Source organism: Microchirus variegatus (genome assembly GCF_963457635.1).
Source record: "Microchirus variegatus genome assembly, chromosome: 15".
In the NCBI taxonomy this organism is placed as follows: Eukaryota; Metazoa; Chordata; class Actinopteri; order Pleuronectiformes; family Soleidae; genus Microchirus; species Microchirus variegatus.
The window spans coordinates 20736508-20864381 of record NC_139816.1 but is presented as its reverse complement, the minus strand read 5'-3'; the positions used below and the strand labels follow the sequence as shown (position 1 = coordinate 20864381).

General features: G+C 40.8%; 1 protein-coding gene across 1 annotated transcript; it reads left to right on the top strand.

Annotated features, from left to right (window-relative positions):
• Positions 1-17192: 17192 nt before the first annotated feature.
• Positions 17193-124298, top strand: LOC310937512 (sodium channel protein type 5 subunit alpha-like; the record flags this gene model as incomplete). Its single annotated transcript, XM_083901795.1, has 31 exons — positions 17193-17315; positions 17415-17558; positions 17787-17914; positions 20408-20488; positions 20976-21104; positions 26433-26524; positions 28124-28366; positions 34210-34273; positions 56091-56232; positions 57776-57973; positions 58696-58878; positions 58983-59243; positions 59883-60008; positions 66342-66462; positions 67954-68192; positions 71851-72024; positions 72773-72934; positions 73740-73934; positions 82402-82542; positions 82619-82739; positions 83917-84125; positions 88120-88243; positions 102792-102946; positions 103924-104097; positions 106710-106832; positions 110692-110967; positions 119734-119787; positions 119953-120094; positions 120734-120834; positions 120921-121191; positions 123001-124298. The coding sequence occupies 31 exons, from the start codon at positions 17193-17195 to the stop codon at positions 124296-124298; spliced, it is 5994 nt and encodes a 1997-aa protein (XP_083757921.1).
• Positions 124299-127874: the final 3576 nt, after the last annotated feature.

The window sequence follows — 127874 nt, the reverse complement described above, 5'->3', positions numbered from 1 at the left end:
TTCATTGAATCACATGACTCATTAGCCTCATGTCTTGTGTATAAACTGAGCGCCGTCACATTCTGACGCTGTATTTGTTATCGCCTCCTCAGCGGCAGCTTTCTTTTTTTGAGTCGTTAGTCGCATTAAAGTGAAATTAAAGGAAAACGTGCGTCAGTATCCGCTGCCACCAGCTGTCCAGACGAGGACATTTACTTGCCGTTTAGTCTCACACGGTGAAGTGGTGAAGGGATGTTTCCTAACTCTGTTTGACGCCAGGCTTGTAAATAAAGGTTTGAATTCAGTGGTCGTGAAGGGATAAACAAAGAACAACAGGATGAAATAAGAGATAGAACCAGGAATAGAAAGCTATGTGTCCTTGTGTGTGTGTGTGTGTGTGTGTGTGTGTGTGTGTGTGTGTGTGTGTGTGTGTGTGTGTGTGTGTGTGTGTGTGTGTGTGTGTGTGTGTGTGTGTGTGTGTGTGTGTGTGTGTGTGTGTGCATAATCATCCTCACTGAGCACTTAATCTAAACTGTAAACAAATATAAAAGTGTCACTTTTTTCAGTGGCATTTTGTTTTTATTATTTATTATAAGGATTTTATTATTAATAGCACAATAAATCGTGGTTTCACTGATGTCACATGTGAACACAATATCACAGTGTTGTTATTAACTGGCAAATTGCTAACATTAGCTAACAATGGCTAGCCCGAGATCAACCAGGAGGTGGAGTCACTCCAAGTTCTGACCTTTGACCAGCTTGTCTTAATGAGGACATTTTGTCATAGTGGGGTTATTGGACAAAAGCGACATGGACATTTTTTCAGGATTTTACACTTTAAATCTGCTGAGTCACCTGTTAGCCTGTTAGCTCATGCTAAGAGTGATCGAGCTGATATGACATGAGGTGTTATGAGGGGAGGGGAGGGGCTTATGTGAAGTGCATCAAATAATATACATTTTTGCATTGTTTTTGGGAGACTTTTTCACAGGTAAACAAAAATCATCCACTAACTGCACCGACTAAACAATGACTTAAGGTATTTTGAACATTGATTCATAGGTTTTAGTGTTTTTTTTCTTGATTTTTCAGCTTCTTAAATGTCCAATATTATACCCTATTAACCCACGTTAAACTAGGTCCTGGTGCCCTAATGAACATGTCTGTGTCATGCTTTAGTCAAAATATCATAAGGATGAAGCACAATAGCAGTTCAATAACTCTGCCAAAACAGCCTTTTTCGGAAAGCTCGGTTTTGTGCCTGATCGTTTACATGTGAATGAGACCCAGGTAAACACACATCCTCTGCTTCCAGGGGAGTGTCGATCTAACTGTCGCCACTTATCACCTACTGTCATGCACGTCGTCACAACCCCCGCTCCATATACCCCATAATAATGTCCGTTTACCCGTTGTTACTGCGTTTCACCATAATGAATAGAGTGACCACAATTTTGGCTTCTCGCGATCATAAAAAAATCGAAGAAAAACGATTAATGCGCTGCGCGGCGTGTATGTAAATTCCCATGCTAGAAAAAGACCCTGAACGCACCAGTGTAACTGCGACTGAAAGTGACGTGTGTGGATAAACAACATGAGAGAACGTGGAAACGCGACAGAAAGGCAGCCTTTGGTTGAGAAGAAATGTAGGACAACATCTACATCTTTCTGCAGTGCTTTCAAACGCGTGCTCCTCATATCACCGATCCACACATGTCACTCGCTAACCGCAGGCACGTAACTGGTGCGTTCAAGGTGTCCCTCCAGCATAGGAATTTACATCCGCGATCAACAACAAAGGGCTTGTAAAGCTTGTGAACATTTTTTTCATAAATAAAATATATCCACTGGACACACAAATCTTCTGAGGCTGGAAGTTTGTGTAAAACACTGTGCTCCGCTGTGCAGCCACTCTTCCTCCCTCGCCTGCACTCTCGTATTTCACAGGGACAAGGAGGAGCTACGGTGGAGCTGTGAAGTTCTCTGTGAAGTACTCTGTGAAGTACTCTGCCTGGCGGGGTGCCAACATTCACGGTGAAATGTACGCACTGTCGTCACTTGGTTGGGAGGTTTAAACATCGTGTGTTTTATCGCCTATACTTACACTAAGTGGAACCACTAAAACATGACTGAGTCTTGTTTTGTCACATTTTGGGAACTGGTATGGCCCACTGAGTCTCAATCAGTACTAAAATGATTCAAAAGTTGATTTTGCACAATATGGGCCCTTTAATGTTTTTTTGTGAACAACTGTTTTATTGTCCTTAATGTTTTGTGCTTTTATTTTTGTGGTTTTTGATTTGTGTTTCCTTTTTTACATGCATTTCCGTTGTGTTGTCTGCTTTTGTGTTCGTGTTTTTTGATTTGCGTTACTGTTGTGAGATAATGCTGCTGCTTTAGTATTTGTGTTTTTTGCTTGGGGCGAGATTCGAACAGGGCTATCTGTATTTTTACATGGGACGGCCCAATCAGTACTAAAAGATCAAAAAGTAGATTTTTCACAATAGGGGACCTTTAAATGTGAATATTTGCTGGCTTGTTTGTTCACAGTGACAGTTATATAAATGTTCACTTTGTGAAGTGAAGGATAAAACAGCTTGTGGATTCTGTTGCCCTCCTCCATAGTTTCCTTTCCTTGTTTCCTAACTGGGAAACAAAGAAAGGAAACTATGTGACGGGTCAACTGTGTGGTGACCCGTCACAGAGTGTTGGATCATGTCACTGCTGAAGGTGCTTTTTCTCTTTGTTGACTGATCGTCTCTGACTGATCGTCTCTGGTTTGTTCTTCGTGCTGTTGTTGATGATGATGATGATGATGATGATGATGATGATGATGATGATGATGATGATGATGATGATGCAGAACGTCCATGTCCACTGACTGAATGTCTGTCCACGTTAACATCATGTCCACATGCTGCTGCTGAATGTGGGCATCTCACCACCAAATACAGTGTATGAGCCATATTCACTTTGTATGATTTTATGTAATTCTACTCCGTGCCTGTAGGGGGCTGTATTTACTGTGTGGCTCAATTGTCCTCAGGGCAGCCCAGTTATGCTTTTTAACCCAGTGAAACCCAGACACAGGTGTTGCTGATTTGGGTGGCAAACCTTTTTCAACATCATTACCAGATGTGCTTTTGGTTTAATGTGGTGCGATATTCAGTTTGTCATTTTGGTTTAATGTGTCATGAGTTAACATTTTTGCCACTGAATGGTAAATGAAGGAAAATAAACCTGCGTGATAATTGTAAACACAACTGAACTCTCTCCTCAGTTATGTTCGAGCGCACTGTGCGCACGTCTGAAACTAAATCCTTCGTATCAGCAACCAGTACTGGACTTTGTTTAGGACTTAGGCCATACAATTTGCCCACTCTACAATTTGAAGAGTATGTAAATGAGGTTGAAAATGACTTAAACAGTTGGGCAAATATTTGGAGTTGCCTCTTGCTAATTGGAGCTGTAGTGGATTGAGCCATGGTAGTGGAGCACCGTGGCTCAAGTAGCAGATCCTCAAGTAGGAGATCTTCCTCTTCTTCAGCCCGATGCAATGCAGAGGCGGAACAGGCCGCACTCTTGGCTCGAGCTGCTGCTTTAAAGGCTAAGCATACATTGGAGGAGCAGGAGCTCGTCTTTGGGAGAAAAACGGAGCAGCTTGAGCTGGACACTGAGATCGCTGTGACTACTGCTAGGCTAGCAGTGCTACAGGGAGGTAGCAGCATCCATTCAAGGCAAGATGGAATGGCTTCCTACATCAGGAAAGGGGCTAGATCTAAGCTCCCACTCTCTCAATCCACAGGCCTTCATATTTGTGCCTCAGCCCTCACAGCAGCATTCTTCTATTCCACAGCAAAGCGATGTTTCATCATTGGTAATGCCAACTATCATGCCTAATTTCAGGGAAACCCAGGTTGCCGTTTCATCGTCTTTACCCACTCATTATGCAATACCACCAAAACAAAACCTTGTCCATCGAGGCAGAAGTGGAGGAGTTTAAGTATCTAGTATTAATATAGCAGTAATGCAGACTCTGCACCGGTCTGTCTTGGTGGAGAAGGAGCTGAGCCAAAAAGCGACACTCTCGATTTACCGGTCGATCTACGCTCCTATCCTCACCTATGGTCACGAGCTGTGGGTAGTGACCGAAAGAACGAGATTGTGGATACAAGCAGCCGAAATGGGTTTCCTCCGCAGGGTGTCTGGACTCTGCCTTAGAGATAGGGTGAGAAGCTCGGTCGTCCGGGCGAGACCCAGAGTAGAACCGCTATTCCTCTGCATTGAGAGAAGCCAGATGAGGTGGCTCGGGCACCTGGTTAGGATGCCTCTTGGACGCCTCCCTGGTGAGGTGTTCCTGGCATGTCCCACTGGGAGGAGGCCCCGGGGAAGACCCAGGACTCGCTCGGTTAGTCTGGGAACGCCTTGGTATTCCCCCGGAAGAGCTGGACGAAGTGGCCGGGGAGAGGGAAGTCTGGGATTCTCTGCTCAAGCTACTACCCCTGCGACCCGACCTCGGATAAGCGGTAGAAGATGGATGGATGGATGTCTCATTTTAATTTGGTGTAATTGCACTGAGAGACGCAATTAAGGGCTGGAGTTGTATGATTCTACTCTGTAGGGGGCTGTATTTACTGTGTGGTTCAACTGTCCTCAGGGGTTATGAGTTAACATTTTTGCCACTGAATGGTAAATGAAGGAAAATACACCTGTGTGATAATTGTAAACACAACTGAACTTCTGAAAATCCACGTCTGAAATTAAATCCTCCGTATCAGCAACCAGTACTGGACTTTGTTTAGGACTGAGTCCGTACATACAGTCTTTCCTCATTATAATCTTTAATCTGTAATTTTCACAGATGTTTACTTGCTGCCCTTTATACCTACTGGCATGTAGGGCAGCAACAAAAGATTTACACTCCTGTCTGTTTTGGGCCAGTGCCTTTATAGAGCCCCAGGTGTGGTGTAGGGTCTTCAACTCGTCCTCCACCGTCCTGCGCCAAGTGTTTTTGGGTCTTTTATGTTTACCATCTGGTGTCCAGTGAAGGGCAGTCCGTGTGATGCTTTCTTGCTCTCTACGTAGTACATGTCCAACCCATTTCCATCGCCTTCTCATAATGATGGTAGCCATGTTGTCATATTTACACTGGCTGAGTAGAAGTTGATTGGAGATGTTGGGCCAGAATATTCTCTTTATTCTAGGTAGGCTTTTGGTGTGGAAGGTTCGACAGCTCGTTTTCAGTTGTTCGCCAGCACTCAGCGCCATATAGCAGGGTAGACGGGACACAGCTCTGGTACAGTCTGTACTGGGCAGATTTCCAGACGTTGTTAAGTCTATATAAGGTGTTTCGGGCCTTGCTGAGTCGGCTTGTGATGTCATAGTCTGCTCCTCCTTCATGGCTGACAATGCTGCCTAGGTAAGTGAAATGGTTGGTCATGGTATAGGTTTGTGTCTTCTATTTGTATCTGTGGGGGGTTTGGAATGTTTAGCATCATCAGCTCTGTCCTCTTCTGGTTGATCTTAAGACCTACTTGCTGTGCAAAGTTGTTAAGACGTTTTCTCTTGCATGTGCTGATGTGTGTGTGAGACCAAAGCCACGTCCAGATCTTCCAATTGAGAGAACAGAGAACAGATGTTTAACATTGTTAAATTGAGGAGGACATCTTGTTTAAGTGATGAAAATGTATTTAAATGTGGACATCTATGAGGACATATCATTTCAGTGAGGACGTCTAGTTCAAATGAGGACATTGTTAAAGCGAAGACATGTGAACGCAAAGACATATTGAAGACATTTTGGACATGTTGTTAAATTGAGGACAAGTTGTAGACAGAATGATATGATATTTTCACTCGTAGACACAGACACACAAATAATTCTGTATTGTAATTTCCATCTAATCTGTCACACTAACACTAACACACACAGACACACACACTGGAGCTGTCAGTTCATATTGTGGTAAAGATAGGGTTGACGATCACGTGTTTTGCAGATGTCGTCAGAATCGACAGAGAATCGCAAAAGAAAAAAAACATTGAACAAATGTATTTTATTTTCCTTCAACTAATAAAACAAAACACTCTATTTAACGTTAGACAGTTTGTAAACGTTTATAGAAAAATATTTATCTGACATATTTACTGTATATTTGAAATGGTTTTTTTTGTTGACAGTGTGAACAAGAAAAATAAAAAATAAAATCATAAAAACATCTCCAGTTTAGTTAAAGTGTGATTGTACGTGTCTGTGAGAGTGTGAAGAGTTTGTCATCAACATAGCGCTTTGAGATGACGCACACACACACACATGTGCGTGCACACACGCACACATGTGCGTACACACAGATACACACGCACACACAGACACACTCATACTCGCGCACACGCATACACACACAGACAAACACACACATTCTCTCTTTGCCTCTTTGCCCAAAATCTGTGAATCATTTCCTGTGTTGATTTTCCTAGTTGATGTTACTGTTGTTGGTGGTGTTTATGGTGTTGTTGTTGTTATTACTGTTTTTGATGGTGTAGCCGTTGATGATGTAGTTGTTGTTGTTGTTGATGATTGTATTGCTGTTGTTGATGATATAGTTGTTGATGGTATTTATGGTGTAGTTGTTATTACTGTTGTTGATGGTGTAGTTGTTGCTGTTGTTTATGGTGTTTATGTTTTTGCTGTTGTTTATGGTGTAGTTGTTGCTGTTGTTTATGGTGTTTATGTTGTTGCTGTTGTTTATGGTGTAGTTGTTGCTGTTGTTTATGGTGTTTATGTTGTTGCTGTTGTTTATGGTGTAGTTGTTGCTGTTGTTTATGGTGTTTATGTTGTTGCTGTTGTTGATGGTGTAGTTAAATAATGGACCAGTTACGGTTCTATCCGAAAATGTACTAATGTTCATTGTTTTCATTTGAGTCATTTGAGGCGGCGTTCGTTAACTTGTTTGCTAACATGTTGATGTTTGTATTGCTTGGGGTTTTAACAGCAGGTTGAACTTCACGCAAATCAGACAAAATAAACTAAATTTGTGTATGTAAGATGCATTTATCAACACATCTAAAGTTCCAATTCTGCACTTTCCTTTACACTTAATGAAAAATTTGACTGCACTATCTTGTCATATGTTTGTTGTTTGTATCTGGTAAATGTTGTGAAAGCTCTTGATCCTTGGTCAGTTAATAAATACTTGACTTACAGTTTTTTCCATTGGTCAGAAACTACATTCTCAAAACAACATGGACAAATCTCCAAACTACTTTGCAATTGTCCACAACAGTATTGCATTTCTCATTCATTACATCAAATTGCAATTGTCTTAGACATCTTTGCAAATGATTAAGTACAGGTAGCCCACAGTTAGCACAGTGAGCCTACATTTAGCAAAGTTTCAAAGTGAATAGATCCAAACTGATTGTCAATTCTCAGTTGAATTAATAATTGACACATATTGTTTGATTGGTCATCTGAGATGTGTGAAACTCCTCCTCCTGTTCGTTCTATTTTCACCAGGCATTTACACAGAAGCTCCTTCTGATTTGATCTCTGAAAATGAGAGGTCATGTAGAGGTCATACCAAAGTATGCACTTGTATGGGACAATGTGAATTTCCAACGTGGCCTGGGGTCCGTTTCACAAAGCAGGTTTAGTGAAAACTCTGAGTCTGTTAACCCTGAAATGCGGGAAACTCTGAGTTTTCCGTTTCACAAAGGGAGGTTAGTCAAACCAGAGAAAGAGGAGTAACTCTAGCCTGTTTCACAGAGAGAGGTAACTTAACCTCTCGGTCAGTTGCCATGGTAACATGCTCTTTGAAACTAACCTGGTCGGGAGCAGGTTTTTCTCCGCAAACCTTGAGTTTCTCTCTGTCTCCGCCCTCTTTCAGACACACACGGTATTTGACTTCCTCATTTATTCAGTCAGCAGTTTTGAAGTCTGTTCTGCGTCTACATTAGAAGTTATATTAGGTTGAGACTATTTCACAACCATGTGCTTTTGACAATGATCGGGTGGATGAAGGTGCAGCATTACTGTGCAGAGAATTACATATTCGTCAGGAGATGATTATCAGACCGCGCATAGATGTTCTTACATTTCCAGACATTTTTCTTTTTGAGTGTTACTGTTTCATGTCACAGTCCAATCATTTACATTCACAACATAATCCGTCCTTACATTTCAACATTAACAACTGGAGTCACGCTCTCACATCACAGCAGATATTGTGTGTTGCGCTGCAGTTAAATTTTTATTTTTTTTTTACTTACAAATTTACACATTTTTCTTTTATACGTCATAGATGCAGAGCACTTGAACGTGATATAAAGAATGAGAAGTCATTTATGTGTGAAAACATCATTATGTTGGGGATAAAACAACTGTACAGTCAAACAGCCACTTCATATTTACTTTATGTAAAACATGATCAAAATGAGGTTAATCCCATGAGATTATACCGAGGTCTTACCTGTTTGAACAATGTTTTTATGTTTCATCTTAAACTGCTGCCAACTGTGCTTCTCGCCCGCGGGATTACACCTAAATTAATAATCTACAACTCAAGCAGTTTCCCCCTGTAATATTATCGTGATTGTGCAAAGGACGACATTTAAACTTCCTCATCAGCAGCAGTGTTCTCTACGACACCGTCTCCCTCTCTTTTGCTGCTGTGTTACACTTCCTTCTAAAAACATGCTCAAACTTACCGTATGAGCGCATTAATATTGTCCAACTCCAGTGGGTGAATAACGTCACCCTCCGCTTCCTCGTTGTCATGGTGACTCGTTGAAACGGGGCTCCATTCATGCTGTCTTTTTATACTTGTGGTGCATGCGCTTAACTCGAGGTGAAACTACTCTGAGTTGAACAAACTAACTCAAATCAGCTGTTGTGGAACCGAAAACTCAGAGTTTCCTTTCTCAGAGTTCAGGGTTAGACTGAGAGTTTGTTGAACCTGCTTTGTGAAACGGAGCCCAGATCATCAGGGCCTGGTTCACTACTCATCCAAGGATGGTCATGGTGTTCCTACCACCGTAGTCTACTTTCCTCAATCCTATGGAGGAGTTTTTCTCTGCTTGGTAGTAGAACGTGTATGAACATGTATGAGCATCAGGCTCAAAATCAGAGGTCCCTGCTCCATGTGATGATATTACAGGTCAGTGCAGGGGATGGTTGTGACATGCACGATGTTTCTTCACTCATTGCGTCACAAGGGAGAATAAACACTGTCATGTTAGTTTTGAATCTCCAGCTTTATTTGGGTCAATGACAAATAAAGCTTCTAAAAAGGTATTTTTTTTAAGTATTTTCAAAATGGATGTAATGCATATTTTTGAGTCCAGAACAATGTGCTTGAACATTTCTCATATATGGTTTAACTATTCTAACTGTTTTAACTCATTTTTTAACAGTATCTTTAACTTCACAACAACAAAAAATATCAGGTGGCACAATCAGCTATTTATAAAAAAATATATACATTCCTAATATTTATTTTAAAATTAATTATTTGGCAACTATACATTAAGGTGTCATGAAAAGATTACATTTTGTTTTTTTTAGATAATGGACTTGGACACAAAAATATGCACGTCATGTCATTGACCCATTTACAAGCACTGTAGGCTACATACCATTTTCCTTGTTTTTTGTTTATGTGTTTATATTACAGTTTATTGTGCTGTATACATTTTGTTTTACTTTTTTTTTTAATTTGATGTATGGAAGTTAGTTTATATCTGTGAATAAAAATGGTTAAAATTTCCTTGGCAGTATGTGCCAAGTGCAATGTGTGATGTCAAACCTTGGAGGGTACTCTACCATACCAGAAAACAGAGCATTTAAAAGTGAATGGACAGAGCAATATATGTTAATTCTTCCGACAGCAAATACCAAACCTTTATGTCTTATGTTGTGAAACAGTTGTATTGATCAAAAGTGGAAATGTTAAGCGTCACTACTAGATCCATCGAGAAAACATATCCTCAGGAGCCCCAAGTGATAGCCCACAAAATAATGGAGCTGAGAGCACAGAATAAAAGATCTACCAGATTTATCACAGTTTATTTACAGCCCAGCAACGTGCAAATGAACGTTCATTGAAAATTGCATGGATTTTGGGGCAACATAATAAACATTCAGTGAGGGGACAGTTGTGAAGGAGTGCTTGAACTCTGCTGCTGAGACATTACTTCATCAAAAAGATGATTTGGTGCCTGTTTTATTTTACTTGGAAAAATAGGCATTTGGTGCCTATTTTCTTTTACTTGAAACGTCTCAAGTGATGTGATGATTGTTTAGAAGAGCAGTAGTAAAGAAATGTGAAGAAAGGGGCTGTTTTTAGCTCAGTTTTCACTTTTTATTTATTGTATGAACTGAGAATTTGGTCATGTTTTCTTTTACTTGCAATGTTTGCCACAACACTCATTTTATGTATGGCATAGACGACCATTTATTTTCCATAATATCCCACTTTGAAAGTTGAAATAATAGATTGAAATGGTAAGGAATTGTGCGCTGTTGATTTATTTACAGTTGTTGGATGAAATTGAGACATTATGAGATTCAGACCTTTGCTGTAAGGACATTTTAGTAACTGGACCTCTTTGAATTTGATTTGAATATCAGTGAAACACCAGCAGCAGGTTTTCTTCTGGTGAAGATGCTACTGGTGTTTCACTGACTGATGTCGCATCATGCTCATCACCTTCATCACCTTCATCATCCTCCAGAACACAGAGTATGACACAGGCTCCTCCCCTTCATTCCAGGAGCCAATAATCTGCTTTCTTGGATTTTTCATATGGATTTTTAGTCCATGTGAGCTAAAAATCACAGATTTTCTCTTTGGACTTTGGTGTGGGAGAGTGAGTGGTTTACAAACGTCCTGTTGGAAAAGGCTGTTTAACAGTAAGATAAAGATGTGAACATGTTCTTAAATGAGGTTTTATGAAGTCAATCCGTAAGGAAAAAACAACTCTCCCTTTAATACGAGGTGTCACATGACTCAAGGTTGATGTTAACATGGTGCATTGGTGTGTGTGTGTGGTGTTTTCTCTCTGTATCAGTGTGTGTCCTGAGGGCGGCGCTGGTTCAGCCTCTGCTTTGTTTGTGTTGGTGCTTTGACCCAGAAACCTCAGACTCTTCTTCTTCTTCTCTGTTTCATAACATCTTCTCTTCATCTCTCACTAAAATCCTCTCCTCACATCAGCCTGTTGTCAGGCTCTCAGAGTTCCATTTTACCCTTGAGCAAGGCAGCAGGAGGGAGCCTTTACTCTGGAATGAAAAGAATGTGGAAAAAAAACCCTTCTGTATGTGTGAAGGTTTAAGGGGCGGGGCTTCATCTTACAGTTTTTCTCAGTCGCTTTGGTGCTTTTCTCAGATCAGAATGAAAATTCTCATAACTATTAGTTCAACCTCCACAACATTATCATAGTAACTATTTCTCCTTCTTGTTTTGCACATGTATCAGTTGCTTTCATACAATTCTCTGCTGTTTTATAACATTATCATGTGCTTCTGTCATGTCAGTCAAAATGAACTATACTTATAGATGCTGAATAGTCGTTCCCAATAAAACTAATAGTCTTCATTTCATTGCTTGAGTCATTACATACAAAACTGTTGAACTAGTTATCAAATTCTCTCAAGCAAATGTTAGAGCTTTCTTTGTCATCTTTTCCTGTTGAACAATTGCTCTCTTCAGATTTCACTCATGAGGAGGCGTGTGAAGTATTAGTGGTAACAAATGACAAGACACATGTTCACAGTCACTCAGGGATGAATCCCATGAACCCTCACTTACAAACATATATGAACCAAGCAGGACATAGTGTGAAACATTTCTACAATTCTGTGACACAGAAATGGAAGTTCAGCATCGTGGAAGAGGGGAGAGGATGTGGGGAGGAAGAGGAAGAGGACAAAACAGGGGAAGAGGGAGAAGAAGAGACTAAATACATAAGCAGATTCCTCATGAAATTAGAGCTACAGTTGTGACCATGTTGTCAATCACAGCCTCACAATGACTGAGGTCAGAGGGTGCAACCAAATGTTGGAAGAACCACTGTGAATTCAATCATTCAAACATTTCATAGGGAGAACATGTATGTATAGTATTGGACAGTAATCCAACATCTTATAATATCTCACTTACTCCTCTAAATACAGCGTTGTGTAACTTTACTGTAGTTTTCAAATGGCTGCACAAGTAGTGTATATTGCTGTTTTGAGCATTTTCAGGTAGTGTTTTTATGCATTGGAAAACACTGAGAGAATAAACTCTCATAATGAAAACATGACAAAGTCATTTGACTATCTTGTTCAAAAACGATGGTGACAAGACGTCTCATTTTGATGACACTGACAGTCGTGTTGTGTCGGTCATGAACGATTCGTTGGAAAGAACTGATCTTTTGAGTGAAAGAACTGACTGGGATCACTTCATGAACTGATTCCTTTCTTTCTTAGTTCAGTTGAGCTCAGCAGCGAGCGTGGTGGCTGGGAGTGGAACTGCCACATTCTGTGAATCATTCAGAGCGGAGAGTGACTAGTAGGAAGAACTGTGTCTGCCACTCTCACTCACTCCTGGACGATGTGATTTGTTTGTCACCCACTGACTCGCTCATGATTCGTGAACGTACTGACACAGAGAACTGTCACGGAGGAGGACGTGAATCACGTTCACAGCTCACGCTGTCGCTCACTCATCGTGATTCGCGAACACAGAACTGTCACAGATTCACGTCCTCAGAGAAACAGTCGCGAGTGCAGTCACTCACTCACTGACCCGCGCAGATACCACACTCAGGGAGGACGTGAGTCACGTAGCAGGGCACTGGGCTCCTGCTAAGCACTGAAGGATTCGGTGAACGAATCATTTTAATGAAGGGATTCTAGGGATTCAGTTCACTCAAATGAACCGTTCCCATCACTCACTCACTGGCAGTTTCATTGACATGAAGACTTGCTTTTGAGGAATGGAATATCCATTTTGAGCAAGTGACATGCTGAACGTCACCGGGCAACACGAGATCTAAACACGGCAACACTGAGAACTCTGTGTGAACTCATGTGACACTGTTTATTGAAAAGTTACGTACCACAGCTTTAACTTGAGCCTTTAGTGGCGTTTAACTGAATAACTAATTAACTGAATAACTAATTAACTAAATCATTTAGTTAGTTAATTAATTACTTGTTTTATATTATATTATATTATATTTGATCACATGGTGAGAGAAGTTAATTTACAGGAAGTCATCATACTCGATCTGTGTGTGTTTGTGTGTGTATATGTGTGTGTCTCTCTATGTGTCTCTATGTATGTCTCTGTGTGTGTGTATGTGTGTGTCTGTCTGTCTGTGTGCATGTGTGTGTGTGTGTGTGTGTGTGTCTCCAGACCATCTGCCTTGTGTAATTGAACGATTGGACAGGCCTCGTTTTTCAGCCTTTCATGCAGTTATTCTTCACAGCTCCCAAATCTGATTTCTGAAGTGTGTGTGTGTGTGTGTGTGTGTGTGTGTGTGTGACTGAGTGGATGACAGCTTTTGATAAGAATGGAAAACAGAGCTAGATTTTCCTTTGATGTGGACACACACACACACACACACACACACACACACACTGACGTGTAGGGTACAGTAGGTCCTGATGATCTGCTCTGGTTTCCATTCTGCTCCGACACTTTGTCACGTATTCACTTGTTTGTTGTTTACAAAAATAAAAAGGGAAAGAAGCAACAAGCTGAAGCACAATTTAAACAACAAGAAAGTGTTCACTACAGGAAAAGTTTAGAGACAAGAGGACAAGTTTAGAGACGAGAGGACGGGTTTAGAGACGAGAGGACGGGTTTAGAGACGAGAGGACGGGTTTAGAGACAAGAGGACGAGTTTAGAGACAAGAGGACGAGTTAAGAGACGAGAGGACAAGTTTAGAGACGAGAGGATGAGTTTAGAGCCGAGAGGAGGAGTTTAGAGACGAGAGGACGAGTTTAGAGACGAGAGGACAGGTTTAGAGACGAGAGGACGAGTTTAGAGACGAGAGGATGAGTTTAGAGCCGAGAGGACGAGTTTAGAGACGAGAGGACAGGTTTAGAGACGAGAGGACGAGTTTAGAGACAAGAGTACAGGTTTAGAGACAAGAGGACAGGTTTAGAGACGAGAGGACAGGTTTAGAGACGAGAGGACGGGTTAAGAGACAAGAGGACGGGTTTAGAGACGAGAGGACGAGTTTAGAGACAAGAGGACGGGTTTAGAGACAAGAGGACAGGTTTAGAGACGAGAGGACCGGTTTAGAGACGAGAGGACGAGTTTAGAGACAAGAGGACGGGTTTAGAGACAAGAGGACAGGTTTAGAGACGAGAGGAAGGGTTTAGAGACAAGAGGACAGGTTTAGAGACAAGAGGACAGGTTTAGAGACAAGAGGACGAGTTTAGAGACGAGAGGACGGGTTTAGAGACAAGAGGACAGGTTTAGAGACAAGAGGACGAGTTTAGAGACAAGAGGACGAGTTTAGAGACAAGAGGACGAGTTTAGAGACGAGAGGACAGGTTTAGAGACGAGAGGACGAGTTTAGAGACTAGAGGACAAGTTTAGAGCCGAGAGGACGAGTTTAGAGACGAGAGGACAGGTTTAGAGACGAGAGGACGGGTTTAGAGACAAGAGGACAGTTTTAGAGACAAGAGGACGGGTTTAGAGACGAGAGGACGGGTTTAGAGACAAGAGGACGGGTTTAGAGACGAGAGGACAGGTTTAGAGACGAGAGGACAGGTTTAGAGACAAGAGGACAGGTTTAGAGACAAGAGGACGAGTTTAGAGACAAGAGGACGGGTTTAGAATCAAGAGGACAGGTTTAGAGACAAGAGGACGAGTTTAGAGACAAGAGGACAGGTTTAGAGACAAGAGGACGAGTTTAGAGACAAGAGGACGAGTTTAGAGACGGGAGGACAGGTTTAGAGACGAGAGGACGAGTTTAGAGACTAGAGGACAAGTTTAGAGACGAGAGGACAGGTTTAGAGACGAGAGGACGGGTTTAGAGACAAGAGGACAGTTTTAGAGACAAGAGGACGGGTTTAGAGACGAGAGGACGGGTTTAGAGACAAGAGGACGAGTTTAGAGACGAGAGGACAGGTTTAGAGACGAGAGGACGGGTTTAGAGACGAGAGGACAGGTTTAGAGACGAGAGGACAGGTTTAGAGACAAGAGGACAGGTTTAGAGACAAGAGGACGAGTTTAGAGACAAGAGGACGGGTTTAGAATCAAGAGGACAGGTTTAGAGACAAGAGGACGAGTTTAGAGACAAGAGGACAGGTTTAGAGACAAGAGGACGAGTTTAGAGACAAGAGGACGAGTTTAGAGACGGGAGGACAGGTTTAGAGACGAGAGGACGAGTTTAGAGACTAGAGGACAAGTTTAGAGCCGAGAGGACGAGTTTAGAGACGAGAGGACAGGTTTAGAGACGAGAGGACGGGTTTAGAGACAAGAGGACAGTTTTAGAGACAAGAGGACGGGTTAAGAGACGAGAGGACGGGTTTAGAGACAAGAGGACGAGTTTAGAGACGAGAGGACAGGTTTAGAGACGAGAGGACGGGTTTAGAGACAAGAGGACAGGTTTAGAGACGAGAGGACAGGTTTAGAGACGAGAGGACGGGTTTAGAGACAAGAGGACAGGTTTAGAGACGAGAGGACGGGTTTAGAGATGAGAGGACGGGTTTAGAGACAAGAGGACAGGTTTAGAGACAAGAGGACGGGTTTAGAGACAAGAGGACAGGTTTAGAGACAAGAGGACGGGTTTAGAGACAAGAGGACGAGTTTAGAGACGAAGGACGGGTTTAATGAAGAGAGGACAAGTTTAGAGATTAGAGGACAGGTTCAGAGAGGAGAGGTTTTTTAAATGACTTAAAGATGGCGGCTGATGAAGGACATGAAGTGGTGGACGATTATTAACATCACGTGAAAAAAGACGTACTGAAATATTGAGGAGACGCTGAGCTATAAAGTGACGAATTTTACTTTTCAACTTAAAAAAAAGATTTGATCATTTTACTAACAATCACAAAAACGTAAATGGACGCTGAATCGTCATCACAACAAAACTGCAACATGAAAAACATTTATGACACTGAGACGAGAGGACAAGATTTGAGATGAGGATGAATTTTGCGTCTCAGAAGACGTAAATATGAATTACAGAGATTGACATAAGACGACGACTGAGATGAAAAGTGTTGTGATGAAAGTGTTAATGAGATGAGAGATTTTTATCTCCTGTAGGAAAACCAGGATCGACAATGAGAAGATGTTGTTTACCTGTTGTTTACCTTTTGTTGACCTGTTGTTTACTTGATGTATACTTGTTGTTTACTTGATGTATACTTGTTGTTTACTTGTTGTTGACCTGTTGTTTCCTTGTTGTTAACCTGTTATTAATGTGTTGATTGCCTGTTGTTTACTTGTTGTTTACTTGTTGTTAACCTGTTGTTAACTTGTTGATTGCCTGTTGTTTACCTGTTGTTTACTTGTTGTTAACCTGTTGTTAACTTGTTGATTGCCTGTTGTTTACCTGATTTACTTGTTGTTAACCTGTTGTTAACTTGTTGATTGCCTGTTGTTTACCTGTTGTTTACGTGTTGTTTTCTTGTTGTTGACCTGTTGTTGACTCTCAGCGGGTGTACCGGTCCAGTCAGCAGCAGGATCAGGATGAGAAGATGTTGTTTACCTGTTGTTTACCTTTTGTTGACCTGTTGTTTACCTGTTGTTGACTCTCAGCTGGTGTACCAGTCCAGTCAGCAGCAGGATAAGGATGAGAAGATGTTGTTTACTTTTTGTTGACCTGTTGTTTACCTGTTGTTGACTCTCAGCGGGTGTACCGGTCCAGTCAGCAGCAGGATCAGGATGAGAAGATGTTGTTTACCTGTTGTTTACCTTTTGTTGACCTGTTGTTTGCCTGTTGTTGCCTCTCAGCTGGTGTACCGGTCCAGTCAGCAGCAGGATCAGGATGAGAAGATGTTGTTTACCTGTTGTTTACCTTTTGTTGACCTGTTGTTTGCCTGTTGTTGCCTCTCAGCTGGTGTACCGGTCCAGTCAGCAGCAGGATCAGGATGAGAAGATGTTGTTTACCTGTTGTTTACCTTTTGTTGACCTGTTGTTTGCCTGTTGTTGCCTCTCAGCTGGTGTACCGGTCCAGTCAGCAGCAGGATCAGGATGAGAAGATGGCTGGCTTTGTGTTTCCAATGGGACCAGAGAGCTTTCAGCGCTTCACGCCGGACTCCCTGGAGGCCATCGAGCAGCGAATCGTCCAGGAGAGGACGAGACGCAGCAAACACTACCAGGAGGTAGACACACGTTTAACTACACACACGCACACACACATACGTTTACACACGTGTGTGTGTGTGTGTGTGTGCTTGTGTGTAAACACGTGTGTGTTTTAGGACCTGGGTGACGTGCAGATCCTTCGGCATCGGGCCGACCTGGAGGCAGGAAAACAGCTGCCACGCATCTTCGCCGACATCCCATCTCACCTGGTGGGCGTTCCTCTGGAAGACATCGACCCGTACTACTTCAAAGACCACAGGGTATGTGTGTGTGTGTGTGTGTGTGTATCAATGTGTGTGTGTGGATGACATGTTTCTGGAAACACCCTCTGTGTTCTGGTGGAGAATCCCTGGAAGATGAATCAACCCTTTGTTTTTTTGATTCATGGAAAACCAGAGGGTCTGTGTGTGTGTGTGTGTGTGTGTGTGTGTGTGTGTGTGTGTGTGTGTGTGTGTGTAAACACATCTCTCTCTCTCTCGTTCTTACAGACCTTCATAGTCCTGAACAAAGGGAAGGCCATCTTCCGTTTCAGTGCCACGTCTGCTCTTTACTTCTTCAGTCCCTTCCATCCTGTCCGCAGAATCGCCATCAAGATCTTGGTCCACTCATATCCTGTGTGTGTTTTGTGTGTGTGTGAGAGAGAGGACTAACATTGGATATACCATATGAAGTGAGAACATGTTGTCTGGTACTCACATCTCTAAAAGGCTTTTTAGGGTTAGAATTGGGTTTAGGCCATGATGTCATCAAAGTGATCTGATCGGAAAACCGCAGTCATGGATGTATTATAAAATCTCGATAGAGCTCCGACAATTTTTACATGGTGGCCACTGTGGGTACTGCAACAATACTCCCATGGGGCCCAAAAACAATATACTTCAACATTACAATGTCTGATTGTAATGTTCTGAGCTTGAGCACATGCCGTAATTGGCTCTTCTTTCTTCATCTTCAGTATGAATATGGTGATGAAGTGAGGTGTCAGCGTGACATTACATCTACATGTGCTTTAAAAGGCCTCGCTGCATTCAGTCCACTCCACACTGGCGTCCGCCGAGGGCTGCAGACGTCAACATGACAGATATTACTTCACACCCAAAACTCAACAGCTTTTTCCCAACACACACCAACACACAAACACACCAATCCCCCGTCACGTCACACTTATCTATTTTTGCCTCGGGCGGCGGCGGCTGGTGTTGAGCGACGTCGAGGCGGTGGACACGCCGCTGTTGTCAGGAGATGAGTGGGTGAAGAGGTCGGCAACGTAGGTGTGGTGCTGCTGATGGGCCCAGTGTGTGTGTGTGTGTGTGTGAGATAGAAGAAACAAAAATGAAAACAAGTGTGTGTTAGATGCTTTAAGAGGAGACGTAGTGGTGAAGAGGGTTTTTAGTACGGCGTGTGCGTTTGTGTTTGAGTCTTTTATAAGTGTTTGTGTGTGATTGAGTGTGTTCTGGATTTCTGCCCGACCACACCGGCGCCACAGTGACAAGCTGTGACCTGAGGTGGGCACACACACACACACACACACACACACACACACACACACACACACAAACAAGATTCAAGCCACTCTAACCAAAGACTCGGCTAAAGAAAGCTATGTCAGTTTTAGGGCCAATTCCAATTCCTATCTTAACCCTCAAGCTCAACCCTTATCTTAACTGGCCTCAAAACCAAGTGTTGAGGGTTATTTTGTCACTTAGAAATGGGACACCCCTTAAATGCAGATACGTCTTCAGACTGTAGGGGGCAGAATAACGCCAAAGCTGCGTCCAGTCTGTCAACTCCAAAAAAGAAGAAGAAGAACACATTTACGTCAGGATTATTTATTCTGATCCGTTTGTCAGTCAAGTTATTAGGTTGTCAGTTAGTTATAAGATGATACTCATACAAATACGCCATCTTTGTTATGTGAACACACGCAATGCATTCTGGGTAGCCCCTGCTCCCAAGGGTGGTCTCAGAAAATCTCAATATTGAGGGCGATACAGCCCTTAAACTTGACCCTCAACTTAATTTTTCTGAGAATCGGGACAGAACTTCCACTAGAGGGAGTTTTTGAGATTGAGGGTTAAGCAAGGAATTGGAATTCACCCCAAGTCTACCATCTTAAGAACATGTTCATGGTTTGGTGTGGGAGAGTGAGTCTGTCTAACAGTGAGATAAAGACGTGAACATGTTCGTAAGATATCGTAGACTTAAACTGACGTAGACTTCATGATAAAAATCCGTTTTGTTTGTTTTTCCATAGCAGCAGGGTCCGCTCTTACTATATGTCCCTCAAGCAGCCACACCTGAAAAACAAGCTGAAATAGCCCTTTAGCTCATGAACTCAGTGATGAAGTGAGAGATAAGAAGGAGAGAATGGAGAGGAGGAGCAACACTGGCCCCTGCAGTGGATGTGGGAGGTGTAATGACATTACCGGTATGGTGGCCTGGGAGGTCCAAAACAGCAGAGCTATCATTACGGTATAATTAGCTTGTAGCTCTGCGGCGGTGGGAGAACAGTTTTGCGTTGTTTGTCGATCGGTAACCGTGTTACCTCGCCGCCTACCGCGGCACTCAATCAACAATTACGCCGCCGCTCAAACAACTTTGAGCCGGAGTTGGTCGTCGCTCACGCGGGGGGAGAATGTTCCCTTCTGTCAAATTACAATAATTATGATTCATTTATAGCCGTGATTGACAGCGGAGCGCGGGTTCCCCCTCCTCCCTCATGGCGTGCTCCACGCGGCAGGTGAAGGTGATATTTAGCACACGTTGGCGCCGTGTGACAGTCCGGGAAAAGTTACTGCTCCCTGTTATGTGATGATTAGACATGAGTGGGCTCTCTCTTCACCACTGCTGTTAATGGAATATTAATTAGCTGAAGTGAGTCGCTGAAATGCACACATTAACCCTGTCTTTTATATGTGTGTGTGTGTGTGTGTGTGTGTGTGTGTATATATATATATATATATATATAATTTTACATTTATGCTTCGTTTGCTCAGTCACCTCCTTCTGAGTCACTCACAGCTGAAAATAACTCAAAACCAAAGATTCTTTTTAAACATCACATGAGATAAAAGTGAATATTTGTCCTTAACCTACTCACGTTATTCAGTTTGTTCATTATGTGCACGATCCTGACCAACTGCTGCTTCATGGCCATGTCTGAGCCGGCGTACTGGGCCAAATACCTGGAGTAAGTATCAAACATAAGTTTTTAAGAGGCTAAAAGGTTTCAAAAACACAGCTGATCTGGTTTTATTTTGAAATCTATGGGGGAAACTGAGACATTTACTTCTGTCAGGGTTAGTTTTTACTGTTGGCGAACAGGAACTGAGAGTTTTACTTTGAAAATTGAGGTTGTGTTTAAGGGTTGACAATCAGAAACTCCAACTTCTAGTTTTACGTCTCTGGAGTGGTGGTCTTTTAGCATGGATGAACAAAAACAGAGACTTACTTGTTTAAGTGTAGATGAAAAGAAACAAAGACTTTTATTTTAAAAGCTGCAAGATCACACTTTAATGTGGACGAACAGAAACTAAGACGCTGATGAACAGGCAGTGAGGAGACTCATATTTTGGAAACTGAGGTTGTGTTTTAGCGTGAACACTCAGAAATCCTTCTCTTCTTTCTTCCATCGCTCACACTTGCCTCATCTTAACCCCTCCCCCCCCCCCCGCCAGGTACACCTTCACAGGTATCTATACGTTTGAGTCGCTCATTAAGATCCTGGCGAGAGGTTTCTGTATCGGACCCTTCACCTTCCTAAGGGACCCGTGGAACTGGCTCGACTTCAGTGTCATCGCCATGGCGTGAGTGTGACACACACATACACACATTTGGGTCACGTTAAAGGGAAAGCTCAGGTTTTTGGGAGTATGAAAACATTGCTGCCATTCGGGAAAAAAATGATTTTAGCCTCTTAACAAAAGAAAAAGACAGTTTATGTCTACGATGTCTGAAGAACATGTTCACGTCTTTATCTCACTGTTAGACAGACGTTTCCAACAGGAAACTGAAACTGAAGTTTCTAAACCACTCACTCTCCCACACTAAAGTTCAGTGATTTTAACATCACAGCACACAGGAGTTGTTGATCCATTGCTGCCTCCATTACGAAGTTCAAAGGTCTTATTTTGTCATTTTCGTCATTCAAAATCCTTCATTCAGATTTACCTCACAAAGGAACCACACGAGGCAGCAGTAGACTGCAAGCTAAAATCACAGATTTTTCTCTATGGACTTTGGTGTGGGAGAGTGAGTGGTTTACAAAAGTCTGTCTAATAGTGAGATAAAGACGTGAACTTGTTCTTAAGATATTGTAGACTTAAACTGATGGAGATTTTATCAGGTTTTCCGACAGGAAATTGAAGTTTAACTGTCTGAAATAATCAAAAATACTTAAAAACCTCTCTGAATGAGTAGCTTTGCTATGATCACACAAATCGTCAAAAACGAAAGTTGTGAAATAAAAACACTCTTCACAGCAGACTGATGCGGCGATGAGAGGAGATGATTTTAATCAGATTATAAAAATATCTCTGCCCTCTGTGACCTCCGTGCGTGTCCACTCTCCTCTGAAGGCCACGCCCACATGGCGAGCGTGACCCGTCCACTCCGTTAATTGACTGACTGATGGGAAATCACTGCCATTTGGTTTGGTTAGCAATCAGGCGGCAATCTATCAGTGGGCCGAGTAGCTGCGGGCAAGCGATGAGGGACGCCACCGCGAAGATAAACGATCGCAATGAACCGATGGGATCGATACTTGACCCCGAGGCTCGGCTCTGAGCGTGTGCTGTAATGAAGCGCTGTCACCTCAGCCGGCGCCACGCGCTAAATTGAAGCGTGGTGATGAAGGTGTCCTCAAATGGAGAGACAGCACGTCTGTGGACTCACACACCGTGACCCCTGTGACCTCTTCGCTGAGAGAGAGAGATGACGACACTTGAAGGACAAAGTCGACATTAACATGCTTTAAACATTCAGTCTGTCCACTTTGATGCTAATGTACATTACATAAAAAAAAGAGATTTCTCAATATAAATCAATTATAATCAAATCAGTTTGAACAGGATCTTTCCTTGGTCCCAAAATGATTTTTTTTTTTTTTTTTTTCGTAGAATTTCTTTCTTTATTCAAATTTAAACAACTTAATTTTTTTGGTTAAATTATAATGAAAACAGTAAATGTAAAAGGATAAGCCAAAACAGGTCAAATTCATTCCATCTGATAATTATTAAGTAATACATTCATAAATTAATAAATTACCAAGGTGCGTTTATAAAAGTGGAAAAAAAAGTTTTTTTCAAATTTTCAAAGTATTAAGTAAGTATTTTAAGACAACAACAACAACAACAACAAAACACGTTTTAATTTAAAGTATCTATACACTAACATAAACATACTTGTGGTTAGTTCTTGTAGTTGTAGTTCATTCTTAATTTCTATCAATAAACCTTTTTAAGTGTTACGTACTGGACCTTTAAGAACATGTGTTTATCTCTTAGACAGAAGTTTGTAAACCACTCACTCTCCCACACCAGAGTCCATAGAGAAAATCAGTGATTTTAACATCACAGCACACAGGAGTTGTTGATCCACTGCTGCCTCCATCACTAAGTTCAAATGTCTTATTTTGTTCATTTGGTATTAAAAATCCTTCGTTCAGATGTACCTCAGTGACAAAAACTGACCACACGAGGCAGCAGTAGACCAGCAGCTCCTGTGTCCCTGTGGGCAAAGATCAACTGATTTTCTCTGTGGGGTTTGGTGTGAGAGAGTAATTAAACATTTGACACCTCAAAAGTCACAGCTCTGAATCTGATTTATAAAAATATCATTTAAAAAATGAAGCAGACTCCATGTCCTTGCTCCATAACTTTTGTGAAATCCGCAATAAAAGAATCGCTGTCATATGATGAATGTGCAAGGCATTCTGGGAAATGGAGTGAAACCTTTCGCAGTTAAAAAAAAGTTATTGACACACACGTTTGTCCAGCTATTCTTCTCAGGACTTGTATTGACTTCCATTCATTTAAACAGACTAAACAAAGCCTTATCACTAACCTTAACTGAACAACAATCCAAAACTAGTCCTAAACTTAACCAGTTCATGAGGACTACTGGTCCTGACCAAACAAACACACACACACACACACACACACACACGCACGTATAATTACATGGCTGCCATCACTGCTCATATATTAAAGGGGAATTTCATATACTTTAACATGACCAAAAATATCAGCAGGAAACTGAAGTTTGTAAAATACTCACTCTTTACAAACTTCAGTTTCCTGTTGGAAATCAGTGAGAGAAAGACATGAACATGTTCTTAAGATATCGTAGACTTAAACTAATTTGATTGGGTTTTCCAACAGGAAACTGACATTAGTAAACCACTCACTCTCCCACACCAAACCCCATAGAGAAAATCATTGATTTTAGTTGTCAGGGACACAGGAGCTGCTGGTCTACTGCTGCCTCGTGTGGTCAGTTTGTGTAACTGAGGTAAATTTGAACATAGAATTTTAAAGGCCGAATTCACAAAATAAGACATTTGAACTTAGTGATGGAGGCAGCAGTGGATCAACATCTCCCGTGCGCTGTGATGTTAAAATCACTGATTTTCTCTATGGGGCTTGGTGTTGGCGATTTTGGTCTGGAAATTCTGGTGGGGCCATGCACGAAAATCTTATAATGCAATCCAGAAATACCACATATTACTCTCATACCCTCACACCAAAAACCCAGTAGCAAGTGAGAGAGGGAACAACAGCACTTTTGACTTTTGCAGCTGAATAATTCCATCACAAACAATGGGGAAGAATGAACTATTCACACACCGCGACACGACATAAAGGGTCTACAGAAGAAATTGCGTTCATGAAATGAAAACTGCGGACCTTTCATTGGGGACAAAGTTGAATTTATTACTAACTTATGCTCAACAACATTTTTGAAACAGGAATACTTATAAAAGCTTATAAACCTCCCCACAGCAGTGCCCTAATGCAAAGACGCCATTGCTCACACTTGTCAGAAATTAAATTAAAAGACTAACTGGTGGAAAAACGACAGTGTAAATGGTGAAATGCAGTCATTACTTGATATTGAAGTGTAATGACATTAGTAGCAGAGATGAACTGGTCCTCAGGTCTCTCTGTGTCTCTCTGTGTCTCTCTGTCTCTGCTAGTCGTCCTCTTCGCTCGACCCCAACGCCTCCACTGTAATTCAATCAGTCTGCTGCTCAACGCCAGTGAAATATGAGCTGTAATGGCAGCCGTTAGTCGCTCAGGATCAGATTACTCAATCTAAACGGGGGCCCAAAATGGCTGCCGTCGCCACGGTGCCTTTCCGGCTCTAATGCCGTGTCCTTATTGGATCTGAGCGTGAGCTGATCACAGTCTGGACTGGACAAGGACTGGAAGTCTGTCCTTACATCTGTAACATGTCTTCTCATAGAAGTAGAGTTCAGCAAAGACTGATTTTACCTGTGACTAAGCCCGACTCTGGAGGACTGGCGGGCCATTAGCTAGCTAGCTAGCTAAAGTCTGCTATTGTTATATACACAGAATCTCTGGAACGTCGGTAATGATGCAAATTTCCCCAGGGGACAAATAAAGGATAAAAATAAAAATAGTTTTCACTGAAATTTAAAAATAAAATAATTATAAAAATTCTGTAACATTAGCATGTCGTAAAAACACTGTTTTACCTTCATGCTAACAACAAAAAGCTGCTAGCTATGACTTAGCGTCTGAAAGAAAAAGCCGACAGAAAAACTGTGACGAATACGAATCATGTGTTTCAATGTTTTGCATTAAATTTAAAGTTTAGCTCACACAAGTGTGTGCAAGTACTAGCCGTGAAAATGATCTGCACACATACTGTATTCATGACATTTTTCCTCCTCCAGTTTAGTAAAGTTACACTCTGTGATTTTCTTACAGCAGCAAACATGTTGTAAAAATCACAAATTTCCTGTCCGATCTCTGCTCATGACTTATATCTCTGTTGCAATTGCTCTCTGCAATTTTTTTGATGCTGCAACAAATCAGAGGAGTGTAATTTGAAACCATGACAGTATTTTCAGACTCTTTTATGTTTGTCTTCTTTTGTTGTTGTGTGTTGATGACCACCACACTGCCCCCAACAGGTTGTTAACAGAGTTTATCAAAGTAGGGAACCTGCAGGCGCTGAGAACCTTTAGAGTGCTGAGAGCCCTGAAAACTATCTCAGTCATCCCAGGTAAGGCCTAACCACCACCACTAGGGGGCGACACGGCACAGAAAAAAAAAAAAAAGAAATGGTGTCATCGTAACGTCGTTGTGGTGATTGTTCTCTCCTGTTCGTCTGCCGTGTCTTTCAGCATTAAACCCCGCCCACCTCCCACTCTCTGCCCAGTCACAGGTGTAATCACCTGATGAGAACAACGGAACGGTCAAGTCAGATTTGTCAAAGTCAAACACTCGACTGGAATGAACATGAAAATGTTATTTATCAGAGCAGATATTCTGATGATTCATGTGATTGTCAGGTACAGACACTAAAAAAAACTGATTTTAGCCACTTAGTAAAAGACTCAGCTGATAAAATCGTCTACGATATCTATCTCACTGTTGCTCACCTCGCGGGGACTCAGGAGCTGCTGGTCTACTGCTGCCTCATGTGGTCACTTTGTGTCACTGAGGTTCATCTGAACGGAGTATTCTGGCTAAGTGATTAAAATCAAGTTAAGCTTGTGTCCCCACTGACAGTCCCCTTTTAAATGCCTCAGTTGTCCCACTTTGTGACTCCACCAACCTCTGAACTTTACTGTAAGTCGGTAAACTTCTCCACAGATGATAAGTTTTCTGCAGATTCTCTGAAGTTCTCATGACTAAGCCGAGTTCATCTCCAGTTTCTGTGACTGGCTTTGAAAACCTGACTTCTCCGTGTCACGTACAGCCACAGTCTCTGTCGGTTTTGAACGCCCACTCTTGGCCTGTCTGGACTGTATCTCTCTGTCTGTCTGTCCTTCTGTCTCTCTGCCTCCATCTCTCTGTCCCTCTGTGTTGGCTCGTTGTTGTTCGGTGTGGTCATACCCTTCTGTGTGGGTCTTTTTTTTGTGCTTGTCTCCCGGCTTGTTGCAGATATGTGACTGAGTTTGTGGACCTGGGTAATGTGTCAGCCTTAAGGACGTTCAGGGTGCTGCGAGCGCTAAAAACCATCTCTGTCATCCCAGGTGAGGAAGCGGATATCAAACGCACCCCTCTGCCCTCGGCCTGCAGTGGCTGTGTTTGGAATCTCACCCTGCATACTTCAGGACTCGATACTGCGCTTTTAACACGTCATTTAGAGAGTATGCAGAGGGCGAATGAAGCACTGGTGACTGTTGTGAGACATGAGAGGGTTAACTAACAGCAGCTTAAAGGATTTAATCAACTCTGTAACTCAGAGCTACCTCACTATCCCCGAGTTAGGATTCTGAGGATTCTGTATTTAAATGTTTTTGTTTTGAGAAACATAATCGGTCAGCTAATTTAGTTATATTATATATTATATTATATATTCATGTCACAGCAGATGTAGATATGAATTTATTTGAAAAAAATAAACAAATAAATGATTGTTAAGAATCTGCTGTTAGCTTTTAGCTCTCATCCTCTGTATGTCTTCACTTTGCTTGTTAGCAGATAGCATGCAGTGCTAACAGCGTCATTAACACACAAGTGTTTAATGTTTACGACATGTTGTCATTAGCATGTGATTCATTAGTTTACAGATGTGACTCAAGTTCTGAAAATGTCAGAGAAAACAGAAACATTTTCAGTTTTGTCTGTTTCTAATGAATTAACTACAAAAACATACATAATTTGTTTTGTTAAAACTGTGAGCGACGACAGTCAAAGTGTCTACAGCCTTCTGTGTTGGTCCTGCTGTATTTACCACGTTTGTTTGTTTGTTTGTTGTTCTGTGAATGTTGGCGGGGGAGGGGCTGCTTGTTGTCGTCTGTCTTTGTTGTTTTGTTGTTGATTTTTGTTTCCTTCTGGTTTTCAGCTTTAAATTTACAAATTCTAATTTTAAATTGAGAAAATGTTTGGGTTTCGACTAAAATATTTTAAATTATTTTGCTCAAATAAGTCAAACCAGGAGCCATGTTTGTCAAATGATCTGTTAATTCACTTTATGTGTTCCAGTCTGAATCTGTAAATTCTATTACAGCTGATGCCTTCTGAAGATGTAACTCAACAGGAAGTGAAAACAACAACTTTTTATTGTTTTTTTTTTTTAGGTTGTTTTAGTCAAATTTATACACGCACAACTGTCCTACACAACTCGTCAAAAAAGCTAGCTTTAATGCTAACAGTGTAATTATACTTGCTTAGTAATGACCTTAGCTATAATGGGGATTATATTAATGCACTTTCTCATTAGTGACTTTAGCTGTGATGCTTACATTAACTACATTACCACTGGAACAGTTTTAATGTATAAAACAACAAAAACTTCTTTCAAATGTACCGAATAAGCTAGCTGGTTAGCAGCCTTAACCGTATCTCTGACATGAGTCACATGTTAATGTGGTATTTTAATGTATGTTTATTTAAATGTATTACTTTAGATTAGGCTATTTAGGGCATGTAGCTTTTGTAAATAGTTAACGTTTTCCACTGGACAACTTTAAAAGTTAAGTTTCTGTAGAAAATCTCACATTTTTATCCACTTTCCAAAACAACTGGAACGTGATAAATCTGCGACCTTTGATTAAATTAACTCTTTATTCATAGTTTATTCAACTCTTTATTGTTTGTCTTCTTCCTCGTCCTCGGTGGACGCCCAGGCCTGAAGACCATCGTGGGCGCTCTGATCCAGTCTGTGAAGAAGCTGGCAGACGTGATGATACTCACCGTCTTCTGTCTCAGCGTCTTTGCCCTCATCGGCCTCCAGCTCTTCATGGGAAACCTGCGACAGAAGTGCGTCCGCAGCACGGCACACTGCGTCAACGACAGTCTGCCGGCTAACGTGTCCTTCTACTGCAACAACAAGACGTGGGCGTCCATGAAGGACTTTGTCAACGACGAGGGTGAGGACCGGCAATGTTGATATTTGATGTATCGGAAGTGCTTTGGCCGATATCTTATACACACACATCTATATATACAGTGGTATGGAGAAGTTTGGGCACCGCTGTAAATGTTCATGATTTTCCTTTATAAATCATTGGTTGTTTGGATAAGAAATTTTAGTTAAATATATCATATAGGAGACAAACACAGTGATATTTGAGAAGTGAAATAAAGTTTATATAAGAATTATTTAAACAAAATTAAGCATGTGCATACATTTAGGCACCCTTGTCATTGTATTGATTTCAATACCTTTAGCACTAATTATTGGAACTCAAAATTGGTTTGGTAACCTCAGTGACCCTTGACCTCCATACACAGGTGAATCCAATCATGACAAAGGGTATTTAAGGAGGCCAATTGTAAGTGTTTCTCCTCTTTGCATCTTCTCTGAAGAGTGGCAACATGGGAGCCTCAAACCAACTCTCAAATGACCTGAAAACAATGATTGTTCAACATCATGGTTTAGGGGAAGGATACAGAAAGCTATCTCAGAGATTTAAGCTCTCAGTTTCAACTGTGAGGAACATTGTGAGGAATGTGAAGACCACAGGCACAGTTCTAGTTAAGGCCTGAAGTGGCAGAACAAGAAAAATCTCAGATAAGCAGAGGTGAAGGATGGTGAGAACAGTCACAGTCAACCCACAGACCAGCTCCAAAGACCTACAACATCATCTTGCTGGTGATGGTGTCACTGTGCATCGTTCAACTATTCAGTGCACTTTACACAAGGAGATGCTGTATGGAAGAGTAATGCAGAAAAAGCCTTTTCTCTGCACCCGCCACAAACAGAGTCGCTTGAGGTATGATGAAGCACATTTGGACAAGCCAGCTCCATTTTGGAATAAGGTGCTGTGGACTGATCAATGGCGTAGCCAGAAAAAAGACATTGGGTGTGCACAAGCAAATACTGGGTGTGACAATTTTATTTTCAACAGTGTTACACCTCCGCAAACATTCAAAATAATGTATCTCTATCGAAAACAACATTAACTAGAAGAACTCGGAAAGCGTAGACCTCCGCCAAGGCAGCTCAGTGCCTACAAAATACACCCTGCCGGTGCGCCAGGGTCAGACAGCGGGAGATGCAACCATTGCTGCTTACATGTGCACACTGCGCACGTGCTTCACCATTGGTCAGATTGTGCCGTGTTGTTGTTATGTTGGAAAGCCTCGGCAAGAGTGTGTTACGCTGCATGTTGTTGCTTGGTTATGTTCTCCCCCTTCACGAGAGAGTCTCGTTGTAACCAGAGAGGCTGTGCATCACCACACAGTACTGGAAATAAAGTGCCGTGTTCAACGCAGACGGAGTCCCGTAGTTGTTGTGCTGTTGCCAAACGAGATAATCCAAACTAAGGAGTTAGCGGTCGGTCCCTTTACTGCGGTTCGGGGATCTGCCGGCGACTGGGTTTGTTTAGGGGCTACCGGTTAGCAGATGAGAGGCTGACAAACTCTCATCTCACTGCTCAGTTAACATTAGGCTACATGTACGTAACCATAGCTGAATCAGCCGGATAGATCGTTTGTCAGCCTCTCATCTGCTAACCAAGCAACAACATGCAGCGTAACACACTATCACCGCCGCTCTCCAACATAACAACACAACACACACTTCTTGTTTATAGTTATAATACAGGTATTATTTAAAAAAAACCTGAAAGTTAGAAACTCTAATGTAACATTTAAATAGATTATGAATAATAGTAAGAATATTAGAAACATGTTGTCATCTTTCATGAACTTATGTTTCCAAAATTTTACAAATATGTAATATTGCATAGATATTTCAGATATATATCCATCCTTTTGTCCAAAAAATCATTACTTGTGACCAGAAATGTTACATAAACATTGTTTCCTAAATTGTGTTATGTTCCAAAATATCCTGTATACATTCAAAAAAACAACAAAAATGTTGATTTAAAAAAAATGTTGTTTCACAAAAATGTTACCCCATTTTTTTTGTTTCCAAAACCCTCAACCAATTCTAATATTACAAAAATATTGTGATGTTACAGAATAATTTCATAAAATATTGTGATGTTACAGAATAATAATCAGAAACATTGTAACAGTGGAGCCTCCTCCTCCTTCTAAAGGGAGAAACCATCTAAAATAAAGCCGCCGTGGATTTTACAGTAATGCAGTTTGCTGCTTGTTGCTAATGTACATCTATTTATTCATTTCCAGTTTGCATTGCCATCCATCACATCAAACAAATGTCCCCTGTAGGCTTCCGTATCGACCTCTAAAAGCTGCTGTGAAACCTGAGAGTTTGAGCCGCTGCTCTGAAAACAGCCTTCAGTGAGGAGATCAATGGTGGATGTTCTTCTAAACATTTCCCATCATGCCATGTTTGTTCCGTCTGGTCTGAGGTGTCGTGGTCATCATCAACACTTTTTTTATTATTATTCATTACATTTCTATAGCGCTTCTCTAGACACCCAAAGCGCATACAAATGACCCATTATTCATTAACACATTCTCACTGGTGGTGGTAAGCTACGTGTAGCCACAGCTGCTCTGGAGCAGAATGGTCCGAAGCGTGGCTGCAAATGTGCACCAAACAGCCCATCCACCACCATCATTCATACACATTATATGGAGACAAACAACCATATTTTTTCGAACTGTGGGAGGAAGCCGGAGAACCCGGAGAAAACCCACGCACACACGGGGAGAACATGCAAACTCCTTGCAGAAAAGCCCTTGTTCCAACCCGGGCTCAAAGTTGTTCTAACCGGGGCACCTGTATGGAAGCAAATGTGTGCCAAATTAGAATGCATTAACAGAAATGCTTTTTCATTTTCAAAATGAAGCTGCATTTTTTGACTCATAAATAAAATTAATAGGGCTGTCAAAATTAATGCGTTAAAGCAGGATGATTAATTTGAGTAATTAACGCGTTAATTTTTTTAACACATTAACGCACTTTCTCACTTTCATTGCGCTACGAGTAGACGTGCAGTTTATGAACAGGCAAGGCAGCGGGCAACTGCTTGGGGCCCTGAGCCGATAGGGGGCCTCCCGACACTCGGAGCCTAAATGCATCAGTGAGCAGCTGCATCACCGTCTCCATTAAACAACAATGACATCTCAGTAGGAAACCTCCCTAAAGAGGCCCCACGTCTCCTCACGTTAACCTGTGTGAAGCTGAAGGAAAATGAAGAGGAGTTATCAACCAGTAAGTTAGAAGAGGAAGAAAAAAAGAGGAAGAAGAAAAAAGAAAGAAAGACACACAGTTGTAAGTGGCGCTACTGGCGCAGATAATGATATAATCATAACATTAACAGTCACTGTCTAACTAACGGGGACACAGACAGCAGCTAACATTAGCGTCAGAATGCTAGCTAACGCTAATGCTAACGCTAACTAGTAGAAGCAGTGCTTCTCCTGCTGTGGGTTTAGTTCCCCCAAGAAAACTATTTAACTTCTATACTTATTATAATGTGAGTTATTTACAGTGCAATGTGTAGTTTTTCAAAACGTTTTTTTCAAAGTTATTTACAGTATTTTATTTTTTCCATATATTTCTATTGTCTTATAATGTGGGTTCTTTACAATGTAATGTTTATTTTTTACTTAGTTTGTATCCTACAACAATATAAAGATAAAATTAGAATGTTTCTGGCATATTTAAGAATGGTAATTAATCGTGATTAATCGTGATTAATCCACAGCTACCCTGTGATTAATCTGATAAAAAATGTTAATCTTTTGACAGCCCTAAAAATTAATAATCAGTATTCCAAACTGCATTGCAATGGCCGGTGACAGCACTGTCCTGCGCCGCTCCGTATTGCGAACTCATTTTGAATCATGAGACACTTTTTGTGGCGAGCGTGAAAACGAAAAAGCATTTCTCTTTGCATTTTCTTTTAATTAAGTCACAGAATAAGCAGTTCTGAAGTTGAAAATGAAAATACATTTTGAAAGATTGAGTGTTAATTTTATTTAGGAGTCACAAAAGGACTTCTCCTCTATTCCTCTCACTGTGATAGAGCCGCACCATAATAACAGAGTCTGTGTATCACCCCACAGTTCTGTGAATAAAGAGCCGTTCTTTAACGCAGGCGAAGTCCCGTGGTTTAATGTGTTGTTGCTGTAACAAGCTAACCAGAGCTGAAGGAGATAGCGGAGAAGCGTACAGCGCTCGCCATCCGCTCAAAACGGAAGGTTTACTCTTACGCGAGCCGACTACTCTTTGACTGGCTCGCGCAGCGTGTCTGTTGTTTTGTTTCCAGTCTGTCTAGATCCGGTGTGGTGTTGTAGTTGTTCTAACGTTACAAGTTGAGGCAACAGCATGTGAAAAAAACTACAAAGTTTGTTCGGCCAAAAAGAGCGTTAATCGCGCGATAAAAAAATTGACGCCGTTGAAATGGGTTCGCGTTAACGCGTTAATTAACGCGTTTAACTGACAGCACTAATACATATACAATGACAGTGCGACTTTAATTCAAAGTTACGATAAGTTAAACATTAATATCATTCAAACGTTCACACTGTCGGGTCAAAACGTTTGCATTAAAAACAACATGTCAACAACAAATCTATGGATCACACCAAGTATGTAATGACGGAGACGTCTGAGCCAGCGGTTCATTTCATCAGTAACGCTGCTCTGTGCAGGGCACTGTGAGCACCGACCGCCCGCAGAGGCGGAGCTGATAACCTCCAAATACGTCATATCTTATTACACAAACCATATGTTTGGATTCTAAATGACTCATTTCTTGCCTCAAATGATTTCAAAACTGCCTTCCGGGACAATATTTATTTCAGGATTATATTAGTATTTTATTCTGCTGTGTTCTGCCTAAATGCATTCTGGGATATGGCTTTCCCAAGTACGCTCAAGTCACCACCCGATGCATACTTGGTAAAATGGGCGGAGCGAGAACACTTCCGGGTATGAGAACCGTACTCGCTGCTCGCGTTCTTGAGAAATGGAACAGAACTTGGACTGAGGCTGATGATGTTTTCACAAGTACAGGAGTACGCAAGTACGGACAAGTACGCACAAGTTAGGATTTTGAGAAACGGCCATGATCTTCAATTTCCACATTAGACTGGTTCTCACCGGACGTTCCAGAGTTGGACCAGTGGAGATATCTCTAAAGGTCTAGGAGCAGGAGCTGACCAACAACTTGCTGACAGGAAGAAGAAAACTTAAGAAGATGCTGCCTTTCAGCAAGCACACTAATGAAGTAGCATCAGTTTTGTTATTAAAAGCTGCAGCTGCTCCTCAGAGAGAGTGAATGTGAGAACATGAATCTCGCTCATGTTGTCATATCTGAGTGTGATTAATGCACTTGTGGTTTTTAAAAACACTCGTCCACATCGATCGTGTGGTGACGTTTTGAGGTTTCACGCCAAGGACTCCACACCAGACCAGGACCAGACCACGATCAATAATCCACATAAATAATACTGTTTTTTAAAATGTAAACACAGGGATAAAAACACACAAACATGTGTAGAGCTGGACTCTGTTTTATTTATATTTATAAAGATTTAACTTAAACAACAAAAGTGTGTCAGAAAAACAGTTTTATATATTAAAATGAACACATTAATGTTGACGAGTGTTTATGACACTGAACGCTAAACATAATCTTTCACAATATTGATATAAAAAGAAAAATAACATCAATCAAACGCCATGGATTTGTTTTATCCCTCAATATAAATTTTTTAAATGAATGTATCAACATTGCTTAACTAATGTATTAAAGCACCACATAAGACTACAGCTGAGACATAACTTTAATTAATTCATTTATTGTTCTCTGTTTTGCAGAAAACTTCTTCAAAGTGGAGGGAGCCAAGGATGCTTTAATCTGTGGCAACAGCAGCGATGCAGGGTGAGTCCACATGGAGACCAAAACCTGGTCCTTATGAGCAACCTAATGAGTAACTGGTTAAAGTTTAGGATCTTATTAAGATTGAAAACTTTGGTTATGAAGTAAAGTTGGTTTCTTATTGAAGTAAAGTTATACTCCCATTAAAAGTTAGTTTCCCATTGAAGTAAAGTTGGTTTCCCATCAAGAGTTGGTTCCCATCGAAAGTTGGTTTCCCATCAAAAGTTGGTTTCTCATTGAAGTAAAATTATTTTCCCATCACAATTGGTTTCTCATTGAAGTAAAGTTGGTTTCCCATGGAAGTAAAGTTTGCCGCTTGTATCCGGGATCTTGTTCTTTCGGTCATAACCCAAAGTTCATGACCATAGGTGAGGGTAGGAAGTTTGTGTCCTATTGAAGTAAAGTTGTTTTCTCACTGAAAGTTGGTTTCCCAGTGAAAAAAGTAGGTTTCCCACTGAAGTTTTTGTATTTGTTACCTTTTAAGGACCATTTTTGTGTGTGTGTAGTTGCTGATGTTTTGTTTCATCCAGGGACAACATGAAGAATCTTCAAGTGTTCATTATCTGTTGTTGATGGTGCTGTGTGTGTGTGAAGTAAAGTTGGTTTCCCATTGAAAGTTTGTTTCCCATTGAAAGTTGGTTTCCCATTGAAAGTTGGTTTCTCATTGAAGTAAAGTTGGTTTCTCACTGAAAGTTGGTTTCCCAGTGAACTAAAAAATGGGTTTTCCACTGAAGTAGAGAGAGAGAGAGTGTGTGGGTGTTCTTGTATTTGTCACCTTTTAAGGACCATTTGTGTGTGTATGTAGTTGCCGATGTTTTTGTTTCCTCCAGGGACACCATGAAGAATCTTGTCATCTCATGTGTTCATCATCTGTTGTTGATGGTGCTGTGTGTGAGACTAACCATAAAATGTTTTCTCTTTTTCAAAATGAGAGATTTTGCAAATTGTGCAAGTTGAAGTTTAGTAGAAGCCACTACATTCAAATCACAGTATTGTGGGTCTTAAAACCATAAACTTTGTATTTGAATTAAGGTTGTTTGATCGCTGTGAATCGAGCTGATTCCTAGTGAGGGATATCACATTCCAGAGCTTTTGTTGTTTTTTTCGGCCAATCAGCTGCTCCACACAGAGAAAACACATGGCTACTTAACCACTTCTTCCCTGACCCTCTTTTTGGAGTCCCTGCTTGAAAATGACATGCCCAAACTAAATAGAGTAAACCTCTGCAGTTACAAGCTCTATGTGAATTATCTTGGTATCAAAATAAAGATAACACTTGTGAGATTCCACCAGAGGTGTACGTTTCACTGTAGATGCCAGTGTCAGAGTAAATGTACATGGAACACAGCATAACTGAAGGATTTTTTTCTCTCGCCTAAAAAAATATTGCATTTTAAAGCAAATGTCACCTTTAAAATATGCAGTAGGAGCTTAACAACACATGGAGGTCATGTAACAACATGTGGACATGAGCTGTGCAACGTCTGATGCTGCTGAAATGAAGCAGAGTGAAATTACAGAGGTTTTAGTAAAGAGATGTCTGGGCGTTCTCACTTTTGGCTCAGTTTGGCACCATCTGTGCCATTTGAGATTTCTTAGGTACCAAATTATTAAAAACCCATTTAATTGTATTTATATGTCACTACAGATCTAAAAATAACTTGTTTTGAAAAAAAAAAAAAAGTTTGATAACTCGCTGTAAGTCGATGCTTCCTGTGCGGTGCGTAATAACAACTGAATCGTAATAACCTTGGTCAAGGCTTACCTGCTTGTATTTCTTGAAAGTCAGTTGTTGTTTTGCTCTTATTTTGGGGCTGGATCCGTGAATCTTGGTCGTAGAGTGATAAAAATGGTACCGTTGGAATCTGTAGATTCTCCGTTGTCCAGCTGACACATGTTTTTTTTGTTTACATAATCACGCTGATGCTCCGGTGCCGCTTTTCAAAGTGTGTGCTGTGACGGTTTTTTCCTGCTCCTGCTGTTTGATCCATCTGTGTTTTAACTGTGTTTTGTGAACATAAGAATGGTTTATATGAGCTTCTAGCTGAGTTTCGAACCTTTCTGTGGGTATGCAGCATGTCTGTGATTGTTAAAGTTAGATATGGTTTTATGACGCGTGTGTGTGTGTGTGTGTGTGTGTGTGTGTGTGTGTGTGTGTGTGTGTGTGTGTGTGTGTGTGCTCTGCTATGTGAGTGGACTTGTTAGCATTTTAAGCTAGTAACCTTTATGCTAAAGTGTTAGCATAAACATTAGCAGACTTCATTTGTCGCAAAAAACAACAAACAGATGGATTATTTAGCGGCCAAAAGACATGACAATAACTGGACACATTGAAGAACAGACACAGTAGTTGTCTGAGATGATGACATGACGTCAGCACCTCAAATCTCTTATTAACCTTCTATCTTCTTATGGGGTGAGTTTTCATTAACGTCGTTAATCTACATAATGTTAGTGTTCGTTTGAAGTCACAGACAGGGATTCAAACACGTTTTGTCTTTTAATAATCCACTGTGTGTTCCAGTATGTGGCTGCATTGTTATTCACTAGCTTCAGGGCCGGCACAAACATGTGCTGATGTTCTTGAATAATTTGTGAATGACACAGCTTTGTGTATGAAGTATTGACTGTGATGCTAAAGATTTAGCAACTAGCTGAGAGTTAGCACATCATTAGCTCATTCAGTAAAAGACTGATCCATCCACACTAGACTACAGTGCCACTTCAATATATTTCATTTGATTTAATATTAGAAATATGTTTCTATCTTTGATGATTCTCTCTTAAGTATATATATAGTATATGTTTTTAATTTTTATGAAACAACAAAAACAGATGATGGAAATATGACTACATGAATGTAAGGATAAGAAATGATAACAGAATAAGCCACCCCCTCCCCCCCCCATATATTATTAGTTATTTCATTTCAAATCTTAAGACGTTATTATGACCGTTTTTTTTAATGTATTATTCATTATGTATATGTATTGTTGCTCATTCAGAGAGGTGTGGTTTCACTGACAGCTTAGACCAGGAGGGGGTTGTTCTATGTAAATGTGATGATTCTGTCTCTTTGCTCTCAGAAGGTGTAAATCTTTGAGGCTAAAATTCTCTCTAAAGCAGTTTGAGGAGTGCCTACATTCAAATGGCCACATCTTCTTCAAATATTATTAGATTTATCCGTGTTGGACATTGTTGGAAAGCTTAGAATGTGAATAACTCAAAATGAGTGGTTCCCGGTTTTGCCATGGCTGGCCACAAATGACCCTGTCAGCCAACTCAAAGTGACACGTTAGCGTGAAGCGAAGGTGTCACAATTTTCTTACACCTCCCTCTATTAATATTTTTTATTGACTTATTTTGTTACGTTTGTGGATTATTTCAAACTTAAATTAAAGGAAATGAAAGCTGTGTTTTACTGGATTTACTGGAAGTGTCCCCTCAGTTTTCACCTTCAGAAACATGAAGATAAATCTCTCTCTTCTGAGACATGGAATGAACAGGGTGATGGATTCTGGACAACTCACTGATTGGATGGACTTCGGTCATTTGTCAGTGGGCGGAGCCGACTGTGACCACATCCAGATGTGACGCCCTCAATCAAACTGAACAATGGAAACAATGGCAACAAAAATTCTTCTGGAATGAAGAGAAGGAAACATGTGACCTATTTAAAATATGAGCGTGAAGTGAACCATGTGACCAGGGACAGGATTCTGCTGACATGCCAGCAACATGCCAAACACACGCTAATCACACAGAGGCCACAGTAACAGAAGCCCCAACAGGCAGCCTCGTTAGCGATGCTAATCAGTGTCTGTTATTAATGAAGGATCCTGCAGCTTCTGGTCTCATAGGTCACATGCTGAAGAATCCTTCATTAGCTCATTAGCCACATTAGCTGAGGATAATCAGGATCAACTTTTAACTTAGCGTTAGCAACATATACTTATAGAAGTTAGGTTAGCTAAAATAACTGAGACAGAATGTTTACAAGTACCAGTATATATCTAACGTTATTATTAGCTAACCAACTAACCAATGGTTATCTCTTGTTTCCCACACATCCATCCATCATCTACCACTTTATCATCCCCTGGAAGGTCATGGGGGTGCTGTCCCTATCTCAGGTGACATAGGACAATAAGCAGGGTACACCCTGGACATTTTGCCAGTCCGTCACAGGACCACACAAAGAGACAAACAACCATTCATTCTCACATTCACAGCCAATTTAGAGCGACCAATTCACCTAAATCTGCATGTTTTTGGACTGTGGAAGGACGGCAGAGAAAACCTACACACACACACACACACACATACACACAGGGAGAACATGCAAACTCCATGCAGAAAAGCACTTACAACCGAGGCTCGAACCCTAACCCTCTTGCTGCAAAGGCTAAAGTGCTAACTACTACACCAACCTTGTGGCCTTAAACTAACATAGCGACGTATTATTACTTTTAGAAGCTCGGTTCGCTAAAATAACTGAGTCAAAATGGTTCCCAGGACTAATGATTATCATGTTTTATATATTATTAACCATTTAAGCTAATGTTATGAAGTCAAAATGCAGATTAAACTTTTATCTCAATGACTATCACTTTTAGAAGCTATAGCTAAAATAACTGAGAATTTCGATTTAAAACTTTTTTTTTTTTTTTTAACTACTAAAGACAAAATAATTATTCATATAATGTACTATGTGTAAATGCATGATGTTTTACACATACATACACAGTGTTTCAGTGTCAGTTTATTAAAGCGGAACTAGACCGAAAGTTCCTATTATCGCTGTTTTTTTTGGTGTGTATCTGCGTCATTACCTTGTTTATGAAGCCCTGACGGTTCGAAACAAACAGTTCAGCCATTGCTGAGAACGTTGTGTTTTATTGTAATCTCGGGGCTCAACGAGATCACTGAAAATCCCGTACTAGTTACGTAAGCAGCGGTTCTCCTGAACAACCGATCGTCCTGCTCCGGGCACTAGTCCGGGCACATCCGGTTGCGTACATTGAACCGCAGAAGAAGAATAACGTCCGTTGTGGAGGTGTTTCACGAGCAACAGTGTCTTCTGACTCTGGGTCTGACTCCGGTTTAAAGTCATAAAGGGACTGCGGCGAGGAGTCGTGACGAAGCTATTTTTAAACATTGTTAAAACAATGTTTTGATAATGAGTAGCAATGCATCCACCGCTCCAGAGAGGGAGCTGCGCTTCTGAGAGCTGACGTGATAGATTACGTCACTTCCAGATACCTGGCCAATCACAACACAGGTGGGAAGGCTCTACGCTGGCTGGCCAATCACAACAAACTCTGTCTTCTCGGGCGAGATTTATGGCTAAAAATATCGCGACTGACAAGCGCTTCGAAAAGGACAGATTTCAATCGGCTCGTTTACATCAACTAGGAGGATTTTGACCATAAAAACAACTTAATATATGTAAGTAGACCTCCATAACTCACATATATGTGCAACAGGACCACTCTATGTGACCTTTAAAATAGTTTAAATACATCCTCCATGACCGTAGCACAGACTCTGACTGATCTAGGGCCCTATGAAATCTGTTTTATGCTGGTCACATTTAAAAGTGAAATAATTAACATAAATAAAAAAGTGGTAGTGGCCTTTCATCTGGTGCAGACAGATTTCTGCGCACCGCCCCTGCGCTGTACTGTTTTCCCTCTCCTGCGCCTCTCCAACTGGATTTCTCTACACGCAATTTTACCAGTACAACGCCGCAATCAAGGGAATAAGAGATGCATCAGATGAGCTGGGGTCCGTTTCACAAAGCAGGTTCAACAAACTCTGAGTCTAACCCTGAACTCTGAGTTGATCTACTCTGAGAAAGGAAACTCTGAGTTTTCGGTTTCAGAACAGCTGATTTGAGTTAGTTTGTTCAACTCAGAGTAGTTTCACCTCGAGTTAAGCGCGTGCACCACAAGTATAAAAAGACAGTATGAATGGAGCCCCGTTTCGACGAGTCACCATGACAACGGGGAAGCGGAGGGTGACGTTCTTTACCCACTGGAGTTAGAAATATTAATGCGTGAGTTTGAGCATGTTTTTAGAAGGAAGTGTAACTGCAGCAAAAGAGAGGGAGACTGCGTCTGAGAACACTGCTGCTGATGAGGAAGTTTAAATGTCGTCCTTTGCAAAATCACAATAATATTACAGAGAAAACTGCTTGAGTTGTAGACTATTAATTTATTTATTTAGGTGTTATCCCGTGGGGGAGAAGCGCAGCTGGCAGCAGTTTAATATGAAACATAAAAACATTGTTCAAACAGGTAAAACCTTGGTATTATCTCATGGGATTAACCTCATTTTGATCATGTTTTACATAAAGTAAATATGAAGTGGCTGTTTGACTGTACAGTTGTTTTATCACCAACATAATGATGTTTTCACACATAAATGACTTCTAATTCTTTATATCACGTTCAAGTGCTCTGCATCTATGACGTTGTATAAAAGAAAAATTTGTAAATTTGTAAGTAAAAAGAATTTAAAAAACAGCAGTGCAACACAGTTTCTGCTGTGATGGGAGAGCGTGACTCTGGTTGTTAATGTTGAAATGTAAGGACGGATTAGGTTGTGAATGTAAATGATGGACTGTGACGTGAAACAGTTCCGCACAAAAAGAAAAGTGTGTGGAAATGTAAGAACATCTATGCGCGGTCTGATAATCATCTCCTGACGAATATTTAATTCTCTGCACAGTAATGCTGCACCTTCATCCACAGGATCACTGTCAAAAGGACATGGTTGTGAAAATACTCTCCACCTAATATAACTTCTAATGTAGACGCAGAACAGACGCAGAACTATACTACGCTAAAACTCTGCTCACTGAATGAATGAGGAAATCAAATACCGTGTGTGTCTGAAAGAGGGCGGAGACAGAGAAACTCAAGGTTTGCGGAGAAAAACCTGGTCCCGACCAGGTTAGTTTCAAAGAGCATGTTACCATGGTAACTGACCGAGGGCTTAAGTTACCTCTCTCTGTGAAACAGGCTAGAGTTACTCCTCTTTCTCTGGTTTGACTTACCTCCCTTTGTGAAACGGAAAACTCAGAGTTTCCCTCATTTCAGGGTTAACAGACTGAGAGTTTTCACTAAACCTGCTTTGTGAAACGGACCCCTGATGTCTTTAGTTAACTGCTTAAAGAGAGAGAATGTTCTCTGCTGTGAAATGAATGTCGCGGGGAGTTCTTAAGTTTCACTGAGACTTTCCAGCATTTAATAGTTGCTGTTCCACAGTGAACTCGCTGTGTTTCGGCCGCCAAATTATCGGTGCATCCCTAAATATAACATCTTTATTGACAATAACAATATAACCGTAATAATGGCGTATTTGATGGTGTGACTTGAGTTTCAAATGGCACCTGGACAAGGGGACGCTCGCCGGTTACATGCGGGCGCAGCGCACTTGTTCCGCGGTTTAGAAAAATCCGTGGTGTATAATAAAAAGTGTATATAAAGTAAATAAACAAGCAACACGCACTGGGGGAAACCCTGGCCGGGTTAGGGTTTGTGAGGAGATGCACGGGTGGTGCCACGAATGATCGTTCCCCGGAACATTTCCCCAGTGTGAACATTAAAAAAGTGCGCCGTAGTAAGAGGAGAAAATAATTTTTATTTTAAAAATCGTCGGAACAAGAAAATCGAATTAATCGATAAAATCGTTTCATGTTCGGCTTCATGTTATCAACTAGAAACTAGTTTAGATAAAGTGGCTATAAATCAAAAATCATCAGCAACATTTATAGCTTTATAAGCTAAGTTAGTCAGAGTTTGTGATTTAATATTAGCATCATTATCCTGGTGGACACCTGTTATGAAATCATCACTTTTTTGGCGTTAATGACAGAACTCAGTGTTTTTGTGTAAAAAAAGGGAAAAATAAGCCAAATGTTTTTGAAGCTTCGTCCAAAAATCCTCAAACACTCTTTTGTCCTTTATGAATATTCTCTCCTGTCTGTGAGCCAAAACTGAAGAGGACGACAAGGGACACTTCATAAAAACAGATAAAACATAAATATACACGATTTCAACGGATTTACAGTGTTTCAGGGAAGTTTAGTTTAAATATGCATAAAACAGGAACCACAGACGGACTCAAATGTCTTATTATGATTCATCCTTTTTGGGCAGCAGCAAGTGAAGTAGTCCAAACGTCCTTCTCCGTCCTTGGTCTTCCTCCTGGTGTTCCAGGTCGTCCTCAGGCCAGATGGAATTGAAAAAGCCTGTAGAGAAGCTTCTCCACAGGGAAGACACTTCCTGAACGGTTCTGCTGGTTCTGGCTCCGTTTGAACAAATCTGAGCTCCTTAACACATTTCTGAGGCCGAACCCTGGACAGGAAATGCCTTTGTGTTGGTCGTCACCCAAAGTTCAGGAAACGTCTTTGTGTTGGTTGTCACCCAAAGTTCAGGAAACAGAAGCTTCAAACCTTCTGTCAGGTGTCTCACTGACGTTTACAAGCCCCAACACAGAGGAGAATTAAATACTTTACTTACTTTGTTTTAAACTGAAAACTCTGTAAACAGAACCTGACGTCCAGCTGTTAACGAAACACTGTTAGTTTTACAAGCTACGTGAGCTAAGCAGGCTAAATCAGAGCCGGACGGTGCAAAACCGCACTATTGCTGTTACTGTTGCTATTAATGCTGCTATTACTGCTGCTGTTACTGTTGCTGTTTTTGCTACTTCTGTTACTGCTGGTACTATTGCTATTACTGCTGCTGTTACTGCTGTTACTGTCACTGCTGCTGCTGTGGGGGCTGATTTTCCTGGAACACTGCATCATTCCATTAGCCTAGCATGCACCACTGGTGGTAGCTATGTTGATGCACTACTTTGTGTGTGTGTGTGTGTGTGTGTGTGTGTGTGTGTGTGTGTGTGTGTGTGTGTGTGTGTGTGTGTGTGTGTGTGTGTGTGTGTGTGTGTGTGTGTTTTCCATTTAATTAGTTTAGCTCCTTTCCTGCTGCTACATTTCTAACCCTGTTTGTGCTGCAGGAAAATGACTGACTGAGGATATTTAGGGAAAGTGAGGACATTTAGTGAAACAAATGACAATTCTACCACCTGGCTTGGTTATAGGGTTAGATTCAAGTTAAAAGGAACCTCGGCTATGAAGACTAATATCAGTTATAATAAAGTGATATAAAAACTCTCTTGATGTCTTAGTTTTTATAAAATTTGGAAAAAATTGTTTAACTTGTAGGTCGCCATTGTTATTAACGTCACAATGCACTCTGGGTAGTGGCGTCATAAGGTTGCACTAGCAGGCATCGGGACCCTGTTGTGACTGTTCAGCGACATATACATCTGTGCAGCCTTTTTATTTTGAACCTGAGCAAAACATTAATGAGGAGAGCGTCCTCCTCTTCTTGTTTATCCAACTCACGTTTATCTGTGTAAGCGTGGTCCATGGTAACAACTCGGTGCACATCAGCTGACCACTGTACCGCTGCATCTGACGTTTAGTGGCCGAAAGAGAGCAGGACATACACAGTAGTTGTCTGAGATGATGACGTTGTGACGCCAGCACCCGAACCTCTTATTAACCCTCTGTCTTCTTATGAGGTGAGTTTTCATTTACGTTGTCAATCTACTTTAGTAGTTTGTTAGAGTAGGAACGTTAGTGTTCATTCACATACAGGGATTAAAACACGTTTTGTCTTTCAATAATCCAGTGTGTTTCAGAACATTATGTGGCTGCAATGTTATTCACTAGCTCCATTTCTTGAATCATGTGTGAATGACAGCTTTGTGTATGAACTATTGACTGTGGTGTAAATGATTTAGCAACTAGCTAAGAGTTAGCACACCTTCAGCTCATTCAGTAACAGACTGGAGAATACTCTCTGCTCAGGAGAGAAGCTAGCGTCTCTTGTCTATGGTGCTTTTTAATGCGCATTGCACTCGCTCACCAAGGGCGTTTGTGCTCCTTATGTGGGAAAGTTGTCGGAAAAGCATTTAGTTTAAGTCTTCATTTATACTCAGTCACTCCTGTGAGCTCTTTCAGCAGTTGTGGTCGACTAAAAGCCTCAAATGCATCAGGAGAAAAAAGTCGAGAACACAGCAACGGATCTTTGGGAATTTGTGTCTGTCCACAGGCATCTTCCCACTTCTTTCTCCTCTTCTTGTCAGTAGGAAAACAGTGTAAACTCACATCAATCCCCTTGTTGCCTTTTGACTGGAAATTGCATCCAAAAGCAGCACAATGTGGCATTTTACTTACAACAAACACTAGGTCAATAGATATTCTGCCAAGTGCAACCATTATATGTCATCGCCCCCAGAGTGCATTGCGCACGGAAAGCATGGCGTCCTACGTATGTCAAAATATGTACTTAATATTATAGATTTTTAAATCAATGGCAATAGTTTATGTACAACATATTTTAGTACAAGAGAACAATTGTGGCTTATTAGGGTTGACAAGTTTTCATAGCCGGGGTTCCTTTTAAGGTTAATGTTAGGGTAAGCATTATGTCTATGAGTGTCCTCACTACAAGTGAGTGTGTGTGTGTGTGTGTGTGTGTGTGCGAGCGTGCGTATGAGAGAGTGTGAGTGTGATGAGCACTCTGGGAGCCTGTGAATGTGACGTCTGTCTAAGGTTCAGCCAAAGACACAAAAGAGGCTCGCACCACTTCAACACTGGTCCATGGGGAGATGCGTGTGTGTGTGTGTGTGTGTGTGTGTGTGTGTGTGTGTGTATGATAACTGCCAGGTCTAAAGCTTCTCTGGTGCTTTTGTTTTTCCCTCATTACTGAAACACTAAAGTAAAATACACTCTATTTCTCCACAGTGGAACAGTCTGAGCTGTGTTAAATAGAAAGTATGATCATTATTACAAGCCTAAATCATAGGAAATCTATCATCTTTAATAATTATAATGACAATTTTGGGTTTAGTGAAATGTTGGTGTAGGAAATTCTGACAATTCTGACAACTGGTTTTGTAGTAGTAGTTTGGGTTTCTCTCCGAGCTGGAAATTCCGATTTCTGAACTGAAAAAAAACCCATTATATTTAATAATCTGTCATGTTATCAATAACTGATACTGGTCTTTTTTATAAGGCACATCTTTTCATGCCCTTGTAAATCTGTGATTTAGTGACGTTCCCACTGAAGAGTTTTCACAGTCATCTGTTGACAGACTCGTGAATAAACTCCATCAGATTAAAAGTCGGCCCCTCGCTGATGAAGCTTCATGAGAAGAAACCTATGCTTGAAGGATGAAATTAGCTTTATTGATCCCTGGTGGTGTAATCAGGTCACAACAGCAGCAGCAGCAGTGAGAACTAAAGAGGCTGAAAAACAAGGAGAGGCCGTCAGGGTGTCGAAGAAACGTTAATTAAAACCAGAATATGAAGAGAAAAACAACAGCCGGAGACTTCTGCTGAAAACGTGACACCTGAACTGTGCACAAACAAAGTGAGACGACACTCTGACCTTCTCTTCCTGCCTACATCCAAATCTGCTGGACAGGATAATGTCCACTGTCTTGATCACACGCACGCAGGCACTCACACATGCGCACACACACACACACACACACACACACACACACACACACACACAGTGAATCACCAGCAACTGCAGGACAAATCTAGAAAAGACGGAGAGAGCAGCTCTGCTTTGTCACGACCAAGAAATCACATTATTATTCAGACACAGAAACCTAAAACCTTGTGTCATCAAACCTGGATTCTCTCTGAGAAAAAGACACTAAAATGGACAATTAGGAGAACGTCAGTTGCTCAATAGTCGGGACAGATGACGGGAAGTTTTTAGGAATAGTTATCTTGTTGGTAGACGCCGACACAACCCTGTAAACGGAAAACTTTAAACTTAAATTGTAACACAAAAGTGAAACATCCTCAAGAACCAAACCCCACAGAGCAGCAGTAGACCAGCAGCTCATGTGTCCCCTCCAGCTTAAATCACTGATTTTCTCTCTGGACTTTGGTGTGGGAGAGTGAGTGGTTTACAAACCACACAAACATGCTCTTTTGATATTGCAGACTTAAACTGACCTAGATTTTATAAGATTTCTGCACTCATGTAGCATCTGTTAGCATCAAAACACAAACGTTCCCATAGAGCTGACTCTTCTCCAGATATGAATGAAATAAAAACTCATTCTCGTAAATCACCTAAATTTCACACACTGGACTTTTAATTTGCCAAAATTAGTTATTTTTAAATAAATAATAAATCATTTCACATTGTCTTTAACAGATTCCAATTCCATTTATATATCTTTATAAACAATTTTTTTTAATCGTGTATTATATCACCTCCCCAGGGCAAAAAATAATCCTAATCCAATTTTATCATAAGTGTAAATATGGTCCGTCGCTTCCACTGTGTTGTTTGTGTTTAATAATGTAAATAAATGGGGAGAGAAAATAAAGATGAATCAGACGAGGAGAGAAAAACAAATGTGAGTTTTTAAAGACAGAAGAAGAAGAAGAAGTCGACAATCCACAGCCAGCTCATCGTCCCATTGAGACACCGTCCACGACGCCATTGCCCCCCCCCCCCCCCCCGGCTCTATTTCTGTAGCACCATATTATCCTCCCCCGCTATAAATCATTTGGACGCAGCTGGTGAAAAGAACATGAGTTAGCACTTTGCACTGTTCACAGACAAGTGTCTGAATCCAAGCCAACAACCAGTTCACTGTCCTGAAGCAGCTCAGACACGCCATAATGAGTCCTGGACCAGGGCCGCAACAAGCCTTTATTGGGCCTGAAGCAGAATCTGATGTTGCACTTTAATTATTTGAAGTGCAAATTGTGTTCACTCTCAACTGAAATTGAAAAATAACAAAAAACAACAGCAAACAAGTATTTTACTGTAAAACAAGTGAAACCAGTTTAATGGCTTTTATTTTGAAAACTGGCGTAAGAGCCTTTTTTCACTGTTTTTTTATAACTACAAAATAAAACCAAATAAGAGACAGTACTACAGACACTACATACATAACTGTGTATTGTTTTTATAGGCCCTGTGATGGACTGGTGAACTGTCCAGGGTGTGACCCCACAGATCGCCCTATGTCACCCCGCGACCCTCCGCTGGAGGATGAAGCGGTAGATAATGGATGGATTGTTTTTATACTCAAAACACACAAATACACAGTAACAAATATATTTTATTCCTATTTATTTCCCACAAAAACAATGTACAGTGTCCATCAAAGTTGCACATACAGTGGTCTACATACAAAACAGAACCCTTTTATGCTAAAGCACTGATTGCAGATTGTAAACCTGTGTGACAGGTGTTTTCCCATGTGATGAGTCAGTTTGCATAGTAGGGAAATTAACTTTAGAATTTTCAATGACAGTTTGTTCCTTGTGAAAACAAGAGATTTTCTTCATGAAAATTGTGCCAAATGCAGAGAATTGTGTGTAGTGTTTTGAAAAAAGTGTGTTTTACAACTGCAGTTTGAGTGTAAAGCAGGAATTGTGCTTGTAGTTTAGCAGAGTTGGTTCAGGGTGTTGGTGCATTAGTTAACCTGTTGTGGTCATTGTGTCTCAAGTACCAGAATTTGTGTGTAAACTTCACCTGGGGAAACTGACTTCTACTTCAGATGGTCGGGGGGCAGCGCAGTCGCTCCTCTGTGCCGAGATGCAGAGCCACCGCAGCAGACTCGCTGTGTGTGAGCCAGACTGTGAACAGCGCACTGCACGTTTGATGCAGGGCCGTAGCTAAGTGAGTCAGGGGCCTGAGATTATATTTACAATCATTGATTTTTAGTCAATTTATTGTTTTTTCAATACTTTGAAAAGCTTGTGGACATAGTGTTGGATGTTTTGCCAGGTAAAGTTTTTAAAACACAAAAGTTTGGGGGGCAGCTGGGGGGGGGCAAGGCTCTACAGTCTGGGGGCATCTGCCCCCCCATAGCTTCGCCCCTGGTGATGTGTGTCATCTGCATTAGACATGGACACAATTAACTTATGGTGATGTCTTGTCGTGTCAAGACACGTTAGCTGTTACCCAAGATAAATGTGGCTTTATAAGAATGGTCAAAATAATCCTGTACTTTTGGGATCAATTTTTACACAATGTGATGTTTCATATCAGTGACATCAGAATTTTAACTTGTCACTGGTAATTAAAGCTTAAAGTAAACTGTACCTGGTGGGTTTATCTTAGGTTTTAGACAGCCATATGTTTATTAGGAGCAATTTAAGATTACAAAAGAAAAGTGTAAAAATGCAAGAAAGTTAAGTATAGCTTTAAGACAAAGTTAGCTTTTTGTTTACTTAAACTTTAAAAACAGCTATACTGGGATTAATAATCTTAAATTGATTAAAATGTTATTGTCTTAACAGGATAAAATCTACCAGTGGGGTAAGACAAATTGTGCTTAACTAGAATTATTGGTAATTCATATCTTAAAACAAAGTTAGAAACTTTACTTAAAATGTAATTATTTTTCAAGTGAAAAACTTAAAATTTGCCAGAAACAAATTATTTTACTTTCTTGAAAATCTATTTTAGTCTGAGTGATAAGCCAAAATGTTTTTTTTTTAACAGATAACGGATTTTTTATTTTTTATCTGTATATCACATAACACTGACCTGTGGTTGTATGTCTTAATCTGACTCAGATTATATAGGCTTAGTCTTTTGTTAAGTGGCTAAACTATTCGCTGTTCTCACAGTCAGTCGTCAGCAACTTAACTCTGGCTGGAGGCCAAACATGGACCCTGCAGCTTCATAGTCAACATTCACACAATAGTCAACAGCACATGAGCTGTGTGGCCGAGCTAAGAATAGAAAAGTGCATCTGGATCAGTGTCAGTGAAATATGTCCTTCAGAACAAGAGGTTCACGAGCGCAACACGGACTCTAGTGCCTTTTCAGACACGACACTGCAGTGACATCATCAGGATACAAGTCGCACACATCCACGTGTTGAACGGCGACGACATCTCAACGATTTGGATAAAACTGATTTGAAGTCAAGTTCAATATTTACACTTCACTGCTCCCAGATGTTTTAAGAAGGATTTAGAGATGTGTTCCTGGTGACAAATAATGGGTTTATTGTCGGAAAAACGGCTACACAAATCAATTGTTCACCGTCCACTGAAGGAGTTTGCTCTCTTCCTGCTGGCTTCAGTGCTCCACTCCTCCCTCTCTCTCGCTCTCTCTCTCTGTGTGTGTGTGTGTGTCGCTCTGTGTTTCTCTCTATCTCTGAACCCAGCCTACTGCAAGAGACCAGAACCAGGTTACAAACATGCTTATAAAGCTGATTACCTGATTCTGTCCAGCTGTCTGATCACCAGCTGAGTGTGTTTTTATGAAACTCCAGGGTCTGTAGGATAATCTAGTCCAGATTTGAGAAGTCTAGGTACAGTGGTTTTGGATCACGACCTGGTCCAAAGTGGTCTATATGCTGAAAAAAGGTTGAAATGTGCCTTTATTGCATTTTCGCAAATAGAATACAGGTTTCACAAATTAGAGAGTGTGTTTTTATGAATTTTCAGGGTCTGTAGATTAATCTAGTCCAGATTTGAGAAGTCTAGGTACAGTGGTTTTGGATCAGGACCTGTTCTAATGAGGTCTGAGTATAAAACAAAAACGGTGAAATCTCCCCTTAAGAATTTCATAAATTAAATAAAAGCTTCACAAATACAACAGTGGATGTCATGCAAGGTTAATGTCTTACCTAACATAAAAATGTTAGGTACAAAATGTTTTCACATCAAGAAGTGTCACAAAAAACAGACAACCAGTGTGCAAACAGACGCACTGCACATCAAGTTTATTTCCCCTTAACTTTCCCCTTAAGTGGCGAATCGGAGGCTAACTTCAGCGTTGTGTACCTCTCGTACCTCCTAGAGCACGCACACACGCAGCTCCTCACTCGCGCACACACACACACACACATAATTGTGCAGCTATTCTTCTTAAGACAGTGAACACTTCCATTATCAATGTTTATTCTGTAACAGATTAGTTTGTCTGCCAGGGTGGTTCAGTCTTTAGAATAAAATGTGTAATAATCTAATAATTCATCTAAAATTATATTTTGGCTTGAAAAAATATTATATTATAAATATTGTGTCTTGAAATTGCAGTAAGCTGTATTGCAATTTAGACAAATTTCGATTAATTGTTCAGCCCTACAAAATATATATTTTATAGTATATGCCAAAATATGCAAATAACATTTACACAAAGCCAGCCAATCCACTTTTCTATGTTGATAACGGTATTAAAATGAGGAAAAATAATGGTACAAAAAGAAATCAAGGAACATTTAGAATAGGTAAAAATGTGAGATTAATTGCGATTAATCGCGAGTTAACTATGACATTAATGTGATTAATCGTGATTAAATATTTTAATCGTTTGACAGCACTAATTATAATGATATAATATTACATTTACTGCCTGAATACTGTGATATTTAAATGAATGAAATATCAAATATCTATATTAGGTGACAGTGCAAGAAGAATTTGATACATTTTAAGTGGAAAATATCTGAGAACCACAAAGTTCATAAAACTTACTTCATCTTAAGTCTTTTAAGACAAATGCACTCGTTTCAAGTTCACCTTTTTGAAGAAAAGGATTCATTTTAAGATCCATCCATCCATCCATCATCTACCGCTTTATCCTCCACCAGATTTAAGATGTTTTTAGCAAATTAGACTTGTAGTTGGCCAGTTGAAAATTGGGAGTGTGGACAAAAAATTGAGAACAAAGATGTACACTGCAAAATGGCCCCCCTTCTTCTCTCTTCTGTTATGCCAAGTGCAGTATAGGCTCTGCACAGAGCCTGTCTGGTAAAGCCTCTGCACCCAACCTCCACAGGCAAGCACCTCGCCTTCCAGCCTTGTCTGTGGAAGTGGCTGACTCGGCTGTCATACTGCTCCCTCTTTGAAGACCTCCTCCATTCGTTCTTCACACAGCACAGTGAGCTCCAGCATGACAACATTCTTTGTTGCCTCTGACACCAGAACAATGTCAGGTCTGAGGGTGGTCTTAACAACATGCTGGGGGAACTTGAGTTGGCTGCCTAGGTCCACTGACAGCTGGCAGTCCTGTGTTGAGAAGCCCTGATGTTGCTCTCTGTGTTGTTCTTGGCTTTTCCCCCGGCTCTGATGAAGTTGATTGAGCATGTGTTTTGACCTCCGACAGCTGGTGATGCGACTACAGATGCTCCCTTCAATGGTCTTGAGCACCCGAATTTGACTCCATCGGTACCTGTCTTCCCAGAGCTTTTGGGCAGCAACTCAGTATGTGCTCGAGGGTCCCCTTTCTCTGGCAAAGGTGGCATATTGGTGTATCAACCAAAAAATTAAGTAATTTGCTGAACTAGCCCAACAATACAATTTGCTTCAGAAAGGTGATTTTTGGAAGTACTTGCAGGTTAGACATTGCCTAATGAAGAAGTGTCAACCGAATGAAATCAACAACCCAATAGTTGCTTATCTCCGAAACCCTTTTAACCAACACATGCCGGAACTGCAAGACAGAGGTGGGCACATTCATTCATCTCATATGGAAATGTTCTACAACCAACCCATTTTGGCTGTGTGTAATTAAATTCTTAGAGGCATGGGTAGTTATATCCTTGCCACTATCCCCACGTTTATGCCTTATGGGTGATAAAAACAGAAATTCTAAAATTGACCAAAAGCACTCATTCATTTTGATGGTAGGGACAACATCAGCTGCCAGAATTATTTTTAGAAATTGCAAACCCCCCACTATCCCAACATTTAATGAATGAAAAGCTTTGATGAGTGAAATAACATCATGTGAGATTATGTTGTCAAGAATAAGGGGCAAGGGTCCAAGAGTCCTAGGGTCCTAGGGTCCTAGGAAGCTGGGACTTCTTTATGGACTACCTGACCACTAACTGTGACCTTGCACCTCTGTTTTGTTTTGTTAATTTTTTGTTCTTGTATCTTCTTTCTTTTAACCAGGAACACCTAACTAATTTGTTATTTTTTAATCTGACCTTTGTCAGTAAACTGTACCTAATGTTGTATGTGTACCATGTTTATGAATAAAAACTTAAATTACAAAAAAAAGATATCCATCTGCCTCCAGGCACTGACTCGGTGGTCACTGTCAGGTCATCCATGAATGCACAGATTGGTGGTTGGCGAGTCCCAGACTTAGACTTGGGATCTCTGCAATCTGGTTCTGCAGATTTCACCATCATGTACATTGCCAGAGCGAACAGGATCACTGTGCTGGTGCAACCTGTGATGATTCCCATCTCCAATCTGTGCCACTCAGATGTTATTTCTCCTGCTGAGACCCTCAGGCTGAAGTCACCATAGTAATCCAGGATGAGGTCTCTTACTGCAGCTGGAACACAGTACCTCTCCAGGGTTTCAAGGACCAGCTTGTGGGGCATTGAGCCGTAGGCATTAGTCAGATCTAGCCACAGCAACACCAGTTCACCCTTGTTCTCCCTTGCCCCTCTGGGGAGCTGAGTGACCACGCCAGGGTACTCTAAGCGCCCTGGTACCCCAGAAATGCACTGTCCCATCTCTTGGTCTCGGGTAGGGTCGCTGAAGGTGTCGTGGAGGTGTTTGTCGACTTCCTCATCCGAGGAGCACCTTCATGAAGCTGAATGGGTTGTTGATGAAGGCAGCACACTTCCTAGCCCTCTCCCTCTGCCGTCTACTGTGTTTAATGATTAAGAGCCTCTTCCTGAGAGTGAGACCGGGCTCTGCCAGTGGTGCACGTTCCTCTTCACTGGCTGCCTTGTCCTGTGTCTTCAAGGCTTTGAGTTCATTCCTGATGTTGTGGATTTTAACTGCCCTCTGGTTCTTGGTGTAAGGCTGCTTGGCTGCCCTTTCCTCCTCAACACCAAACCCCTAAGTGGCCACGCTCACTGTGATGGTCGTCATAGTCTGAAGCCTCTTCTCAACATCCCCACCTTGTCTACATCCTCGTCAAACTTCTTCCACTCTACTGTTTTAGAGGCTTGGGGCCATCTGACCAGTCTTTTCTTGGGGACTGTTTCCACCACTTGGGGGCTCTGGGCTCTGTGGGGTGCTTCCTGGACCGGCTCCTCCTCTGTCTCACCAAGTGCTAAACCTGTGCATTGTGGTGCTTGCAGACGCTTCTTACATTTCGTCTTTGTTTGATGGATCCTTAGGTCCTTCTCATTTTTGCAGATCTTTCCTTTATTATTTATTCCTTTGTTAGTGTTAGGGCCCCAGTTGCTGTCTTTCCGGACTGCCATCTGTCTCTCCAGCTGTCGCCAAACTATTATTGGTTGTCAACCAGACTCTTCCTGGTAATCACTGTTTTCTCCAGTCTGGCAGTTGTAGGGAAACGTCTTCTGATGCGTAACTAGGGCACTTTTTATTAAGTAAAATCTTTGTTTTTTTGTTTGTTCTCAGATAATCTCTCTTCAAAAACTATGAATTATTAATCTCTACTCTCGACTGTAATTTAATGTGCAGATTATATTTTGAAGATCATTCAATATATCATGAGCTTTAATTTGCAGCATGAAAAACTGTATTTTAGTGAGGAAGTTTCAGAAATGTTTATTTTGATGATGATTTTTAAAGAATACTCGAAATGTTTCAGAGTTGCTTTAGTCTGGATTTCTTTTTTTCTTTTTTTTTTTTAAACCTGTCCGATTCACCTTTTGTCATAAAATTTTTAAAGGGAACAAAAGCCACTTAACCTTCAGTAGAATGAGCCATGGGTGGTTTTAAAGTCATGCATCAGACACTGGGCAGTTTCCTGGGCTCCAGGACTCTCATCAGTGTTTGTCTGCAGTCTAAATGCCTCTTCGGAGAATTCCATATATGTAGCTTTAGTTGTTGTGAGCAGCTCTAATGTCCCGTCGTCTGAGAGCTGGTGCTTCCTCACTGAGGAACTGAGGATTCAGCTTTTTCGTTTACCAGTCACTCAGTGAGTGCAGCTGTTTCCTTCATTATTTCAAGTTTGTAATGTTTTCAGACAGAAAACAGAGGGTTTTTTTTACGCATTTTGGAACATTTTACTCTCCCCCACAATAGAGTAAAATAGAGAAAATCAGTGACTTTAGCTCGTGGGACACAGGAGCTGCTGGTCTACTGCTCATTGTCTCTCTGGACTTTGGTGTGCAAGAGTGAGTGGTTTACAAACTTCAGTTTACACAAGGAAAAGTCTGTCTAACAGTGAGATAAAGTGAGTGTTTATGATGCGAGACTTTTTATCATGCTCTGATTGTGTGTCCGTCCATTGTCTGTTGTACAACAACACTTTCCCTTTAAAGTATAAGTGGAAACTCTTTCTCGACCCTCGTTGACCATCAACAGGAATGTTGATGAATACTTTGGTCACTGTGGACATGTGTGTGTGTGTGTGTCCGTGTCCTTATAAGAGCATGGTAATCAGGATGGTTGAGATGCTCTAATGATAACACATCAGACGCGACTCTGTTATTAATGTGACTGAATGTGGTGATCAAAGTGACACACACACACACTCCTGAAATAGACACTGAAGAGTGTGTGTGTGTGTGTGTGTGTGTGTGTGTGTGTGTGTGCGTGTGTGTGTGTGTGTGCGTGTGTCACTGATGAGATGGTTGAACAGAATCGAAACTGGAGGGATTTTCTATCAGCGCACATCAAACTAACTTAACTAACTTAATTAAACTTAAATTAATCCGATGTTAAAACATTGTAAATATCTGTATTGTGGGATCATTAAATGTGAATTTTAGAAATGTAATAACTTAACTAACACAGAATTCAAATCATTAAAAATAATCCAATTTTTGGTGTTTGGTTTATAAAACCAGACTGTTAGATCAGAATCAAATGGGATCTAACTGCTTCTAGATTAGATCAAATGACATAAACTTAATCCAAAAACGTAGATGGGATTAGTGTGCGAAAAGCAGATGAGATTGAATTAGATTTTTTTTTTTTTTAATCTGATGAGACTGGTGATATCTGGATTATTTGGATAATAATAAAAAATGGGATTATAAAACTTCAGATTAGATTAGACTAACATAATCTTAACAATAGTCAGTTAGAAAAACACTGGGACAGAAAAATTCTGTGAAATTGGATTAGAGGAGACTTAACAGAACTGTCATGAATTGGACTGGATTAAATGAGATTAAATGAGATTATAACACACGATATTAGATGTTTGTCTGTAGTTTCAGTGACGTGAAGCAAAAATAATGTGGAGAAACACAGAGGGACAGAGGTGAAGCGCGCACATACACACACGCAGTCCATCAGTTTCCCAGCAGATGCAGCACAAAACAGTCTCCCCCGGCAACCAGCACTGGGATACTGTTGCTATAGCGATGCTAAGTACTCTCTTCCTCCTGGACTCGAGTTTACCCGAGTGTCATAATTAGAGACACTGTGTCTGTGTGCGCGTGCGCGTGCATATGTGTGTGTATGTGTGTGTCAGCAGGATATAAAATTATCACAGACAAAAAAATATTGTATTAATTTTATCAATATGAAGTGAATTTATCTTCAGGTGAATGAGAAATTTTCTTTTAAGAAAAGTTGAAAAAAGGTGAGATATTTAGTGTTGGGATAATTAATATTTACCAAGTGAATTGATAAAATGCTGATCCTTTTGTTTTTAAAGCTACTGTACGTAACTGCTGTTGTTATTTTTTGCAGCAGTAGAATTCTCAAGTTTGCATGGACTTCTTTTCACGGTCTTCTTTTCTTTACCAGCTCAGTGTCCCTGTTCTGTCCGTCTGACCTGAAAAACAACAAATCACTTCCTGTGTGCAGTGCAAGTTTAACTGTTTGTTGTTGTTGTTATTGCAGGAAGTGTCCAGATGGATTTGAGTGTCTAAAAGCAGGAAGGAACCCGAACTACGGCTACACAAGCTTCGACACGTTTGGCTGGGCCTTCCTGTCCCTGTTCCGCCTGATGACGCAGGACTACTGGGAAAACCTTTACCACCAGGTGGCGCTCACACCCACTCAGCTACAGCACCAAAACGTTGAGTCTGATTGAAAACCATAATAAAGTTTAGAGGACCGAGTACAGAGCCTCGAGAACACCACTTATAATTAATAATTAATAATAAATAATTGGAAGCAGCATTGTGCAGGACCTCACAGCCGCCACCGGGTAAGCCCTGGACTATGTGTTCTGGCCGGGTCACTTGTCTCACATATGAAGTTTCGAACCAATAGGTCAATGTACGGCGAGTTACAGGGCACTTCCGTTTTCGGGTGACCTATTTCCTGTGTGCAGGTCATAATCAAAATGGCCGACATGGCGCTTGGGTCAAATTACCTTTTGCAGACATGTTCAGGACCTGGTCCCTGGTCTCACATATCAAGTTTCAGGTCTCTACGTTAAAGTATGAAGAGCCATTTTGCACTGTTCTTTCGCAATTCCATTATTTTATAAAAAATTTTGCCAGTTCTGGCTTGCGTGGCTATTTTTGTCCATTTTCATAGACGTTTTGGGGGTCAAATTCGAGATGCCCCGCAGATAAAAATAAGAAGAGTTTGAACAATCACAATAGGATCCTCACATCCTAATTAAAACACTGTAGAAAAACATCCACAGTGGTGACTAGAAAATTACAAAAAAAAAATGTATCTCTTTGCAATAAAAAATTGGGCCAAAATGTGCTATTTTCATTTACAACTTTTATTTTACTCTCTAAACTGTTCGACTGTCCATTCATTTAGATGTTTTAATAATTCTAACATCAGAATCTCTTTGAATCACATATTTATTCAGAGTAAAACCTAACCTCACTGCTCCCCGAGCGCCGCTCACTGGCATGGCAGCTCACTGCGCTGGGTTACATGTTCTACACCTCACTGTGTGCTGTGTGTGTTCACTAACTCACTGCAGAATTGAATTTCCCCTTGCGGGACTTAAAGGGTTCTTAATCTTAAAACCTAACCTAATTACTTCATAATTCAGTTTTTAAAAACCACATCTTCTGCTGGACCATGTACTGATTCTGGCGGGCTAGTTTTGGTCCACGGGCCACCAGTTGCTGACCACTGGTTTATAGATTATGAGGAAGGAAGATTTGGCTTCTAAATGAGAATAATCATGAAATATAAATAATAATAATAATAGAATTTGTATACGACTTGTACATCATCTACAAGTAAAGGGACAATCTGTAGAATTAGAATCTGAAGATTAAATTTTTGTTCCTTGTTTTCACACAACGAGCAATGAGACTCTTTAACGTGAACATTTACATGAAGAGCAGGAATCGCGCGCGTGCATGCGTGCATGTGTGTGTGTGCGTGTGTGTGTGTGCGTGTATCTCTGCCTCTGGCTGTGGAAACAGGAAGCTCCCACTCAGTCCTCATGGAGACAGAGGAACGTCTCCTACATTATTTTAATGAGGTCAAGATTGAAGTGTGATTTGTCTATAAGCAGGACATGCAGACAGACGGAGACAGACTCTGTGTGTCCTCTCTTTCTTCTTAATGTCTCTCTGACTGTGTTCTGACTGCTGTTCCTGCAGACGCTGCGTTCCGCGGGCAAAACCTACATGGTCTTCTTTGTGGTCGTGATCTTCCTGGGCTCCTTCTACCTGGTCAACCTCATCCTGGCCGTGGTCGCCATGGCGTACGAGGAGCAGAACCAGGCCACCATCGCGGAGGCGTGTCAGAAGGAGCGGGAGTTCCAGCAGGCCATGGAGCGTCTGAAGAAAGAGCAGCAGGTCCATGAACCAGAGTGTCACGGGACAAATGAGACATTTATGCTGACAGTTAAGGCTGTATGAGACCACAAAGACCCAGCTAATAATATCTATGCCATCTTGTTTAATAGACACTGTTAGACAGACTTTTCCAACAGGAAACTGAAGTTTGTAAACCACTCACCACCCACACGGCACAGAGGAGTTGTTGACACACTGCTGCTTCCATTACTAAGTTCAAATGTCTGATTTTGTCAGTTTTGCGATTCAAAATCCTTTGTTCAGATTTACTTCATTGATACAAAGTGACCACACGAGGCAGCAGGAGACCAGCGGCTCCTGTGTCCTGATTTTCTCTAGGACTTAAGTGTGGGAGAGTGAGTGGTTAACAAACTTCAGTTTCCTGTAATATGGTAACAACACATGAATATACTGTCATGTTAACATCACTGATTTTCTCTATGGACTTTGGTGTAAACTTCAGTTTACACAAGGAAAAGTCAGTCTAACAGTGAGATGAAGACATGAACATGAACAACGTTCTTAAGATATCGTAGACTTAAACTGGGGGCCATTTTGTTTTCACTCAGTGACGGGGTAGAAGAACTACACTTCACACAACACAACAAAACGGAACTTCCCCTTTAAGCTTAGAACTACTTTTCTTGAAGGAAGTGATTGTGACACACGATGCATTCAAGGACCATCATAAATAAACATTTCGTTGGTTTCTTATCGGACAGGTTGCCACACAAAAAACCGTGGACTCGGACTCATTGATGTCACCAGACCTCTCGCCCTTTGGCCCACCATTGGACAACTTGGAGGAGCGGAGGCGGAGTCAAGCTTTGGTGGGCGTGGCCGACGTAGAAGCAAACCTATCTGAGGAGAAGCTGCTGCAGGTGGACATGATGGATGGAGGAAAGGTGAGCGGAGGAGAAGTCAGACAAGTGTCTTTTATTTCAACAGTGTATAACTCCTCCCCCTCTTCCTCCTCCTCCTCCTCCTCCTCCTCCTCCTCCTCCTCCAGTCCCTCCACCCCCTCCTCGCCCGCTCCTTCTCTACCAGGACGCGGCGCAGCAGTCAGGTGTCCTCCATCTTTAACTTCCGCCTCAGGAGCCGGGGTTCAGATGGAGAGATGGCTGACGATGAGTACAGCGTCCCGGGTGATGTGTTGGAGGGCGGAGGAGGAGGACGGACCTACAGCGGCGGCACGTTCAGTGGCATCCTGCCGTATCCATGGCCCAAACGGAGGTCGAGCTCCTACAGCACAGCGAGCAAAGGCTCACAGGTGAGACGCAACCACATGATCAGATCATAAAATCAATTCAATTCTGCTCCTGAAAACGGTTTTAGCTGCTTAATAAAATAATCAGCTAATACAATATACACCAGTTTAAGGCCCTGTCCCATTTCTCCCCCTTAAAATTTCCACTTGTTTTCGAGTGCCCTCAACAGTAAATTCCCCTCGTTGAGGGAAGTGGCTTCCCTATGGAATTGGGACACCACTATATGCAAATGCACATTAGCGTAGTGAACGTAACAAACGTGCTAACCTACGCCACATGTTGGAGTGTGTTACAATTTTCATTCATTCATTTGTAAACCACTCACTCTCCCACACCAAAGTTCATAGACAAAATCAGTGATTTTAAGATTACAGTACACAGGAGTTGATCCACTGCTGCCTCATCAGTCAGTTCAAATGTGTTGTTTTGTCACTTACCTCAGTCACAATGACCACACGAGGCAGCAGTAAACCAGCCTCAGCTAAAATCACTAATTTTCTCTATGGACTTTGGTGTGGGAGAGTGAGTGGTTTTATAAACTTCAGTTTCCTGTTGTGATTACACTTAAGGACACATTTGTGTATTGTGTGTGTGTGTGTGTGTGTGTGTGTGTGTGCACGTGTGTGTGTGTGTTTTTTCAGGTGTTTTATCCGACTCTGAACATTAACGGGAAACTGTTTGTCACCATGGACCAGAACGGGGTGTCTTCCCCACCACTGCAGGGGCAGCTGCCTGCCTGCACCATGGAGAAGGTCAAGGAGGAGAGTGTGAGTACTGTGTGTGTGTGTGTGTGTGTGTGTGTGTGTGTGTGCGTGTGCGTGTGCGTGTGTGTGACAGTGGAAACAATGGTGAAAGCCGCAGCCATCCAACACTCAGATATGTGAATTATGAATCTGCTCCTCGCATAACTCCACTCTGATATCACCATACACACACACACATACGCACAAACCCTGATATCTACCAGCTCAGATAACGATGCTGTGGTATTCCCCCATCTAGACTCATACACACACACACACACACACACACACACACACACACACACACACACACACACACACACACACACACACACACACACACACACACACAGGGTTTATTAAAAGAAACACACACTGACAGCATCTCCACACAAACACTCCAGTCTATTTTCAGTGAGTCCACATTTTGAACCTGATTATTTTCATCATGCAAGTTCAGATACATCAATAAATCAATAAATACAGTCGAAAATTAAATCTGATTTGATGTGACAGAAAGTTTTAACCACCAATTTAAAGAAGACATATTATGCATAATCATCTTTTTAATAATTTTAATACTTATATTTGAGACTTTGGTGGCCCTATGAGTAGGCAAAGTGTGAAAAAAGAAGACTCATGTTTTTGTGGTCCTCTTCAGTCTAAGTACAGGAGATAAAACATGTGATGTTGACTTACGCACTCATTGCTACGTCACAATGTCACAAAGTCTGCAAAGTGTTCTATTTTTGGCTGCACAGTGCAGACACGTGTTCACAGTCACTCAGGGATGAATCCCATGAACCCTCACTTGGCAAACATATATGAACCAAGCAGGACATAGTGTGAAACATTTCTACAATTCTGTGACACAGAAATGGAAGTTCAGCATCGTGGAAGAGGGGAGAGGATGTGGGGAGGAAGAGGAAGAGGAAGAGGACAAAACAGGGGAAGAGGGAGAAGAAGAGACTAAATACATAAGCAGATTCCTCATGAAATTAGAGCTACAGTTGTGACCATGTTGTCAATCACAGCCTCACAATGACTGAGGTCAGAGGGTGAAACCAAATGTTGGAAGAACCACTGTGAATTCAATCATTCAAACATTTCATAGGGAGAACATGTATGTATAGTATTGGACAGTAATCCAACATCTCATAATATCTCACTTACTCCTCTAAATACACCAATGTGTAACTTTACTGTAGTTTTCAAATGGCTGCACAAGTAGTGTATATTGCTGTTTTGAGCATTTTCAGGTAGTGTTTTTATGCATTGGAAACACTGAGAGAATAAACTGTCAAAATGAAAACATGACAAAGTCATTTGACTATCTTGTTCAAAAACGATGGTGACGACGTCTCATTTTGATGACACTGACAGTTTCATTGACATGAAGACTTGCTTTTGAGGAATGGAATATCCATTTGGAGCAAGTGACATGCTTTTGCAGGTTATCCACTACGTTTTGCAGTTTGCACTAATTGTAATAATTGAGAAATGCACTCACTGCCGTGCAAATGTTAATAGTGATGTGAGAAAAGCACCAAAGCGACTATCATCATCAGAATATCAGATCAATTGAACACGAGAGTCTTTGATTGACACACAGTTGCAGAGCTCGTTAATGTGACTGAAACTGAAGTTTGTGAACCACTCACTCTCCCACACCAAACCCCACAGAGAAAATCAATGATTTTAGCTCACAGGGACACAGGAGCTGCTGGTCTACTGCTGCCTCGTGTGGTCACTTTGTGTCACTGACGTAAATCTGAACAAAGGATTGTAAATGCTGAATTACAGTTTTTCTCCATTGGTTTGGCTCAGAAATGACATTCTCAAAACTCTAAGATCGTTTGGCAAAACAGTCTCACAGTTCAGCACAACACGATAGCTCACCTGCAAAAGCTCATATCTTTCCCAAAGCTGTTCACTCATGCTTCAAAACTAACATTTAACATTTATAATTTATATTAACATTTAGATTTAGATAATTTATTCAGATTAAACATTGAAATTATATTTTCACAAGAGAAGTAAATATCACAAAATTCACAAATATTGCTGTAAATCTGCTCAAATGTTTTTTATACATGTTTTTTGCTAAATGTGGCAAAAAGTTGCTGTTTATGTTAGCATGCGCAACTTTACAATCAGCGCCTCATACACTCATGTAGGGGTGTCACGGTATGAAAATTGAACCTCACGGTTATTGTGACCAAAATTATCGCGGTTTTCGGTATTATCGCGGTGTTTTTTAAAGTGTGTGAATATGTTCAGAAAGCATTGATAGTCCTAAAAGCTATGCATTTTTAATATGCTGGCGGTGGGCGCTGCAGCTGTACTATCATGTTAACATTATTGACACAGTATTGTGGGTCTTAAAACCATAAACTTTGTGTTTGAATTAAGGTTGTTTTATCGCTGTGAATCACTCCTAGTTTGGGTGTGACGATCTCACATTCCAGAGCTTTTGTTGCTTTTTCAGCCAATCAGCTGAGAATACACATGGCTACAATTAATATGCAGTACAGAGAGAGGGAGAGAGAGGGGCGAGATGGTGCCTGGAACTTTCCTGTGCTTATGTGTGCTGTGTGTGTGTGTGTGTGTGTGTGTGTGTGCAGTGCGAAATTAAAGCGTGATTGTCATCAAAGCAGCCATCAACAAAAGCTTTGTTTGACAAAGGAAGACAAGGAGAACATGACAATAATTGTCTGTAGCTGAACATCTTCACAATGACAGCGAAAGCACAGAGACTGCTGGTGTGTGGACTGTTAGCATTTTAAGCTAGCGATCTTTATGCTAACGTGTTAGCAGACTTCATCGTCACAAAAACAACAAACAGATGATTATTCAGCGGCTGAAAGAGAGCAGGATACACGCGGTAGTTGTCTGAGATGATGACGTGACGCCAGCGCCGCGCTAAACTGTTATGGGTGAGTTTTCATATACGTATATGTCCTGAGGGCTGTCGTCTCCTCCTTCGGCCATGATTCCAGCTTCGATAAAGTTTGAACATCAGGTTGTAGGCTACAGAGTGCGCCTGCGCGGCAACTTCAGCAGACGGAGACGCTGGAAGGCTCACGGTGCCTACACCGCGGGCACGGTTATTCACCGAGATAATAATTTCTTTTGAAATGAAGACGGTAATTATTATCGTCAAAAATTTTAGCGCGGTTTACCGTTACACCGCTAACCGTGACATCCCTACACTCATGTGTCAAAACTAAATGTCTTTCTCATATAAATAGTCAGCGCCTCCAAAAACCCATTGTCCCTTTGGCATTGTGTAAGCACTGCAAGTCAAAATGTTTAGATGTTTTGTCACTGTGGCAGAGGACCATTGAAATATCCCTCATGTCCACCTCTCAGTCTTAGCCCAGTCCTTCATTGACAATGGTTAGGGTTGATTTTAGGACTTATTTTTTTAGGATTTTATGGTAGAGTACCCTCCAAGGTTTGACATCACACATTGCACTCATACATAGAAATTGTAACCATTTTTATTCACAGATATAAACTAACTTCCATACATCAAAGTAAAAAAAAAAGTAAAACAAAATGTATACAGCACAATATACTGTAATATAAACACATAAACATAAAACAAGGAAAATGGTATGTAGCCTACAGTGCTGTAAATAAAGCTGGAGATTCAAATAAAGCTGGAGATTTCCTGAGGACCTGACCCTCCTGACCGTCCACACGTTGCTGTCAGTCTGGCCACAGATTCTCGTGCACATCACAGTGTTTATTCTCCCTTGTGACGCAATGAGGGAAGAAACATCGTACATGTCACAACCATCCTCTGCACTGATCTCCTGTAATATCATCACATGGAGCAGGGACCTCTGATTTTGAGCCTGATGCTCATACATGTTCATACACGTTCTACCACCAAGCAGAGAAAAACTCCTCCATAGGATTGAGGAAAGTAGACTAAGGTGGTAGGAACACCATGACCATCCTTGGATGAGTAGTGAACCAGGCCCTGATGAGCAAGCCCCTATCAGCTCGGGGCCCCAAGCAGTTGCCTGCCTTGCCTGTTCACAAGCTGCGCCTCTGGGTAGTGTATAACCAAGTCTTCTTCGCACTGCCAAAATGAGTGGTTATTATTAGTTAGCATGATCTGTAAATTGAAGATTCCTTTACATCTGTTGGCTCCCGGCAACAGATGTTACAATATGAACTTGTGCGACAAAATGTCCTTCATGTAACATGGACTGAAGCTAACAGTGGGAATGAGAGTGTGAGTGGGAGCTCTGCAGGATGCACGATCTGTAAATTGTAAATTCCTTCTGGCAACAGATGTTACAGTTTATGAACTTGTGGGACCAAATGGCGTTGATGTGACATGGACTGAAGGAGGGGAGAAGGGGAGAGGCAGGAAATAACCAATCTAGCGATCAAAGCAAAAAAGCTCTTACCTTCCTCATGTCTTCCTGGAGCATCTGTTGAGGTTCTGCTGCCCCGGGTTATTGGGCAGTGTCTTGACATGGCGCCTCTCCCTGGTCTCAGTTGTTTGCAATGATCGCGACACTACTGTGACTGCGAGTCTGTGCTCATTTACTCATCCCCCTTCCAAAGTGGCAGTGCTGCCACCTAGCGGGTCATTTTGCCAGTACATCTCTTTTTACAAGCCTGATATTTAGTGACAAGCTCCGCCAGATCGTTCCCCAGCCCCCACCCCGCTGAAAAACGTGATTGACGTCTATAGACGTCATTGTCAGACAATGAGTTAAATGTGACGTTAAACACGACTTAACTTTTCAAAAATGTCATGAATGTTATAATTTTACAAAAACTATATTTTACATCATGACACGACTAAAAAATAAAAACCCACAAATTGTGTAATACTACGGAGGGAACATTTTATAAAAGCGCCCATTTTCACACAAATAATTCACAATTTTTTTGAATGAAATTTTATAATTTTATTATAAACATTATATAGAAATTTAGATTTCCTGGTTTTTAGGGGTGGAGCTTATCTTTTTCGTCAAAAAGCTTTGATTGTTAACTTTTACAAACTATTCTTATGTTTTTTTTATAGCACAGTGTTGTAAAGCTGTGTGTGACCTGTAGGGGGCGTGTGGGAGGTCGTCACCTGACAACTCCTGCTCAGACTGATGGAGACATGAGGATGGATGAGGAAGTTACCATGGCAACATGCAGCAGCTAACTGGAGCTAAATTAAAGCACGGCTGTGTGTGTGTGTATGTGTGTGTGTGTGTGTGTGTTTCCCTGGTGCTTCCCTGCCTGGCACACAGACATGTGTGGGCATCGTCGTGGGCGGCGACCTTCAGGCCCACATGTTACATCTCATTGGAGGAACAGGAAGTGTTATGTAATCAGAGTTGTGTGTGTGTGTGTGTGTGTGTGTGAACTCTCATGAGACCAGAGCCTAGCTCTGTTCAAACATGCACAACTTTATTTAAAACATAACATATGCACAAGCTCCCAGTGGGGGAAACCTGAGATGCTGCAAGGCATGATGGGAAAATATTCCCCGAGGGGGGGTTTGTGAGACCAGATATGACGTCACTGAGAGACACGTGTGTGACATCATCACCACTCTGATTAAGTTTTTTGTTTTTTTTAAGTGTGGTTGTATGAAGTAAATCAGGAAATATAAAAGAACATATCTCCGTCACATTCGTCTTTGTCTCAATGTTAGACGGACTTTTCCAACAGGAAACAGAAGTTTGTAAACCACTCACTCTCCCACACCAAAGTCCAGAGAGAAAATCAGGGATTTTAACATCACAGCACACAGGAGTTGTTGATCCACTGCTGCCTCCATCTCTAAGTTCAAATGTCTTATTTAGCTTTAAAAATATTTTGTCTAGACTTCCCTCAGTGACACAAAGTGACCACATGGGGCAGCAGTAGACCAGCAGCTCCTGTGTAAAATCACTGATTTCTCTCTATGGGGTTTGGTGTGAGAGAGTGGCTAAAATATTTTTTCCTCGTGTCCCTCAACTTCCCCTGTAAGGGTTTAATTTAAGATGACACACACACACACACACACACACACACACACACACACACACACACACACACACACACACACACACACATACTGATTCCTCTGCTTCATTGGACACCAGTCATCACATGCTTATCTGTTGCCGTGGTGACAGGAAGCACACAGACAAAGAAAATCACTGCATCATGTTTGACCCATTTGACCTGACATGAATCTGTGTGTTTGATGTTGTCGCCATGGCAACAGCTCACACTCATGAATGAACCTTGAAAATTAGTTTTTGTGTGTGTGTTATAAAGATGTCTGTTCCTGTCAAACTAAATAAAATGTCCTCTGTGTCCTCTGTGTGTCTCGTTGTGACTCAGGTCCCCACGTCGACCACGGAGCTCAGCACCATGTTGTTACCACGGCCTCCGTCCACTCAGGGCTCAGAGCGCAGAGGGAGAGCGCTCAGCGCCGCCAGCTACCTCACTGACGCTATGGAAGGTGTGTGTGCGTGTGTGTGTGTGTAAGAGCGAGAGAGAGACCATAAAAACCATAGGAAGTGAGGACATTTTGACATTTTGAGGACATGTTAAGGACCTTTTCATGGTTTTATTTATTTATTTATTTAAATTAGGACAATGCATATTCATCGACATGTCAGCATAGAGCAACAATGTAAATATGCCAGAGTTAGCACAATAGCTAGTTTTCATCCGTTGTCCTAAGAGTTTAAGGGAAGAATTAAGTTAAGGGTTAGGATTAGACATTTAAGGGGTTAGTGTGTGTGTGTTCTTGTATTTGCTACCGCTTTAGGACCTTTCTTTCTGTCATAACACTGACATTGTCAGGACCAGTAGTCCTCATGGAGACCAAAACCTGGTCCTAATGAGGCAGTACCTCATTTCTGAGGAATTTTCTTATAGTTTAGGACTAAGATTTGAATTGTCGTTGTGGAAGTGAAGTGTTTTCCATTGAATCAGCGTGAGTGTAATTTTCACCGTTGTGTTCTTCTTCTCCTGTTGTTCATGTGTTCATTATGTGGCTAATATAATATAAGCTAAAGTTAACATTACAGACATGAGCAGAAACACTTTAATATTTAACACAAATCATTCACTTTACATTTAGTTGTATCATTTTTTTTAAACGAATGAATGAAACTTACAATAATTAATAATTATTACAATAATAATAATAATAATAATAATAAATATTAACATAGAGTGGTCCTGTTGCACATAAATGTTAGTTATGGAGGTCTACTTACATACATTAACTTGTTTTTATGCTCAAAAACCTCCTAGTTGCTGTAAACAAGCCGATAGAAATCCTCTTTTATGACGGTGTTCATCAGCCGCAATGTTTCAGAGTGAACTCTGACCCCCAGAAGACAGAGTCTTGTGATTGGCCAGTACTATTCTGCACACCAGCTCTCAGAAGCGCAGCGCCCCCCTCTGGAACGGTGGATGCACTGCTCCTCATTATCAAAACATTATTTTAACAGTGTTTAAAAATAGCTTCTTCACGACTCCCCGCCGCAGTCCCTTTGACGACCTTTGACCCAGAGTCAGACCCAGAGTCAGAAGACACTGTCGCTCGTGAAACACCTCCACAACGGACGTTATTCTTCTTCTGCGGTTCAATATACGCAACCGGATGTGCCCCGACTAGTGCCCGGAGCAGGAGGATCTGCTGTTCAGGAGAACCAATGTTTACGCAACTATTACGGGATTTTCAGAGATCTCACTGAGCCCGAGATTACAATAAAACACAGTGTTCTCAGCAGTGACTGAACTGTTTGTTTAGAACCTTCAGGGCTTCATAAACAAGGTAATGACGCAGATACACAAAAAACAGCGTTAATAGGAACTTACGGTCTAGGTCCGTTTTAATGTAAATGGACAAATATTTACATTAATGCTGTTTTCTCTGTATATTTATCTAAACTAATCTTCTCTGCTCTGTTTATTGTTGTTTTTGTGGATGCTGCAGAACTGGAGGAGGCTCACAAGAGGTGTCACCCGTGCTGGTACGCCTTCGCTCACCGTTACTTGGTGTGGGAGTGCTGCCCCCGGTGGCTGAGGCTGAAAGAGCTGGTGAACATCATGGTGATGGACCCGTTCTTGGACCTGGCCATCACCATCTGCATCGTCCTCAACACGCTCTTCATGGCGATGGAACATTATCCCATGACCGAGGAGTTTAACAGCATGCTGGGGATCGGGAACCTGGTGAGAGAGAGTGTGTGTGTGTGTGTGTGTGAAGTGATGGTTGGATGATGTTTGTGTAACAGTAGAAAAGCAGTTCAAACAGCTGGTCTTTTACGTCACTCACTCTCCCACACCAAAGCCCAGAGAGAAAGTTAGTGATTTTAGCTCGTGGGGGACACAGGAGCTGCTGGTCTACTGCTGCCTCGTGTGGTGGAAATCTCATAATAAGACATTTGAACTTAGTGATGGAGGCAGCAGTGGATCAATGGGGTTTGGTGTGGGAGAGTGAGTCTGCGTTTGAGACAAAGTGCTTCTGATCCGTTTGTATATTTTAAAAAGGATTCAGTGAAGACAAACAAACACAGTTGTGTGTTGTTGTGTGTTGTTGTGGCTGTTGTTTGTTTGACACAAACAGGTCAAATAAATGTAAACCAGAGTGAATTTTCCCCTGCAGGTGAACACATGAACTGACAGCAGCGGAGAGGCTGATGCTGTATGTTAATGAGTTCATCTGAGGAAACAACCACACACACGCATGCACGCACTCGCACGCACACACACACACACACACACACACACACACACACACACACACACACACACACACACACACACACACACACACACACACACACACACACACACACACACACAGAGCAGAGAATGTTAATAAAGTGTAAAAGTAGAAACAGGAGCTTCATGTGTTTGACCTTTTCACATCACAATCATCACTTTAAGTACTTTACTTTAAGTAAACAAAAACACATGTACTGATCTACTGTAACATATATATACAGTATGTTTATATATATATATATATATATATACATCATTACCTTACTAGATAAGTAACATTTAATCAACAACATACAATATATATATCTACATATGCACTAAAATGTAAATATTCATGTATAACAGCATATATCATACATATGTAACATGACTAACAGAGGATTGATCATTTTGATCATTATTTGATTCTATATGTTGATGACTGTATATAAACATCTGCATAATACAAACACAGTCAGAGCAGTTAAACTCTATAATGTCCCTTTAACTCTGCAACACAAATACTCCAAATATCTTCATTTAAACTTAGAGACGATTAGTACAACAAATGCTGAGTCAAGTCACAGGATCACACTGCAGTGTGTGTGTGTGTGTGTGTGTGTGTGTGTGTGCGTGTGCGTGTGTGTGTGTGTGTGTGTGTGTCTCAATAAAACCTCTCATCCTCACAGATGTTTACATAGAATTTAGCTTTAAGTTAGCCTTTGTGTGTGTGTGCTTGTGTGTGTGTGTCTGTGTGTCAGGTCAGGTCATTACTGTACTGACCGAATCAATGTCAGCTAATGCTTCTTCTGTTTGTTGTTGTTTGCTCTCTGCTTTATTTGCTCTTTAGTTTTCACTTATCAATATTTCCATGGATCTAAAGGCTGCATACCATTTAGTGGAGGCTTTTATGCAAACATACAGACGCTGTGTGCTCTAAGTGCTAATCTCTCTGTCTCCCCTGAGTGTGTGTTTACTGTCACTGATGACAACAAAAAAACAGTTCCACGCAAACTGGTCACATCAGCTGATTCAGCTGAGGGTTAGGGTTGTTTTGTTCTATCAATCAATTAATCAATCAATCAATCGTGTTACTCAAGTGAGTGAGTGCGCTAATCAATGATGAGTGAAGGAAGTGCTGTATCGACACAGAAGCAGAACATATGAAAAGTTTGGAAACCACTCACTCTCCCACACCAAAGTCCATAGAGAAAATCAGTGATCAGTGATTTTAACATCACAGCACACAGGAGTTGTTGATCCACAGCTGCCTCCATCACTAAGTTCAAATGTCTTATTTTGTTTATTCAGCATTTAAAATCCTTTTTCAGATTGACCTCAGTGACACAAAGTGACCACACGAGGCAGCAGTAGAGCAGCAGCTCCTGTGTCCCCCTGAGCTAAAATCACAGATTTTCTCTATGGACTTTGGTGTGGGAGAGTGAGTGGTTCACAAACTTCAGTTTCCTGTTGGAAAAGTGTCTAACAGTGAGATAAAGACATGAACATGTTCTTAAGACATCGTAGACATGAACATGAAATAGATTTTTATTAGCGGAGTCTTTTGTTCAGTGTCTAAAATCCCTTTTTCCTTGTTTCCCCTTCTTATTTTCAGCCATTGTGTTTTCTGGATTTCTGGAATCTGTCCAACAACAAACAAATATTCGATTAATTTTGGTACAATTTAAACCGTCATTAGGGATAGTGATGTGCAGCTACATATTCATATATTATTTATTGTCATTATTTATATGCCAATGTTTTCACATCACTTCACTTGTTGCACTGATCAATAATTTCCTCATCAATTATTGAGGAATTATTACCTCAACTTGCCCACAGCCTATAATATACCTCTTTTATGACTCAACCAGTTTGATCCATGGTTTAACCATGGTGTCTGTGGTTTTATATTGTGTCACTAACATTTACATTTAAGCATTTTATCCAAAGTGACTTACAAGAGAGGAATAAGCTACATAGAAGTCACTTAAATCACTTTTCTTCCCGTTTCTGATGCTCGGTTTGAGCTTGTCAAACAGCTCACGTGTCATATAATTACATATTTCCTTTAAACAGCAGTTGTACCTAATAAAGTGACTGGTAGTGGCCTGTGTCAAATTGTCGCCAGCTCTGTTTTCATGCTAACATTAGCGTGGAGAGTTTCTTTTGTTTTTAACAGCTGAACTTTCATTTTGCCTCCGACGTGTTGTCAGTCGCACTGATAGGAAGTGACATGATTTGTGTGTGTGTGAGCGCACGTGTGTGAGTGCGTGTGAGTGCGTGTGTGTGTGTGTGTGAGCCCACGTGTGTGAGTGTGTGTGTGTGTGTGTGAACTTAACCCAGTCTGAAATGTCTTGCCTCAAGGCTAACGCTGCCCTTCAGTTTTGTACTTCTGTGTGTTTACAGTGTGTGTGTCCACCAAACAACAATAACGTGGTATTACTCTGTTTATCTAGCTATAGACTTAGATAATATGTGTAATAATTCATTACATTTCTTTAGCCCATTATTCATTAACGCATTCTCACTGGTGGTACGCTCCGTAGCCACAGCTACTCTGGAGAAGACTGACGGAAGCGTGGCTTCCAATGTACACAAACGAGCCCCAGTTGGAGTATTGGAGTTTGCATAATAATAATAAGAATACATAGGTCTTATATAGTACTTATTGCGAAGTACTCAAAGACGCTTTACAGAAAAACACAAAACAAAAAACAGCAATACAGAGGGAGGGGGTCGTACCTATGTTCCCCGGGTCCTATGTTCCCCGTTTGATATTTAATTCAGAAAAACATAACCTGTGGTTAATGTAAAAAGCTACGTTTTAGCTAGGTTTGCTAACATGTGGGCTAATTGCATTTGATGAAAACAAAACATGTTATTTCATTAAAAAAAATACTGTAATAAAGTGGTGAATATTAGCAATTTAGCTAATCTAGTCACGTTGATAAAGACGTAATGTTTAATGTTAGTGTTTTAGCTATAAAAGCAGCTTCACTTCATGGCCACAAAAACCAAGTGACCAGCAGGTGGCGACTTCTTAAAAGTATGACCCTTTATGCAAAATCTGTTTCATGACATCTGGATGTGTTTCATGATTGTCTCCATCTCTGTCCTCCAGGTCTTCTCAGGGATCTTCACAGCAGAGATGGTGCTGAAGGTCATCGCTCTGGATCCATACTATTACTTCCAAACAGGATGGAACATCTTTGACAGCATCATCGTCTGCCTCAGCCTCATGGAGCTCGGATTGTCAGACGTGGAGGGTCTTAGCGTGCTGCGCTCCTTCAGACTGGTGAGTCACACGCTCCAAAAACATGTCACGTGATTTCATGAAAAAAGATTGGTCATTTGGCGATGTGTTGCTCACGAGATATGCTCCTGTCAATGTCCTCCCCGTGTTGTGTCCATAACATTGTACGCTTCTGAAAGACAGGTAAATGGTTGAGATCTTGGAGTTTGTATATTTTTTATTTTCCAAATTGTTTTTTTTTGTCCAAACCAATTTCGTACATTGTGATGACCAGCACATAATTATGCAAATTATTGTGTTGTGAACTGAAGAATTCCCCCTCGCGTAATCCACTTTACTCTGTAAAGTTGAAAAATTTGACGTCAACAGACAATGGTAATGCTCAATGGTAATCTTCATTCCATGAATTACGTTACCTGCACATTAGCTAGGATTGTTGCCGAGCAACAATAATCTCACAACTTTGCGATTTGAACGCTGTGTCCCATTTGAAGGCAGCATTATGATGTGTTCCCTACAAACGTTAACACAAGTTTGCAAGGAAATATCACAAGGAAACACGACGCAACGATTTAGGTCATAAACTTCTGTCCTTGTTGTCATTTGCATAACGGTATTTCAGCAAATGTTGCCGTTTGTACACAACTTAAATGAATGACAGTGAAGAGGAAGAAGATAGATAGAAAATAAAAATTGAAATATTTTACTTCTAGTAATTTCGACAGGCTGTACAATTTTGTGCAGTGTTGTTCTTCAACACTGTCCCGTTCTCTCTCTCTGTTTCCTCTAGCTGCGTGTCTTTAAGCTCGCTCGATCGTGGCCGACCCTCAACACTCTGATCAAGATCATCGGGAACTCCATGGGCGCTTTGGGAAACCTGACGCTTGTCCTCGCCATCATCGTTTTCATCTTCGCCGTGGTTGGGATGCAGCTGTTTGGGAAAAACTACCAGGTAACTGGATTCTGATTTTAGACGTAGGGCCAATTCCAATTCCTATCTTAACCCTCAATCTTAACCCTCAAGCTCAACCCTTAATCTTAACTGGCCCTCAAAACCAAGTGTTGAGGGTTATTTTGTCACTTAGAAATGGGACACCCCTTAAATGCAGATACGTCTTCAGACTGTAGGGGGCAGAATAACGCCAAAGCTGCGTCCAGTCTGTCAACTCCAAAAAAGAAGAAGAAGAAGAACACATTTACGTCAGGATTATTAATTACGATCCGTTTGTCAGTCAAGTTATTAGGTTGTCAGTTAGTTATAAGATGATACTCATACAAATATTCAGCTGACAGTTACCACACACCACGGCTTATTGAAAAGTAAACCACACCGGCCGGCTATTGACAAAAGATCGTAAAATAAAAATAAATGTTGCACAACAATGACGTCAGTAATCCATAATATGGGCCTAAACTAAGATCATTCATAATTTTTTTATCTCTATTAACAAAGAAATTACTTAATTATTTGTATCGCACTCGCTTCGCTGCTTTCGACAATGCATTCTGGGTAGCCCTTGCTCCCAAGGGTGGTCTCAGAAAATCTCAATATTGAGGGCGATACAGCCCTTAAACTTGACCCTCAACTTAATATTTTCTGAGAATCAGGACAGCACTTGCACTAGAGGGAGAGCATTTTTGAGATTGAGGGTTAAGATTGAGGGTTAAGCAAGGAATTGGAATTCACCCTTGATGGTGCGTTCCATTTGTGACTTATAATGCAAGAGTTGTTGTTACATTAACCCCGCCCCCCCCAGGACTGCGTGTGTAAGATTTCAAAGGATTGCACGATGCCTCGCTGGCACATGAAGGACTTCTTCCACTCGTTCCTCATCGTCTTCAGAGTTCTGTGCGGCGAGTGGATCGAGACCATGTGGGACTGCATGGAGGTGGCCGGTCAGCCGCTCTGCATCCTCGTCTTCATGCTTGTCATGGTCATCGGGAACCTGGTGGTGAGTAACCTTTGACCCTTTCAGCAAGATTTATTTACAGTTATACATGGTGTTTGCTGTGACCTCAGACAGTTAGGGGGTGTGGCAGTGGTGTTAGGTATGTAAGGTGAGCGCCCCCTGCTGCTGAGAACCAGCCTGAGACACAAGGGAAAAACTGATTTTAGCCATTTAACTACAGGAAACTGAGGTTTGTAAACCACTCACTCTCCCACACCAAATCCCATAGAAAAATCATTGATTTTAACATCACAGCACACAGGAGTTGTTGATCCACTAATGCCTTTATCAGTAAATTCAAATGTCTTATTTAATGAAGTTGATGTTTCATTTGTTCACATTTATGTTAGTGACATAAAACTGACCACTCGAGGCAGCAGTAGACCAGCAACTCCTGTGTCCATGTGAGCTAAAATCACTGATTTTCTCAAATAATTAGTTGTTTATGAACTTCGCGTTCCTGTTGCAAAAATCTGTCTAACAGCGAGATAAAGATGTGAACATGTTTTTAAGACATCGTAGACTTAAACTGATGTAGATTTTATGACTTTGATTTAGTTATATCTTTTGTAAAGGGGCTAAAATGTTTTTTTCCTTGTGTTCCCTTCATATTTTCAACCATTTTGTTTGAGGCTCTCTGTGGCTCTTATAACTGGAAGCCTTGTTGTGTTTACTTTATGTAGAACAAGTATAATAATCATCTACACACACACACACATACACCACAGCAGAGAGCTCGTCTTGCCAGGTAAAGGAGGAGAGGAAAGGTTTCCTTTCTTCTGTTAAGTATCCATCAGCTCATCTTACACTGAAACACACACACACACACACACACACACACACAAGATCGTCTTACCCACTTCACTATAAAATGTTCTCCCACAGTGGGAACACATCATGTCTGCACCTCTAAACACATCAATCAAGACATCCATTTATCTGTGTGTGTGTGTGTGTGTGTGTGTGTGTGTGTGTGTGTGTGTTCTTGTACTTGCGGCATACTGAGGACCAGTGAGGGTTTTTAACCAACAAAGTGAGGTCATTTTTATGGAGTGAGGACATTTTGGCCGGTCCTCAATTTGTTTTCAAATTGTTTTTTTTTTTTTGGACGACATACTATAGTATGACGTTTATGTAAAATTTTGGACGAACATTTTTGGGTCAATCTTTTTTTTCAAATCTTGGACGACAGTATGGTATGACGTTTTTGTAAAATTTTAGACCAAAACATTTTTGGTCAATTTTTTTTAAAAATTTTGGTTGACATAGTATAGTATGACGTTTTTATAAAATTTTGGACCAAAAATTTAAAAAAAAATAAAATAAAAAAGTTTTCCAGCCGTTTTTGCTCTGGGGCTCCACCTGCAGACATGTTATGGTACGGCAACCAGTAGTTCTTTGTAGATGTCATTCATGAAGTAGATATTTGTAATTGTGTTGATTTATAAAGTGGAAATGCTGGTCCTCAGTATGCAGCATGTACAAGAATGTGTGTGTGTGTGTGTGTGTGTGTGTGTGTGTGTGTGTGTGTGTGAGAGAGAGAGACAGAGTCAGGGCGACTTCTGGAGGTGGTGTCGTGTTGGTACCGAAAGCCAGTACTTTTTGTACTTGGTACAGATTCACGTCGGTACTGGTTTACTTTATTGGTTAAATGAATCAGTGCCAAATTTCGGTACTTGAAATGTGTGTGAGAGCGCACGAGAATGTGAGAGCTACGTGTCGCAAGGCTACGAGACCACAACACTATAATAATGGCGAGCCGAAATCGGTCTAAAGTGTGGCTGCATTTCACACAATTAGACGAAGCTGATGCTACCATCATATCTGTATCTTTTTTGTTGCTCCACACAGTCGTGGAGAGAGTCGTGACATGTGACGTTCTAGTCCAACATGGTCAAACCCTGACTCGCGACTCCTCAAACAGTGTTTGCTTGTCGTTAGCTTGCTGTCTGTGGCTAACATCCGGCCGGTTAGCTCACAGTCCACAGCTGATTGTGTAAACACTTGTTTGTGACAAGAGAAAAAAAAGAAGAAGCACTGGTTGTGGAAGAGAGAGCGTTTGTTGTTGACCTGGTCCTAAATGTTCTAAATTTGTTTCTAAGTTTATTTATTTGTTCAGTTCTATTTATTTACTGTTCTTAAAACTTCTTAATAAAAAAAAAAACTGAAACTCAGAAGTGCAGATTTTGTTTCATAACTGAAAAACATTTTAAAAGTACCTAATTCAAGATACCGATAGGGTTATTGTATTGGTTCAACTTGAACGGTATCCAACCCTTGTGGTGTGTATTTTATTGTGTAGGAATAACTACTAAAATGAGAAATAACATAAAAATGTGTCTTTTAATTTGTAGGAATAGCTTCTAAAATGAAAGATAATATAAAAATGTGTCTTTTATTTTGTTGGAATAAAATGACATAACATAACATAACATTTTTTTAAAGGTTTCATTATTGAAGAAGATATGGCCATTTGAATGTAGGCAATCCTCAAACTGCTTTAAGGAGAATTTAAGCCTCAAAGATTTACACCTTCTGAGAGCAAAGAGACAGAATCATCACATTTACATAGAACAACCCCCTCCTGGTCTAAGCTGTCAGTGAAACCACACCTCTCTGTATGAGCACAGATACTATTAGGCCGCAAGGTGAGCCTTGAAAAATCCTTTAGAAAAGTAATCCTGCTCCACAGACGTGGAACTACATAATGTTTGGTTCAGTCTTGCTTATCCACCAAGAACAAGTTCTTCGCTAAATTTTCAGACGATTCTTCGAGCGACGTGTTTTGCTGAAATAGTCCCTTCACAGCGTAATAAGATCTTGGGCAAAAGTAGGTGCCACGGCTCGTCACGTGATCGTTCTACACCAATTGGGTGGCTGCATTTTGTCAACAGAACTGAAACATGGAGGCCGCCATGTTTACCGATATCGCACCAAATGGATTCTAAACAGTGCTGTATGCTTGTTTTATGTCATGTTTGTCATAAGTATTAAATGTATTTAATACGTCCTGTGTATTTGCGTTATATAGGCAGTGTTTGTGAGAGGTTTTATTATCTGTGGATAGTAAAGCTCTGGAATGTGAGATCGCCACATCCAAACTAGGAATCGATTCACGGCGATCAAACACCCTTAATTCAAATACAAAGTTTATGGTTTTAAGAACCACAATACTGTGATTTGAAGCATGTAGTTGCTTCGTCCAAACTTCAACTTGAACGTTGTACTCGTTTTGCGCTGGGCCGACTTGCACTTCTTTAGCCGTGGCGGGCCACATTAATGTCGCCTGCTGCAGCTTTAACTGCAGGTGGCTCTGACTGCTTTTGTGTGAGTGAGAGAAAAAAAGCTGCTTTTATTTTAGCAGTGTTTCCTGTGTGTGTGTGTGTGTGCGCGCACATGTGCGTGTGTGTGTGTGGTGGCAGCAGATGTTTAGTTTTGCCGATTGTCGTCATGACAAATGAGCGGCTGACTGTGTTTCCCTGAGCCAGCACTTCAGCTGCAGCACACCTGCCACGAGACTCCTCCCCCTCCTCCATCTCCTCCTCCTCCTCTTCTACCTTTTCCTCTCATCCTTCTCCTCACACACACTCACTAAATTTAATCACCATGATGTTTTATTAGCTGATCAGAAAACCCACGACTCAGCAGATTCAATGGCCAGACGTGATTTATTGGATGAATCCACTGTGTGTGTGTGTGTGTGTGTGTGTGTGCGCGCATATGTGTGTGTGTGTGTGTATGTGCGTGAGAGAGAGAGCACTGGGACGGTTCTTAATGAGGAGAAACATCTGGATGAAGAATTAATTTCCACTTCAGGAGCAGATGATGTTATCTGGACCAGTAATCTTGTTTAGGTGTTTTCAAGGGACTTAAAGTGACAATAACACATAATCTCACAGATTATTGTCACAAGAAGAGACTTGTGTAATAAAATCTACATCAGTTTAAGTTTATGTCTTAAGAACATGTTCACGTCTTTATCTCACTGTGAGACAGACTTTTTGTAAACCACTCACTCTCTCACACCAAAGTCCACAGAGAAAATCAGTGATTTTAGCTCGTGTGCTGCCTCGTGTGGTCACTTTGTGTCACTGAGGTAAATCTGAACAAATGATTTTAAAATGCCGAAATGACAAAATGAGACATTTGGACTTTGTAATGGAGGAGTGAGATTTCAGTCTGACGAGAGCTTCAGTGAGGAGAGATATGGATGTGTATGTAATGTATGTAAGTGGACCTCCATAACTCATATATGTGTGATTGGACCACTCTATGGGAGCTTTAAGATGTTATCCTGTAAAATCTATCCTGTTTAAGGCAACGTTTTTGTGATGTTTCAAACAAAAATGCTGTTCATGTTAAAAAAGAATAGACATCATTTAATCTTCTACCTCTTCTAACCCTGCGTACTGACTCATAATCAGAGCTGTGAGTGCCCCCTGCTGCTGAGAACCAACATAAGACAGGCAGGATTACGCTTATTTCACTGTTAGACAAAACAGACAAGTTTGAAACCACTCACTCTCCCACACCAAAGTCCATAGAGAAATCAGTGATTTTAACATCACAGCACACAGAAGTTGTTGATCCTCTGCTGCCTCCAAAGTTCAAATGTCTTATTTAAGACTTTGGCATTAAAAAATGTTGTTCAGATTGACCTCAGTGACACAAAGAGTCCACACGAGGCAGCAGTAGACCAGCAGCTCCTGTGTCCCCGTGAACTAAAATCACTGATTTTCTCGATGGACTTTGGTGTGAGAGAGTGAGTTGTTTACAAACTTCAGTTTTTCAGGTCAGGTACATGTTTTATTATATTATTTAAATACGTATTGGTTTCTTCTATGTTAATAATCATGAGATAAAAGTTGATAAATGATGATTACATGAATAGGGAGAAAGTAAAGTAAAATAGAAGCCAGAGGGACTCAGCTGTGTTTTCATGTTTCACCGAGTGTGTGTGTGTGTGTGTGTGTGTGTGTGTGTGTGTGTGTGTGTGTGTGTGTGTGTGGCCGCTTGCCCTGTTTAATTGGTACGATTCAGTTAATGAGTTAAACGAGGTGAAGAGGGAAGATCAGGTGTTCCACTGCTCCACACACACACACACACACACTGCTATGATGCAGATTATGAATTAAAAGTTATATTTACATTTTGCTATGTAATATAATTTTACCTCCTTGATTTTTATATTTTTATATTAATACATAAAACAAAAGTAATTCATTATTTAATAAATGAACAGACGTCAAATTTCACGACATAAAAAGACACAAACACACACTGAACCTGTGCTTACATTTTGCTTCTATCGCCCCCTGGTGGCCAGATTAACAAACAGGTTTGCTGTTCATATTCACAGCTTCATTGAGTGAACAAATGAATATTGTTCCCGTCGTCACTTCTGTCTCTACTTCGTTATCAGTGGCTGGAAACGCTGCAAGGTCATTGGTCGAGCTGTCAGGGGGCACATTGCCATGTCAACCAATCAATGGCATTGATCTATTGGTGTTTGCGTCGTGAGCTCAGCCAATCACACACACACACACACATATATTGTGTAATGTGTGTATTGATTACCCTTCAGTTAATGTACAGTATATCCCAGTCATCAGTGTCATGTTGATAAAACAACCACAAACTAACAGTCTATTTTTTATTGTTGTATGTCGTACATATATTTTTTTTGAAAAAGTCAAATTTATTCGGCAATAATCTAAACACGTTTATTCAATTGAGTTGTTTTTTTTCTTGTAGCGTGGAGTAATTGTTGAGATTTTGGGGTAACTGATATAAAATGTCACATCATGGTGAAGTGAGCCCAGACGTTTGTGTTTACACGAGCAACCACACAACAAGACACGTTTGAGCAATACAACTGGAGCACACACACACACATCTAGAGCAAGGTCATGAATGATGATGAAATGACCTGCAGTACCTTCACTGTCCACTGGGGTCAGTTCAGAAGAAACAGTACAAACGATGTTAATTAAAAAAAACCAACTATGTTATTCATTAAAGCTCGGCTCAGTAAATTTGTGATGAAGCTAGCATTAGCAGGCTACACCCACTGCACTCAAAGTCCCGCCCCCAAATCACTTTAGGAACAGCAGTAAAATATTTATGATATAACACTTTTTGTTGAATTTGAGTAATGTTAAAAAAAAAATTCGGAAACAAAAAGAGTTCATTTTATTTCACTAAGACATAACAGTAAAAACAGGATTTATAATATAACTGAATTAAATAACTGTAGGTACACATCAAGACAATTACAATTAGACAATGTGTGTGTGTGCGTGCGTGTGTGCATGTGTGTGTGTTCATTAACAAGGAAAAAAAAAGTCAAAGCAACAGGTGACCTGAGTTTTTTTGACGTAACTGGCAACACGTGGTTGCTCTGCAGCTGAGACTCTACTCACTGCAATGATTGGTAGACACATGCCAAAACACGATTTCAAAGCATAAACATGATTGCAAGTCTGCAAAAAAAATTGTAATGTAAATATTTTGTCTGTACTGTTGTTGTTGGTGAGTTCAGTTTGTTATATGAACATTATTCCTGAGTCTCTGTGACATATTAGGAGGATTTTATGGCCAGTTGATTTAGATTTATTACATAATGCACCTTTAACTGTCCTGTGATTGGTCAGAGTTTACTTTTACTCAGATCACCTGGGGCCCGTTGCACAAAAGTAGGATTCAGATCCAGGATAAATGACTGAGCTTGGTTCAATGAATCCAAAACAAGTGTGTACAGGCTCAGATGGTTCCACAAAGACCAGGATGATCAGACACGGATTCATCAACCAGGTGAAACTAATCCTGGATCGGTGCGCACACACGGCTTCCTCAAATAGACCTCGCTGTTGAACGCAGATTATCAGATTCACCATGACAACTGCGGTGGAGTATGAGGAAGTGAAACACCAAATCAAAAAGAAATGAAACATGGCCACGATAATAAACCATAGAAAAAAAGTGTGGCAAAGCATTGACGACTGAATGCGTACAGTAGTCGTGCGGAAATACACGCTTATTCCTCCGCCCAAACCATCACATTTACAATCCAAAAAGTTAAGTTAAGCGTACTCTGATAATAAAGGAGTTGAAATTGTGAGTTAACGTGTAAATGTCACTTCATCAGATTGTAAAATAGACTTTTTAGAGTGCTCCCACAGTGCCATCACACATGGACTGGGACAACACAGTGGTCGGCTGCTCAGGGACCAATATGTGTTCAATTATTTCAGTTAATCTGCATTAATGTTTGGCCTCTTATGGGGTTTGTGTTGTAAACTGTATGCATACAAGCTGCTGGGAGGCATCCATTCATTTGTCTTTTCATTTGTGTATGGATTTGTCCTGCATTCATTTCAATGACAGACATGTGAAGAATATACAAGAAGAATAGAATGTGCATTATTCTTATAAAGGTTTATAAGAATAATACACACAAAAGAGTAAAGGTTTGAAAGGAGCTGATTTACTTGCATTCTCCTTATTCAATAAAGCAACATCACGTTACTCTTTGATGTGTTTTATATTTATGGTGTGTATAAATACGTCAACATTTCTGTGAAAATATTCAATCAATCAGTGAATCAATCAATCAAATTATTGTCATCAATGATCACAAATGTTTAGATAATGACCGTGGGTATAGTTGAATGTGAAAACATAGTGTAGTGGACAGTGGAATAAATAATAGTTTCCCTTTGTGGTGACTGCTGCTGTGATGAGGGATGAGATTTAATAAATCCTGGATCTTAGCCTGCTCCAGACCAGACTAAGGCCACAGGATAAATCTCTATGGTAACTTATGTCATAACATATCCTGCTTTTGAGGAACCAGATCTCAGATCTCAGATACATTAAGCCAGGATGACCAAGCTATCCTGGCTTAATCCCTTATCCTAGTTTTGTGCAACAGGCCTCTGGTCTACAGGATGACATGTGTCACTTACTGCAGCTTTCATAAGAGACTTGCTGATGTGCCTTTGAGCAAAGCCCACAACAGACTGTCATTAGACACATGAAGCTGCTACCTGATCCACCTGCCCTACTTCCTGTTCACACACACACTAATCTGACTAAGAGCAGACGATCAGTTAACAGAATGTCAGGCATTATTCAACGCCCACTGAGCAATCAACCTGTCCTGGAAACTATGAGTGTGTGTGTGTTGGTGTGATGATAATATCACATGCAGTACCTTCACTGTCCACTAGGGTCAGTTCAGAAGAAACAGAACCAATTAAGTGAAATACAGTATGTTATTCATTAAAGGTCGGGTCAGTAAGTTTGTGATGAAGCTAGCATTAGCAGGCTACACCAGTAAAATAACCTAAAACACAAAACATCTTAGAACATTTATGATCATAGTAAGTAAGTAATATTTTTTGTAAATGTTTTGTTGACAGAAAAATGACAGCCCTCTCTCTCTCTCTCTCTCTCTCTCTTTCTACAGCTGTTGAACCTCTTCCTCGCTCTGCTCCTCAGCAGCTTCAGCTCCGACAACCTTTCAGCTCCAGATGACGACGGCGAGATGAACAACCTTCACATCGCCATCCACAGGATCGCCAGAGGCCTGGGCTGGTGCCGGCGACAGGTACTCGTCTTTCCGTCTGTCTGTTTGATAAGGGTCAAAGGTCGTCTCACAGCCTGTGTTTACACCTGTGATGCAGGTGGTGGATTTCTTCAACGGGAACCTGAAGCGTCGTCGTCAGAAGAGGAAAGAAGCCAAAGCCATGATGAAGCTCAAGCGTCTGAGTTCAATCCACACAGAGGTCAACGGAGCCGTGATAGGTGAACACTAAAGTCCTAACTGTCAGTGAACGCATCGTATCACTGTCAACGAACACATCGTTTTTCTGTCAGTGAACGCTTCGTTTTACTGTCTCTGAACGCATCATTTTACTGTCAGTGAACACATCATTTTACTGTCAGTGAACGCATCATTTTACTATCATTAAACGCATCATTTTACTGTCAGTGAACACATCATTTTACTGTCAGTGAACGCATCATTTTACTATCAGCGAATGCATCATTTTGCTGTCAGTGAACACATCATTTTACTGTCAGTGAACACATCATTTTACTGTCAGTGAACGCATCGTATGACTGTCAGTGAACGCATCATTTTACTGTCAGTGAACACATCATTTTACTGTCAGCGAACGCATCGTATGACTGTCAGTGAACGCATCATTTTACTGTCAGTGATCACATCATTTTACTGTCAGTGAACGCATCATTTTACTGTCAGTGAACACATCATTTTACTGTCAGCGAACGCATAATTTTACTGTCAGTGAACGCATCATTTTACTATCAGCGAACACATCATTTTACTGTCAGTGAACGCATAATTTTACTGTCAGTGAACACATAATTTTACTGTCAGTGAACGCATCGTATGACTGTCAGTGAACGCATCATTTTACTGTCAGTGAAAACTTAATTTTACTGTTAGTGAACGCATCATTTTACTATCAGTGAATGCTTCATTTTACTGTTAGTGAACGCATCATTTTACTGTCAGTGAATGCTTCGTTTTACTGTCAGTGAACGCATCATTTTACTGAGAGTGAACGCATCATTTTACTGTCAGTGAATGCTTTGTTTTACTGTCAGTGAATGCTTCGTTTTACTGTCAGTGAACGCATCATTTTACTGTCAGTGAATGCATCATTTTACTGTCAGTGAATGCTTTGTTTTACTGTCAGTGAATGCTTCGTTTTACTGTCAGTGAATGCTTTTTTTTACTGTCAGTGAATGCTTCGTTTTACTGTCAGTGAACGCATCATTTTACTGTCAGTGAACGCATCATTTTACTGTCAGTGAATGCTTCGTTTTACTGTCAGTGAATGCTTCGTTTTACTGTCAGTGAATGCTTTGTTTTACTCTCAGTGAACGCATCTCTGTCAGTCTATTTCACTCACAGTGTCTCTGTCTCACTGTGTCTCTCTGTGTCTCTCAGGACGTCATGTAGAGAAGTACGTTGTCCCTGAAGACGACAGCTACATGACAAACCCTAACCTGACCATCAGTGTCCCCATCGCTCCTGGAGAGTCAGACGTGGAGTTTCCAGAGGAGGAGGAAGAGGAGGGGGAGGAGGAGGAGGAGGAGGGGGAGGGGGAAGAGGAGGAGCAGACTGAGGGGGAGGAGGAAGAGGAGGAGAGGGAGGAGGTAGAACACACACACACACACACACACACACACACACACACACCTGTGTGACATAAACAAACAGGTGTGTGTGTGTCAGCTGTTGAGATCATTTATCCTCACTGTGTGTGTGTGTGTGTGTGTGTGTGTGTGTGTGTGTGTGTGTGTGTGTGTGTGTGTCTGTGTGTGTCACTCTCTATACATTTATTTATACATCAAATATAATATAATATAATAAGAATACATGTAAACGTCTCTGTGTAAATATGACAGATTTATGTCACTGTGTGTGTGCGTGTGTATGAGAGAGACTTTGTGTGTGTGTGTGTGTGTGAGAAAGAGAGTGTGTGTGTGTGTGTGACAGAGAGCGAGTGTGTGTGCCCGACTCTCTTCATCATCATCATGTCTCTTTAATCATGTTGTGCACCTGTGCTCTCCCTCCCTCCCTCTCTCTCTCTTGCACACACACACAAACACGCACACACGCATGCACACGCACACACGCATGCACACGCACACACACACACACACACACACACACACACACACACACACTCACACACACACACTAATGCACAATTGGAAAATAAATCTTAGTCATGAAACAAACAGAAGAGGAAAAAAAGCTGTCATCATTTACTATGATCATTTTTATTAATAACATTTTATTTTAATATACTATATTAGATCAGAATAAATGAGATTTTTAGACAAGTTTAGATTTGGTTAGACAAGGTTAGATTAGACCAGATTAGATTAGATTACACAAGATTAGAGTAGATTAAACAAAATGATATTAGATTAGACAAGATTAGATTAGAAAACATTATATTAGATTAGACAAGATTATGAGGTTAGACAAGTTTAAGATTAGTTTTGAGGCGACAGAAAAACAAACATTTTTCTCTGAAGAATTCACATGAAATAATAAAATAATAAATTAAAAACTGTTATTTTATGTGTGTTAGAGCTGTGACACGCACGCACACACACATCTACAGTATATAGAGTACAGTGAAGTGTGTGTTTATGTGTGTGTGGGAATATTCAACGTGGATTGTTGTTTTTGTTACATACGTTATAATCTGACGTGGTCATTATTCACGCGCTCGTTCTTCTTCGTCCTCGCAGACTCAGCAACAAACTGTGTGTGTGAGCCTGCATGTGTGTGTGTGTGTGTGTGAGCCTGCATGTGTGTGTGTGTGTGAGCCAGCGTGTGACCTACATAGACACTTAAATAATGTACTGACACAACACTGCCGTTGATTCCTGAATATGCTGAGTCAGCACATTTTGTTCAGGTACAACTTGATTATCTTTTTGTGTGTGTGTGTGCGTGTGATACCTACGTCACATGACCACGTCTTTATCTCACTGTTAGACAGACCATTCCAACAGGAAACTGAGCTGTGCTTTAATATGCTAATAGTAATGAGCGATTAGTGGATGTTGTGGATTAACTGGAATAAATCTGGTTGTGTGTGTGTGTGTGTGTGTGTGTGTGTGTGTGTGTGTGTGTGTGTGTGTGTGTGTGTGTGTGTGTGTGTGTGTGTGTGTGTGTGTGATCCTGCTGACACATGTACAGGTGTTGTGTGCAGGAACAGGTGCAGCAACTCTGCTTTGATTTAATAACATCAAAACAGCCAGTTTAACACTTACATCGCAGAACAACAACAAAGTCCAACAACAGTGTTTCAGGTGTCTGTATTCGATCCACATTTACAAGAATTCAGGTTACATCTTACATACAATTAACAAAATCCAAACTTTGTAAACCACTCACTATCCCACACCAAATTCCATCGGGAAAATCAGTGATTTTAACATCACAGCACACAGGAGTTGTTGATCCACTGCTGCCTCCATCACTGAGTTCTAATGTCTTATTTAATGAATTCTGTGTTTGAAATGTTTCGTTCCGATGTATGTTACAAACACAAAGTGACCACACGAGGCAGCAGCAGGCCAGCAGTGTCCCTGCGAGCTAAAATCACTGATTTTCTTGATGGGCTTTGGTGTGGGAGAGTGAGTGGTTTACAAACTTCAGTTTCCTGTTGGAAAAGTCTGTCTAACAGTGAGATAAAGACGTGAACATGTGACGTAGATATCATAGACTTAGACCCCATCCCAATACCTCCCCCTTAACATTTCCACTTAGTTTTGAGTGCCATCAACCGTAAATTCCCCTCGTTGAGGGAAGTGGAATTGGGACATCACTACATGCAAATTAGCGTAGTGAACGTAACGAACGTGGATCGCAATACTATTTTCATTCAGGTGATCCAGCTGTTGTGTTGCCTTTTGTGTTGGCTGAGTTTGTTTTTCTCCGTCCTCGTAAACGCTATATTACGAATGTGATTAAAATCTGAAGTCCAAGGTATTTGTGTTCAAGTGAACGTCGTTACACACATCCAAACACTGACAAAACTACCCAGATGTAGCAGAACTAGCTAGCGGCTATTTGCCGAGTGCTTCGAGAGTATGCCCGTCATGTAGAGCTACATGACGGGCATACTCTCTCGAAGCACTCGGCAAATAGCCGCTAGCTGCTTTCATAAATCATCAGTTATTTTCTGATATTAGTGTTCAAAGCTCAATGGTCCTTCGGATGTATATCAAACCAACATATTCCAACACATTTTGACATTGTAACGTGCTTTTCTGCAAAAATGTATTACAAGGAAATAGTTCCTCGGCAAATGTGGCCGCCATCGTTGTTGAAAAAATATCAGCCGGCTGGCTGAATTCGCAAAGCATCATGGGTAATTTCACACTTCGTTTTAAGCCCACATCAGAGCTCACTACATTTTGAGGGTTAATTATAACATATCCCACTTGCTCCCCTCTACACGTCAACGCGCAAAATTAGGGTAAAAATGTAGGGTTAGGGGAGGTATTTGGACGGAGCCTTTAACTGATGTAGATCGTAGATATGACAGCTGATCACTCGGTTGATTAATTGATTATAATTACATGTAATCACATGTGTGTGTATGTGTGTTTCACTGCTTTAAGCTTTTCTCTGCAGCTCTACAGAAGCAGCGTATGAATGGAAATACATTGAAACCACTCATTATAGATGTCAGCTGTCTGTGTGTGTGTGTGTGTGTGTGTGTGTGTGTTTGTGTGTGTGTGTGTGTGTGTGTGTGTGTGGACAGGTGAGCTAACGATTTGAGTCAACACAGCTAACTCATGAATACATTCAGACTCTGGGAACAGAGAGCGAACGCTGTGACAAATGCCAACTTTGGACACACACAAAGCCCAATGGACATGAATACTCACCTAATCTCTGACACACACTTACACGTCTAAAGAAACCCACACAAAAAGTGGACAAAGTACCACACAGACAGACACACACACACACACACACACACACACACACACACACACACACACACACACACACACACACACACACACACACACACACACACACACACCCACACACGCACTCCCGCTGTGTCATTGTACAGAGGTTTAGCAAACGTTGCCAGATTTTTCCTCGTCAGCATTAAACCTAAAATCTCTCCTCGCTCTCTCTTCGTGTCACTCGTCCCTTTGTGAGGTTAAACTCCCATGATGCTTAGCAAACAGGAACCTTTGAAATCAGCTGTGGTGGAGGAGGGAGGAGGAGGTGGAGGAGTTTCCTGTAGATTAGTCACAGTTAAAGTGATCGTACGTCAGTGTTTTCATTAAAAACCTCTAACAGCTCAGTCTCAACTCATAATTGCTACTAAATACGTTTCATACGGTCACAGTAAAAGCTAAAAAAAGTTAAACCTATGCACCCAATCACCGTTAGAGGGCGCCACCACTGTGGTCAACCTTAGCTTGTGTTTTGAGTTCACAATGTGGTTTTCATGATTTCCTGTGTGAGAACAAAGTTAACACGCAGTCAATTGGTTGGTTTTGAACACGGCGCAGGATTCGCTTCCAGATAAATGTCATGTTTGTATGTGATTCATTTGATCGGTTGCTTCAGAGTTTGATTGGTTGTCCTTGTTCTCAGCAGAAAGACGACATCAGCCTATCAGAGGGCAGTACAGTGGACCTCAGGAAACCCGGAGAAGAAGAGGATGAGTACTCGGAGACGGCAGAAGAAGCCATGGACCCAGACAACTGTTTCCCAGACCGTAAGAACTCCAATATTCTTAAATCTTCGGATGGGCGGGGCTTGTTAAGATGAATTTTTCGGATTTGTTGGGCTTTGTCGTTTAGTCAGGCTTCCTTCATCTTGAGAACAATAGGTGATGAAATTATGCAGAATGAGACTCTGTGACACAAGATTTTTCACCAAACAACTAGACCTTTATTCTGTTACAAGTTCAAATTCAAGTTTCTATTCCGAGCGATGCAGTTCGCGGAGAGTTACTCTCCCTGTGAGCAAGACCCCACTTCTTAAAGGTTATCTGCTCATCTTGCTATACATCACATCCTGCCCATATTTGGTCTTCTACCATCAGTCTCCCATAGGAGCCACTTTTCTGAATAAACAAGGACAGCTACTCAACCATTTTCTAGGTCAACTGAAGCCCAAACAAGGCAATGTTCAGGTCGGGCCTGCAGCCTTACATTGTAAACATATAGTGGACTCTTCTCCATCATGAGGAACCTTGTGCTCCTTAATACAATGAAATATCTTAACATATCTCTGTGTTAATGTGTTCATCTTCTCACTGGAAACTTGACTTTCAAGTTTTGATGTTAATGGATTTAATTTCATGCATTCTTTTTAGTCTTGTGTGTCAGTGCCACCTGCTGGACTGGAGTGGAAATGCTTGTTGTCGCTGTTTAAATCTCTGGGATTTAATGGAGGAAAAATGTAATGTGTTGCTCAACTTTTCAAATATCAGCATATATACTCTTTTGTATATGTTACGCCCAGGCTGATCACTACAACAATAAAGAGACTCCCTGAGAAAGCACCAGCAACACATCAAAGAAACCATTTCAAAGGTTTACTAAAACCATTTACACATTTACAGGGGTTTCCTCATCTTTCTTTGAGTTCCCTGATGTTTTAAGAAGTAAATATATAACTTAATATTATTGTATTTCATGTTAAACTAATGTTTATGTTTCACGACAAACACAAACCAGTTTTTAGGTTATTTTAAAAAGGCAAATCTTGTAAAGAAAATAATATTAAGCCAACTAAGTCTTCTAATCTAAATAAATTTTAATGAGAGCAAAACAAAAATATTATGATCTCTCATTTTAATTTTAAATGAAGACGTGCAGAGACATGTTTGCTTGTGTCCTCTGTCCTTTTCGTCCTTGATATTCAACTCTGAAAGTGCAAACGTTCCTTCGTCCGTGATTATCGCAGCTTTTTGCAGAAAGTGAAGATACCCGAGGTTCGATCATTGTCTGGTTGTTTTGCTGACCCCGTGAAGTCGGTCCCCCTTCACTGTGAACGGTCCCTCCACCACCACCTGCCTCACTTGACCCAGAACTTTCATCAGGAGATTTATGATGGTGCTGCGACAAACTCAGGTGAACAGCAAACACCTTGTTTCCCTCCTGACTCAGCTCCCGTTTCCTCCTGGGGCTCAGATTTGTCTCCGCTAGCATGTTCACGGCACAGAGACTGGGGGAGGGGTGGGGGGGGGGGGTGTAACCTGTGACGTATTATGGTCTGTTGAAACGACGAGAACTTCTGAGGACAAAGATCATGTGTTTGTTTGTAGAAACTTAATGGATGATTGAGCTCAGCCTCTCCTCTGGTATCTGATGTAGACGTATCTCCAAATAGTGGCCTGTGATGTTTACTTTGTTGTTTGTAGTAGTTTATGTTTTCGCATGTGAATGAAGATAAATTGTGTGGGCGTACATTATTTTTCAGACAGGAAACATCTGTTCAGAATTATTTTCTGCTGTATCCAGGTCTTCCCTGCTGTTTATAGAATTGCTCTGGTCTTCCCTGGTCTTCCCAGGTCTTTCCTTGTGTTCCTTGCTGTATGTTTTGGTATTTCCTGATGTTTTCAGGAGTTGTCTGGTGTTTCCAGATGTTTACTGCTGTTTCCAGGTCTGGCCTGGTGTTCCTTGGTATATTTATTTGGGGGTGGTGGTGTTTCCTGGTGTTTTCAGGATGCTACTGGTATTTATTAGTATCTTAAGTGTGCTCTTTGTGTTTGTTGTTTTGTACGGTGTTGTGTGGTGTTCCCTGATGGTTTGTGGTGTTCCCTTCTGTTTTGTGGAGCTCTTTGGTAGATTTATTTGGTTGGTGTTTCCTAGGCTCCTGGCCTTCCCTGGTATTTTATATTGTTATTTCCAAGTGTTTCCTGGTGGTCTCTAATGGTGTCTCTTTGAGTTCCCTGATCTTCCCTGCTTTGCCCAGGTCTTTAGTCATGTTCCATGTTGTTGTTGAGTTCTTTAGTATATGTTTTGGTCTTTCCTGGTGTTTTGTGACGATCCTTGGTATATTAATTTACTTGGTTTCCTGGTGTATCCTGGTGTTTTAAGATGTCTTGGTATTCATTAGATTTCACTGGTATGTCCCTGTGATGTTTCCTCAATGTTTCTGGTATTTTCAGGGGGCTACTCGTGCTTCCCAGACACCTAGGCCTTCCTTGGTATTTTTTGTTGTTGTTTCGAAGTATTCCATAGTGGATTTGATGGTGTCTCCTCAAGTTCCCTGATCTTTCCCGCTGTTCCCAGATCTTTAGTGGTGTTCCCTGATCTTTTCTGTTGTTTTGTTGTGTTCCTTTTTTTGTGTTTGTTTTGGTATTTCCTGCTTTTTCCCCAGGTCTTTTGTCTTGTATGCTAGAATGTCCTGGTCTTTCCTGGTATTCTTTAGTATTTTCGGGGGGGTCTTGGTGTTTCCTAGAGTCCTAGGCATTCTCCTTTGGTGTTTCCTGGTGGTCTTTAAGCCCAATTTATACTTCTGCATAAAGTTTTCTGCGTAGGTTACGCAGAGTCCTCTGCGTCGTCTCCGACTGCACGAAACATTTTTTAAGTGTCCGTCACTCCGTCAAGGGACAATGGAGACGGCAAGAGTTGCGATTGTTCCTCAGGACAGGCCGAGATAACGCTGCTCTGTGCCGGCTCACAGTGAGCACCAAGCGTCCACAGAGGCGGAGCTGATCCCCGCCGATAACGCCGCTGCCAAACTATAAATACGTCATATCTTAACACACACAGCACATGTTTAGACTCTAAATGGCCAATTTCTCGCCTCAAATGATCTTAAAACTGCGTTCCGTCACACAGAAAAGTGAGAAACGGCCACTGTTTCAACAACAACAATCTTTCTCTCTCTTTCTCTCTCGGACGCCATTGCTCATTGTAGCCTGAAGCACAACAACCTTGCGCAGCGACCCCTACTGATCGGGAGGGAAATTGCAGTGCGTATCCATCACCCGACGCAGAAGTATAAAGGCTCGGGGCGTCTCCGTGGTGACGCAGTCGGATAACGCATTACGCAGTCGGAGAAGTATAATGTGGCCTTTAGTGGTGTCTCCTAGGTGCCACCAGGCATGGCGCCAGGATTCTATTTGTGGATGGGCCAGACCAATTATGGGTGGTGCTCATTTAAATATTATGTTGCATTGTAAAAACTTTCTTGCATAGAAGAAGCTATTCGTGATCACTCTCCTTGGTTCTGATCAAAGAAGAGTGCTTTTGAATCTCCATTACGCACCATACCTGGCTGTGGCTGAGCACGTGGGCATCACCTCTCTTCCCTGACCCGCTCACCAAAGTGCCTGCACATCTTACAGAAGACTGCATCCTTCCTAATGCTTTACTCAAGGAAATTGTGTCTGCTATAGCAGTTTGTGGAGAAACTCCTTGCTTTGTCACCTACAAGTCTCATCCACAAGAGACAGATCCACAGGAGGACTATCATCCACTTGCGAGGCAGAAGCACTAGCAGAGGCATTAGCATTGGCGCTAGTTGCGCTAGCATCCTGGGGTGGCAGAGAGGAAGATGTGCTAGGTCTCAGCTCTCCAGCAGCCCTGCACTGCAGTCACGTGATGTTTCCACAAACCATTTGTCCAACACCTTCCTGTCCCAGTACTTTCACAATGAGATTTATGATTCTGCTCTGAAGAAACCCGAGAGAAAAGCAAACACCTCGTTTCCTTCTGTCCTCCTAGAGACGAAACACAGGAAACAGGAAGTTAATATAAGTGATGATGTGTCGTGGAAACAACTCTGAGCGGATCAATCAATTCATATATCTGCTTAAATACCTTTTAAATAAAATAACATTTATTGTTTACTCCCAAGAAGCTCAACGTTCTTACAACGTTAAAAGAAATTATACAGATATTTGTGAAATCTACATAAATAAATAATCACATGTGTGCAAAATAAAAATAAACATCTAACCCAGGTAATTAATTAATAATACTTATATTTAAGGAGACATATTATGCAAAATCAACTTTTCATTCATTCAATTTAATACTTATATAATATATAATATAATATATTTGGGACTCTGGAGGCTCTATGAGTAGGCAAAGTGTGAAAAAAGATGACTCACTCATGTTTTTGTGGTCCTCAGTCTAAGTACAGGAGATAAAACACACAATGTTGACTTCCGCACTCATTGCTACGTCAAAATAAGACATTCCTGGAATTGTTGTCTCGCGGAGCTCCACTTTGTCCCTAAAAAACGCGAGAGTGCAGGCGAGGGCAATAATATCCTGAAGAGCGGAATGAACATTGTCACAGACATGTTTATTAGGACACGAGGGAACTAGGTTAACTTGGAGAAATAGGGTATAATATGTCTACTTTAATAAATACATACAGTAATGATAGAAAAGTCATGATATAAAAGTGTGTTTTTATAAAAAACGTACATCAACTTGCTTTAATGCTCTACTATGTAACACTTTACTGCCGTACTTTTATTTTACAAGTAAAAGTACAAAATTTTTTACTACAAGAATAAAGTTGTAATATTAAGAGAAAAACAATTGTATACATAGTATTACGACGTTATCCTACATCTGTGTATTTATATCACAACTTTTTTTATGTAGTATTGCAATGTGATAATGGAACTTTTTACTCAGTATTGCAACTTTATTCTTTATTCTCATAATATTGCGACTTTATTCTTGTAATATCGATATCCATTGTTTTTCCTTTAAAGCAAACACTAAAATTTTTTTTAAACTTTGATTATTCTACAATACAATGTCTATGAGGTTGTTAACGTCTCATAGTGATATTATTGTTATGACACTGGCATGATATAAAATAGATTTTTGAAATTTATAAAAGTTATATATAAACAGTTTGATCATCTTTGTAGTTTTTCTGAAAATACACTGAACCAAAAGACACCAGTGAGACACATAGCATTATAATGTGAAGAGAATTTCAACTCATCAAACAACACAAATGAAACACTAGTTTGCTGTTTTACTGGTAAATAATACTTATCTTGATGTGCTTTGATGTACGGGGTACACCCTGGACAGTTCGCCAGTCCATCACAGGGTCATGGTGATGACATATATGATGATAATTATAATAATAATATCATTCAACCTGTAAGATGAGGACACAGAGAGAGAGGGAGGAAAGGAAGGAAAGACAAAAACTAGGGACAGAAAGAACAAGGTCAATGACCATGTAGTCATATTCATACGTGTGAGAGAGTGAGTGTGCGTGCACCGCAGGAATTCCCCCAGCAGTCTAGGTCTATAGCGGCATAACTAACAGATGGTCTGGGTTTCCCTGAGCCAGCTCTAACTATAAGCTTTATCAAAATGGAAAGTTTTAAATCTAACATTTGTATAAAATTCTTGAAGTGACATTTTTCAGATTTATTGACACCATGTCGTAGCTTTACAATATTTTGACGTTTCAATATAAAATAAAATTTTAAAGTGGAACTCGACTGGAAGTTCCTATTAACGCTGTTTTTTAGTGTGTATCTGCGTCATTACCTTGTTTATGAAGCCCTGAAGGTTCTAAACAAACAGTTCAGCCATTGCTGAGAACGCTGTGTTTTATTGTAATCTCAGGGCTCAGCGAGATCTCTGAAAATCCCGTTATAGTTACGTAAACATTGGTTCTCCTGAACAGCTCCGGGCACTAGTCCAGGAACTCCGGTTGCGTACATTGAACCGCAGAAGAAGAATAACGTCCGTTGTGGAGGTGTTTCACGAGCGGCAGTGTCTTCTGACTCTGGGTCTGACTCCGGGTCAAAGGTCGTCAAAGGGACTTCGGCGGGGAGTCGTGAAGAAGCTTTTTTTAAACATTGTTAAAACAATGTTTTGATAATCAGGAGCAGTGGATCCACCGTTCCAGAGGGGGGAGCTGCGCTTCTGAGAGCGGGTGTGCTGGATAGTACTGGCCAATCACAAGACTCTGTCTTCTGGGGGTGAAAGTTCACTCCGAAACATTGCGGCTGACGAAAAAGTGTCAAAAAAGAGGATTTCTATCGGCTAGTTCACAGCAACTAGGAGGTTTTTGAGCATAAAAACAAGTTAATGTATGTAAGTAGACCTCCATAACTAACATATATGTGCAACAGGAACAATCTATGTGACCTTTAACACAATTTTTTTAACAAAACAACTTATGAAGGTTTTTTTTTAATGTTTTTATAATATTTAAATTCATTTTAATTAAATTAACTTACTTTACTTTTTTGTATATATTTTTTTAATATGACAGGGAGGATAAAAAAAGAGACTTAATTTCTATCGATGTTGATGTGACAGACTTGACGCTTGACGGAGAATTTGTGAGGACACCAGTGTGTGAAGGGACGACTTTGACACAAAAATACAGACACAGATTAAATAAAACGTTCAAGTAAAAGAATGAAAAAAAAAGTCACAGACAGAGAAAGTTTGTGACTTTGCTGAAATCAACACATTTTAGCTTCAAATCAACACATTTTCAGCTGCAGGATTCTGAACTCCCTCCTGACCTGATTCACACAGTCCCAGCACACTGGACCAGGACCAGCAGTACACTGACACAGCTGTGTGTGCGTGTGTGTGTGTGTGTGTGTGTGTGTGTGTGTGTGTGTGTGTGTGTGTGTGTGTGTGTGTGTGTGTGTGTGTGTGTTTGTGTGTGTGTGTCAGTGTCAGGGTTTTCCTGCGACTCAGCTGCTGCAGATTCAGGCCACAAAGATTCCTCACAGCAGCTGTATGACAATGTTCAGCGTCGGCAGATGGACTTTGTGCTGAGACAAAGATTCCATCTGGACGCTGAGGACAAACCCCAGGATCATGTTGTTGTTGTTTTTTTATTATTATTTGCATTGTTTAACAAAGTTAAAGCCACAGAAGTGCGATGTTTGTTTGGAGTTTTTCAGAATCACTTAATTTTCCCACTGTGTCTCTGGTTCAGAGGAAACCTGGAGACATGACTCCATCAAAAACTCACCAATGACTCATCAAAAACTCATCAATGCTAATACCTGCTAACACTAGCTAACACCCACTAAAACCTGCAAACATTCGCTAAAACCTGTTAAAGCGGATCTAGACCGGAATTTCCAATTAACGCTGTTTTTATTTATTTATTAACTCTCTGCTGAGAACGCTGTGTTTTATTGTAATCTCAGGCTCAGCGAGATCTCGGAAAAAACCCGGTCCGGCTACGTAAACAGCGGTTATCCTGAACAGCAGATCCTCCTGCTCCGGGCACTAGTCCGGGCACATCCGGTTGCGTACATTGAACCACAGAAGAAGAATAACGTCCGTTGTGGAGGTGTTTCACGAGCCACAGTGTCTTCTGACTCTGGGTCTGACTTAAAACAATATTTTGATAATGAGTAGCAGTGCATCCACCGTTCCAGAGGGGGGAGCTGAGCTTCTGAGAGCTTGTGTGCTGAATATGTCACTTCCGGGTACTGGCCAATCACAAGACAGTTGGCAAGGCTCTATGCTGGCTGGCCAATCACAACACAGTCTGTCTTCTGGGGGTGAGATTTGTCTGAAATATCGCGGCTGAGGACAGCGTCAGAAAAGAAGGATTTCTAGCGGCTCGTTTACAGCAACTAGGAGGTTTTTGACCATAAAAACAAGTTAATGTATGTAAGTAGACCTCCATAACTAACATATATGTGCAACAGGACCACTCTATGTGAGCTTTAACACCCACTAACACTAGCTGACACCTGCTAATACCGGCTAACACTAGCTAACATCTGCTAACACCCACTAAAACCTGCTTACACTAGCTAACATCTGCTAACACCCACTTAAACCTGCTTACACTAGCTAACATCTGCTAAGACCCACTAATACCTGCTAACATTAGCTTACAACTGCTAACACAAGTTTACATACAGCTACATACACATACACATACACATACACATACACATACACATACACATACACAGGGCTGCAAACTTGTGAGAAAACCTTGGAGTGAAACAACGTGGCATGCTGGTCCAGTCGAGGTTACCAAAACACCCAATATATTTATTTATAGTAATAATTATGCATCCCAAGCTTATTAATGCTTTATACAATATGCTTTATGTATTATTAATGCTTAATACTCATAATGATTTATACAATAATAATAATAATAGTAAATAAGTCCAGACCTGGATTCGATCCTACAACCTACCCCACAAAAGTCTAAACAATTAAACCACTAGACTACCATTGATAATGTGCTTCTTGTGTGTCATTACCAGACTTGTACCAGGAACTCGAATTCCTAGAACTATTGACCTCTCTTGCCGCTCAGTATCGTAACCAAACTGTCTTGGTATCGTGGGTGGGAGCGGTTTCAAACCTTTCAGAGGATGGATGATAGTCGCACCATTATGCTTATGCTATTCAGAATAGAGCTTAGATCGGCCCCCAAAAATCAAGCCCGACCCGAGCCTGTGAACGTTGTGTCCGAGCCCAACACATTAACTGTGCCCGAGCCCGATTTAAACCCGAAATTTTTTTTTTAATACGTGAGCCGTAAATGTACACGTACGTCCACGTCCTCTCCACAGCGGGAGCTCGTTGTATCTGCTGCCACAGTCTAATTGACAACAATCCACGTCCATGAACCATGGATGTATTATGGCATATGTTGCTAATGACGACCTTCACACAATACGACGAGCTATAACATACCACGGGAACACCACAAGTGAGAAAGTGCGTCAATCATTTGATTGACGCAATCAAACAAATGCGTCAATCAAATGCGTGAGAGTTGGCAGCTATGAATATTATGTTAAATAATGTAGACACCCTGGGAGCTGGTGGATCTGTCCTACAACCTTCCCAATACAAGTCTACTTACTTAACCACTGGGCTACCACTGTTGTTCTCTTGTTAAAGGTGCCAGAAGAAGATTTAACGATTAGATTAGAAAGAGAATAAAAGACGCAAAAGTAGACGTATGCTGTAATAATGTTGGTTGGCGGTTGAAACAATGGTGTGGTGCGCGTCATTACCCGACCTGTACCGAAAACTCGATCCGTTCTGCGCATGTGCTTGGCTGAATTCCTAGAACCAGTGACGCTCGGACACCTCTCTTGCCGTTCAGTCCAGGATGATGCAACTGATCGTAACCGAACTGTCTTGGTATCGCAGGTGCGAGTGGTTTCAAACATTTCAGAGGATGGATGATATTTGCACCGTATGCTTAGCGTGAGCTCAGCCCATGGATGTATTGGCTTAACCAGAGACAGTTTGATATTGTCCTCACAGTCTCTGCAGGCATAACTTATCTATCACGAGTGGCTTTTCTCCTGCTCAACAGATTAGATCACAGATAAACTCAGCTGTCTGATATATTCAGAACCGTTTTTGTGTACTTCAGCTTTAGAAATCGGATGTGTGGCGTAGGCCTGGCAAACTCGATTCTTTTTAAGGATTCGGGTTATTCTGAGTCACTCACTCAACTGATCCGGGTTTTCCGAGTCCGGCTCTGCAGGAAGTTCCTATCTCGGACTTGAGTTGACTTGTGGAGTTGTGGTTGCCTACGAAATTGTAAGTTATACAACTTTTGGCAGCTAAGATGGCTAGGACTAGTAGTGCAATGTTGCAAGATGTTTGTGTGTTTGTGTTCCTATCAACCCACATAAATACGCCGTCAAGCGCCGCCAAATCTATGGGCGGCAGTTTAGGGAGAAGGATAAAGCCATGCAAGCCAATCAGAATCCTCAGAATCAACAACACGAACAACACTGAAGTTCTCATGCCATTCCTCCAGGTGGACGACTTCTTTCTCGAAGTCTGCCCACCAGACCGCATGCAGTTCGCCCAGGTCAGATCCAAAATTGTCGATGTTGGCAGGTAAATGTATACGTCTTGGAAGGGAAAGCTGCAGGAAAAATGCTGACCTCCGTGCACTCCTCTGCCTCTGCTCCTCCATATAGTATAGCAGTTGTATTTGCAAATGCAAACAGGCCAAAAGCATTTGCATAAACAGAAAAATGAGTTCCACCTTAACAGCGTCCACGATAGCCAAACAATAGGGCGCTCACATGCCGTTAAGCATTTTCTGGTGCATAATGTTACGCTTGAGAACCTCAAACCCCGTTTCTACCAGTTGACACGACGACACATAACCGACATTATCAGAAATCTCCACTTTGGCCGGAGTTTTTAGAAATAATGGTTTTCTGTGATAAAAACTGGGTTTTTATGTAAACGAGAGACCAAATCACATGGAAATCTGTGTTTTCCGTTCGTGTAAACTTTGTCTTTTCACCTGACCTGAGCTTTAATGTCCTGAGATTAACGAGATTATACACAACTTTAGGATTATCTGGAATTATATGCTGTTAACCAGATTTAAGGATGACCAGCTGTGTGTGTGTGGCCGTACCTGGTATTCCTTATGTTGTGGGGACCTAAATCTGTTTACACACACACATTATGGGGACAAAATCCAGTCCCCATAATGTGTGTGTGTGCATGCGTGTCTGTGTGTGTTTCTCTGGGTTTTTATTTTTAAATGTGAGCTTAAATAATTGGATTTTTATTTAGTTTGTCAGTTAATGATGAACTGTATCTGGATGTGTGTGTGTGTGTGTGTGTGTGTGTGTGTGTGTGTGTGTGTGTGTGTGTGTGTGTGTGTGTGTGTGTGTGTGTGTGTGTGTGTGTCACTGTGTGTGTGAGATTTGGACTGAAATGTGACACATCTGCTCACACTGTCAGCTCTGTTGTTAGTGCAGGTGCACACAACACACACGTACACACACACACACACACACACACACACACACAGTGAGACACACACCGTGATATACAGTGACACACACACACACATACACACACACACAGTAACACACACAGTGACCCTGAGACACACACACACACAGTGATGTGCTGACAGTCATTAGATTAGTTGTTGCCTCATTAGTTTTCTAAATGTCAACTCATTGGTTAATGTTGTGATACTGCACCAGTATTTTACTGTGTGTGTGTGTGTGTGTGTGAATGTGCCACTGTGTGTGCCTCGCTGTGTGTCTCACTGTGTGTGTGTGTGTCTCACTGTGTGTCATTGTGTGTGTCTCACTGTGTGTGTGTGTGTGTGTGTGTGTGTGTGTCTGTGCGTGTGTGTGTGTCTCTGTGTGTCACTGTGAGTTTGGGTCACTGTGTGTGTGTGTGTGTCTCACTGTGTGTCATTGAGTGTGTCTCACTGTGTGTGTGTGTGTGTGTCTGTGCGTGTGTGTGTGTGTGTCTCACTGTGAGTTTGGGTCACTGTGTGTGTGTGTGTGTGTCTCACTGTGTGTCATTGTGTGTGTCTCACTGTGAGTGTGGGTCACTGTGTGTGTGTGTGTGTCTGTGTCTGTATGTGAGTGTGCCACTGTGTGTCTCATTGTGTGTGTGTATCACTGTGTGTGTCTCAATGTGTGTGTGTGCCACTGTGTGTCTCATTGTATGTGTGTATCACTGTGTGTGTCTCAATGTGTATGTGTGTCACTGTGTGTCTCACTGTGTATCACTGTGTGTCCCTGTGTGTGTGTGTGTGTGTGTGTGTAACTGTGTGTGTGTGTGTGTCATTGTGTGTGTGTATGTGAGTGCGTCACTGTGTGTCTCACTGTGTGTGTATCACTGTGTGTCTCAATGTGTGTGTGTGTCACTTTGGGTTGTTACTGTGTGTCTCACTGTGTGTCTCACTGTCTGTGTGTGTGTGTGTGTGTGTGTCCCTGTGTGCCTCTGGTGACACTGTGTTCTCATCAGTTGAGACGTTCACGTTCTGCTTCTCTGAAAACAGAAAAAAAACCAAAAAACTTTAATGCTCACATGTTACCATGACGACAGGTGAAGTAAGTTCACTGGAAAATAAAGGTAATAAATGTAGACGATATTTTGGATTTCAAACCGACAAGAGATTGATTCTCAGTTTTTTAGTCCAATAATAAAACAATTATTACTCTAATATACATGCATATATGCATATACTTATGTATTTGTATATATATATATATATGAATAAATAAATGTGTATTGGATTAAAATAGTGAATAATTAAAATAAATGAAATAAAATGTCTTTCTTAGGACCAAATCATAATATAAACAATAGAAATACAAGGACATTTTGACCTTTGGGGGAAAACTTTGTCTTGTTACAATTTTAAAGGGATTTTTCAGGGTTAAGACCAGGTTAAAGGTCAGGATTAGACATTTCATTGTGTTGGTTAAGGTTATGTCTGAGTGTCCTCACTAAGACTGCTGGATAAAAACTCACTGTGTGTGTGTGTGTGTGTGTGTGTGTGTGTGTGTGTGTCACCTGACAGCAGAACAATCAGCAGCGTTTTCTCGGTAACGTTCAATAATCAGATCAATGTTGCCGTTGACAGGTGACGTAATGATGCGTTTAGAGCCACGCTCAATAAAGTTCAACAGTTTAACACGGATGAAGTGTTTATGAAGACCACACACATAAGAGCACACACAGTGACACACACACACACACACACACACACACACACACACACACACACACACACACACACACACACACACACACACACACACACACACACACACACACACAATCATAATAACTCTGCCATGTGGGCTGATTGAGTGTCGGATTACCACGGGCTTGTTTTCATTGGATTACACAACAGTGTATCTGAGAATGGCCTATTAGTCTCCATGGTAACGGAGAGTGGAGGTAATCAGAGCTTTAATTACACAAGTAGGCGGAGGCTGTAATCAGAGCAGAGACGAGTGAAGATGAGACGAGACGAGCGGAGACTACTGACACAGACTGAGTCTGTGATCAACACCAGCAACCAGTCACACTGTCAGTCACTAACTGACCCGCCAAACTGTCCGTTACTAACTGACCTGCCCAACTGTCAGTCACTAACTGACCTGCCCAACTGTCCGTTACTAACTGACCTGCCCAACTGTCCGTTACTAACTGACCTGCCCAAATGTCCGTTACTAACTGACCTGCCCAACTGTCCATTACTAACTGACCCGCCCAACTGTCCGTTACTAACTGACCTGCCCAACTGTCCTTTACTAACTGACCCGCCCAACTGTCCGTTACTAACTGACCCGCCCAACAGTCCGTTACTTACTAACCCGCCCAACTGTCAGTCACTAACTGACCCGCCCAACTGTCCGTTACTAACTGACCCACCCAACTGTCAGTCACTAACTGACCCGCCCAACTGTCAGTCACTAACTGACCCGCCCAACTGACAGTCACTAACTGACCCACCCAACTGTCAGTCACTAACTGACCCACCCAACTGTCCGTCACTAACTGACCCGCCCAACTGTTCGTTACTAACTGACCCGCCCAACTGTCCGTTACTAACTGACCCGCCCAACTGTCAGTCACTAACTGACCTGCCCAACTGTCCGTTACTAACTGACCCGCCCAACTGTCCGTTACTAACTGACCCGCCCAACTGACAGCCACTATCTGACCCGCCCAACTGTCAGTCACTAACTGACCCGCCCAACTGTCCGTTACTAACTGACCCGCCCAACTGACAGCCACTAACTGATCCACCCAACTGTCAGTCACTAACTGACCCGCCCAACTGTCCGTTACTAACTGACCCGCCCAACTGTCCGTTACTAACTGACCCGCCCAACTGACAGCCACTAACTGACCCACCCAACTGTCAGTCACTAACTGACCCGCCCAACTGTCCGTTACTAACTGACCCGCCCAACTGTCCGTTACTAACTGACCCGCCCAACTGACAGCCACTAACTGACCCACCCAACTGTCAGTCACTAACTGACCCGCCCAACTGTCCGTTACTAACTGACCCGCCCAACTGACAGTCACTAACTGACCCGCCCAACTGTCTGTTACTTTCTGACCTGCCAACTGTCAGTCACTAACTGACCCGCCCAACTGTCAGTCACTAACTCACCCGCTCCCTGTCAGCGTAAATGTAAAATGTTATAAAAACAAAATTCATTGCAAAAATTTTTTTGAAAAAGTTTTGTTGCCAGAAAATGTTGTAACGTAACAAAAACAACACATCTGCTGTGTTTTTTGGGGGGCGGAGCTTTGACCAGAGGACCAAATAGTGGGCGGGGTTTATCTGCTGTAGTTTGTCAAAATGGCGCCTGCTGCTGCTGCAAACTTTTCGTCACTTCCTGATGAGCTCCCATCATGCATTGCTGCTGCGTGAGGTTCAAATGAAAGCGTTAGCGACGTGATGATGTCACAGGAAACTGATGGTTTGAATGTACACTCTCTCTCTCTCTCTCTCTCTATCTGTGTGTGTGTGTCTCTCGCCCACAGTGTGCACGTCCAGGTTTCGTTGTTGCGACATCGACACGACGTCAGGACTCGGTCAGATTTGGTGGCGACTGAGAAAAACGTGTTATCAGATCGTTGAACACAGCTGGTTTGAATCATTCATCATCTTCATGATTCTCCTCAGCTCTGGAGCTCTGGTAAACAAACTCACATTTAATATATATATATATGTATATATATGTATGTATGTCATTTGAGGTACATTTATTTAATTCACATCATTTTTATTTGACCAACATTCAAATACATTTATGTCAACTTCAAATTTTATTGAACATTATTTTTATTTATTTTCCCTTTAATATAGGTTTATTTATATGTATGTGATTTAATATCATAATGTTAAGTTTATTTTGCTTTATTCACTTAATGTTATAATTTTGTAGTTTTTAAAAATAATTTTCTGTCAAAAATAAATTTCAGTCAACTTTTGCGAAATGATTTGACTTTAACTGTTTAATTATAAACCTAATGTTTTCTGTATTAAAGTTGCTGTTTTGAATGAGTTTACAGTTATATTATATTAAGTTATAGTTTAACTTCTTAATTTTTATCTTATTAAGTCACTTTTTGTGGTTAATTCTATTCTACCATCATTTACTGTAGTTTACTGAAATGTCCTGTAATTTTTTCCCATTTCTGAATTTTGCTGTACTTTACTAGCTTTGTTGTTTTTTTGTTATTGTTTATTTAATTGTACTTAAATTAATATTTGAATTGACTTAATTGAACTCACATTTGTGCATTTTTAGTTTTATCCATATTTTGCTGTCCTTAACCTTAAATTTGTTGATGTTTAAATGACGTTTTTAGTGATTTATTTAATAATTTTTGTAATTTAAATTAATAAAAACTTTAATAGTAGTTTACTTTGAGGTTAACTGACTTAAATAAATGTTGTCATATATTACTGCTGTTTATTACATTTTAATTTACAAGTTTTCTTTAATAACCGTAATTTATTGTTGTCTTATTCAATTTAAGTGTGATTTATTTCAGTAAAATTTAAGACTCAACTTATTCTACATTTGTATTTTTATGATTTTTATGAACCTGACTTTTTTCTACGTTATTAAAGAACATATAAAAAACCTATAACCTGTCGCCCCCACAGGCCTTTGAAGACATCTACGTCGAGCAGCGCCGTGTGGTGAAAATCATTTTGGAATTCGCCGACAAGATCTTCACGTACATCTTCATTCTGGAGATGCTTCTCAAGTGGCTCGCGTACGGATTCAAGAAATACTTCACCAACTACTGGTGCTGGCTGGACTTCCTCATCGTAGATGTGAGTCGCACATTTAAAGACGTATTGATTCTATGATCCCATCATTTGTCTTCATTTGTTGACATTTCTTTTATTCCCCACCTCCTTTTTTTCTCTTTTACGAGAGACGGGTAAATATTTACGTTGGGTTTATTTGTGTTTTTTTGCGAAAGATAAGTGGTTTTTGCTATTGATAAATATCTTAATTTGAACATTTCGTAGACTTTAAAATTAGACTTCAAAACGTATGCAAGACGAGGGCCTTGCTTTACATCTGGCAACCAGTTTATTGTGCTTCATTCGCAACATGTTATGATTTTCTATAAAAAATAATGATTTGTAATTTTTAATTTAATTGACTTAAAATTATTTTTTGTCAAAAGTAAATTTCACTCAACTTTTGAAGAATTTGCCAAATTACTTTATAGAATATAAGAATATAAGAATTTATAGTCATTGAGTTTTATATAACTTTACATTAATAACTAATTTTACCATATTTTACTGAACTTATTTTTTAAATTGAATTGATTCAAATTTAATTTATTTCTTTTGATAAATGATTCGTTTTCCCCTCTTTTACGTAAAAAAGGTAAATATTTACTCTTGGTTTAGTTATTCATCAAATTGATGACATGGAAATTAGCTTAATTTGAACATTTTCTAAACTTTCAAGGGCTTTGCTTTACGTCGGCAGCCATGTTGAGTTTTTTGTCCTGATTGAAGGCCACCGTAGTTCATGGACTCACGTGGTAAAGTGGAGGAGAATCTGCAGTCTCACCACTAGATGCCACTAATTCTTATACACTGTGAAGGAAACTCATAACTTCTTTAGTGGCCAAACACGTGCAAAGGGTTTTCGGTTTGATCATTTATCGTATCCTGGGAGCACGGAGACACTAGTGAAAACGATGATGTCATAGCGCCACCTCTCTGTTATTTGTTTGGTCCTTTTCTCTTTATAATCACTTTTTATTTTCTCTCCTCAGTCGTCCTGACTTTCTTCATTTTGATTATAAATGTGGTCAAATTCTGCTATAACACAAATAATTAGGCTTAAAATGTAATAAGTGACTTATATATAAAAGACATCAAAACAAGACAGTCAAACATTAAAGACAGTAAATCAATAAGACAGTAAAACAATAAAAGAAAGTAAAACAATAAGACAGTAAAAAAAATAAAAGAGCGTAAAGACAGTTAAACAACAGTAATATATAATAATAATACAATGTAATGTCAAAACAATACAGTAAAACAATAAAAGACAGTAAAACAATAAAAGACAGTAAAACAATAGGACAGTAAAGACAGTAAAACAATAAAAATCAGTAAAGACAATAAAAGACATTAAAACTATACATTTAAGACAATACAAGACAGTAAAAACAATAAAAGACAGTAAAACAATAAAATACAGTAAAAACAATAAAAGACAGTAAAACAAAAGGACAGTAAAGACAGTAAAACAATAAAAATTGGTAAAGACAATAAAAGACAGTAAAACTATACAAGACATTTAAGACAATAAAAGACAGTAAAACAATAAAATACAGTGAAAGGATAGTTGTGTTTTTCATGTGACTCCGGCTCCGTGACAGGCTTTTATTTTGAAATGAAACCCTCATGTATCCATGTATGTGCACATGTATGTGGATCTCCTGTAGATTTCAGTGTTGGCTCAGCTCGCTCACCTCGTCTCCGTGGACCAGATCTCCACCATGCGAGTGCTGAGGACGTTCCGAGCACTGAGGCCACTCCGGGCCGTGTCCCGCCTCGCCGGTATCAGGGTAAGACCCGGACTGGACTCACCTGGACTGGACCTTCAAGCAGATTCCCCCTGACGAGCTGGAAAACCAGACTTTGCCCACACAGAGCTCAGATGCGTGGCTTTAGGGGGAAAAAAAATTAATTTTAAAATTTAATTTTAGTAAGTTACAAAATTATTCAGAATCCTTATGGACAAATAATTCACAAAATCTAAACAACAATATACATCTTTATAATATTTAAGACAAGGCAAGCATTAAAGGGATAGTTCGGCTTTTGTTTTGAAGTGTGGTTGTAGTCTCATTTTAAGTCTATGACATCTACGTCATCTACATCTACGTCAAATGTTCACGTCTTTATCTCACTGTGAGACAGGTTTGTAAACCACTTACTCTCCCTCACCACTGGGACTTTGGTGTCAGTTTACACAAGGAAAAGTCTGTCTAACAGTGAGATAGAGACCTCTGCTTGGCTGGTTCTCAGCAGCAGGGGGCGCTAGAATCGCACTTTGAAAAAAACCTGAACTATCACTTCTTAATGAGGTTACAATCAGATTATTAAAGGGTTAAATAATCAGTATTAACTCTCGTCACCTGATTTTTCTCCACAGCGATGAATCAGTGTCTTAAACCTTCACTAACACTTTTTAAATCTTCACTAACAGATTTTTTTTTCCTTCCAGGAATCAGCTCATCATTATTAAACTAACTCTCAGTTCTGATTGGACCCTCCAGGATCAGACCCCTCCCCCTTTCTCTTTCATTTTCTCTCCTATTTCCGTGTTTTTTTTTCAGGTTTAGAAGTTAACTCTCTTGCTTCTCTTTTCTGTTTCTCCTCCTTGTGTCTCTCTGTCTCTCGTCCAGGTGTCTCTGGTCAGTCTGGTCGCTAACACGCTCGGTTATTCCGACTTTGCAGCCATCAAATCCCTGCGGACGCTGCGAGCGCTGCGGCCCCTCAGAGCCCTGTCCAGATTTGAAGGCATGAGGGTAAGAGTCAGTATTATTGACACCTGGGACTTTTACCATCAATAAAACCATTCACACCCAAAAAGTGTATAAAAATATTTCTATTTGACGAGGAAACTGTTGTTTGACGTCGTCATTACAGATTTAATTAAATCCTCAAATAATGTTATTCTTTCTATGTAATATATTATTTACTAAAGCTCTTGTTGCACAATAACAATGTTTTAAAGTGATGAGGTGTTTTATTATTACCCAGTGAATTCAACACAGTAATAAAGACATATAAAATAATAACAATGATAGTGATAATGTTACCCAGTCAATTAGCCACAAGATTTATTTTAGAAGTTTTATTACAAGTGTTTAGTTTCATCCACATCAAAAAGAGACAATCTCTAATTAGATACATTTGGAATTAAATCTAAAGAGAAAATCTCAAATTAGATTAATTTTACACTCAATTTAAATAAATTGCCAGTTTACAGAGAAAATCTAAAATAAATTAAAATTGTATTAGAGAGCACAAATTCATTAATTTTTAAATTAAACTTAAAAAAATGTGTCATTAAATACATTTCACTTTAGATAAACCAGACTAGATTCATTTTAAATTAAATTGAGAGAAAATGTCTCATTCAATACATTTTAAATAAAATGAAAACAAAAATCAAAAGGTCCTGAAAAAATGAAAAATCAATAAGAAATAAACACAGATTTAAATGTTTATTTTTTAAGCAGATATTCACTGAATTCAACATATTTATTTTGTAACATATAAAACATGTTACATTAGCCTCATCACGTTTAGATACTTTAATGCAGAAATATTAAATAGTATATTAATATTAAAATAATATTCAAAATTTATTTGTAAATCACAACAAATTGTGCCCAGGTTCATTTTAAAATCTCTCTCTTTCCCCTTTTTTATTTTTTATTTTTACAGTGCATCTTAAATTTCAGGTTCTCTGATTGGTTCCTGTCAGTGTTTTTTTTTTTTCAGGCTTGACTCCACCTCCTCAGATCATATCATGTCTTTGTTTGATCTTTGTTGTCATCAGTGTTATTTCACTCTGAAGCTTAACGCTCATTATTCTACATTCTTTGAATTCAAACAGCACACATTTTATCTTCATTTTGTATCTTTTGTTTGGGTTAAAACTCGTCCAGAAACCCAGTTGATTTATCGTCACATATGTAATTAATAATAGTCAATCAATCAATCAATCTTTATTTGTATAGTCCACAGTTTACAAAACATAGTTTGTCTCACAGGACTTCACAGGGTTGGTAACATCCTCTGTCCTTAGACCTTCGACCAGGGTCAGGAAAAACTACCAGGGAAAAAACTCTTGTAACAGGGGAAAGGGAGAACCTTAGGGAGAACCACAGGTGAGGGATACACTCCCTGGACGGACAGACGTGCAGTAGATGTTACCCAAAACATACAATACACAATAATAATAATAATCATAATAATAACAATGTGTTGAGCCAATAAAGTATTGAGCATTTTTAGATAAAGACTCAATTCTATCCCGAGTCAGAATATTTGTTACACACTTTGATAATTATTATGTTTCTGAGATTATTTGAAATAACTGTCGGAGGTAAATGTGTTGTTAACTGTTGTAAAATGAACTTAATGAAATATTCTCTTTAATGTGAGATTGTCTCTTGGTGAATTATCTAAACACTTATACCATAAATACTGTCGCTAATAGACTGGTCAAGCTGTATTTATTATTTTTATTTCATAATTTATTCTGTATTCACTGGGTGATAAAACACCTAATCACACAAGAGGTTTGTATATGTAGACATTTTTCTCTCAAACTCGCTAGAAAATATAGAATTATTATTGTTTCCGGTTGGAACTTCAATTCACGTTTTTGTTTTTTTAAATCATTGCTCTAACAACAGCTAATTCAGTAGCGTTCTGTAAAAACAGAGTTGGGGGTCACAGGAAGTTCAGGAGAAACACAAACACCTGAGCTTTTTCTTTTCCCTGAATAATAAGATTAACTTTAGTGTCAGTTTACAAATGTTCTACACTCTGCACCAAGCTGCTCACACAGCAGGGGATTCTGGGTAGAAGAAGTGCACTGTGGGTACAGTGGAAACGAGCTGACTCAGCCCTCACTCTCGCTCTGTGTGTGTGTGCGTGGGTGTGTGCGTGTGTGCGTGCGCGTGCATGTGCCATGCTGCGTTCAGTGACTGTGTCGCTCTCACTCACATCAGCTGAATCACCCAAAATACCATAAATTTAATTTAATTCAACATTTATGGAACATGAATTTAAATGTGAGCTCAGAGAGAATGAACATCTTACTGAGAGGAGAGTCATTAACAGATGTTTACAGTGACATTAAAAGTAAATGATTCCTTATCACACAAAAAAATAAATGTACATAATATCACTTGACTTAAATGTTTTTCTAAGTGTGTTATATACGTATCTCAAGAACCATAGAGAAAATGACGGTGGCCCTGAGGTGCAAAACACTAACACAAATCACAAAACGCAAACAGAGATACTGCAGGTACACGATCACGGCTTGTTCAAAGTCTGACCCATCGCTCTTGACTACAGCGGTCTCATCTGATTTCAGCATACACCTATGGATGTATAACATAATATCCGGTGGATAACAGACATCCATGATAGCAGGTGAAAAGGTGTCTGGTGCCTTTTCTTCCTGTTAGAAACACAGACTGTGCGTCCGTCCAATGAGCGACGACCCTGGTCGAGAGCCAGCATTTTCCGTTTTGAGTTAATGTATTTTCTGCTTTTGTGATTTTTGATTTGCGTTTGTGTTTTTGTTTTGTGTTTGTGTTTTGTGGTTTGTATTTGTGTTTTGCACCTCAGGGCCACTGTAGAAAATCAGTGATTTTAACATCACAGCACACAGGAGTTGTTCCTGTTGATCCACTGCTGCCTCCATCACTAAGTTCAAATGTCACCTGCTAACTGTGTTACCTGGTGTTAGCAGGTGTAAACAGCCACTAAAAAAATGTTAGCAGGTATAAGCAGCTACGAGGTTAAAGTTTGTCTTACCTTGAACTGAGTCTAAGGGCCAATTCCAATTCCTATCTTAACCCTCAATCTTAACCCTCAAGCTCAACCCTTATCTTAACTGGCTCTCAAAACCAAGTGTTGAAGGTTATTTTGTCACTTAGAAATGGGACACCCCTTAAATGCAGATACGTCAGACTGTAGGGGGCAGAATAACGTGAACGCTGCGTCCAGTCTGTCAACTCCAAAAAAGAAGAAGAAGAAGAACACATTTACGTCACGATTATTTATTCTGATCCGTTTGTCAGTCAAGTTATTAGGTTGTCAGTTAGTTATAAGATGATACTCATACAAATATTCAGCTGACAGTTACCACACACCACGACTTATTGAAGGGTAAACCACACCGGCCGACTATTGACAAAAGATGGTAAAATAAAAATAAATGTTACGCAACAATGACGTCAGTAATCCATAATATGGGCCTAAACTAAGATAATACAATGGTTTTCATTTTTTATATCTCTATTAACAAAGAAAATACTTCATTTGTATCGCACTCGCTTCGCTGCTTTCGACGCCATCTTTCTTATGTGAAAACACACAATGCATTCTGGGTAGCCCCTGCTCCCAAGGGTGGTCTCAGAAAATCTCAATATTGAGGGCGATACAGCCCTTAAACTTGCCCCTCAACTTAATCTTTCTGAGAATCGGGACAGAACTTGCACTAGAGGGAGCGCACATTTTTGAGATTGAGGGTTAAGATTGAGGGTTAAGCAAGGAATTGGAATTCACCCTAAAAAGACATTGTGTCCTCATTAGACAGGTCAATTTCTCTGTCTCTCTGTCTGTGCATCCATGCAGGTGGTGGTCAATGCTCTGATCGGAGCGATTCCGTCCATCATGAACGTGCTGCTCGTCTGCCTCATCTTCTGGCTCATCTTCAGCATCATGGGCGTGAACCTGTTCGCCGGGAAGTTTGGCCGCTGCGTGAACCGCACGGGTCACATGCTCGAGTCGTCCTTCATCAACAACAAGAGTGAGTGCGAGGCCTTTAACAACGCATCGCGCTTCTACTGGACCAAGGTCAAGGTCAACTTTGACAACGTAGGCGCTGGATACCTGGCTCTTCTGCAGGTGGTGAGTGTCACCGAGTTTGTTCTTCTGTTTCTCTGAGTAGGGTTTTCACTTTCTGAAAAATAAATCAATACAGATAAACAGCAATCAGGACTCAGACGTAGCAGATCTTTACTGAAATGTGTTTATTAGCGGAGGTAATGTGAGGTTTAGCTGATGCTACATAGCCACTGTTAGCATTAGCAGCTAGGTTTGAGCTTTATTAAGATTTTATTGACAGTCATAGTGAAAACGATACTGATACATTTTAATACTCTCACCACTAGAGGGCAGAATGCTGTTTTTTTCTCCAGCTTCCTCCCACATTTTTGAAAAAACATGCGATGGTCGGTGTTGGTGGCCAATTTGTATATCGCTTTGGGTGTCTAGAAAAGCGCTCTAGAAATGGAATTATTAATAATAGTAATAATAATAATAATAACAAAAAGATTGTTTTTTCTTTTTTGCGGAGTCAGGTTTGCACCTTTATTCTGATGTCTGTTGCTGCAGTTTTTGATGCTAACAGCGTATTAAATAGCCACACATTTAACATTTAACCACAACTAGCAGAGTCCTGAAAGTCTTATTTTGTATATTAAAAAAGCTACATACAGCAGCTAGCTTGCTGGCTATTTAACAGTGTCAGAGCCACAGAAGGAGCTTTCAGGAAGCTAACACAGTTAGCAGCAGCAGAAATGTTAGCTTTGGCAAAGAATAATGGTACACTTGGTGTTGATCTTGGTGTTTTATTTGTACGTGTGGTATCTTGTCTTAACCTTGTTTTCTCACAAACTCCCTTTTTACGTGAAACATAAGTCGCTGGGATTTCACTATTAGTGTTTTAAAGGTCCCCTATTGTGCAAAATCAACTTTTTAATCTTTTAGTACTTATATTTGGGACTCAGGGGGCCATACCAGTCCCCAAAATGTGAAAAAACTAGACTCAGTCATGTTTTAGTGGTTCCACTTTGTGTAAGCATAGGCGATAAAACACGCGATGTTTACACCTCCCGACCAAGTGACGACAGTGCGGACATTTCACCGTGAATGTTGGCACCCCACCAGGCAGAGTACTTCACAGAGTACTTCACAGAGTACTTCACAGCTCCACCGTAGCTCCCCCTTGTCCCTGTGAAATACGCGAGTGCAGGCGAGGGAGGAAGAGTGGCTGCACAGCGGAGCACAGTGTTTTACACAAACTTCTAGCCTCAGAGGATTTTTGTGTCCAGTGGATATATTTTATTTATGAAAAAAATGTTCACAAGCTTCACAAGCCCTTTGTTGTTGATCGTATGTGTAAATTCCTATGCTGGAGGGACACCTTGAACGCACCAGTTACGTGCCTGCAGTTAGCGAGTGACGTGTGTGGATCAATAATATGAGGAGCACGTGTTTGAAAGCACTGCAGAAAGATGTAGATGTTGTCCTACATTTCTTCTCAACCAAAGGCTTCCTTTCTGTCGTGTTTCCACGTTCTCTCCTCTTGTTGTTGATCCACACACGTCAGTTGGAGCCGCAGTAACACTGGTGCGTTCAGGGTCTTTTTCTAGCATGGGAATTTACATACACGCCGTGCGGCGCATTAATCGTTTCTCTTCGATTTTAATGTTTTTATGATCGCGAGAAGCCAAAATCGTGGTCACTCTATGCATTACAGTGAAACACAGTAACAACGGGTAAACGGACATTACTATGGGGTATATGGAGCGGGGGTTGTGACGACGGTGCATGACAATAGGTGATAAGTGGCGACAGTATGGCTGCGGATAGTAAGTCAGATCGACACTCCCCTGGAAGCAGTGGGTGTGTGTTTACCTGGGTCTCATTCACATGTAAATGATCAGGCACAAAACCGAGCGTTCTGAAAAAGGCTGTTTTGGCAGAGTTATTGAACTGCTATTGTGCTTCATCCTTATGATATTTTGACTAAAGCATGACACAGACATGTTCATTAGGGCATCAGGAACTAGTTTAACTTGGGTTAATAGGGTATAATATGGGACCTTAAGTAACTGTTTTAAGCTAATGTTGCTAAAGCGAGGGCGACTTGTTGGCTGAGCTAAGCTCTGTTTCGTTGGATTAGTGATAATCTTTAATGTAAACATTTACTTACGACACCGTGGACTTAAGCTAACGTACATTTCATTGAGTTGGACCTCGCTTGAGTGGTTTTTATACTTTAAACTTTAGTAGTCTGTAGAGACCACTAAAGTTTAATAGTTCCAGATCAGATCCAAATTATGGATTACATAGATTGATTACAGATGAAGGATTTGGTGGCAATTTAGTTCAAATGATTGAGTTTTGTTATTTTGTTTTTTAATCTCTGTGAGTTGTTTTGTTCGACTCGGATCAAAACAAATACAAAAATTGTCTTTTTCAGGTGAAAGTTTTTTTTGTTTGTTTTTTTGAACCATCACTGAATCTTTTAGTGTCGCACAGAAACTGGACTGTACCGTAATAAAATAAGATAATCCTTTACTAGTCCCACAGTGGGTCATTGTTAAATCAGCAAAGATAATAAACATGATAAATAATATTTCATGAGATCTGTATATATTCTGCTTACTTAATGTATATTTTATTTTATTTTTACATCTAAATAGTCAATATCTTTTATATTGTACGTCTGCAGATGTGAAAATACATCTACTTAATCTATTTTTTACATCTATTGTACATTTATGGACGTACAATATAGAAGATATTAACTATTTAAAATATACATTCGGTAACCACAACATAAACAGACTGGGCTTAATAGTTACAGTGTAAACTCTCTCTTGAAGTAAACTTTCTTATTTTCTGTCTTCTTTGTCAGTCTAAACAGTTTCCAGGGAAACGTGGTCACAGTCAGAAACAAAGAGCACCAGGTGAATAAAGTCAAAACTCTGAGTCAAATTAAAAAACCTTCACAAACCGTGGGAGGGTTCACTTTTTCCTCCCTCGTCTCGTCCATTTACCGTCTCTGTCTTCACTTTAATTTTCCTCCCACACCTGTTCTTCCACGTCGCTCTTACTTTTGACTTTTCCACTCGTCTGCTCTTTAATGTCTCTCCGTGTCCGTCCTCTGCTCTCAGTCGTCCTCCGCCTCCTCCAACAATTATACACTAAGGTTCTTATGAAACGGTTTCGCACAAATGTGGATTTATCCAAAAGAAAAGTGCTCCTTTTGTCAAACACATTGTTTCACATAATTACTACAAAATAAAACAGAAGAAATATGCTTTTACTCAAATATGCTCAAGAAAAATGCATGACATTTCTGCTTATTGTGCGTGTCAATTAAAACCTAAAAAGTATCTGCTGCTGAATTCTACCCTTGTTTGGTCACGTCCAGAGCCGGACAGTAACGGAGTACATTTACTTGAGTACAGTACAGGGATCTGTACTGTACTCAAGTATCATTTTTGGGAGTACTCATGACTTTACTCAAGTACATTTGAGAGGCTAATATTGTACTCTTTACTCCACATTTCTATCCATAACCGTGAGTACCCGTTACTTCTTCTATAAAAAAAAAAAAACAAGATGTAGTTGAGAGACGAAACTATGGATGAAGACGCAGTAGGTCCATCCCGGGAATGTGCCAACACGTTGCCCCACCTCGCCAGACTATTTAAATTTTCAAGTTAATGATAGTGTTAGCTGAAGTGATAGCTTCAAGTGTTTGCTGTGTTTACCAAAACAAAACTTCATCACCACCTACAAAAATTAAAGGTGCATTATGTAATAAATGATAAAATCCTCCTAATATGTGACAGTGACTCAGGAATAATGTTCATATAACAAACTGAACTCACCAACAACAACAGTACAGACAAAATATTAGCATTAAAAAAAATATTTTTGCAGACTGCAAATCATGTTTATGTTTTGAAATCCTGTTTTGGCATGTGGCGCCACCTACCGCCGTCAACCAATCATTGCGGTCAGTAGAGTCTCAGCTGCCGAGCAACCGCAGGTGCCAGTTACGTCTGAGCAACAATGGAGGAGAAAACCAAACCTAAAAGACCTCTGTATTTTAAATTTGAGTGTAGTAACCGTTTTTGGCCACATTCTTACATATGGCGCCTTTCCAAATTGAGGAAGCATGTCAAGGTGCGTACATTGAAATAAACGTCCTTACATTTTCAAGCGAGAGCGTCACCATTGTGCTATTGCCTTGTGGGTAAGTGAGACATGTTCAATAAAACATGGTAAAAAGATGAAAATTACTTCATTTTACTTTCAATTCCTTTTACATTTTTCATAACTCCATGTAGGACGTTTCTATATGTAAATGTAAGAACTGTGGCAGTAGTAATGCAATATTTAGAAAATGTACTCTTGATACTCAAGTACTTTTAAAAACAAGTACTTTGGTACTTTTACTTAAGTAGACATCTGACTCTAGTACTTTTACTTGTACAAAATTTAGAAAGGGGTATCTGTACTTTCACTCAAGTAATGAAGCTGTGTACTCTGTCCGCCTCTGGTCACGGCCACCACAAATCAGACTAGTGTGGGTCTTAAAACCATAAACTTTGTATTTGAATTAAGGTTGTTTGATCACTGGGCGATTTTTTGGCCTATCAGCTGCTCCACACAGAGAAAGCACATGACTACTTAATATGCACGTAGCTAAACTGTGGCTGTACTTTTTAACAAAGACAGACACAGATCTCACTTCTGCTATGTGAGTGGACTCGTTAGCATTTTAAGCTAGCGATCTTTATGCTAACGTGTTAGCATAGACGTTAGCAGACTTCATCGTCACAAAAACAACAAACAGATGGATTATTTAGCAGCAGAAAGAGAGCAGGACACTGTAGTTACGCCTGAGATGATGATGTGACAGTGATATTATCGAGATATTTTACAATTTATAACAAATGGGGATTTCTTGAACATTTGATCATGTTTTGCGATGCCAGCAGGGGGCAGATTCTTATCAAAATTGAATGGTAACATACTTGAGTGATCACCTACCTATCACAAAAAACCAGACAAAGATTATACATTAAAAAAAAAAAAAAGCAGAAAAAAATGCGGATCGGAAGTTGCTGACGACAAAGGACAAACCAAGCTGTGCTCACAGTGCCCTCTGCTGGACCATGTTGTGTTATCCGGGAGTCAATGATGAGGGCTAAGTTATATTATGTGGTTATTACCACATTCAGAATGTTTTATTGTTAAGTTCAAACATGAAATTGGTGGATTCTTTAAAAAAAACAAAACCTGGTGATTCGGAGACATGACGTTTCCTTTCTTTATTTTCCACTGTTTTTTGTTTGTTCTGTCGTTTAATTTTCCTCTCTCTCTCTCGCACACTCTCTGACATCCGTTATTAAGCACAACATGAAGAAAACCAATTACAGTCGCTGCAACTTTTCCTCCTCTCCTCTGTCTCCACCACCTCACCACTTTCTTCGGTTACAAGCCTTCGTTTACACTCCCTCCCTCCCTCCTCTCTTTTCTTTTCTCTCTCCGTCTCAAATTCGCTCCCCCTTTTCTTCCTCGCTCTCTGTCGCCCACCGCAGGAGTCCTGAGAGCCTCCAATCAATCAGCGTCTGAGAGGCTTTTATTTTTAGAGCGACTCCAGCAAAGTGGGAGGGAAATGGAAAGATGTAGACAGATGGAGGGAGGGAGGGAGGGAGGGAGGGAGGGAGGGAGGACGACAAGTGGAGAAAGAGAATGAAGGTGAAGGGAAAGAGGGATGAAAGAAAGATATAAAAGAGGAGGAGAACACCTCAATTTTCCACTAATGCTGAGAGAAAAACAACACGAGATAAAGAAGTTCTCCAACTCAAGAGTTGGCTGAGTGGCGTTGCCATGGCAACAAGTCACCTCTCTGTGTTTTGCTGGTCGGCGTGGCGATGGTTGACAGGGGCAACCCCTTCCATTAGCATCTGGAAATAACTGCACGCTGCAAAAGATGAAGCAGAGGACTTCAGAGTTTACTGAGTCTGAGGAGCTGCACACTTCCTGTTTGTTTGTTTAAAAAACGACATGGAATTCATTCATTCATTCATTCATTCATTGTATTTAACAGGTTAAATTGCAGAAAAGCTTCTACATGTTCATAAAAACAAAAGTGTCAACAAACTAAACATGTTGATATTTTTAAATATATTTTTATGTTAAATCATAGTTGTTTATTTACAGTATTTAGATTTTTATTTGAGATTATGAATACAAATGTTCACAAGAGATCTTAAGATCTAAGAAATGATCTTGGAGGTGCAGAATTTAGCAGGTGTAAATTGATTTACTAACTAACTGTTAGTATCTACCAGCAGATGTTAGACCGTGTTACTTGGTGTTCACAGGTGTTAACAGCTGTAATTAAAAGATGTGTTTACAGATGTTAGGAGGTCTAAGTTGGTGTTAACAGCCACTAACAAATGTTAGCATCTACTAGCAGGTGTTAGCCAGTGTTAGCAGGTATTAACAGCTGTTAGACATACTTATAAGATGTTTTTACTAGTGCTGTCAGTTTAACGCGTTATTAACGGCGTTAATGTAAACCCATTTTAATGGTGTCAAATTTTTTATCGCAAGATTAATGTTCTTTTTGGCCGAGCAAACTATGTGTATTTTTTCACATGCTGTTGCAATAACTAGCTCGCATAGATTGGTCCTATGGCACAAATATGTGAGTTATGGAGGTCTACTTACATACATTAACTTGTTTTTATGGTCAAAAACCTCCCAGTTGCTGGAAATGAGCCGATAGAATCTCTCATCACTGAAGCTCTCGTCAGCCGCGCCGTCTCAGGCTAAAATCTCACCCCAGAAGACAGACTGTGTTGTGATTAGCCAGCCACGGCTTTCCCAAATGTCTTGTGATTGGCCAATACCTGAAAGTGACATAATTAGCACAGCAGCTCTCAGAAGCGCAGCTCCCCCCTCTGGAACAGTGGATGCACTGCTCCTCATTATCAAAACATTGTTTTAACAGTGTTTAAAAATAGCTTCTTCACGACTCCCCGCCGCAGTCCCTTTGACGACGAGTCAGACCCAGAGTCAGAAGACACTGTCGCTCGTGAAACACCTCCACAACGGACGTTATTCTTCTTCTGCGGTTCAATGTACGCAACCGGATGTGCCTGGACTAGTGCCCGGAGCAGGAGGATCTGCTGTTCAGGAGAACCGCTGTTTACGTAACTATTACGGGATTTTCAGAGATCTCGTTGAGCCCCGAGATTACAATAAACACAGCGTTCTCAGCAATGGCTGAACTGTTTGGTGTTTAATAACACACCAAAAAAACAGCGTTAATTGGAACTTCCGTTCTAGGTCGGCTTTAACAACTACAACACAACACCGGATATAGCTAGACCGGAAACAAATCAACAGACCCACTGCACTCACTTGTTTGGGCTTGTGAGCCCGCCAAAGAGTAGGAGGCTAATGTTACGTTTTGAGTGGATGGCGAGCGCTGTGCGTTTCTCTATCTCCAAGGGGGCTCTCCGTATCCAAAGCAGCCTGGATGATCATTTCTCTATGCACTCCCCACATCCAAGTAATGATGTATGCAGTGTTACCAGCCAAGCTGGCAGACCCCCTGAACCATAGTAAGGAGACCTCCAAAGACCGCTAGCTCCTTTAGCTCAGATTAGCTCGTTACGGCAACAACACATTAAACCACAGGACTTTGTCTGCGTTGAAGAACAACACTTTATTCACAGCACTACAGGGTGATACACATCCTCTGTTATTATTGTGTATAAGTGTTTGTAAAATAAATGTGACAAAACACTGACATTCATATTATATATAGTATATCATATTATAAAACTGAATGTTCATCTTTTTGTATAAAATCTGAATAACAGTAATTTCTTCGTTCGTGTCACTCACCTTGTTTGAGAAGTGTTAAAAATTAAGAACACAGTGTTTTACTGTGACACTGACTCTCAAAACTTCAGTCCAATCACAATCACTCACATTTTTTACAGCGTGCCTCCTCTGGCTTATATCCGACAGACCATAATAACAACAACAGGTGGTAACCCGTGGCGATGAGCTGATTTCAGGTCTGAACGACGGACACCAGTCGCCCACTCTCTGCTCTCTCTCCCCCTTTGGAGAGAGAGAGAGAGCCCACAGACAGGAAGCCCATAAAAGGACGTTTTAAACTTTAATTGAGGAAATCCACAGCGGTGGCGTTTCCATGGCACCATGACTTCAGGATCTTTTTTAGTTCAGTGACGAAGGTGAAACCCAGGAAACACTGGACTCGTGTAAACAGGAAACAGGAAGTGAACAGAGGTGAAACTGAGGGATTATTGATTATTGATAACTCCACACAGACACTGGAGAGCCACAACAAGGACCCTGCACCGTATTTAACACCTGAGTCTTTTGTAATCCATGTCAGTTTAATCCTGCAATATCTATGTTCACATCTTTATCTCACTGTAAGACATATTTTTCCAACAGGAAACTGAAGTTTGTAAACCACTCACTCTCCCACACCAAAGTCCATAGAGGAAATCCTTGATTTTAGCTCACAGGGACACAGGAGCTGCTGATCTACTGCTGCCTCGTGTGGTCACTTTGTGTCACTGAGGTAAATCCAAAAGATTTTTAAATTCCAAAGTGACAAAATAAGATATCTGAACTGAGAGATGGAGGCAGCAGTGGATCAACAACTCCTGTGTGCTATGATGTTCAAATCACTGATTTTCTATATGGACTTTGGTGTGGAAGAGTGAGTGGTTTACAAACGGAAAAGTCTGTCTTTAATATTAAGCTCATTTCATTCTGTGACCTTCACACATTAATTTTCTGTCTCTTTTCAAGGCAACGTTCAAAGGATGGATGGATATCATGTATGCGGCTGTGGACTCCAGAGCTGTAAGTTTGTTTTTAAATTAAATTAATTGCTCTAGGTTTAATTAAACTTGACTTCATTGGTTTTTGAAAAGTTGAGCATTAATCTACTTTTGAATCACAAAACTCACAAAGCTAAAAATGGAATGATTAGTTGTGGTAATCAATAATTGTTTGTTTTTGTCGCAGGTGGAGGAGCAGCCGATTAAGGAGATCAATCTGTACATGTACTTGTACTTTGTCATTTTCATAATCTTCGGCTCCTTCTTTACGCTCAATCTCTTCATCGGTGTCATTATCGATAACTTCAACCAGCAGAAACGAAAGATAAGTGACACAATGAGCGGCACATTTCTGAAGTACAGTTTTATCTCGACTCGAATCAGTGATAGAACCTGATACCTGTTTTTTTTAGTTCCTGCTCTGACGAGGTTTTGCTGAGCTGATACTAAAATGTGGCGTGAGCTCATTGGTCAGAGAGTGTCGTCACTGAAGAGTCATGAGCGACACAAGAATCAAAACCAACAATGTCTAACTGTAGATCAGTTAAAAAGACTTAAAAATCCTGAAAAAATGCGTTAATCTCCAACATTTAGCAAAGGAAATGTCAATATTTAGTCCGGCGGATTTAGAGACAGCACTGCTGAAAGCCGGACATTATGAGCCCCAATCAGGACCAGGTTCAGTGGTATTTCAGTTCAGTGACTCGTTCTGCTCATGCAGGAAGTACTGAACTGAATTCTGCGAACAAATCTTTTTAATCCACTGATTCTAATGATTCAGTTACACTCAAAACAACTGCTCTGCAAGTCACTAGTTTGTGTTTGTGTCATGTAGAAAACCACGTCACCACAGTTTCACGCAGCTGTTGCTATGAAGTCACAGAAAACAACGTGACTGACTAAGTCGAGTAGTTGACATTTTTATTACAATTAAAATAATAGAAAAGTGTTTGCATGTGTTTACTTAGGAGGACAGGACATCTTCATGACTGAGGAGCAGAAGAAATATTACAACGCTATGAAGAAACTAGGCTCCAAGAAACCTCAGAAGCCGATTCCCCGACCTCTGGTACCGACACATGACACCCCGTTTAATATTAATGACTTCAAACAACCATGAAAACAATAAAGATGGAACATTTGCTTCCTTTGTAGAACCAGGTTCAGGGCTTCTTCTTCGACCTGGTGGGGAAGCAGGCGTTCGACATCATCATCATGGTCCTGATCCTCCTCAACATGATCACCATGATGGTGGAGACGGACGAGCAGCCGCGGCAGATGGAGTACATCCTCAACAACGTCAACATGGTCTTCATCATCGTCTTCACCTGCGAGTGCCTCATCAAGATCGTGGCGCTGCGTTGCTACTTCTTCACTGTTGGCTGGAACATCTTCGACTTCGTAGTCGTCATCCTCTCCATCGTCGGTGAGTCAGAGTGAATATTAGAGTTCAGGGCGTCTCGATTCTCCACTGATTCTCTTTTAGCACAGATGGGTTGCCTATTGTTAGACTTGTCTGGTTTAGTCTGGGATCATGAAAAGTCATAATGAAAGTTAGATCATTATAAAACACTAGCTGTGTAACTTTTACTGCTAAATAAAAGTCTGAAGGGACGGTTGCCCCGGAAACCTTCACATTGATCAAATCTGTCACACGGTCATCATTTTACGTTTAAATGATACCAAAATAATCACAATTCTACATCGCTCAGCCCTAATATTGATGATATAAATATGTGATGAGTGAATGTAAACACTGTCCGAGCGTGTGTGTGGCAGCAGGACACCATACGCTGTTGTGTCTGACGTGACAGTTATCTGTCAACAAAGTGACCATCAGTGTGGCCTTGATGTTTATACTGCACCAAGGTCCAGTGACAACACACACACACAGACTGCAAAGGCAGCAACATAAGCAGGTAATTTAGCGATCAGTGCTCATATTTTGTGAGCTGCTGCTGCTGCTTTTAGCTTGACAGGAGTGTGTGTGTGTGTGCGTGCATGCGTGGGTGTGTGTCTGTGTGATTAAGTGTGTGTGTGCACACTCAAACAAGCCTTCCTGGGGGAGGTGAAGGTAACAGCAGCAATCAGAACTGCCAGAGGGCGGTCCCTTGAGACAAATCAAACATGATTGACCTGTTACATCAGCTGGTCTCTGTGTGTGTGTGTTTGTGTGTGTGTGTGTGTGTGTGTGTGTGTGTGTTGGTGTGTGTGTGTGGGGGTGTGTGTGTGTGTGCCCATGGCGACATGGAAAATTCAGATTTAAACCAGTGACAGGACGTCGCTGCTGTTCAGTGGTGCCTTGTTTTTAAAGTTTAGCTGATGTTAGCGCTGTTGGCGGCGGAGTTGCTGAGTGTGTGTTATAGTGTGTGTGTGAGTGAGTGACCGGGTGGTGGTGGATTTGATGTATGACGTGTTGGTGACTCCTTCTCAACTCCCCCCTGCTCATCTCTTCAATCACCCATAACTCACCCCAGGAAGACAGATGGGGGGAGGGGCCGAGGCGAGTCGGGGGGGGGGGGGGGGGGGGTCGTTGGTAGTGGAGCAGAAGGGTGGTGACGAGTGGCCATCTCCTTATTCTGTTTATCATTCTCCACTAACAAGGAAATTTGTGTATGTGTCGCTGTAACAGAAGGGGAAAAATGTCCTTTGAAAACACTCACTCATAACTCATCACAGAAGCAAACCTGCGACACGGAGACTGAAACATATTCGTAGAAACTATCAAAAATCCATTTCAATTGATGCATGTTGCGTCTGAGGCACTGCGATGTCTCGCTGATGCAAAACTTTGAATTAATGTATTTTCTAACTGCCTTTTTGAATGTTAACAAGCTCCCATGTCCCAGACATGAATGATGGTTGCATACCATTTAGTTTCAAAAGATTCATGCTTAAAATCCCTTGTTATATTTCTGCGCACATGCTGCGAGCGCCAAAGTTGCATACATTGGAACCTGGTAAGCTCACGCATCAGGGTGGCAGTTCAAATCTGGATGCAGGGAATAGGACACATTCTTACTAAAGAAGAAGAGAATGATGCTACAGATTCCTCTGTCACATCCGGATCGAGCGGCTCACAGCTGAAAGGTCCAGGCAGGGGAGTTGGTGTGTTAGCCGGTTTGGGGCTCGAATGACCACCAAGTTCCGATGTTGGTGGAAGACAGCATATGTCCACAATCCTTTGTTTACTTTTATAACAAAAACAATCTCTTTGTTTTTGTCTGTTTTGCAGGTATCGTTCTCGCTGACATCATTGAGAAATACTTTGTGTCACCAACTCTGTTCCGTGTGATCCGACTGGCCCGTATTGGACGTGTCCTGCGTCTCATCAGAGGTGCAAAAGGCATCCGGACCTTACTGTTCGCCCTGATGATGTCACTCCCCGCTCTCTTCAACATCGGGCTGCTCTTGTTCCTCGTCATGTTCATCTACGCCATCTTCGGCATGGCCAACTTCCCCTTAGTGAAGCGACAGGCGGGGATTGATGACATGTTTAACTTTGAGACGTTCGGGAACAGTATGATCTGTTTGTTCCAGATCACCACGTCTGCTGGCTGGGACAGCCTGCTCAGTCCCATCCTCAACAATTCTCCTGAGGAGTGCGATGCCAACATGCCCCACACTGGCACCACCGTCAAAGGGAACTGTGGGAACCCTTCGGTGGGTATCACTTTCTTTGTCACTTACATCATCATCTCCTTCCTCATCGTGGTCAACATGTACATTGCTATCATCCTGGAGAACTTCAGCGTGGCCACGGAGGAGAGCACGGAGCCACTGACCGAGGACGACTTTGAGATGTTCTATGAGGTTTGGGAGAAGTTTGATCCCGAGGCAACGCAGTTCATTGAATACTCCAAACTGTCCGACTTTGCTGACACGCTGTCGGAGCCGCTACGCATCGCCAAGCCGAACAAGATCAAGCTGATCTCCATGGACCTTCCCATGGTCAGCGGGGACAAGATCCACTGCCTGGACATCCTCTTTGCCTTCACCAAGCGGGTTCTGGGCGAATCGGGTGAGATGGACGCCCTCAAGCAGCAGATGGAGGAGAAGTTCATGATGGCCAACCCGTCCAAGATCTCCTACGAGCCGATCACGACAACTCTTCGGCGTAAACAGGAAGACGTTTCGGCCACGGTGATCCAGAGGTGCTACCGCAGACACTTGATAAGACGGCAGCTGAAGGCTGCCTCCTACATGTATCGCCAGATCGCAACTCCTCGGCAAATAGGAGATGAAGGTGAGGAAGGTGGTGAGGGATTATTTGAGGAGGAACCCCCTGAGAAAGAAGGGCTGATTGCCACCATGATGAGGGAAAACTACGGCACCAATTTTTTAGCCATAGGAAATACCAAGACAATTTCGTCCACCTCATCTCCACCTTCATATGACAGCGTGACAAGAGCCACGTCTGACATCTTTCAGCCGCTCGCCGTCAACACAGAAACAGTCATCGTTGACACGGCAGGCAGCGAACAATCACTGTCAGTGGTCAAACCCAACGGGCGGCAGGAGGCGGTTCCATAACGTGAACTTCCACAAAAGCAAAAAAAAAATTTACAAACGAGGATTTTCTCGTTTTGGTTTAAGCCTATTTGTTCTTTTGTTTACTGAATGTACCATAGCTGAGGAACGTTGGAGACGCGCCACACGGAAGCTATGAGCGAGTGAAAGGGCAAGCAGAGAGGAATATTTAGTACCTTTAACGTTATTTCCTGTTTCCGCTGGAGATTCCTGGACTCAACACAACAGCGAGTTTTCTTAAAAAAGGGAAGCTGGACAGACCGGGGACGCCCATCTGTCCAGTCAAATCTGCCTTTTATCCGGGTTAAAGACAAATGTGTAGAAGAGGAAGCACCTCGGGATCCACCGCGGTCATGTTTTGAGGTCGGAGAACAACTATATCACAGATGTATCCATCAATTATTGGCCCCGGGGGGAGTTTGTGCCTTCCCACAGACGGATCAGATTACGATATTCCTCATGGTGTTAGCGGTTACAGACTGGGAGACGAACACGATTTAAGGGGAAAAAAAATGTTTTCGTAGTAAAAAGTATAACTTTGTTGATGTTACCAGTCTTTTAACAGCGGTACGATTAATACTATTTTTTTATATTTTTTAGAGTAAGTTGAAGAAAAAAAATAAGCCTCCCTCTTTGATGTCGGAGTGGCACTGGCTACGAAAAAGTGGTTAAACTGCCACATTGTAATAGATGTGAGGAGAAAGTGTAGTCCAAAATAATTTTAATACCTGAAAGAGCAACTTTGTCTGTTTTTCTTTTGCACTTTTGGTTTACTTGTGCGTTCACTCCCTTCACCACCAGGGCAAACTTATGCTAATGAAGGCACAGGGATTTTTCTTATTTTTCTGTTTGTTTTTCTCAAAAACACCAAAAAAATGTGCACAATGAGATTTTCTACACGATGCCCAACTCTTCCTGCATGTTTTTGTCCTGGTGGTGAAAAATCCTGTCCATCAGTTCTATGACCTCTGGGTGATTTTGTCGGGAAAAAAAAAGTTTCCGATTCAAAGTTTGCATCATGACTTTAAAATACTTTAAAAAGGACCAATATGCAACACTCCAGTGCCACTAGTGGTCGCACTTGAGCACAAATTTAAAATAAAAATGCAAGGGTGATGATAACGCGAGGTAGCTATAAAGCCTATTTTACCCAGTAGGAGAAGGTTTTCTGAAGTTTTAAGTACAAACTTTCCTTAGAAGAAAATGGACAATTTCACAACCGTGACTCAACAACGAACCTTTGGCGCTTGGTAAATACCTGTGGTTACTGATGCCTTAAAGTGGAACTTGTAATATCTTCAAAAACATCCTGAACATGTAACTTTAGGAAAAGACAACACATACAAACTTTAATGTCATGAATTAATGTTTCCTTGGCTACATTACATTAACTGCTTTTTTTTTTTTTTTTTGTCTTTATGATGAAGCACCACAGCAGTTCAATCACCTTACCAAAACAGCTGTTCAGAACGCTCGGTTTTGAGTGCCTGTCTCTTTAAATGCAAATGAGACACAGGAAACTACATCAGCGTCACTGAGGCTCCGGCAGCTAACTGCTGTTAGCATTTGGAAAAGCGATCATTTGCCGAAGCTAGCCGACACATTGCTGTCATATATAAAATGTATCCACTGGACACGTAAATCCTCTGAGGCTGGAAGTTTGTGTAGAACTCTGTGCTGCACTGCTTTCAGATTTAATTTGCGATTTTTAAACCACACAGTTTTACTTGTTTAATTGTAGTCTTTTTTACGTTCATCCTGACATGCAAGTCTGAACGTTAGAAATTTATATCACAAAAGCAAGAGAAATGAGATGAAAAAATAAGTGTTAACAAAATAATGTATCCATATAAAATAACTAACTTACCAAATATTGATTTAAAAATACAATACCAAATAAACTATACATGGACAACTTTTCTGACAAATCACCCAGTGTCAACGTTCTGTCTGGTTCGCGTTTGTTTTCCAACTTCTCACTGGATCGTAAAAGAAAACAAAAACTCTCAAAGCTTAATGGGCAAAAAAGATCTTTGTGGTGTCGGACAATCGGTGCGACGATCGACTCAGCACAAAAACATCAGGATTTCGACTTCTGTTTAGTTTAGTTCTGTGTCGTGAATTTAAGATTTAAGCTAACGTCGGTGTCCTGGAAAAACCTGCAAATGATTTCTCAATTTCTTACTCGTTTGTTATTGTTCATATTCCCCTATATTCCTATATTTGTCGTCATTTAAAACCTTTAAAAACTCACCAAAAATTAAGACTTTGTTTCATTTCTTGACTGAAAAAACAACAAATGGAACATAGTTATCAATTGTTTGAATCACGTAAACTTTAGGAGACATAGTCTATATGGTCAGTAAGGGAAATAAAGAATATGAATACAATTTTAAAACTAAAGTCATTTTAAGTTTCACTTTCAGATTTGCATCACGTTTGGTGCGACTGCCCCTTCAGATCAAATTTTACAGAAGTCATAATTACCTAGTGAAATTAAGGCTCATGACAACAATAGTGAAACAGTGACGCTGCCTTTTTCCAGGGCACTGATGTAAAAAAAAAAGTATAAAAGCTTTTGTTGCTTCTTGTTCCCACAAAAACATTATTTGAAGAGTTTTTTTTTTTTTTGGAAAATGTGTTTTTAAACACGTGAAGAAAAGTGATTAATGGATTAACTGATTGATTTCTTCCTGATTCGTCTGAAGGTTTGAACAATTTGACTAAAGTTACTTTTCTGGGAACGTTCCGTTTTTTACACAGTGAAAACAAAATGGCTGCCAGGGTGATCATTGAGTCACTTAACAGATTTGTGTAATAACATTTGCTACAGTTTAAGTCTAAGATATCTTAAGAAGATGTTCACGTCTTTATCTCACTGTTAGACAGACTTTTCCAACAGGAAACTGACGTTTGTAAACCACTCACTCTCCCACACCAAAGTCCATAGAGAAAATCAGTGATGTTCGCTTGCAGGGACACAGGAGCTGCTGGTCTACTGCTGCCTCATGTGGTCACTTTGTGTCACTGACGTAAAACCAAATGCAGAATTTTTTATTTTCCAAAGTGACAAAAACAACTCCTGTGTGCTGTGATGTTAAAATCACCGATTTTCTCTATGGACTTTGGTGTGGGAGAGTGAGTGGTTTACAAACTTCAGTTTCCTGTTGGAAAAAGTCTGTCCAACAGTGAGATAAAGACGAGACACAGATTTTAATAGCCAAGCCTTTTATAAAGTGGCTGCAAAAAACCTAAACTATGCCTTTCATGCCATGGCTTCTCAAAACATTGTGTAATATTCAGCATGCGCAGAAAAAGGGAAACTCTCCAAAATCAAATCACAGCTTTATTTATTAATTGTTTATATATATTTATTTATTTATCTCTTTTTTGTTTATATTATTTTACGTTTGTTTTTTTTAAACATTTGCACGTTTCATCTGCGTCCTTCAGGAGAAGCGGAGGCCAGGCGAAGGCTCTTTATCTATTTTGCACAGAGAAACAACTTTAAAAAAAAAAAACCCACAAAAAACAAACCGCGTCTAGCAATAAACGGTTTGACGAGACCTTTTACTTAAA